The sequence below is a fragment of the Miniopterus schreibersii genome (genome assembly GCF_964146895.1).
Source record: "Miniopterus schreibersii genome assembly, chromosome: X".
NCBI lineage: Eukaryota > Metazoa > Chordata > Mammalia > Chiroptera > Miniopteridae > Miniopterus > Miniopterus schreibersii.
In genome coordinates, this window is record NC_138104.1 from 106212642 (window position 1) to 106352937 (window position 140296).

General features: G+C 51.3%; 6 protein-coding genes and 1 long non-coding RNA gene across 13 annotated transcripts; 3 read left to right on the top strand and 4 right to left on the bottom strand.

Moving 5' to 3' along the window:
* Positions 1-5783: 5783 nt before the first annotated feature.
* On the bottom strand, positions 5784-7809 carry LOC308551300. The gene is made up of 2 exons (XR_013998004.1): positions 7409-7809; positions 5784-6235 (listed from the first exon to the last, which is right to left on the bottom strand). It is a non-coding gene; the product is annotated as an uncharacterized lncRNA (long non-coding RNA).
* Positions 7810-15808: 7999 nt separating this feature from the next.
* On the top strand, positions 15809-19504 carry LOC308551788 (S-geranylgeranyl-glutathione receptor P2RY8-like; the record flags this gene model as incomplete). Its single annotated transcript, XM_081126435.1, has 1 exon — positions 15809-19504. The coding sequence occupies one exon, from the start codon at positions 15809-15811 to the stop codon at positions 16883-16885; it is 1077 nt and encodes a 358-aa protein (XP_080982561.1). The 3' UTR covers positions 16886-19504.
* A 3205-nt stretch (positions 19505-22709) lies between these two features.
* Positions 22710-40206, top strand: LOC308551151 (putative bifunctional dTTP/UTP pyrophosphatase/methyltransferase protein). 2 transcript variants are annotated; one of them, XM_081125538.1, is made up of 14 exons: positions 22710-22782; positions 22824-22930; positions 23934-24065; positions 25653-25700; positions 27516-27580; positions 28424-28485; positions 29228-29336; positions 30421-30799; positions 31603-31765; positions 34186-34370; positions 35274-35406; positions 36229-36372; positions 37588-37710; positions 38372-40206. In XM_081125538.1, the coding sequence occupies exons 2-14, from the start codon at positions 22838-22840 to the stop codon at positions 38587-38589; spliced, it is 1854 nt and encodes a 617-aa protein (XP_080981664.1). In that variant the 5' UTR covers positions 22710-22782; positions 22824-22837; the 3' UTR covers positions 38590-40206. The 2 variants fall into 2 exon arrangements, with proteins under 2 accessions (XP_080981664.1, XP_080981665.1); XM_081125539.1 differs by having other exon boundaries at positions 22718-22930.
* A 3682-nt stretch (positions 40207-43888) lies between these two features.
* On the top strand, positions 43889-47264 carry LOC308551154 (ADP/ATP translocase 3). Its single transcript, XM_081125547.1, has 4 exons — positions 43889-44160; positions 44733-45219; positions 46094-46234; positions 46707-47264. Exons 1-4 carry the CDS (start codon positions 44050-44052, stop codon positions 46862-46864), a joined length of 897 nt encoding a protein of 298 aa, XP_080981673.1. The 5' UTR covers positions 43889-44049; the 3' UTR covers positions 46865-47264.
* Positions 47265-48874: 1610 nt separating this feature from the next.
* Positions 48875-64910, bottom strand: LOC308551153 (interleukin-3 receptor subunit alpha-like). 3 transcript variants are annotated; one of them, XM_081125545.1, is made up of 13 exons: positions 64848-64910; positions 64544-64662; positions 62671-62769; positions 59055-59173; positions 57950-58073; positions 57047-57179; positions 56560-56738; positions 56007-56122; positions 54349-54375; positions 52489-52600; positions 50175-50280; positions 49394-49475; positions 48875-49087 (listed from the first exon to the last, which is right to left on the bottom strand). In XM_081125545.1, exons 3-13 carry the CDS (start codon positions 62750-62752, stop codon positions 49010-49012), a joined length of 1158 nt encoding a protein of 385 aa, XP_080981671.1. In that variant the 5' UTR covers positions 62753-62769; positions 64544-64662; positions 64848-64910; the 3' UTR covers positions 48875-49009. The 3 variants fall into 3 exon arrangements, with proteins under 3 accessions (XP_080981671.1, XP_080981672.1, XP_080981670.1); XM_081125546.1 differs by lacking the exon at positions 64848-64910 and having other exon boundaries at positions 48875-49084; positions 64544-64684; XM_081125544.1 differs by lacking the exon at positions 64848-64910 and having other exon boundaries at positions 64544-64675.
* A 5002-nt stretch (positions 64911-69912) lies between these two features.
* On the bottom strand, positions 69913-89479 carry LOC308551679 (granulocyte-macrophage colony-stimulating factor receptor subunit alpha-like; the record flags this gene model as incomplete). Its single annotated transcript, XM_081126340.1, has 12 exons — positions 89293-89479; positions 86345-86437; positions 85018-85166; positions 83251-83374; positions 83012-83141; positions 81546-81730; positions 80363-80496; positions 79192-79215; positions 76834-76969; positions 74298-74400; positions 70406-70487; positions 69913-70083 (listed from the first exon to the last, which is right to left on the bottom strand). The coding sequence occupies exons 2-12, from the start codon at positions 86415-86417 to the stop codon at positions 69913-69915; spliced, it is 1311 nt and encodes a 436-aa protein (XP_080982466.1). The 5' UTR covers positions 86418-86437; positions 89293-89479.
* Positions 89480-95371: 5892 nt separating this feature from the next.
* Positions 95372-118494, bottom strand: LOC308551152 (granulocyte-macrophage colony-stimulating factor receptor subunit alpha-like). 4 transcript variants are annotated; one of them, XM_081125541.1, is made up of 13 exons: positions 118358-118494; positions 117512-117587; positions 111638-111739; positions 110607-110755; positions 109366-109489; positions 106066-106195; positions 105772-105941; positions 101675-101808; positions 100147-100176; positions 98843-98978; positions 97505-97601; positions 96931-96997; positions 95372-96171 (listed from the first exon to the last, which is right to left on the bottom strand). In XM_081125541.1, the coding sequence occupies exons 3-13, from the start codon at positions 111711-111713 to the stop codon at positions 96076-96078; spliced, it is 1209 nt and encodes a 402-aa protein (XP_080981667.1). In that variant the 5' UTR covers positions 111714-111739; positions 117512-117587; positions 118358-118494; the 3' UTR covers positions 95372-96075. The 4 variants fall into 4 exon arrangements, with proteins under 4 accessions (XP_080981667.1, XP_080981669.1, XP_080981668.1 ...); XM_081125543.1 differs by having other exon boundaries at positions 118343-118452; XM_081125542.1 differs by lacking the exon at positions 117512-117587 and having other exon boundaries at positions 118354-118452.
* Between the last annotated feature and the right edge of the window lie 21802 nt (positions 118495-140296).

Consider the following 140296-nt stretch of genomic DNA (forward strand, 5'->3'; position numbering starts at 1 on the left):
GGCGGCGGATCCATGACCCTCTCTCATCATTGATGTTTCTCTCTCTGAAATCAATAAAAACACATTTAAAAAGAAAAAACAACAAGAAATGAACAGTTATAACTACTTTATTTGCAGACTCCCTGCCCATTTTGCAGGTGTGTGCGTCTTAAGCTAAGTGATAATACTGTGAACTTTGTGGTCAGAGACCAACTGACATCGTTCGTTCCATGTGTGGAGATTTGTACAAGGACAGAGCGGCCAGACGTCTCAGTCCCCCACCTCGGCAATCTTCGGGAAAAGCACCGAGCCAATATTGCACTCGGTCACGCAGACCCCAAGATAAACAGGAAACCCTGTCATGGGATCCGTGTCACCCTGTTCATGGGGAGATAGAAATCAAACTTCTCGTGATCTTATCGGTTTTGCGATGATCACCCGTCTGGCTTCCACATCACCCAGGAAACCCAGCCTTTCTCTACCCAAAGGCCCCCGACACCTTGTTGTAAGAGGCTGGGGTGTGAAATTTTGTACCGGCAGAAGCACACATCTGTGGTCATTAACAGCCTACAGCGCAGACACACGCCAGGCACCGGAGGGGAATTCTGATGTAATTAATTGAGGAAGAAAGCCACATAATAAAGAGATGCCTGGTTAGGGAAACAACCAGTGGGTGAACTTGTGAACAACAAAAAATTACCAATTTATTTATTTAGTTTTTTTTAACTTTTATTTATTTATTTATTTATTTATTTATTTATTTATTTATTTATTTATTTATTTTTAATATATCTTTATTGATTTCAGACAGAGGAAAGGAGAGGGGGAGAGAGAGACAGAAACATCAATGATGAGAGAGTCATTGATCGAGCCCACAACCCGGGCATGTGCCCTGACCGGGAATGGAACCCTGATCGCCTGGATCCTAGGCCGACGCTCAACTGCTGGCCACACCCGGCCGGGCAAGATTACCAATTTAGATATGGGACATTGTGCCCTGGCAGGATAGCTCCGTCAGTTAGGGCATCGTCTCGGTACGCCAAGGTTGCAGGTTCGATCTCCAGTCCGGGAACATATAAGAACCAACCAATGGCCCTGGCTGCTGTGGCTCAGCAGTTAGAGAGTCGGCCCTCAGACTGAAGGGTCCTGGGTTCGATTCCAGATCAAGGGCACATACTTAGGGTTGTGGGCTTGATCCCAAGCCCCCTTTCGGGGCGCATGCGGGAGGCAGCCAATCCATGCGTGTCTCTCACGTGATGCGGCAGCCACAGAAAACTCTCACAGATGATCATGGAGATATGAAATCAAATTGTGTGGGGCGAGACCAAAGCTGTGAATGCAGGAAAATTCGTAGCCTGGGCCGCATCGGTTAGACAGCAGGAAATACTGCACATCTCTGGCTCAGGATTCCATCTCAAGAATCTAGAACAAATTATCTTTCTAGGTGAAATTGAAAGGCAGCAAAAGGAGGGAAATGATGAAGGTATGAGTGGAGATCACCCGCAACCCAGGTACGTGCCCTGGACCGGGAATGGAACCTGTGACCCTTCGTTGTGTGGGCTGATGCTCTAACCACTGAGCCACACTGGCCAGGGCATCAGTGTCTGTGGGTTTAGAGCTGGTGGGTCAGGAACAGGGGACCTTCCCGGTAAGACTGGTCCCCAGGAGATGTCATTTATCTGGAATGGATTCCATCCAGGACTGTTCTGTTATGAACAGAGCTCCTGAGGCTCTGAAATTGTTTCTCCCCACCTCCTGGGACCAAGCCCTCCCTTCCGAAAAATCCAGAAAAAAAATGTATGTTTTCTTTCTAGATTATTGAGTCCACCAACATGCATTTCCAATCACACAAAAATCAGAACAATTCTGTCAAGAATTGATTTTGCACTCTGCCCCTCCCCTTGGGTCCTGGGCTATCCCTTCCTTCCATCCTTGCACAAAAATTGGGGACAGCTGGAGTCTTCAAACTGGGATGCCCAGGGCAACAAAGACCATATAAGGGGAGGGGTCCCTGTCCACACTTGGTTTTAAAACAATCACCATTCAGCCCAGCTGGTGTGGTTCAGTGGATTGAGCATCGACCTATGAACCAGGAGATCCGGGTTCAATTCCTGGTCAGGGCACATGCCTGGGTTGGGGGCTCGATCCCCAGCAGGGGGCGTGCAGGAGGCAGCCGATCCATGACTCTTTCTCATCATTGATGTTTCTCTCTCTCTTCCTCTCTCTGTAAAAACCAATTTTAAAATTTTTTTTTAAAAATCACCATTCAGACCCACTACATCTCCACATCCAAATCCTTTACAGTTCAAATCAAACTTAAGCAAATTTTCGAATGTTGGGTGAACAGGAGAAAAGCAAGTCCCAGTCCAAAATAAATCTTACTTTGTCCCGTCTACCCAGCAACCCCCAAACAACGGAAACACCCGTCTTAATATTCAACCCAGGTTCCGCAAACCCAGGGGCTTCCGTGTCCCACTTCTGCAGACACCCCTGTTGACGGCCGGGGCGTGACTCACAGGTGCACGAACCGTATGGAGGTCGCCTTTCATTAAATTCATAAGGAGCCCAGTCGGGCGTGGCTCAGCGGTTGAGCGTTGACCTACGATCCAGGCGATCGGGGTTCGATTCCCGGTCAAGGCACAGGCCGGGGTGCAGGCCTGATCCCCAGTCGGGGGCGTGCAGGAGGCAGCCGATCAATGATTCTCATCATTGATGTTTCTATCTCTCTCTCTCCCCCTCTCCTTTCCTCTCTCTGAAATCAAGAAAGATATATTTGTTAATCTTTAACCGAGATATTTTTCCATTGACTTTTTAGAGATAGTGGAAGGCAGGGGGAGAGACAGAGGCAGAAATGCGGATATGAGAGACAGAGAGAGGCGCTGATGAGTTGCCTCCACATGCGCCCGGACCGGGCCTGGGGATCGAACCTGTAAAACCCAGGTACATGCCCTTGACAGGGGAATCGAACCTATGACCCTTGTGGTCCGAGGGCTGACCCTCTAACCACTGAGCCACCCCGGGCAGGGGGAATGGGGGGAAATCAGCTCAATCTGGATCCCGACGACCCTTTCTTCAGGAGAAACCTGTTAGCGCAGAGGCCCTGAGGGTGACGGAACTGAAACAGGTGTCCACGTGTGAATGCACACACCTGCTTTTGTTCTCCTGGCTCCAACGGTTTCAAACGGGGCAAACAAAAGAGTCCAAAGTGCGGGGCACACGGGATGCTGGGAACAAATGAGTGGACAGAATGCAAGTTTGAGGATTTAAAAAAAATTTTTTTTGGCTAATTCTCACTCAAGGATATTTTTTTCCATTGATTTCTACAGAGAGTAGAAAGGAGGGAGGGAGGGAGAGAGACAGAGAAACATGGATGTGATGGAGACACATCGATGGGTTGCCTCCCACACGAGCCCTGACTGGGGCCCGGGTTTGAACCTGGAACCCAGGTACGTGCCCTTGACCTGAAATCAAACCCTCGAGGCTTCGGTGCCCAGGCCGATGCTCTAACCACTGAGCCACACCGGCCAGGGTGATACCCCCCCCAGTCTTTAAACAGAGTTCCTCCCTCCCTCCTCCGTGGCTTATTTAAATGATGTCGCAGTTTCTAAAACCCCCAGAGTGCAGACTTTTTACCTTAGACCTTCAAAAAGGGTCCCCAGCAGATGCTTTTTTTTTTTTTTTTAAATAACAATGTTCACGGTGCGTTGAAACATATTTGCATCCCTTAAAACATATTAGCTGTCCGTCCTGAAGTTATTATTTTAGAAGGCCCAGAAAAAGGCCTTTGTGCTCATTCCGTAGGGCGGCCTTAACAAAGGACCTCAAACTGGGGGGCCTAAAACAATAGAAATTTGTTCTGTCTCCATCCTGGAGACCAGACGTCTGAGATCCGGGGTCCCAGGGCCGAGATCCCTCCAGAGGCCCCAGGGGAGGGTCCTTCCTGCCTCTCCCAGCTCCTGGGGCTCCAGGCGTCCCCGGGCTGGTGGCCGCCTCCCTCCCGTCTCTGCCTCCATCTCCACGTGGCTTCCCCTCTGTGTCTGTCTCCACTTCTGTCTCTTACAAGGACCCTGTCCTTGGACTTCGGGCCCCCTGACCCAGGACGACCGCATCTCAGATCCTTCACGTCACCCCATCTGCAGACACCCTGTTTCCCAATAAAGTCTCATTCCCAGGTTCCAAGGGTCAGGACCTATGTGTTTAGGGGGCCACCATTCAGCTGCCCCTGTGGCCTCGTTTCTGCAGGGCCAGCTGGGGAGGCGGCTGGCTCAGGAAGGGACAGCAGGTGGGGGCTGGAGGGACGAGGGGGAGGGGGCAGCAGGGCCGGGCACCTCCAGAAGGTCGCGTGTAGGGGAAGCAGTCAGGGTCCCCTGAGGGGGGATAGAAAGAGGAACCAGCCCCTAGTGGGGTTTGTCCCTTTGTCACCGACACAAACTCTGTGTCAGAAGTGGGGGGGGCGGGGCCGCGGGGCATAAGAATAGGTGTCCGCACATTTATTTTCTATGCATGTTACACTCACTGGGTGGTTGCCCCCACCGCCAGCCTACTAGATGAGTTTACTTCCAAATATAAAAATGAAAGCTAGCCCGGCCCGTGTGGCTCGGCAGCTGAGCGTCGACTTATGAACCAGGAGGTCACGGTTCGATTCCCGGTCAGGGCACAGGCCCGGGCTGTGCTCTCGATCCCCAGTAGGGGGCGAGCAGGAGGCAGCCGATCCATGACTCTCTCTCTCATCACTGACGTTTCTCTCTCTCTCTCCCTCTCCCTTCGTTTCTCGGAAATCAATCAATAAAATATTTTTTTAAAAAGACAAAAAAAAAAAAAGAAAGAAAGAAAGGTCAGCGTTGAAAATCCCCACTTGCCACAGGACAGAACCAAAATCAGCCACGAGCCGCGAAAGAGCAGACTGGGCTCGGGTTCAGATCCTGGGGACTCTCCCGGTTTAGCGCTGAAAGTCCCATCTCCTGGAAAATCCCTGGTCCCCAGAAACCCGGGCAGCTGGTGGCCGCAGCTGACAACCGTCTAGCTTGGGTGCGTCCAGGCGAATGTCACCGGGAGGCCAGACTCGGACACAGAACCTGGGGATGGGTCCTCGTGTCACAGTCGTTGTGGGCCCACGGGGAGGGAGCTGAGCTCTGAGCGGAGACTCAGAGGGCGCTGGCCAGGGGACGGACCCCAGACACACAAGTCACCTTCTCCTGGTTACGAGATGTCACCAAGAGCTTCCTGGGAACTTGGCTTGGCCTGAAAATTCCCAGCTGCTCCTGAACCTAAAAAGTCCCCACCCGCATTGGCTTCTGTCCCTCCTGCCTCCCTTTGTGTTGTGCGTGATTTCACGGGGCCACCGGGCTCCCGGGAACATGTCCCATCGCTGGGGCTGCCCCTGAGCAGAAAACCCACTTCTGTGTGGGCAGCGCCCTATTGTCTCTGTGCACAGCCGTCCGAAAAGTGACTCAGGAATCCACAGATTCCTCTTTTCCTTGCCAAGGGCAAAGGGCTTCATTTTGGGTGTTGTTGTTTTTTAAATTTATCTATATGATCTCCAGGACTTGGTCACGGTCCTGAACCGAAACTCTGTCCCCATGAAACCGAAACTCCCCCCTTTTCCCTCCCCAGCCCCCGCCGGGGCCAGGAATCAAACCCGCAACCCCAGGTTCGTGTCCTTGACCAGGAATCGAACTTGGGACCCCTCGGTGCTCATGGCCCCGGTGCTCTAACCACTGAGCCACTCCGGCCGGGGCTCTACACTCTTCTGAAGCCATTTGCCCCTAAAGTTAAAAAAAAAAAAAAAAAAAAAGAGACAGAGAGAAGGCTGAAGTTTTATATTTTGCTTTGCATGGATGTTAGCAAAGCTTTTTGTTGTTAGTTTTGTTACAATGTTTAAAAAAAATTTGGGTTAATATGTAGTTTAATAATTCGTTACAGTATCCATAATAAATTATGTGATAATATTGGTTACACTGTGAGTCTTTGTTATACTGTTGCGATTGATTGTTATACAATGTTTCTTCCTAATTTTATTTTATTTATTTTTCCCTAATTGCAGAATGAGCAGTGTGTTAGTGTGGCAGGCCTGCCACAGGTTGCGGGCGGCTTCAACCACAGACAATCGCCTCCCGGTCCTGGAGGCTGGACGTCCGAGATCCAGGCGTGGGCAGGGCTGGTTCCTCGGGGTCCTGGGGGTTAGGGCTTCAACACGGTAAAGCTCAGCCCGTGCGAAGGGAAATCTTAGCAAATATATAACAGTCCAGCTGCTTCCCTGATAATAGAGAGCATTTGAATGACAATCTAATCAGTTTTTCAATACTTCATCTGAACATAAATATTTTTTAAAAAATAAATTTAGTTCTGGCTGGTATGGCTCAGTGATTAGAGCATGGGCCACACACTGGGGGGTCTTGGGTTCGATTCCAGCTCAAGGGCATGTACCTGGGTTGCAGATGCTATTCCTGGCCCCGGTCGGGCAGGTGTGGGAGGCGACCAATGCATGTGTCTCTCTCACATGGATGTTTTTCTCTCTCCCTCCCTTCCCTCTCTCTAAAAATCAATGGAAAAAATATCCTCCTGTGAGGATTAACAAATAATAAAAATATAATAATAATAATTAATAAGATAGTCATCGAAAGCCATGCTTAAAACTTCATTACATGGTCTCATCCTAAACTCACCCTCAGGAAATGATTCCTGCATATACTGAGGTGACACTTAATTTCTTTTAATTTCTTAATAACGTGTTGGTTTTTTGTTTTTTTTAAAAAAATGTATTTTAAAAAACTTATGTAAAACCGGCTCCAGTGACCTTCTGTGCCCCCAGGGGCCCATCTGGAAAAAGAGGAACCTCTCCCATCCATTGTGGCTCTGGGTTTCACAACCTTTGTGCGTTTAATTAAACCTGCAGATGACAGGGTGCCGTTAGAAGCGGCCCCATAGGGTCCCTGGAGGGTTGGGGACTGTGTCATCGGAGTGTGTCCGTTTGGGGGACGGGCCAGAGGATCCCCAGGAGGGCAGGGAGCTGGATCTTGGCTCCGTTCCTGTCTGCAGCTTCCCCTGAAGGGTCTGTCTCCTCTGTGCCACAGTGAGGGTCCCCGCCGTCCGGCTCAGACCAGCTTCACCGGGTCAGCTCACTCAGGACCCCAACTGTAAGTCACTCATGAGATGGGGGGGGCAGGGAGGACAGTGTGCCCGGGGGGGCAAGGCACACCCAGGGGTGAGGGAAGTCTCTTTGTTTTAAAGATGCTGTTTAATTGGGGCAGGGTGCAGCTCAGCTCAGTTCAACGCCTTGTGCTATTTTAACCCGGGCCCCCCAAAGTCCTGCAAGGGTGTTTGTGGGACACGCGGAGAGAACACGGGGTCTGCAAGGGACTCCTCAGATGCGAGTGGGGGTGCCGGCGATGGTGGAGGCTGCTGTGGGAAAAAACAAAAACATTCTTACACATCTCGAGATGTTGAACCAGGAAATAGCATGAGTTAAGAAACTGGTCTAAGATCCATATCTGGAGACGGGCGGAGTGGGGTGTGGGGTGCCTCATGCACGTGGCTGTGGTGGAATCGTCGCGTGTTGCCCAGACAGGAAGTGTGGGTTTTGTGGGTGCCTCCTCTGGAATTCTGTCTGCCCACTCGGGGCACCCCTGCTCCTAGTGGGTGAGTCGTAACACTTTTGCTGGCAAGCAATGGACACTTGACTCACGCTGGCGTGGAAACTGTCCAATCGGATAATTAGGAATCTCGGTGCAGCTTCAGGCATGGCTTGATCCAGGAGCTGAAGTGGTTGTCGGCTCCCCTTCTCTGTCTCTTGCTCTCTAGTTTAGCTCCGTGTTTCTCTGTCTCCTGTAGCTTCAGGCTTTAGTGTCTTTTGAGGTAGGGTCACTTGTTCTGTGTGGAGGGAAAGAGGGATCCAGGCATCCCCTGGCCCCCTATCTTCTCAGAAAAAGAGAAAATAGATACTTTTTTCTCAGCACCCCCGAGTCACAGCTCCTGAAGTTTCTGTTGGGCTCTGCTAGGGTCCGAGGACCACCCCTTGGATCAATCCCTGTGGACAGATAGGGGGAGCACTGTGACTGGTCAAGCATGGGTCACACGCCTACTCCTGTGTGATTGACAGTCCTGTGGACCACACAGCTTGAAGGGGGAGGATCCAGGAGAGGGAGGAGTGCTGGGCACAGAAGGGGGGATGAACCCCAAAACACAGCCGTCTTCTTTCTGTTCATTCATGCATGCATTCGCTCATCCATTCACTCTGCACCTATGGACGTCATCCTGGGTGTCATGCATCCATCCATCCCCCCATCCATCCATCCATCCATCCATCCATCCATCCATCCATCCATTCATCCACCCATTCACTCTGCACCTATGGAAGTCATCTTGGGTGTCATCCACTCATCCATCCATCCATCCATCCATCCATCCATCCATCCATCCATCCATCCACTCTACATATATGGATGTTATCCTGGGTGTCATCCATCCATCCATCCATCCATCCATCCATCCATCCATCCATCCATCCATCCATCCATCCCCATCCACCCATCCATCCATCCATCCATTCATCCATCCATCCATCCATCCATCCATCCATCCATCCATCCATTCACTCTACATATATGGATGTTATCCTGGGTGTCATCCTTCGATCCATCCATCCATCCATCCATCCATCCACCCATTCACTCTGCACCTATGGATGTCATCCTGGATGTCATCCACCCATTCATTCATTCATTCATTCATTCATTCATTCATTCATTCACTCTACATCTATGGATGTCATCCTGGGTGTCATCCATCCATCCATCCATCCATCCATCCATCCATCCATCCATCCATCCATCCATCCATCCATCCACTCTGCATCTATAGAAGTCATCCTGGGTGTCATCCATCCATCCACCCATTCATTCATTCGTTCACTCTACATCTATGGAAGTCATCTTGGGTGTCATCCATCCATTCATTCATGCATTCATCCATTCACTCTGCATCTATGGATGTCATCCTGGGTGTCATCCATCCATCCATCCATCCATCCATCCATCCATCCATCCATCCATCCACCCATCCACTCTGCATATATAGACGTCATCCTGGGTGTCATTCATGCATTCTCTCTGCACTTATGGACATCACCCTGGGTGTCATGCACTCATCCATTCATTCATTCGCTCACTCCACACTTACTCAAAAAGTATTGTGTTTCTTTTATCAAGACCATCCTGTGTGTCCAGCTCTAACCTCAGGACGGCAGTGACCCATGCCTGGCCTGAAGGGAAGGGTCCTCACCAGCAATCCTGGTGCAATGCTGTGTGTACATGCACACTTTCTTGGAGAGGTCTGGCATGAACGCTGTCCTGGCAGGAAACGGGAAGGGGAAGGGTGGCCATGCATTCCCAAGGACCACACAGGCGCAGGGGGGTGAGGGGATTGTTGGGCAGGAAAACAGGAGGCGTCTGGGAGTCGGTTGCACTGGTGTGGGCATTCAGCCAGGTGGACAACAGTTTAGAGGGAGGGGACCAGCACACTTTCCTTGCCTGACACCAAGCTGGGACAATTGCCCAGATTTTGACTCATGGCCACTCACTGCTTCCCTCCTGGGTAGAATGTATCTGGGAGCCTCGCCAGGCCACTCCACTTCCACAGGTCACGACCCAGGCAGGCCCAGGGGTCCCTGGGGGGCTCTGCTGTCCAGCCCCAGATAGCCCGTGGGAATCTTGCTGAGACCTTCTGTCTCTTTTCTCCATTTCTTTTGAGTTGTCCTCACAGCCACATCTTACACGTCTTCTTATCAAGGTGGATGACCTCAAGTGAGGACAGTTTTGCATTTTAGGGAAACCAGCCCTGGCCGGTGTTACTCAGTGGTTAGAGCATCAGGCTGGGCACTGAAGGGTTGCTGGTTCAATTCCCAGTCAAGGACACGTACCTGGGTTGCAGGTTCGATCCAGGGCTCCTGTTGGGGTGCATGCAGGAGGCAACCAGTTGATGTGTCGTGTTCACATTGACGTCTCTCTCTCTCTCTCCCTCTCCCTCCCTCCCTTCCACTATCTCTAAGAATCAATAAGAAAAGAAATATCCTCCTGTGAAGATTAACAACAACAAACAACAAAAAGCTCGGGGCTTGAGTTCAAGAACCCTGGGGTGCCTCAGTTTCCCCATTTGTCAGGAGTATCTTCCCAGGACAGTCCTAGTCTAAAACATGTACACACATTGACAGTGACACAGGTGCAAGGAGGGGAGAGGTGCAGTCCAAGGGCTCGAGGAACTCTTGGCCCGAGGTGTCCACGTCCCGTCCAGGGTCCCGATGCCAGGAAGAGAGCCTGTGGCCTTAGGAAATAAGGGAGCAAGAACAATATGAGCCCCCGGGGACCTCGGGTCCGTCAACACTGGCTTCCTGGATGGGAGCGTGATGTCATCTGTGAGGATGTTGAGGACGGCGGGGATGGAAGATCCACCCCTTCCTCCTGACCCGAGTCCTGCCTGAGATTCAATGGGCCACGGTGGCCACAGACCAGACGATGTGGGCAGCCACCTCTAGTGACCTGAGGGACACGGACAAGGCCGAGACTAAGGGGTGGAAACTGCAGAACGTGCAGCCGCCAGGGAGTCAGGAGTGCATGGGCAAAGGGGCCGACGAAGACTCAGAGAACTAAAGCAGAAATGTTTTTACGTTTCTCCTTGCAATTTGAGGCATTAAAAATAATAATAATAATAATAAGGTATAGTTTCTGCACAACATACAATCAACCTTGCAAAGTGTATAATTCACTGGTATTTAGCATATTCACCATGTTGTGCAACCAATATCTCTGCCTGGTTCCAGAACATTTTAATCCCCACCACCAAGGAGCCCTGTCCCTGTTAAGTCATCACCCCTCCCTCCCATCTCCCTCTCTCAGCCCCTGACAACCACTAATCCACTTTCTGTCTGTGGATTTTCCTGTTCTGGATGTTTCTTATACATAGAAAAAGACACTGTGTGGCCTTTTGTGTCCAGCTTCTTTCACTGAACACCCCGTGTTCAAGGTCCATCCATGTTGCAGCCTGTGGCAGAGCTTCACTCTTTTTCATGGCTGTGTAATATTCCATCGAATGGATGGACCCCATGCTGTTTATCCAGCCACCCATCAACAGACACTTGGGTTGCTTCCAATTTGGAAATGGTGACTAATTCTACCGTGAACTCAGGTGTACGTGTTTCTGCATGGATGTATGTTTTCATTTCTCTTGGGCTCTACTGAGGAGCGGAATTGCTGGGCCGCATAACAACTGTGTGTTCCATTGAGGAACCGCTGCATGGTTTCCATGGGGCAATTTGCAAAGAGAGAAGAGTTGAAGAGGATGGGGATGACCCTGGTCCTTGCTCGGAGAGTGCAGCAAGGCCTTTTGCTTCACCTGACCCCATGACTTCCTACCCCAGAGGGTTCGGCCTCACCTAGGTCCAACCTGACTTTTCTGTAAGTGATGGCAATCAATGTATTAATGACTTTCTCCTGTGACAGGCCACACAAAGTGTGCTGATAATGCCATTTAAGCCCTCACATAGTCTTTTGAGTGATTATTTCCTACATTTTGTGTTAAAAGTATGTCCCCCCAGAATATCTTGTCCACCCAGAACATCAGAGTGGGTTCTTATTTGGAAAGAGGGTCTTTGCAGATGGGATGAAGTTGAGGATCTGAGATGAGGTCATCCTGAGTCAGAGTGGCCCTACATCCAATCACAGGGTCCTTGTAAGAGACAGAAGAGGCCCAGCCGGCATGGTTCACTAGTTGAGCATCGACCCATGAACCAGGAGGTCACCAGTTCAATTCCCGGTCAGGGCAGATGGCCAGGTTTCAGGCTCAATCCCCAGTGGGAGCATGTAGGAGGCAGCCGATCCATGACCCTCCCTCATCACTGATGTTTCTCTTTCTCTTCTTCTCCCTTCCCCTCTCTGACATCAATAAAAACATGTTTTTGTTGTTGTTTTTAAAGAGAGAGACAGAAGGGGAGACACAGACACAGAGGAGAAGCCACATGGAGACAGAGGCAGAGATGGGAAAGTCTAGAGAAAGGATAAGATTAGATTGATAGGTAAAAGTGATAGATGATGATAGATAGACAGATGATAGGTAGATGGATAGATGATAGGTAGATGACAGATGGATACATGAGTAGATGGATGGAAAAGTTAACCACATTTGCCCCAAATGCTTCTCCCTTGATGGTCTCATTTTAACCCACAATTTATCATCTTAAAGAAAGGTCTCACTTATCCATTAAACCTTCCCCTCGAAGCAACCAGCCCTACCGACACCTTGATTTTGGACATGTGGCCCTCAGGACTGTGAGGGAATAAATATCCATTGTTTAAAGCCCCCAACTTGTGATAATTTGTTCAAGGTGGAAACTGGGCTCACAGCAGGAGGCTCCTGTGTAAAGCCCCCCAGTTCTCCATGGACAGACTTGAGACTTGAACCCCGGTCTTGATAACCCTGCAGTCCAGGCTGGTCCCCACCAAGCCATTGTGCCTCTGTGGGGCAGGTGATCTGTTTCACACGGAAAATACAGGGGACTGGATCTGTTTAGGCGATTTTCCATTGCCCCCCACTCCCAAGCCACTGCCCTCAGTTTTCCTTCCATTCTGCACGCCCCCTACTGGAGACGGAGCCCACAACCCGGGCATGTGCCCTGACCGGGAATCAAACCTGGATCTTAGGTCGATGCTCAACTATTGAGTCAACCCGGCCAGGCCAGGCCAGGTCTTTCTTAGATAAGATGATAAATTGTGCGTCGAAATGAGACAGTTGATGAGGAAACATTTGTGGCAAACGTGCTTATCTTTTCCACTCATCTGTCTACACTTACGTATCTATCATCTATCCACCCATCCTGTATTTATCTACGTATCTATCTCTCTTTCTGTTTCTCTCTCTGTCTCTCTCTCCCTTTCTCACCCTTTCTCTTTCCCCCTCTGTCTCTCTATCTCTCCCCCGCCCCTCCACACCAATCTATTAAGCAAATCTCTCCAACGTTTGAACACTGTTGGCCTTTGTTCCACCCTCCCCCCGGTACAAGTGTTTAAACCCCACACAATGTGCTCCTTGCAAAGTCCATTTCCTGGCAGGCCCAGGTCCGAAGGGTTTGCTTTATTTTTTGCACAGCGTGGCTGACATTGATGAATGCATCCAGGTAGAGCGGCTTCCTGCCTTCACCCGCGGAGGCTGGTATTGCAGCTGCACTTCAGGCTCCAGTGCCGGCTGGAATCTGTGTGTGTGTGTCGGGGGTGCGGGGCAGGTGGCACTCAGACACAGAAAACAGCCACCGTGTTGCAGGCAGGAAGCCAGGGCTCCTTGCTTTCCGCAGGATCTGGGCTCTGGCTGGTTAGGAAGCCCTTTGGGCTGTGCCCTGCACCCCGCAACAAAGAGAAGGCAAGGGCGCAGAACCGGGCTGCAATCAAACCGTAGTCACCCGAGAACGCACAAACGGCATGCGAGTCACATGTCCTTTGCCACCTGCTTTGGTTGTGCAACCCAGAGGAACCTAAACGAGGGGACGGCCTGTATGCGTTTGTGCTCGACGGGGTGACACCTGGCCCTGTGATCTGAGAGTTCTGCCGAGAACCCAGACGGGCCCATCTTCCTCCGTGTCCCCTGTCACCTGTCACCCGCCAGCTGCCCTGCTCGCGTCTGCTCTGTGTTTACTTTGAAATCGTTGGGACCGCAGCATTCGCTCAGACACCAGACGGCAGTCCCTAGGAGCCTCGTATCTGTCGAGATAGGAAACGTCGAGGGTGAGAGGCGTGCAGGTGTACTGGGCGCCCAGCTGCGCTTGAGAGTGAGATGACAGCCTCGGCCAGTGTGGCTCAGTGGTTAGAGTGTCGGCCCAAGCACCGAAGGGTCTCAGGTTTCGTTTCCCTGTCAAGGGCATGGACTTGGGTTGCAGGTTCGATCCCGGCCCTGGTCGGGGCGTGTGCGGGAGGCAACCAACTTCTCACATTCATGTTCCTCTGTCTCTCTCCCTCCCTCCTTGCTCACACTCTCTCTAAAAATCAATGGAAAAAAACATCCTTGAGTGAGAATGAACAAAACAAAAAAAACACCAAAATATTGATAAATGCGGTCTGAGGAGGGGGAAATTGGGGGGGGGGTAACAACTATCGAGTGGAGGACCGGTTTTTCGGGTGATGCAAAAGCTGTGGGATTGCATTACGGCGATGGTTGCACCTTGGTGACAAAATTCAAAACCACTCGGTTGTACACTTTGAACGCGGGAACTGTATGGTATGTAAATTACACCTCAATGAAGCTGTTGAAACAGAGTGATGAGAGATGGTGGGGAGATACCAGTCCCCCTCCATGGGTGAGAAACAGGCCGGACTGACTCTGTGGCCCACATGAGTGTAAGAAGCAACTTCCCGTATCTTGCCACCTCCTCTGAGCCCCTATCTGTGGCCGGTCACCTGCTCGGGCAGCCCGGGGCCCCTGCCTTTTGCAAGAGCCACCTCCGCATTCGCCCAGCTCCAGGCGGCCACCCAGAGCAGCCGTTTTTCGCTCGTTTCATAAAATTTCCATCCTGCCGCCTGGGCCTCCTCCAGGTCTAGACCACAAGTGCAGTTGTCTGTTAAGGTGATCTCTATATTAATCACCTGTGCCCCTCAGCGGACAGGGCCTGGACACCACGAAGCCACCGGTGGGTGCTCGGTCACATGGGGGGTCTCTGCCGGATTGCAGATGACACAGATGGAAACACAGGGCCAGCCCTGGCCAGTGTTGCTCAGTGGTTGGAGCGTGGGCCTGGGCACCAAAAAGTCTCAGGTTTGATTCCTGGTCAAGGGCATGTACCTTGGTTTCAGGTTTGATCTCCAGCCCCGGTCAGGGCGCATGAGGGAGGCAAACCATTCAATGTGTCTCTCTCACATCAGTGTTTCTCCCCCACCCCTCCTTTTCACTCTCTCTAAAAAAAAAAAAAAAAAAAAAAAATCAGTGGAAAAAATATCCTTAGGTGAGAATTAACAACAACAACAAAAGAAAATATCAGGCCACGGACTCGAGGTTACTCATGCAGGTGCTGTGTCCGAGCCTTGCTTTGACCCTACAATAAGATGGTCCCTCCAACTGTGCTGGACTTCAGTGCCTTGGAGGGAGGCAGGGCAGGGATCATGTCTCAGGGACTTGCAACATGCCCCAAACCCTAATGAGCAGCCCCCAATGGGAGCTCTGGGATTGGGGTCCCAGGCATAGCTGGGGTGTCTGGGTGACAACCAGGCCTTGAGGACGGGAGAAGGTGGGAAGTGAGGTGCAGGGTGCCAGTGTAAGGGACCTCCTGGGACTGCATCGCCCCCGTGGGGTACCAGACGGAAGAGGAAACCAGGCTCCTACCAACGCCAGAGAAACTATGTTGCAACTGGAGACAGAGTCCCTTGCAGGATGAGCCCCTTGGTAACCTTGTAACTTTGCAACTGTTGCACTTCAGGGGCTTCCTCGTGGACACAATGTTGCAGCCACTGCCCTGTGCCTCTCAGCATGCTCCCTCCGTTCCAACCAGAAGTAAGGAAGGAATTGGCCAGGGAAGGACCAAGTGTGCCATCACCGGGTTGTGGGCAGTTATAGGGACAGTCCCTGGTAGAGATGATGACATGCCTGCTTCTTGGGAGAAGGCGGAGGAAGGGGAACAGGGGAGGAAGCCGGAGCTGCCTGCCTCCCTGCCCCCAGGGGACCCTTCTCCTCCGTCTGTGGGTTCATCGCAGAGCAGACCAGCCTCCTTGTCACGGGGACCCCTTCTGCACCCCTCTCATTTCTGTACCCTTTGCCTTTCAGGTTGTCCCCGAGCTCTGGCCGGGGGGCCCCTTCCCCAAAGATGGACATAAACATGACGCGTCCCGACAACGCCACCATCCTGATGCTGAAAAACCCGGCCATCGCGGTGGTCCTGCCGGTGGTGTACTCCTTCGTGGTGCTGGTCAGCATCCCGGGCAACTTCTTCTCGTTGTGGGTGCTGTGCCGCCACATCGGGCCCAAGTCCCCGTCGGTCATCTTCATGATCAACCTGAGCCTCACCGACCTGGCGCTGGCCTGCGTCCTGCCTTTCCAGATCTATTACCACTGCAACCGCAACCACTGGGTGTTCGGGACGCACCTGTGCACCGTGGTCACCCTGGTCTTCTACGCCAACATGTACTCGTCCATCCTGACCATGACCTGCATCAGCGTGGACCGCTTCCTGGGCGTGGTGTATCCACTGGCCTCCGCGCGCTGGAGGCGCCGGCGCTACGCGGTGGCCACGTGCGCGGGCACCTGGCTGCTGCTGCTGGTGGCCCTGTCGCCCCTGGCGCGCACCGACCTCACCTACGCCGTGGAGGAGCTGGGCATCGTCACCTGCTTCGACGTGCTCAAGTCCACCATGCTGCCCAGCGTGGCCATGTGGGCCATCTTCCTCTTTACGCTCTTTATCGTCCTGTTCCTGGTGCCCTTCGTGGTCACCGTGGCCTGCTACACGGCCACCATCCTCAGGCTCCTGCGCACCCCGGATTCGCACGGCCAGGGCCAGAGGCGCCGCGCGGTGAGCCTGGCGGTCGTGGTCCTCCTCGCCTTCGTCACCTGTTTCGCGCCCAACAACTTCGTGCTCCTGGCGCACATGGTCAGCCGCCTCTTTCTGGGCACCAGCTATTACCACGTCTACAAGCTCACGCTCTGCCTCAGCTGCCTCAACAACTGCCTGGATCCCTTCGTGTACTATTTCGCATCCCGCGAGTTCCAGCTCCGCCTCCGCGGCTACTTGCGCACCGGGACCCCTCCACCCAGCGCCCTGGGCGCGCGCCGGGAAAGCGTCTTCTCCGGCCGGACGCTCTTGGCGCCATCGGTGTCCAGCTGCCACGGCGATATGCTGGAGGCGGCCGCGCGGCCCTTCCTCCAAAGGCAGGAGAGCGTGTTCTGAGCCTGGCAACCTGGGGAGGGCAGAGGGGGGGACACCTGGCCAGGGGAAGACGGGACTATGAGCTTTGTCTTTCCTGACGCTCCTGCCACCATCTGAAGCCACGGGGAAGGCTCCCCAGGCTGCCACAGGGGGCTGGCCAGACTCCCCGCACCCAAGCACCACTGCTGGCCCACGGACGCAGCAAGGGGACAGACAGACAGGGCGGTTTTTTTGGGAAGATGGTGGGGGCGTGCCAGGGAGATGTGTTCCTGCTGCCTGGGGATTGAGACCCAGCCTGTCCCCTCCTGAGGGCGAGCAAGGGCGTGGCCAGTCCAGGTGTGTCCCTGTGGGGCCCTGACCCTCTGGGTCAGCCACCTGACTCATTTCTGGTCTGGGACGCCCAGGGGACACGCTGCTCTCCCAGGGCCTCATGTACATTTCAACGTGGGCACAGCCAGGCTACCACACACAGGCCCCTTGGGTCCCAAAGCCCTGGAAGTTCAGGCCCCTTCGTGTCACCTGATCCCACAGGAGCCAACCCCAGGGGGCCTTCCAAGTCCTGCGTCACTCTGGGCTCAAGTTCTACTTAAAAGTCCCAGGCAGGCATGAAGGATTTGCAGGAGGTGAGGCTCAGGCCCCCATCGACGGCTGAGGGTCTCCGAGTGGACTGTGTGAGGGGCACTGAGCGTCCACAGCTTGGGTGTGACCCCGCCAACTGAGATGCTTCGGGTGCAGATGGACTCGAGGGCTCCTTCTGCCCATTTGGGGGCTGCTGCTCCCAGGCCGACGGCTCTGGCCATGGCAAGAAGTCCCAGGTGCCAGGAGGCTCCTCTCCAGGAGCGCGCACCCAGGCCAGCCCACCGGATCCTTTGGGGAGCATGCACCTGACCCCACAAGCCCACAGGAGTGTCCTCAGCCCAGTGCAGCCCCGCGAGGCCCGCCGGCCTCAGTTCAGCTCGGGGCTTCCTGCCTGCACCGGGACCATCCACCTGAACCAGCCGCGAAACGCGGGCTCCTCCAGGAAGGCGAGAAACCCACACCCAGGGTGTGCAGAGCTCCGGCGCCCAGTTTGCAGAAACAGACGGTCCGCCCTAGAGTCTGCACAGCGGGAGCTCGGAGGCGCCACCTGGTGGCGGGATGTCTGTAGGGCAGGCAGCCTCCCCGCCCAGAGTCCAGGGTGCTGGTGGACCTCTGAGCCTGCTCCCCGCCAGGTACAAAACAGGCACAACTGGACCGGGGTGAAGAGTGTCACCCCCAAATCCATGCCCACCAAGGACCTCAGAATGGAGTCTAGTCTATTCCATTTAGAACCTCAGAATGTCACCAAATTAGGAAACAGGGTCTTTGCAGGTGGGGTGAAGTGAAGGCTCTGAGATGAGCTCAACCTGGATCAGGGGGGCCTGATATCCAAGGACAGGGTCCTTCTAAGAGACAGAAGCGGAGACACAGACACAGAGGAGAAGCCACGTGGAGACGGAGGCAGAGACGGGAGGGAGGCGGCCACCAGCTCGGGGACGCCTGGAGCCCCAGGAACTGGAAGAGGCAAGGACCCTCTCCTGGAACCTCCGGACGGAGCACGGCCCTGGGACCCCTGGATCTCAGACGTCTGGTCTCCAGGACGGGGGGGGGACAATGAATTTCTGTGGTTTTAAGCCCCCAGTTTGTGATCATTTCTTACGGCCGTGTCAAGACGCTGAGATTTGTTTAAGCAACTCTGGAATTCTGTCGCCAGGACAGGGACAGATATAAAGCATGGGCCCCAGGGTGGGGGACTGAAGGTGCACCCTGCCCCGTGCTGGCCCCCTGCTTCCTGGGACCCAACCCCCTGGGCAGGGCCAGGAGGCCACACCTGTGTCAGGTGAGGGCTTTTGGATAGATGAGCTGAACATCCTCGGTGTAATGTCCACGGAGCCCATGGGCTGCTCTGAGGACTGAGGGGTCCCGGTGGGAGGGAGATCTCATGTTTTCTTTCTACCTGCTACCTGTGGACTGTAAACTGTGGAGTCTGGTACCTGCCCTGTGAAGGCTCCAGACCCCCTATCCATGTCTGGTGTTAGAATCCAACCCACATTCCCACCTTGGCCATCTGCCCGTGTATGTCCTTTAGGGTAAAAGGCATGTGCAGGTGGAGAGCTTACCCTTGGGACCTGAGAGGTGACCTTGAGGTCCCTTTAATGCCCTGCTCCCCAGGCCATGGATGCACAGGACTGTCGCTCACAGAGTTGCATCCGGGATGTCCGCACAGGGGATAGTGTCTGAGCCCATGGATCCTGGATTGTTTGCAGGGAGCTGACAGTCACATTCCAGCTTTTGCATGACATCCTGAGCCTCGCCTGAAACAGGACTTCGGGGGGGCGGGGGGGAACTGAACAAAGGCCGAGACCCAAATTCTCCACGAGGTGTGACATCCTGCCTGTCCCAAAGCCCAACCCTAGAAAGCAACATCAAACTCAGCGACATCCCCACCCCCCGGGGTCAGAAACGCCGAGCCTGCAAGACTCCAATGCTGACACCCACGTTCGTTCATCATCGGGGCGTGAGACTCACACATCAGGTGCCAAAAAAAAAAAAAAAAGTGTGAAAACCTCAAAGCATCCCACAGCTAGCTCTGGGCCACCTAGGATAGGCTGACAGGCAGCATTCAGGGGTCATCTGCCTGAGTTATAATGTCCCCCAATGGGACCCCAGGTTCCCGGGCCCTTGGGTTCCACAGGGATGTGAACAGACAGAGTCCAGAGTTTTGTCACATTGTTAGTATTTGTGTGTGTGTGTGTTTTGTGTTTTTTTTTTTTTAATATCTTTATTGATTTCATAGAGAGGAAGGGAGAGGGAGAGAGAGAGAGAGAAATATCAATGATGAGAGACAGTCATTGATCGCCTGCCTCCCACAGGCCTCCAACTGGGAATGGAACCCGCAACCTGGGCATGTGCCCTGACCGGGAATCAAACCGGAGACCCTTGGGTGCTCGAGCCGACGCTCCAGCCACTGAGTCACGCTGGCCAGAGCCCGATATGACTATTTTTATTTGGTTGTGGAGCCTGTTAGCCAGTGAGGGCTGCCGACGCCCCATCAGCACTGCGCAGGGGGACCCCGACACCACTGAAGTCACTCAGGGGTCCACCGGGTCTCTGGCGTTCCCAGGAGTTTCCATCAGGAGGCTCCAGCCTCTGGGGACAGTCACCTTGTCACACCGTCCGGGTGTGACTGCTAACCTGAGACCCTGGCCTGCATTCAGCATGTTCGTAATGTGGCTTGCGTGTGTTTCCCCAGAACCGTACTCAAGCTGTTCGCCTTATCAGCAGCCAGGAAAACCGGAAGGCATATTGACGCTCTCGTAGCCCAAGCTGGGGTGGGGACAGCGGGGTAGGGACAGAGGGAGCCCTGGGAGAAGCAGGACCCCGGGTGACTGACATCTGGATTTCTCCCAGCACACAGGGTGAGCGTCTCTCTCTCTCTGTGACTCCTGAGACACCTCATGTTGGAATCTGTCCCCCACACCCCCGCACGTCCAAAGAGAAGACCTTCCATCCACAGCAGAATCAGGGCCCCCCGCATTCTGAATCGGCGGTGGGGGCGGGACACACGGACGGCTGGTGGGGTGCCGGTGACATTGAGGATTGTCGGATGGGATGCTGGTGCTGTGTCTTTATTGGGGAAAAACCCCCACAAAAACATCTATTAAAGCTGTGCTTGCAAATATCCGGGAGTGGAATGAGGTGATGTTTAACGTCTGCTTTTAAATCGAGAGCAAATGCGTGCATGTGCAGGTTCTATCTCCAATCAGGGTGCATCTAGAATATAATATAAATATCTATCTATCTATTATCTATCTATCTATCATCTATCTATCTATCTATCTATCTATCTATCTATCTATCTATCATCTATCTATCTATCATCTATCTATCTATCATCTGTCATCTATCCATACAGGCACACACTCCTGTGCACACACATATGTATATACACATATGCGTGCACATGCGTGTACACACACACACATGTTTCGGGGACTTGAAAGAAAAACCCTCAGCCCTGGCTCAGTGGTTAGAGAATCATCCCAGTACATCAAGGTTGCAGGTTCTATCTCCAATCAGGGAGCATCTAGAATATAATATAAATATCTATCTATTATCTATCATCTATCAATCTATCTATCTATCTCTCTATCATCTATCTATCTATCAATCATCATCTATCTATCATCTATCTATTTATCATCTATCCATATCTATCTATCTATCATCTATCTATCTATCTATCTATCTATCTATCTATCTATCTATCTATCTATCATCATCTATCTATCTATCTATCTATCATCTATCATCTATCTATCTATCTATCTATCTATCTATCTATCTATCATCTATCTATCTATCTATCTATCTATCATCATCTATCTATCTATCTATCTATCTATCATCATCTATCTATCTATCTATCTATCTATCTATCTATCATCTATCATCTATCTATCATCTATCTATCATCTATCTATCTATCTATCTATCATCTATCTATCTATCTATCTATCTATCTATCTATCTATCTATCTATCAATCATCTATCTATCTATCTATCATCATCTATCATCTACCTACCTATTGATCTGTCATTTATCTATCACCATCTATCAATCATCTCTCTATACCTCTAAAGGTACTTCTCCACTGGAAGTAATCCTCTCCCCGGGGAACACCTGGCAATGTCTGGAGACATTTGTCCTTGCCACAGTTTGGAGGGAAGGCGCTGCCTTCTAGAAGCCAGGGCTGCAGCCAAACATCCTGCAAATCACAGGGCAGCACCCCCGCCTGCCCCCCCAAGAATGATGGGGGGGCCCAGAGGTCACCAGTGCTGGTTCTGCCCATCTATCTACCTATCATGGGTCCATCAATCGACCTATAGATATACTTCCTTCTATCTCCGTGCCCGACACCGCGCCCTCAGGGACCCCCAACTCCGTGCCCTCAGGGACCCCCCAACTCTGCGTCCTCAGGGAAGCCCCCCATTTTTGCGCCCCCCCGCGCCCTCAGGGACCCCCATCTCCACGCCCCCACGCATGGCTCACAAGGAACCCCGCGATGTGGAGGTTCTGGGGGACCTACCCCCCACCCTTCCACCCCTTCGGCCGCCTGCGCGCAGCTACTGTCCAAGGCGTCGCTGCGCGGGCGGGGCTGGGCCGGGGGCGGGGCCTCCTGGGGGCGGGGCCTGGTCAGGGCTGGGGGCGTGGTTCCGGACCGAGTGGGCGGGGCCTCCGCAGAGGCTGTGCCCGGCAGACCCCGGAGCGGAGCTTTGTTAGGGGCGGGGCTCCGGTGGTGCGCGAGGGCACGTTAGGGGCGGGGCTACGTAGGGGCGGGGGAGTGGGCGGGGCCTGCTCATAGGCGGTGAGAGACAGGCCTGGAGGCGGAGCTTTGTTAGGGGCGGGGCTCCTGTGGTGCGCGAGGGCACGTTAGAGGCGGGGCTACGTAGGGCGTGGTGGGCGGGGCCTTGGTTGCTGGCCTCTGATGGGCAGAGACCGTTGGGCAGTGGGCGGGGCCTGCTCAAAGGCGTTGAGAGACAGGCCTGGAGGCGGAGCTTTGTTAGGGGCGGGGCTCCGGTGGTGCGCGAGGGCACGTTAGGGGTGGGGCTACGTAGGGTCCGGGTGGGGCGGGGCCTTGCTTGCTGGCCTCTGATAGGCAGAGACCGTTGGGCGTGGGCGGGGCCTGCTCAAAGGGGGTGAGAGAAAGGCCTGGAGGCGGAGCTTATTGGGGGCGTGGCTCCGCGGCCCTGGGCGTGGTCAGGGCGGGGCTCCGCGGGCGCGGTGCGGGCGGTGCTTGGTTTGCGAGCCTCCGGTGGGCGGGGTCGGTTGAAAAGCGGTGCGTTGCGGGCTCGGAGCTGCGTTCGGGGCCTGGGCGGGGGCTGAGCGCGGTGTCCGGGGCTCGGGAGCCCGGAGCAGGTCGCGCTGCGCGCAGGGCCGGGCTCGGGGCGCGATGGTTCTGTACCCGGTGATCCGGAAGCTGCAGCACAAGCGCGTGGTGCTGGCCAGCGCCTCCCCGCGCCGCCAGGAGATCCTCAGCAGGGCGGTGAGCGGCGGGCACCCGCCTGGGTGGGGTGGCGGTCGGGGCCTGGTGTCCCCAGGGCCGGTGACCAGAAGGGAGGTCAGGATCTCTGGCTCAGGCCTAGTGACCGGGGAGCCTAGTGACCAGGGTACCCAGGGACCCTGGAGCCTGGTGATGGGAATGAGGGGCTGGGGTCTCTGGCCTGGGGGTTGGGGGCTGGGCTTAGCAGGTTGGGGTCTAGTGACAAGGTATGAGGTCCAGGGGTCTTCAGGCTGTAGTGACCTGTGACTGGGGCCAGATCCTAGCCATCGGGGTCCAGGTCTATAGGCTGGGGGTGGGGCAGGAGGGTGCATGACCTCAGGCCAGGTCTAGTGGTCCAGGGTCCTAATACCTGCTTGCCTGGGGTGTACAGGGCTGCAGGCCCAGCCAGGTTCTGTGTGTCCCAGCTCCCTCTGTCCTGCAGCTGGTGGGGGAGGGTGGGAAGGGACAGAGCCAGGTACAAGGTGCACAGGGTGCTCTTATAGGGTTGCCAAGGGGATGGGCAGTTTGCCCCCTGGGGTCAAAGCCCCCATTGCCGGCTTTGGTGGGTCAGTTTCCATGACCAGCCTCCTGCAGGGGAATGTCTTGTTAGGGGGCAAAGCCAAAAAAGCTGTATTTCCCCCTCACACATCCCCCTCCCCCCCATTTCTTGTGGGAAGTATGTTTTCAGTTGCTTCACCCCTGGAGGGGTGAGTCACCCAGCTTTAGGGGCTGACTGGCAGCCCTTTCACCCTTCTGACCTGTGTGCCCAGCACCTCAATCAATATCACACCCTGGCCTTTGTGTGGTTGACGTGGGCAGAGTCTCCCCTCCAGGTCCAGCAGCCCCTGCCAGCCCAGGAGTTGGCTCTAGATGAAACTTCAGGCATCGGGAAAGAGGGACCGTGCATGGGAAAGGCCCCATTTTACCGTAAACCTTCCCTGTTCTCTGTCCCACCCACGTCCTTGCGTTCCTCAAACCCTCCACACGACGTCTTCTCTGTTTGCAGGGTCTCAGGTTCGAGGTGGTTCCTTCCAGGTTTAAAGAAAAGCTCGATAAAGGCTCTTTCGCCACCCCGTACGCCTATGCCATGGAGACGGCCAAGCAGAAGGCCCTGGATGTGGCCCGGAGGATGCACCAGGCAAGGGCTCTGCTTCTGCCACCTCAGGGTCTCTGGCTGTTGCGGGGGAGGGACGGCGGGCTCAGGTCTTAAATAGACGTGTTATAATAAATGCCCTTTTGTACTGGCCGGTGTGGCTCGGTTGGGTCTCGTCCAGTGAACCAAAAGTTCTCTAATTCGATTCCAGGTCAGGGCACGTGCCCAGTGTTGCAGGCTGGATCCCCAGTGGGGGGTGTGCAGGAGTCAGCCTATTGATGTTTCTCTCTCATCAATGTTTCTCTCTCTTTCTTCTTCTCCCTACCTCTCTCTAAAATCAATAAAAACATATTTAAATAAAATGAAATTTAAAAAATAAATGCCTTTTACAGTGTGCAGTTAATGCAGCTTATTTATTGCTGAGTGTTGCCATGGAGTAAACAATTATACTCCTGTAACATATATGTGATAGAGCTTATCTGTTACTTTGCTAGTTTGTAATGTACTGTTATAATTAATATAACAATATCATATACAATAAAGAATTAATATAGCTTATCTATTACTTTACTACTATATAATACTATCATAATTAACAGTATCATTTATGATAAAGAATTAAAGGTTTTCTATTACTTTTTTACTATATAATATGCTATTGTAATTAATATAACAGTATCATAGACAATAAAGAATTAATATAGCTTACCTATTACTTTGTTACTATATAATATACTATCATGATTAACAGTATCATTTATGATAAAGAATTAATATAGCTTGTCTATTTTTTACTATATAATACGCTATTGTAATTAATATAACTGTATCATTTACAATATGTAGCTTATCTATTACCATGTGTTACTTTGTAACATACTATTGTAATTAATAGTATCATTTCTATAATATAGATTATGAATTAGATTGTTACTATGTAATATACCATTGTAATTAATACAACAGTATCATTTACAGTAAAGAATGTAGCTTATCTATTACCACCTGTTACTTTATAACATGCTACTGTAATTAATAGTATCATTTATATAATATAGATTATGAATTAGTTTGTTACTGTGTAATATGCCATTAGAATTAATATAACAGTATTGTTATGTAGAATTAGTGTAACTTATCTATTACTATGTGTTACTATGCAATATCCTATTATAATTAATATAACAGTGTCATATAGAATTAATGCAATTTAATACTATGTATTCCTCTGCAGTATCCCATGATAATTACTAATAGTGTCCTTCACAATATAGAATTAATGTAGCTTATCACTATGTGTTATAATAATATTTTGTTGCAATTAATGTAATAAATGCATTGTAGTTAATGCTATACGTACTGGTATAAGTGAATGAATATTGATGAGTTGATTTGGAGCAGTGGAAGGTTAGTATTTAAGTGTAGCCCAAGTTCAAGGTGGTGTACAGATTTGGGGTGAGCATTCAGGGTCCCACTCCTGTCCTTGCTCAGCACGAGAGCACACACAGGTGTTGCTCTACAAAGTATGTCTAGCTTCCCACCCAGGAGGCTGTTCCCCGTGCGTCAAAACGCAGGTGTATATCAAAACGCAGACATGCATCGTTTCTAAACCTGGGTTTGGATCTCTTGCAGAAAGACCTACGGGCCCCTGACATCGTCATCGGAGCCGACACTATCGTGGTGAGTCAGATTCTTGGCCTCTGCACCCGAGGTACGTGCCTGAGACCGGGAATCGAACCTGGGACCCTTTGATCGGCTGGCCGACGCTCTAACCACTGAACAACACTGGGCCAGGGGAACATGCTCAATTTTATAGTTGCTTTTGTTTCTGGGTTTTAAAAATGTTCCCAGCCCGGCCGGCTCAGCAACTGAGCATTGTCCTGTGTACCAAGAGGTCACTGGTTCCATTCCCGGTCAATGCACATGCTCAGGTTTCAGTTTTGATCCCCTGTAGGGGGCGTGCAGGAGACAACTGATCAATGACTCTCATCATTGAAGTTTCTAAATCTCTCTCCCTCTCCTTTCCTCTCTCAGAAATCAATAAAGACATATTTAAAAAGAATTTTTTTAATGTTCCCATTGTGAGGATTATCTTCACGGTAACAGTCCAGGCCTTGCCCCCACTCTCCTCCCCTAGTCCCTCACCACCCAGCTCACCAATGCAGGAGAAAAACCCACCGACTCACCCACTAACCTATGCCACCGTCTTCCGGACTCCCTTATTCCCTCCCTGTCCTCGCCCTGGGGTGACCAAACTCTAGGGTTCCATACTAGCTCATGGGGTCCTAGATAGAGTGTCTGCTTTAAGTGGATTGGCCCAGGAAAGGAGAGAGAGAGAGAGAAACATCAATGATGAGAGAAAGTCATTGATCGACTGCCTTCTGCACGCCCCCTACCAGGGATTAAGCCTGCAACCTGGGCATGTGCCCTGACTGGGAATCAAACTGGTGACCTCTTGGTTCACGGGTCGACGCTCAACCACTGAGCCACGTCGGCCAGGCAGGCCCATTTCTAAGCCCTCAGCTTTTGTATAAATTCATTCTCATAACTGATCTGCCTGGGCAGGTGCCTGGAGCGTCTTGGGTTCCCCCTCATTCAGGAAAAAGGGACATTGTCCTAAATCAGACCACACGTAACCTCCCAGATGATCAGATCACAGCCCCCTAACTAGGCGGGTCATGATGGGTTGTCAGGCTGCAGGCTTATAACTTCCTTTCTGAAGAGTTTACCCGCCTTTAGCAAGCAAGCCCCATCCGTTGTTTCTGTGCACCTTGGTTAACACACCTTTGAAATGTGTCCTCAGGCCCCTGGAGGGGTAACCATCCTGAAGGCAGCAGGTGACTCCTTTAACCTATAACCCGATCCCTACCTGGCTTCCCCCCTTAATTCCAAATGCATAAAAGAAACTACAAAATTGTCCTTGGGGGCTGAAAGGGGGGGGGCATTTGAGATTTTGCTCCCCGGCATGTCATCAGCTTGGCTCAAACGGACTTATAAAAATTCTCTACAGCCCTGGCCGGCGCGGCTCGGTGGTTAGAACGTCGGCCGGCGCACGGAGGGGTCACGGGGTCGATTCCCCGTCAAGGGTGCGCACCTGGCTTGTAGGTTCAACCCCCCCGGGGCGTGTGCGAGAGGCGACCCATCGGAGCATCTGTCTCACATCCATGTTTCTCTCTGTCTCTCTCTCTTTCTCTCTCCCCCTCTCTCCCTTCCGTCCTTTCACTCTCTAAAAATCAGTCGACGGCAGGTCTGTTTTGGGGGAGATGAGAATATTCTGGAAGAAGAGAGAGATGATAAAAGTACTAAATGCCACTGGATCATTTAAAAATGCCGAATTAAAAAATAAATAAAAATAAATAAATAAATAAAAATGCCCAATTTTACTTTATGCGAATCTCCCCTCGAATTTTAAAAGCGTGAAAAAGTGGGCCGGTCAGCCTTTAGAGGTCTGGCCCTCAGGTGGACAAACCCACCTCTCTCCGGTTTCTCTTATAGACGGTTGGAAGGCTGATCCTGGAGAAGCCGGTGGACAAGCAGGACGCGTACACCATGCTGTCCAGGTGGGTGCCGCATGGACCGAGTCCCCGGGGACCAGCTGCCCCCCCTCCGTCAGATAGAGCCCAGGATGGGGGGCAGGGGCTCAGGTCCTCGTGGACGGACCCAGCGCCTTGAACTTAGCTGTATTAATTTCCCCCACGTGGAGCACAAGCCGGGGTCCATGAGCTTCATCTCTGGCCCCTCCATATACTTTTCGGCTGGTGTCCCCCCCATGGCCGCCCCGCTCTGACCAGCTTTCCCACAGCCCAGCAGGGAGCCAGGGCCTGGGTCTCCCTTGGGTCGCAGGATAGCAGACAGACCCTCAGGAAGAGCCAGCTGAGGGCTGCCCCTTCCGAGTCCTCTGTACGTGGCCCCCTGCTCCTGTCTGGGTCCATGTGCTCCCCGGTGACCCGGACATTGGGTCCTGTAAGCAACACCCTATGGCTGTCCCTCCCACGCTGAGACCGATGACCCCACGCCTGCATCTCTCTTATTGTTGCTGTTAATCGTCACCCAAGGATATTTTTTTCCATTGCTTTTGCAGAGAGAGTGGAAGGGAGAGAGAGAGAGACATTGATTGGTTCCTCCGACTGGGCCCTGGGATCGAACCTGCAACCCAGGCATGTGCCCTTGACCAGGAATTGAACCCGGGACCCTTCCGCTAACCAGTGAGCCCAACTGGCCAGGGCTGCACCTGTCTCTCTTGATGGGTTTTCTTGGAGACGGGGTATCTGGGGCAAGGAGGGAGAAAGCCACCACGTGGACTGGAAGTGAGGACCTGAGCCCTAGGGCGCAGGGCCGCCCCGTTCCTGTGTCTCCCTCGGCTCCGGCCTGAGACACATCCTGTGCACGGTTGTGTCTTGCAGGCTGAATGGGAAAGAACACAGCGTGTTCACCGGAGTCACCATCATCCACTGCTCCAGCCAAGGTACCACGGCCGGCACCCCCCCTTCCACGGGGTCAGGGCGGGACCCGGGGGGATCTCAGTGATCAGGGCCCATGGGGGCAGCTCGGGCGTCACCCCCACAACAGCCCTTCCCTCCCATCCTGCCTGGGAAAGTCTGGGCGATGTGGATGTCGGGGGCATTACCTCTGAGAGCCACGTGCCACGTCCACGTGGCGGGCACGTGGCAGGTACCACTTATAAAGGCCCGTCTGCGACAAGCCTCTGAGACGCTTCCTTTGACATCGTTGGGTCTGGAAGGTGGGGGGGTGTGGGCCCTCATGGGTGTGTATAACTTATGCCACGGTGGCAGAAAGTTCTTAAAAAATGCACAGAAGGCCGTGGCCGGTGTGGCTCAGTGGTTAGAGCGCCAGCCTGCGCGCTGAAGAGTCTCAGGTTCGATTCCTGGTCAAGGGCACGTACCTGGGTTGCAGTTTCAATCTCCGGGCCCATTCGGGGCTCATGCAGGAGGCAGCCGATCACTGACTCTCATCGTGGATGTTTCTCTCTCTCTCCCTCTCCCTTCCTCTCTCTGAAATCAATAGTAATAAAAAAAACAAACCCAAACATATTTTAAAAAATTAATTGAACCTATCCCCCCCCCCCATGAATGATTTATATCTGAATTGCACGCACGGTTGGGGCAGAGCCTCCCCCAAACGGGGCGACACAGACTCTGGGATGTGGAGGTGACCCGCGTCCTCCCTGGGGGCCTCTGTCCTTGCAGACGGCCAGCTGGACATGGAGGTCTCCGAATTCTACGAGGAGACGCTGGTGAAGTTCTCGCAGCTGTCCGAGGAGCTCCTGTGGGAATACATCCACAGCGGGGAGCCCATGTGAGTGTCCCCCGTGTCCCACCCACCTGAGCCATGGCCCGGCTTGGGGGGGTGACAGGCACCGAGTCACAGCACCCCTGGGTGCCCGGCTGAGGCTCTGTATGTCACTCCCAGTAGCTCCAACCCGCTTTCTGTCACAGGGCGCCGGCCACATGGAGGCCACCACAGCCCAGGAGGGTCCTGCCTTGTCATGGGCCCGAATCTGGGGGACAGAGCGGGGCAGGGGCCAGGGTCAAACAGCCCTGGACGCTGGGTCAGAGTGCAGGAGGGGCCTTCGAGGGCACCTCTTCCTCCGTAGAAAGGCCTCAGCCACCCTGGCTGGTGCTGCTCAGTGGCTACAGCATCCACCTGCACACCGAAGGGCCTCCGGTTCGATTCCCGGTCAAGGGCATGCACCCAGGTTGCAGATTCGCTCCCCAGCCCCAGTCGGGGGACACGGGGGAGGCAACCAGTTGGTGTGTCTCTCACACAGATGTGTCTCCCTCTCCCTGTCCCTTCCCCCCCCTTCCTCTCTCTCTCTGAAAAGCAATGGAAAAAAATATGCTCAAGTGAGAATTAAAAATAAAATAAAAGGTCTCAGCAGAGAAGAAGACCTGGGCCCAAGACCCCCTTAAAGAGGCCTCTGAGCCCCTGGCCAGTTTGGCGCAGTGGTTAGAGCGTTGGCCAGCGGACTGCAGGGTCCCGGGTTCAATTCCAGCCAAGGGCAGGTAACTCTGTGACAGGAGGCCCCGCGGCTGGAGGGCTGGAGGGTTGGAGGGTTAGAGACAGCTTGCTGGGCTCGGTCAACCATCCCCCTTTTAAAAATACATATATCTTTATTGATTTTATGGAGAGGAAAGGAGAGGGAGAGAGAGAGAAACATCAATGATGAGAGTCATGGATCGGCTGCCTCCTGCACGCCCCCGACTGGGGACTGAGCCCCAAACCCAGGCCTGTGCCCTGACCGGGAATCGAACCTCAATCTCCTGGATCCCAGGTCATTTCTCAACCGCTGAGCCACGCCAGCCAGGCTCAACTGTCTCCTCTGATCTTCCACCTTCTTTCCTGTTTTTTTTTTTTCTCTCTCTCACAACCCCCCCCTCAGGGACAAAGCCGGAGGCTACGGTATCCAGGCGCTGGGCGGGATGCTGGTGGAATACGTCCACGGAGATTTCCTCAACGTCGTCGGCTTCCCCCTGAACCACTTTTGCAAGAAGCTGGCTGAGCTGTACCACCCTCCACACCCCGAGGCCCTGCAGCGGGCCAGGCAGGGCTCCGTCCCTGCCGTGGACACGATTGGGAGCCTGGGAGACCTGAGCGATGCGGAGGGCCACGGCCCAGGTGGGGCGCAGGCGGGCGGGGCACAGCTACCCAAGGACTGGCCACAGGCTCGCAGCTCAGAGGGCGCAGATCCTAAGAGGATGGTGAAGAGCCTGCCCCCCACAGCCCTTCTGGAATTGACAGAAGGTTTCAAAGCATCCAAGGTACGTCCACGAGAGTCCTGGGGCGGCCGTGACAAATGACGACAAACTGGGGGCTTAAACATCAGACGTTTATCTCCTCTCCATCCTGGAGACCAGGCGTCTGAGATCCAGGGGTCCCAGGGCCAGGCTCCCTCCAGAGGCTCCAGGGAGGGTCCTTCCTGCCTCTTCCAGCTCCTGGGGCTCCAGGCGTCCCCGGGCTGGTGGCCGCCTCCCTCCCGTCTCTGCCTCTGTCTCCACGTGGCTTCTCCTCTGTGTCTGTGCCTCCTCTTCTGTCTCTTACAAGGACTCTGCCCTTGGGCGTAGGGCACCCCCTGACCCAGGACAACTGCATCTCAGATCCTTCCCTTCATCCCATCTGCAAAGAACCTATTTCCAAATAAGGTCCCGTTTGCAGGTTCTGAGGGTCAGCCTGTCTTTTGGGGGCTGATTATCTGCCATTACTAAAAGGCTCAAGACAGACAGGGAGCCCGGCAGGTGTGGCTCAGCGGTTGAGCATTAACCTGTGATCCAGGAGACTGTGGTTCGATTCCCCATCAGCGCCTATGCCGGGGTTACAGCCTCGATCCCCAGTAGGGGGCGAGCAGGAGGCAGCTGATCAATGACTCTCTCATCAATGATGTTTCTATTTCTTTCTCTTCCTCTCTCTGAAATCAATAAAAACATATTAATAATTTTTTAAAAAGACATAGAGGGACTTATGGGACCAGCAGAGGGCGGAGTCGCGGGCCCAGGTTTTCTGAGGGAATGAAAGGTACTTGGTAAGTCGCATACTAAGTCTGATTGTACCTGTGTTTCATGGACAGGCTCTGTTCACAGCTTGCAAGATGAAAGTGTTTGATTTATTACGAGACGAAGGCCCCCTGAGCGCTGTGGATATTGCTGGGAAAATTGACGCCTCTGAGTGCGGAACCAGACGGCTGCTGGACATCTGTGTGGCCCTGGAGTTGCTGGAGAAGACACAGAGAGGTGAGGGGACTTGCAGGTGTTTTGTTGAGAATCTCAGCAGGCGGAAGGAGGTCACTGAGTGAGGGTGACATCCGAGCCAAGGCAGGGAGGACCTGATCGGCTGACCCTCTGCCCTTGGAAGCGTGACTGTTCCTCAGAGGGTAAGACACAGGGGACAGATGGAAGAAAGGAAACAGGTGTGTGTGTGTGTGTGTGTGTGTGTGTGTGTGTGTGTGTGTGTTTGCACGTGTGTATTAGCAGAATGGCTTCTTATGGGCTCTGGTCTCATGGGGTCTGTATTAGGGTTCTCCAGAGATACAGAATTAATAGGACATTTATATGGATGCACAACATAGACATTTGTTTATTTAGATAGACAGATGAGATGGACAAGTGAGTAGATCATAGATAGGTGGGTGGATAGATACTGATAACAGACAGAGATGATAGATACATAGATAGTTAAATAAACAGATAAATGGTAGGTGATGGAAGATATCAATAGATGGATGGAGAGATAGATAAGTAAGCAGATGGATGCATGGATGAAAGAATGGATGGATGGACAGATGGATGGATGGAAGGATAGTTGAAGGTGTGGATAGATGGATGAAGAGATGGATAGATAGGTAGGTAAAAACGGGTGGATGGATAGGTAGATGGGAGGTGACAGATGAGATAAATGGATGGATGGATGGATGGATGGATGGATGGATGGATGGATAGATGAATGGATAGATGGTTGGATGGATGGATGGATGGATGGATGGATGGATGGATGGATGGATGGATGGATAGTTGGTTGGTTGGATGGATGGATGGATGGATGGATGGATGGATGGATGGATGATTGGATGGTTGGATGGATGATTGGATGGATGGGTGGATGCATGGATGGATGGATGATTGGGTGGATAGTTGGATGGATGGATGGATGGATGGATGGATGGATGGATGGATAGTTGGTTGGTTGGATGGATGGATGGATGGATGGATGGATGGATGGATGGATAGTTGGTTAGTTGGATGGATGGATGGATGGATGGATGGATGGATGGATGGATGATTGGATGGATGTATGGATGAATGGATGATTGGATGGTTGGATGAATGATTGGATGGATGGATGGATGGATGGATGGATGGATGGATGGATGGATGGATGGATGGATGGATGGATGGTTGGATGGATGATTGGATGGATAGTTGGTTGGATGGATGGATAGTTGGTTGGATGGATGGATGGATGGATGGATGGATGGATGGATGGATGATGTGTTTGTTGAATGGAACACAACTCTTGAGCATGGTCTCCAAGCAGGGGTATTGTAGATGTTCCCTGAGAAAGTTGAAAGAGCAGGGGGGCTCCCAGGACCATAGAGGCAGCTTGGTTTCTGTTATATGAGGAGAGCGGGGTACTGGTAGTGGAGGTCCCAAAATCTGCCCTTCACACCAGAGGCAGTCAAATGTAGCCTCATGATTCGGAGCATAGAAAGCAGACCTTCCTCTGAGCCACATCATTTAAATCTTCTCCTCCACCAAAAACAATGACTGAACTCAGAGAAGGCTCCAAGCTGCAGACCATTAATCACTGGCCCCCGGACCTGCCTTCTGAGTCATTCTGGCCAATATCGCACCTGAGCCCTGTCAGCAGTCCCTCCCCTTCTGCATGGGGCACGGCTGCTCTTCAGAAGAGCCCTGGTCTCAAGAGTAAGATCATCTCGTCGTTGAAATGAACACCGAGCTGTTCCCTCCATCTGATGACTGGCGTTGGGTGGGGTCCTCTGTTGACACACACAGGTCTCAGTGTCCGTCACCTCAATCCTCAAGATTGATTATATGCCTTGGCTTCTGTAGGTGGGAGTGTCCTGGGAGGGATCGGGGGCGGGTGCAGGGACAGTCTGCCTGGATGTCAGGTGTGCGGAGAGAGGATGGGCCCCTTAGGCGTCAGGCCTCTCCAGAGAATCACAACCGGTGGGGCATAGACTACATCTGTTGGAAAGAATTGACTATGTAATTATGGGGCCTTTGTGGGACTGGCTCATCTGAAGCTTGTAGGCTGCAAACTTTATTTTTTATTCTTTATTTTTTTTGTTAATCTTCACCTGAGTATATTTTTTCTATTGATTTTTAGAGAGAGTGAAAGGGAGGGAGGGAGGGAGAGAGAGACATTGATGTGAGAGACACATGCATTGGTTGCCTCCCACACACGCCCCAACCGCGGCCAGGGATCGAACCTGCAACCCGGGTGTGTGCCCTTGACCGGTAATTAAACCCGTGACCCTTTGGTGTGCGGGCCGATGCTCTAACCACTGAGCCACGCTGGCCAGGGCAGGCGGACAGTGTTTGCGCTCACCTCTCCATGAAGCTCGGTCGCGGCTCCCTGGGGCCGGGTGAGCTGAGTGTGGGCGTCGCCACCAGGACCTCCCCTGTCTTTTCAGGTTACAGTAACTCGGAGGCGGCCAGCCTGTACCTGCTGTCGGACTGCGAGTACTCCCTCCACGGCTTTATCATGTACGAGAACGACCGCGCCTGGAAACTCTTCACCCACCTGGAGTCGGCCATCCGGGAGGGGACCAACCAGCACCCCAGGGTCCTGGGGAAGACGGTGGACGACCTGTTTCCGGTAGCCCAGCTGAGGACGTTTCTTTCCCCAGGATGGCCAGTGGGGGGGGACGCCGGAAGCGGCATGGGGTGCTGGCTGATCCGCGTCCAGGTGTTTCAGGGAGTCCAGGGCCGGAGAAGAGAATTCCCCCAGGTCCAGTGGGTTGCACAGAACGAACCGTTTCTCTTCTGAGTAACGATGCTGAACAGGAGGAGCCCACAGTCTCCAAGCACCTCCTGCACCGTCTCTCCCCTGGTCCCGTCTGTGCAGAGAGACTCACGTGGGGTTGACATGCAAGACGGCTGTGTGTCCTGTGGGGCCCTATTGGGGTGTAGGCCTGGGTGTGCAGGGCCGTATGGGGGGGCTTCACGAGGGGCACAGCTGCTCCCCAGGTTTGCTGAGGGCAGAGCACACATGAGGCGCTCAGTCAGGTTCTGTGTGTGACATGAAAACGGGGGTGGCAGAGCGTGGGGCTTAAGTCATCTGGGGGGAGAGGGGCAGAGGCAGAGAGAGGCAGACAGACAGAGGGACAGAGACACACAGACAGAGACACAGAGAGGGACAGAGAGAGAGGGAGGGACACAGACAGACAGAGGGAGGCAGAGCATGAAAACAAAGGTGCTCTGAGCCCCCAGAGGTGCTGACGAGGTGGGGAGGCCCCGTCCCTCCATCCGGGCTGTGCCCCAGAGCCTCGCCTTCACCAACATGCTGCCCCGGGCCTCGGCGACACTCAGGTGTCTTACCGGGCAGATTTGGATGGAATTGCCCTCTACATGACCCCCAACCCCTGCAGCCTTTGCTGGACCCCTCCCTGCCTCGGTGCCCTCCCTAGAGCCCTGCTGAGCCTTGCCCCCACCCTTCCCCCCACCTGGGTGCAGGACCCCTGGGCGTCTGCAAGTCTGCTCAGACCCTGCTCTGGTTTAGGGCTCCCTCTACGAGAGCCAGGACAGTAAGCTGCAGTTTATGGGGGCCATGCACTGCATCGGCAAGCTGACCGCTCACCAGGTGGCCACGGCCTTTGACCTGTCTCGATTCACCTCTGCCTGCGACCTGGGCGGTATGTACACCCCACCAGGACTCAGGTGCCAACAGCACCGGTGCTTCTTTTCTTGTATTGAAGCGCGGGTGCCTGATCTGCTCACAAGACTTGCAAAACGGGTTTATGTCTTTGCAAAATCCCCAAGGACCCAGGCTTGGCCAGGGTGGGTGAGAGGACTTGGGCAGAAACTCCCAGCCGCCGGGAGGTCCTGAGGATGGCCCAGGACCTCTGGAGAGGTGATGGAGCCCTTCCTAGTGGCTACCGAGTCAGAGACAGAAACGGGGAGCCCTCTGTCCCCATCTCATGAGGTGTGACAATGTCCTACAATCCACCCCAGCCTGACCCAGTCCTTACACAGGATTCAGGAGAAACAGATGTCTGCCCACAGTGGGTAATGGGATCAGCATCCCAAGAGGTCTCCTGAGCTGCCACCTTGCATTTTCCCATCCTCTCTGCACCCCCTTCCTCCCGGTGGCCCAGAGTGGCTGCTGTGGCACCAGCCATTGAGACTGCATTCCCACAGCCGAAAGGAGAAGGGAAGGTTACAGTCCCCCACAGCCCTGCCCTAAGGATTTCCCCGTGAGACTGTGCCCACCACCCCTGCTCATCTGCTCACTTACTGGCTTGTGTGGTATTGACTTTGGAAGGCCCCAAGGCCCATGTTAGGCAGCAGCCACTTGCACCACCGGCTGGCTTTATCTCCCAGCGCTGGCCTCAACCCGTGTCCTAGAACATTGTTTGGTTTTGCCGAGGTCGAACTTTGGAGGCTCACTCAAGGATTCCCAAGGGCCAGGAGGGTCAGGTGATCAAGTCTGTGTTTGCATCCACCCTCCCCCACAGGCTGCACAGGTGTCCTCGCCCACGAGCTCGCCAGGGAGTACCCGGGTCTGAAGGTGACTGTGTTTGACCTCCCAGAAGTCATCAAGGATGTCACGTGTTTTCAAAGCGACGGACCACAGACACAGCAGGTCCGCTTCGTGCCAGGTGAGGGCTCCTGTGTTTCCACCCTTGCTCAGCACTTGGCTGACCTCTGACACTGAGCATGTCTCTGTGCATGTGCAGGTGTGTCTGTCTCTGTGTGTCTGCAGGTGTGTGTGCATGCTACTTGTGTCTCTATGTATGCGTGTAGTGTGTTCACCTCCGTCTGTACAGCCGTCCCTTGGTGTCCACATGGGATTGGTACCAGGACCCCCCTCCAGTACCAAAATCCTCAATCCTCATGTCCCTCATATAAAATAGCCTAGAGGTTGCATGTAACCTACGCATATCCTCCTGTAGACTCTATTTTATTTTTTAAAATATATTTTATTGACTTCAGAGAGAGGAAAGGAGACGGAGCGAGAGATAGAAACATCAGTGATGAGAGTCACTGATTGGCTGCCTCCTGCACGCCCCCTTCTGGCGATCGAGCCTGCAACCCGGGCGTGCGCTCTGACCCAGACTCTAACCGCCATCTCCTGGATTACAGGTCGATGCTCAACCACTGAGCCACTCTGGCTGGGCCCTCCTGTAGACTTTAAATCCTGTCTACATGACTTGTAACACCTGATAAAATGCGTCAACACTGTGTGAAGTTGTTACAATGTATCATTTCAGGAACCACAACAAGGAAACAATGGCATAGTAACAATATGACATTTGCTACAAAAGGGCAACAATGTAACTCTTTCAAATAGTTTTTCTCAGTGTTGGTTTTGTATGGCTGTAAAAACAAACTATGCAGAGTGGATGCCTTAAAACAACAGACATTCATCCTCTCTCCATCCTGGAGACCAGACGTCTGAGATCCAGGGGTCCCAGGGCCGAGCTCCCTCTGGAGGATCCAGGGAGGGTCCTTCCTGCCTCTTGCAGCTCCTGGGGCTCCAGGGGTCCGTGGAGCTGGTAGTTGCCTCCCTCCCGTCTCTGCCTCAGTCTCCATGTGGCTTCTCCTCTGTGTGTGTCTCCTCTTCTGTCTCTTACAAGGACCCCGTCCTTGGATGTTGGGCCCCCCTGACCCAGGACGACCTCATCTCAGGTCCTTCCCTTAATCACATCTACAAAGATCCTATTTCCAAATAAGGTTCTGTACACGTCTTTTGGGGGGACATACCCCACTACAAGTAAGCCCCCCTTCCATTTCAATTCAGAGGGTGGTGCCTCCCCATTTCTGTCAGGTTCTTGTATACCTAGCGGAATGATTATATTTTGTTTTTAAACCAGGTGACTTTTTCAAAGACAGCCTCCCAGCGGCCGACCTCTACATTCTTTCCAGAGTTCTCCACCACTGGCCAGAGGACAAGGTGCACAAGCTGCTGAGCCAGATCTCGGACAGCTGCAAACCAGGTGAGACTGTGTAGTTTCTTTTTTAAAAACATAAAAGGCATTTTTCTTCTTTCTTTCTTTTTTGTTAACCCTCACCTGAGGATATTTTTTCCATTTATTTTTAGAGGGAGGGAGGGAAACATCGATGTGAGAGAGAGAATCATCGATCGGTTGTCTCCTGCATGCTCTCTACTGGAGCTGGGGATGGAACCTGCAAACCAGGTACATGCCCCAGATGGAGAATCGAACCCTGGACCCTTCAGGGCTCGGGGCTGATGCTCTAACCACTGAACCATGCTGGCCAGGGCCATACAGCTCACAGACGGACTCCCCACGAATCATCGATCTCTCCTGTAGCTGGCAGGACTGGTGCTAACTCCTGGTGCTAACCTGAGCTCCAGGCAGCTGGGGCTCAGGTTCCCGTCACCTGCCCCCTGATGGGGTCATGGAGGCTCCTCCCTACAATCAGAATTCCTCACCTGTTTCCTACCCAGTGAATTCCCTCAGAGGAGCCCTGGTCTTTTACTCCGTCTCCCTCTCTGGTTCCCCAGCCTGACGGGGCACCGTCTGCAGCGTGTACCCCATAACTCTGACCTCCCATCCCCATCACAGCTGGCGTCCTCCGGGCTCCCCTTCCCTCTGTTCCTGGGCGGGACCCCAGCGGCTGCTCTTGTGCTCGCAGGTGACGGCCTCCTGGTGGCGGAAACGTTCCTAGACGAGAAGCGCTCGGAGCGGTGGGGCCTGATGGAGTCGCTGAACACGCTGGTGCAGGCGCTGGGCCAGGAGCGCAGCCTGGGCGAGTACCAGCGCCTGCTGCAGATGCACGGCTTTGAGGTGGTGGGGGCCGCGCGCCCCGGGAGCATCTTGGATGTGATCCTGGCCACTAGAACTGTGCCCTGAGGCTCACAGGGATGTTCTCCTGGGGGGGGCCACCATCCTGGAATGTGGACTTTGCGGTGCAACGTTTACTGGAGGGCTCGCTGTAACCGCCCAGATCAAAGGGCGTGGGGAGCACTGTTTCTCCGAGCCCTTTCGTGGGGCTGAAGACCCTGGGAAAGGACAGCGCCAGCCCAGGGGTCCCTCCCTCACAATGCCAGGCATCGACCTCTGCGGAGACCCCAGGTGTACCCGGGAGGGCGGCCACCTACCTGCCCAGTGAGTCTCCGCAGCAGGAGCCCCCTCCACCCTGCCCTCGCCACCAGCCTTGAGCATTTCCAGTGTCTGTCATTGTTTTTTAAAATATGTCTTTATTGATTTGAGAGAGAGGAAGGGAGAGAGAGATAGAAACATCCATGATGAGAGAGTCACTGATTGGCTGCCTCCTGCAGGCCCCCTACTGAGGATGGAGCCTGCAGCAACCCGGGCATGTGCCCTGACCCCCAATAGAACCTGGTTCATGGGTTGACGCTCAAGCACTGAGCCACACCAGCCGTGCTCCAGCCCCGATGATGTCATCTTTCAAGCCTGTTTTCAATGTCCCTGTGACGTCACAGCCGTCCCGGCTGGCAGGAGCCCAGCAGGAGCCCAGCAGGGGGCCAGCTCTCTGAGCAGATTCTGTCTCCCTCTCCCTGCAGGTCTTGGGGAGCAGGGCCCCTCTCTCCCAGCTGGTTAAACTGAGTCTTTAAGAAGCTCATACCTCAGGCAGGTGGAGGAGGTGGACTGGGTCAAGTTGCTTGTTTACCAAAAATGTTCCCCAACTCAGGTCTCTTCTGTGTGTCAGTAAATGTATCTGTTTTCTCTAAAGAGCCCGTGAGTGGAAACGAGAGAAATACCTATCCAACGCGGGAGGGAGATAAAAGGGAATGGAACATCCAAGATGTATTAAATGGAACGAGCCAATGTGGAGAGGTATTGTTGCATTTATCTTTAAAAAGTAAACATCGCATTTTTAATTTCATTACACGCAGATTTCTAGAAGGGAGCTTGAGGAATCTCTATCGATCGTTACCTCTCGCCCTGGCCGGTGTGGCTCAGTGGTGGGAAGCGTGGGCCCGAGCACAGAAGGATCTCAGATTCGATTCCTGGTCAAGGGCACGTACCTGAGTTGCAGGTTCGATCCCTGGCCCTGGTCGGGGTGAGTGCGGGAGGCAACCAATCGATGTCTCTCTCTGTCTCTGTCTCTCTAAAAATCAATGGAAAAAAAATTCTTGTGAGGATTAACCCCCCCAAAAAACGGGGGGAGGGGGTGGGGGACAGTGGGGTGAGGAGAACCCAGGTTTTTCACCTTTGATCTTATAGTTTTCTATACCAATTGGGTTTTTTAACCAAGAAAATCTAGTTCGTTTTATAATTTGAAACCAAAAGGCAGGCTTGTGGAATCACCTGATTTCTAAGACTCCTTCCAGCTCTAACACTGCGTGAAGCCCCTTCTGTACATTACCATCAATGTGGCTGATTCGATCGTGAAAAACACCAAATGTATCTCCACAGTGTAAAATTTAACAAGTCTCTTATTTGAAATTCAGTGAAGGCAGACTCGGGGGTGAAGCTTATTCTTAATGAATAGAAAGTAAAGTAGATTACCAAAAAAAAAAAAAAAAAAAGCAAGTGAGTTTATAACAAATTCTTATGTGTGTTAGGCAATAAGTATGACAGACTGTGCTATTCAGATATACAAGCTATTATTTGGAAAAATCCTGACTGTCAGGTGGGGAGGGACACCTTCAGAGAGGCCACCTGTGGGTGTCGCAGGCTTCGGAGCTAAAATCACCCGATTGTTAGGTACATAACTTACAGAAACATAATATTCTGTTTAAGAATGTATTTTATATAGTTTGTAAATTGTTTTACAAATAAAGGTCTATATACATATATGATTTATATACTATATAGGGTGCCCCCCAAAATGTATATACACACTTTGGATAATTATAAAGGCAATGTTTATTAAAATCAGTTTCATTTTCACAGTGGAGCTATCGGCTGTTAACGTGTGTATACATTTTTTGGGGACACCCTGTATATATAATTAGACACACCCACAAATATATAATTTTGGATGGATAACTGTGCCCTTAAACCTAGGACCCACCCATGGGAGACGCTCCGGGTTGGAGAGTAACAGTCGGTAACATTTGTGGGAGCTGGGTGAAGGCTCCGTGGCCTCCCGATACCACTTGTGTGTTGGAACTTGTCTTAGTAAGAAATGGAAATGGTGAGGAGAGGAAATATGATTCACCAACCTGTCTTTTTGTATATTACAAATACTATACAAAAACAGTTTTTCGGGGCGTCAGAGAATGGATACCAGTGTGGGTGCACACGGGTGTGTCTTTAAAGGGTTTTAATTCTTTAGGGATCAAACAGGAATTTCAAGGTTGGAGTCCGGTGCCTGACCTGACCCCCCCCCAGGTGCAGTCCATTCAGTCATTGGTTCATTCAGCAGGTGTCTGAGTGCTCAGTGCACAGGGGACTGTCTGCATTCGTCACTGGGTAAAACCTGCCGCGTGGGGGCGGGAGTGGGGAACAGGCTAGGACTTCAGACCATAAAGATATGACCTGAGTCTATATGGCCTCAGCCCTTCCCGGTCCCTTGCAGGGTCCTCACCACTCACCAGACCAGGTGACCTGAAGGCGGGGTCTGGCTCCCAGCACCTGCCCCCGCCCCCTATCTCCCATCCCACCTTGTCCTTCTGAGCCGTCACCTGAGACATGATGTTTTTTTTAAATTTGCCCTCCCCTCTTTTTAAATTTAATTTTTTGTTAAGCTTCATGCAAGGATATTTTTCCATTGATTTTTAGAGAGAGTGGAGGAAGGGAAGGAGGGAGGGGGGAGAGAGAGAGAGAAACACTGATGTGAGAGACATGCCGATTGCTTGCCTCCCGCACGTGCCCCAACTGGGGTCAGAAATCAAACCTGCAAGCCAGGTACGTGCCCTTGACCGGGAATCGAACCCGCAACCCTTCGGTGTGCAGGCTGAGCCACACCGACCAGCACCCCCACCCTATTTTTACGAGCGCATCCATTTTTCAGACCATCTTTCTGACACTCTGGGGATACAGATTTCACCGCAGCACCTGCTGGCCTCGCAGCCGCTTACCTACGACCCTGTGCAAGGTGTAATCACATCTTGGGACAGCGCTGAGGAATGGGGGACAGGTCTCATTTTCCCCACTGGGGTCTTAGAATTACCCCCTTGGAGGAGGTGCTCCCCTCACCCCCCGGCTCAGCATTGTCTCCCTTTCCGATCCAGGTGTTCAGTCTACCTGGGCCCTCCTTTCCCAAGTACATGTTCTGGGTGTCTGGTGTGCGAGGCTGCCTGAGACACTGCAGGGCAAAGGGGGGCTGTCCTGCCAGGGATGAACAGGTGGGTGTCTAAAACCCACAAAGCAACGCTTTCTACATTTCTGTGTTCTGAACCCAGTTACCAGGAAAGAAAAAGACAACCTACGTACCTTCCTTCCTTCCAGAAAGCATCAGCTGGGTGCCAGCCCCAGGTGTCCAGCGACCCTCAGGTGCTCAGAGCAGCCAGCAGCCTGCTGCTGATGGTGGTGGGGTGCCCCGGGCACTGGCCATCCAGGTGCCTGGGGAAGGGGGCTGGATGGATCATGCATAAGTTAACCCCCCACCAGACACGCAGAGAGAGGAACTTAATCCTCAATGAGCAGCTCCCTCTGGATGGCCCCTGCTGGCCCCTGGGGGAGTGATCACTGTCCCCAGAATCCCTCCTTGTCCCCGCTCCCCCCCCCCCCCAAGCCCAACAGGCTGGTCCAGTGAAAAAATGAAAGGCAGAGGGATGCTTTTCCCATCCAAGAGTGCAGAGACTCAGCCCGCTGGGCAAATTCCACCCCAGCCCAGAAGCCGTGACCTCCCTGTGTTCTCTACCCCAGAAGCCCACGGTGGGTGCAGGGGTGGGTGCAGGGGTGGGTGCAGGCTCTTGGGCTGCCCCCCCTCCCACCAAGGCACATTCCCCACCCCACGCCAGGTGAAGCCTTAGGAATGTGCGAGCACCTCCAAGGTCGAGCTCCCAGGGCCGCCCCTCTACCCTCCAAGTACCTTCGTCCCGCAGCCGAACCGGCTCCTGCAACCCGCAGCCTCAGGCCCCGCCTCCACCCTGCCTCTCACCGCAAGTCAGACGCGGGCAGGTTTTACAGGGACCCTGGGGACTCGGAGCCCCGAGGCCTGGGTGTGCAGGGCTTATCAGCATCCATCTATCATCCGTCGGGTGTCTGCGGTTTTTATGGGCTAAGTGAGGACACTAACAACATAAAAAGGAAGGAAATGAGGAAGGGGGAGGGAAGGAACAAAGAGAAAAGAAAGAAAGAAAAAAAAAACAAACCCTTGCTTGGGAGCCGCTACTAAGTAGCTGTTCTTGACCTTGGCGCTGATGTAAACCCCGGTCTGCAAATTCACCCGGGGACAACTGGCGACTCGTGTGCCACTTAGTTACCATTCAATAAAACGTTCAAACAAAGTTTCAAAACTAGTGGGTCCCGGGCTTCTCTTGGGGTGGGGGCGGGAGATGAGCAGGTGAGGGCGCAGGTCAATGGGCAGGTGAGCGCGATGGGCAGCAGGGCTCCTTCTGACCCTTTCAGCGGGGGAAGGAGAAGGTAAGGGACTGAGGGAAGAAGCCAGGTGGGGTGAAGCGGGGCACCTGAACCCCTCCCCCCGAGTCCCCTTTCCCCCAAGTCCCAGCGCAGAGCCGCAGGGGTCACGGGGTCAGGGCTCGGAAACCTTTCAAGGCCGGGCGGGGTCGTGCAGGCCACGGGGATGGACATGGCACAGGCCAGAATCTCCGGGGCAGGCGGTGAGCGTGCCCTGGAGACCCGGGCCGCGGGGCAGGTGTGGGGGGGCTCGGGGAGCCCTGGGCTCGGGGGTTTGCACAGCACGTGTCGGGGGGTTCTGGCTCTGAACCCCGCGATTGCACGGTTCTCCGGGACCCCAGGCTGGAAGGGGCCCCGGCTCGGATGTGCGCGACTCCCGGCCTCCCCGCTCCGCACGTGCTTCTCTCGGTTCCCGGCTCAACGTGACCTTCACAAGGTCACGGTGGCCTCCGAGCCCTCTCCGTACGCAGAGCGCGTGGGCGGGGCCCGGCTCGCGTAAGGCGCCGGGGCGCGGCGGGCAGACGCAGGCGACGCAGCCAATGGGAGCGGCGCGTGAGGAAGCGGGGCGGGGCACGTCGCGACTCCCGGAAACCCTCAGGGGCCCAGAGCGCTGGGAGGGGCGGGGCACCGGCGCGCGGCGCAGCCAATGGGAACGGGGCGCGGGGGCGCGGGGCGGGGCGTCGGCGCCTTAGCGGCTGCGCGCTGGCTTCTCCGTCCTTTCGGTCCCGGCGGCGGCGGCAGCAGCGCTGAGCCAGCGGCGCCCACACTCCGGCTCTCCGCGCCTCCACTCCGCTCTGCGCCCCCCGCTGCGCCACCATGACGGAACAGGCCATCTCTTTCGCCAAGGACTTCCTGGCCGGAGGCATCGCCGCCGCCATCTCCAAGACGGCCGTGGCCCCGATCGAGCGGGTCAAGCTGCTGCTGCAGGTGGGGAGCGGCCTGCGCATGCGCGGGCTCGGGCCGCAGGGGCTCGGGGTCGGGGGCAGCGGGCCAGCCCCGGCCGCGTGCACCGGGTCCCGCGGACGGGAGGGCGCCGGAAGTGCGGCGCAACACCGCTTTGTCCCTGCCGCAGACTTCCGGGGGCGCGTTCCGAGCGCGGGGGCGCATGCGCAGAGGCGGGGCCGCGGCGCGCACGCGTTCTCCGGGCCCTTCGGGTGGTCCGGACCGCTGCGGTGACCGGTCCCTATGGGTGGGCGCGGCCCTGCCGGTTCCCTTTGTTGTGCTTAGAATCCTTTCCACCCTTTTGTAGCCGCCTGTGCGGTTTTACACGGCAACAAAGTGCACTCTGTTGTGAAACTGTTGCAGATGTGCGCTACTTTGTGACATTGTTGCCGGCTGAGCTCTGGCAACGTTGTTGCCGCGACTGTCAAGTTGTTAGCTGTTAGGGCAGCTTAGCGGCCGCGTGCACGAGTTAGTTTTCTAAGGATACCTTCCGGTTGGGTTATTGCTGGTCATTTGGGGAAGGCCCTCGGGTGACCCCTGATAATTCCACTCTCCAGGTGCAACATGCCAGCAAGCAGATCGCAGCCGACAAGCAGTACAAGGGCATCATGGACTGCATCGTGCGCATCCCCAAGGAGCAGGGCATGCTCTCCTTCTGGAGGGGCAACATGGCCAACGTCATCCGCTACTTCCCCACGCAAGCCCTCAATTTCGCCTTCAAGGACAAGTACAAGCAAGTGTTCCTGGGGGGTGTGGACAAGCACACGCAGTTCTGGAGGTATTTTGCTGGCAACCTGGCTTCCGGGGGCGCCGCGGGAGCCACCTCCCTCTGCTTCGTCTACCCCCTGGATTTTGCCAGAACCCGTCTGGCAGCTGACGTGGGGAAGTCTGGCGCTGAGAGGGAGTTCAAGGGCCTGGGAGACTGCCTGGTGAAGATCTCCAAGTCAGATGGCATCCGCGGCCTGTACCAGGGCTTCAATGTCTCTGTGCAGGGCATCATCATCTACCGGGCCGCCTACTTTGGGGTGTATGACACAGCCAAAGGTGGGTGTGTTCTCTGCCAGGGCAGGTGCGACAAGGGTGCTTGGTAGAAGACTTGTGGTTTCAGTCCCAGGGTGGAATCTGAGACCCAGGTGTGGGAGGGGCTGATTCTTCCTGAGGCTTCTCGCCTTGTCTTGTAGATGGTTGTCTCCTCCCTGTGTCTTCTTACGGTCATTCCTCTTTGTGTGTCTGTCCTAATTCTTTTTTTTTGGTTTTTCTTTAAATCCTTACCTGAGGATATTTTTTCTATTGATTTTTAGAGAGAGTGGGGGGAGGGAAACATCGCGTGAGAGAGACACATCTATTGGTTGTCTGCCCCATGTGCCCAACCTGGGGCTGGGGATCAAACCCAAGAACCTTCAGTCCAAGGGCTGATACTCTAACCATTGAGCAGAACGGCCCAGGGCCTAATGTCTTCTTCTAAGGACACCAGTCCTATTGGGTCAGAGCCATTAAGACCCCGTTTGCAAATACAGTCCCATTTTGAGGCCCTGGGGTTTGGAGCTCCGTTGTGAATTTGGGAAGGATGCAGTTTAGTCCCTGAAGGTCAGGGCCCCGGCCTGCTCCCGCTGGCAGCTCTGCAAGGAAACAGCTTTGAATGTGTGATGTGCCCACTTCCAAGGCTCGTCCACCCCCTGGACTGGAGAGGCCACTCCCAAGCACTAAGCTGTCCTCTGCAACTGTCTCCTGTAGCTTACAGGTTGCTTCCCTCACCCCAGCTCCTGTAGCTGATGTTATCCTGATCTCTCAAAAACCACCTGGTCCTGGGAATGGCACAGGGTGTGTGGGGGGAGGTGGGGGGCAGGAGGAATGATATAGCTCTGATCTTGGGCGGCCATGTGGGGTGCTGGGGCCTGACAGTGCTGTGACCCCACAGGCATGCTCCCTGACCCCAAGAACACTCACATCGTGGTAAGCTGGATGATCGCACAGTCAGTGACCGCGGTGGCAGGCGTGGTCTCCTACCCCTTCGACACAGTGAGGAGGCGGATGATGATGCAGTCAGGGCGCAAAGGAGGTACTGTGTCTCTGTTCTGGGTCTGGCTCTTCTGGAGGGTGTGGGGAGAGAAAGCCCGCGTGCACCCCAGTCAGCCTAAGAGGTCTGGAGTCATCAGGGCGCTCCCCAGAGAGGTTTGGTTGACGTTTTGTCCCTGGCTTTGTGGGGGTAGCCCCGTCACTGGTTCTCCCTTTCCCTGTCTGGGATGCTGTCCCTGCCCTCTTCTGACCTCCTTTCTGGGGTGGCCACAGGCCCTGGGGGTAGGAGTAACTGGGCTGGCTCTCTAGTTCTCTGTTTGATCACACCCCCCAAAACAGGCCTGACAGGGCCTGTTAGCCCGGGCACTCAGGGTCCAGGACCTCACTTCTCCCCATGGTACGAACTCCAAGCTGCCCAGATGGTGGTATCCGGGGGTTTCAGAGTAGGAGACCCTTGATTGGCCTTGTGCCCTTTCCTGGTGACCCTCCTGACTTCCGCTCCCGTCTGCCCACAGCCGACATCATGTACACAGGGACGGTGGACTGCTGGCGGAAGATCTTCAAAGAGGAGGGCGGCAAGGCATTCTTCAAGGGCGCCTGGTCCAATGTCCTCAGGGGCATGGGCGGTGCCTTCGTGCTGGTCCTCTATGACGAGCTAAAGAAGGTTATCTAGGCGCATTCCCCGCCCAGACCCCACACCCGGGACCAGGAGGGCCGCTCCGGGCGCCTCGCGGTTACGGACCACTGACCTTCCAGCGATTCCAACACCCTCGCCTGACCAGATCACCTGTAGAGCGCCAGGCAGGGCTCCAGAACGGGCCCGTTGTGATCATGACCACTGGCACCCTGATTCCACGCATCCCACAATTAGGGGGAGGGAACCCCGACGTCCTGCCGGGACCTCGGGCAGGGCCGCTCCGCCCGCCTCGCAGGCCCGGGCTGTGCATAGCGTTTATTTAAAGAAAACCATGCTGCCCCTTTGTGCTTCTGCACTGTCCCCCCCTGCACAGCTGAGTTTTTGCGATATCATTTTATGTCGGGCATTCTGCAAACAATTAAATCCAGACACAGACTCTGCTGGTTTCAGTTTGATCTGATGGCCCTGAGGAGCGGGGGGCCAGGCACAAGGGGTCCAGAAGGGGCCACATCTGCCTCGTAGCAGGCCCCTGGCTGCCCTTGGGTGCTGAGGAGGAGCAGATAAATGTGGGAGACCCCTGCAGCCACTGAGGGCCCCTGCTCAGAAACCTTTCAGGAAAGAGGCCTTTCTCACCTGAAATCCCCTCCCACAAACCCTAGGTCTGTCCCCCCCATCTTTCCTGCGGTAACCATGTAGCCTCAGTTTTCCCTCCAAGGAGCCCAGGAGTGACATCCCTGATACATGCCCTGCCTACACCTGCCTTGGCTCTCCAGCAGAACCCCTTACAAAGGGAGTACAGGTGTGTCACCATAAACTGGCCTAGTCTGGACCTGGCTGGAGGTGGGATTCTGACCTCCTCTGGGCTTGTCTCCTGGGGAATGGGGTTGTAGCCCAGTGGACCCGAGCCTGCTGTGCTGGGGTGTCCAGAGTCCTGGCCTAGGAGGGCAGAGCCTGAGGTTCCAGGACCTCAATTCACCCACAGTGAGGTGGTCAGATTAGAGGTGACATTTTCCAGCCAGCTTTACCCAAGGTCAGCTGCCACCTGCAGGCTACAGGGCAGGACAGCCCTCACACCTATGTGGCTCCTGCCTCCTCAGCAGAGGGACCAGCTCCTGAGCCCCTTAGCCCTGCCTTAGCAGCAGAGTAACCAGGGACTTGCTCCCCAGCTGTCTGTCCCTGGAGTTGTGCCAACACGTGGGTTCTGCATTGGGACCTAGTTCCAGCCCTGTTCATACTCACCTGGCTGAGAATGGACCAGTTAGGTCGCCCAGGCCTTGCTTAATTAGCAGCTCACCAAACTCAGATCAGATCTGCCCTTGGCTCCCAGGGACATTCTGCAAATTGTGTGTTCTTGTTTCCTGGGTGGGGGAAGGGGGTGTCACAGCCAGCAGCAGTTGGCATTGGAATGTTGGATAATTTCTGCCCCTCACATACTGGTAATGGGAGGCATGCCAGTAAACAAGGTTAAACATTAGAGGTCACCTTCCAGGTAAACGCCTCGGGCACTGTGTCCTGGGAGCCCTACCTGCTTGTCCCAGATCCAGGCTCCTGGGGGCAGGTGTGTGGACATCAATACCCTTTTTCGTGGGTTCACAGGTGGGTGTCCAGTGTTTCCCCAGGGAGGGCTCTATGTTAGGAACAACTCTTGGGGCAGTGGGGTGTCCATGGGTCCCCTGCTTCCCCCTCTGGACACATTATCTGCTGCTCAGATGCTTGCCCCTGGGGTGCCGCAGTGTGTGCCAGTATGTGAGGCCCTTTGTTATGTAAAGAATGCAAGGGGCTTATGAAGGGCAATGCATCCAGAAGCGCCTAATAGACTGGTTCTGGTCAGGGCACATGCCCGGGCTCTGCGCTCAATCCCCAGCAGGGGGCGTGCAGGAGGCAGCCGATCAATTGATATTTCTATCTCCCTCTCCCTCTGAAATCAATAGACATTTTTTTAAAAACAACAACACATAATACAATTAGACACCAGAAATCCACAGTGGGCGGCTTGAGGACTGGAAGGGGTGAGGGGTGGACGCCAACTGCAGGGGCCCAGTGAGTGGGTTGAAAAGCACTTTATTTCGTTTCTTTCTGGTGGTAGCTCCGGTGAAAACTGCATTTGGGTTTCCTGCCCCCTCATCCTGAGGCCACCAGGCTGTGTAGGTGCTTGGCCCATGCGGAGAGCCGGGTCCAGGGTCACTTTTCCCTCAAAACCTGCACCTCAGCTACAGGACACTCCTCTTGGGTGGGTTTGCAGTCCTCCCAGGCCATCTGCTGGGTGAGAGAGGGAACTCCAGGTGGGTGACAGGCCCCCCTGGAGGGCAGTAAATGCACCCTCAACAGCTCCCGGGGCCTGGCCCATCCAGAACTTGCCCCAGCCAGGGCGCAAGGGGCAGGGGTCATGGGCTCCTGGGTCTGCCAGCCTGGCAGGTCCCCTCATGACTACCTCTCTGTGGTCATAGGTCGGGAGCCCACTCCTCCCGTGGCCACCACCCACCGGGGCCATCAGATCTGCACCCCACTCTGCACGGGGCTGTGGCCACCTCCCCAGATTCATCCACCGCAGAAGCCTAGACATACCATCTTCTCATCCTGAAAGTTGTCACCTGTGGGGTTCTTCACACGAGGGATGGGAGGGAACAGCATCTTCAGCACCGAGTACCTGAGAGAGATTCACCTGAGCCCCAATCCAGCACCAGCGTTCATTTCCATCCAGGCGACACAGGGACCCTGGGGGGAGTCAGGCCTCCGAAGTCTCTGTTCCTGCCCCCCAAGAAAGTAATCGTAGTCCTAGCCCCAGAGGAGCTGATACCTGCATCTTTATAAAGACCAAGGTTGCCATGGTCCCCTCCCAACAGCTTCTGCAGGAAGCCGATTGTCCCCTACCTGGAGCTGTGGCCAGTCCACTCCTAAAACCTGGCCCCTTCTCAGGGTGGCTGGGAGACGGGGGGGAGGGTGAAGCCAGAGCAAGCTGGGGGCGGGGGGGAGGGGGGAGTTTTTGCAGGGCTCCCCTAACTAGGCTGAGCATCAGCCAAATGGAAGGGACCCAGCCACGGGAGCTGCGGTCACGAGGAACAGGCCGTAGTAACGCTGTCCCTGGCCTGCTGCCCGAGGGGTAGGGGAAGGGTCCCTGAGCCATGTCCTGAAGGATACTGGGGGCTGGGGAGCAAAACTGGGGATATAAGGGGACATGCGAGTGAGCCTGGCTGCAGTCTCCGACTGCAGGGTCTGGGGAGGGAAGGGGCTCCGAGGATGCTGCGCTGGGGACCACGGGGGCGCGCGCCCAGGCAACCAAGGCCTCCAGGCGCGCGCGGGAGCGCATTGAGCTTCGCGCTGCAGAAAACAGACCCGCGCCACTCACCTTTTGCATAAGAGAAGGGCCGTCCCCACGGTGACCAGCGTGGCCAAGGCGATCAGCGACGAGGTCAGCCAGATCTGGAGGAACGCGTTCTCCTCGTAGTCACACACTAGGGGATGGAGGCAGAGGGGAGGCGTCGGGCGCGCTCTGGCGGGGTCAGGGAGGGCGGTGTCACGCAGCCGTGGGCATTTCCCCAGGGCCCCGGGACGGGGTTTGGGGGGGCGGGGGGCTAGTTCAGTTGGAACAGCGGCCACCTGCGCGCAGGGGACCCACGGGAATCCTTCCAACTGGGCGCGGCCCTCGAAGGTAGCCCGATGCCCCCATCTGCAAGGGACACTTGGAGCTACGACTACACGCATCGCGTGCACTCAGGGACCCCTGGCAGCGCCAAGATTTTCAAAGACTCAGCACCTGCCTCTGGGGCGTCAGCCAGCCTGTGAAAGAGTCAGCCACTCCCAGGGGGAGGGGCCGCGCCCTGGGGTGGCCTAGGGCAGGTGAGTATGCGCTGCAGGGGAACTACCACCTCCTGCGCCCCCTCCCTCAATCCTTGAATTTTATATTATGTCCATCATGGGTCTTTTCTCATTAATTTTTATTTTAATTTTAAAGACAGCATTAAAAGATATTTATCTTGGTAACTGAGACTTTGGGCAACGGCGACCTCCTCGCCCCCTAGCGGACAGGCGGTCCTGTGCAACGGCTTGGGCAGAGGACGGCAGAGCCCAGCGGCCAGAGACAGGGGAACCTGGAGGGAAACTGAGTCCAGCAAGGGAACGCAGCCCAGAAGGGCCAGAGGCCAAAGCTCGGGCTCAGGGGCAGCAGGAGCCTCACCCAGGTGTCCATGGAGCCTGATAAAACGCACCCTGGTCTGACGGTATCTGTAACCCATGGGTGAGACCAGAGCCAAAGCCAGGAATCTGGAAGCAGGCCCCAAAGGGAGGGCGGAGAGAAGGCAAAGGGGACCTGTGTTTCCACCCACCCCTGGTCCAGCACTCCCAGGCTGTGCTGATCTACCTGGAGAAGGCTCTCAGACCTGCATCTTTGGATATCTCAGTAATGTCCCTCTGTAAGGAATAGATGGGAGTTTGGGATCTGCAAACCAAGCCTGCAGGGATCCCCAGCGATAGAATACCTCCAGGAAAGGACTAGGACTGAGAGTCACACAGGTTACAGGTAACCCAGGTGTGGCTTAAAAGGCCAGGAGCCCCCCAGAAGCTGCAGAGGGGCCTGGAAACTATTGTCCCCACAGCCCCAAGTCCCCACAGTCCCCAAATCTAACGACACCTTGATCTTGGAGACCCAGCCTCTGGAACTGTGAGACCACAAACATCTGTTTTTTCAAACGTTCCAGTCTATGGGACTTTGTCCTGACAGCCCTAGTGAACTAACTCGGGGCTTATGATTGTGAATGTTATGTGCCAACTGGGCTGGGTCATGGTACATAGGTCTTTGGTCAAACAATGTCTAGATGTCACTGGGAAGGTATTTTTTAAAGATGAGATTAAGCCCTTGCTTGTGTGGCTCAGTGGTTAGAGTGCAGGCCCATGCACTGGAGGGTCACTGGTTCAATTCCCTGTCAAGGGCTGCAGGTTCAATCATCTGCCCCAGTCGAGGTGCATGTGGGAGGCAACCAATCAATGTGTCTCTCTTACATCAATGTTTCTCTTTCTCTTCCCTTCCCTCTCTCCCTCTCTTCCACTCTCTCTAAAAAAATATATGGAAAAAAATATCCTCTCATGAGGGTTAACAAAAAATAAAATAAAATAATTAAAATAGATGAGATTAATAGTGGAATCAGTAGAGGATGGGTAAAGCAGATTGCTCTACATACTGTGGGTGGGCCTGGACTAATCAGTTGATGATGGGGGGTGGAATTTCCTGATGTGCCATCTGCGGAACTGGACATTCCTGGAGTCTGGGGAGTAGTGGTGGAGGGCAGGGCTGGTTTCAGAACAGCTCAGGGAGAAACCACAGCTCTCATCCTGCAGGAATCTTTCTAATTAGGCACTTCCTGGAGCCGTACCCAGAGTGACTTTGGATAGCAAAATAGGACCCCATTGCTTGTAACAGCTGTGTTATTCCATTGCCCTGATGTCTCTTAGTGGGAACATCTCTGCACTCTGCCTTCCCATCGGGTGAGTTAAAGGAGCAAGATCCCCTGTTGTCCTCAGAGCCCTCTTTGGGGATGCAGAAGGTGGTGGAGTGACACCCCTCTCCTTTGGGGGCAGACATCCCAGGAGATTTCAAGCCGGGAGCTCCAAGCTTTCTTGAGGAAGGTCAGTGCCCAGGAGGGAGAGAGAAAGGGCACCCCACTCACCAAAACGCTGGGGGGTGCTCCACTGTCCAGGTGATTTTAACATAGTCAGGGCTCTGATTCTCACTGTGAAGGTCCCAGGGTTGGTCAGCATGAAGGAGTTTTTCAACGGGGCCTATCGATTCGAGGAACAAAAAGAAGACAAGGCCACTCCCATCAGCGGAGAGGGCAGCACAGGAGCCCTGCCATGGGTGGAGAAAGCCCTCCCCAAATTCTTTTGTGGGAATCCCCTCTCCCAGGGCCTGCAAAGGTGACCTTGTTTGGAGATAGCAGCCGTGCCAATTTGATGGGTTAAGAGGAGCTGGGCTGGAATCTAATGAACAAAGTAAACTGACGAACAAAAAAGATCCAGAGACATAGAAGCATGGAACAGACTGAGTAATCTCAGAGGAAAGGGGAGGTGAGAAGAAATTAACCAAAGAACTTATATGCATTTATGCATAACTCATCAACACAGACAGTAATGTGGGGAAGGCCTGGGGAGGGCCAGGAGCAGGGTGGAGGGGTCAATGGGGGAATAAGGGGGACATCTGTAATACTGTCAACAATAAAGATAAATTAAAAAATAAAATAACAAAGCCCGGCCAGGGTGGCTCAATGGTTGAGTATCAACCTATGAACCAGAAGGTCAGGGTTCGATTTCCTGTCAGGGCACATGCCCAGGTTGTGGGCTCCATCCCCAGTAGGGGGCTTGCAGGAAGCAGCCAATCAATGACTCTCATCATTGATGTTTCTATCTCTCTCTCTTCCTCTCTCTCTAAAAAAAATGAATAAAAACATATTTTAAAAAATAAAATAAAATAGAAAAAAAACACTAAAACAAAAGAGGAGCTTGGCTGGAGCAGAGGGGCCCCTAATCCTTAAAAAAAAGGGAAATTAGGACACAGACAGTCACACAGGGCGGTGCCCCTTGGGTATTGGATTGATGTGACTGCAAGCCAAGAAATCCCCAGAAGTGGGGGAGACAGAGAGACCTGGAAAAGGTCCTTCCCTGCAGCATCCTGAAGGAACCAGCCCTGCAGACACCTTCATCTTAGATGTCTGGTCTCCAGGACTGGGAGACAATTAATTTTGGTTGTTTTAAGACACCCGGTTTGAGGTATTTGCTACGGCTGCTCTAGGAAACTAAGGTCTCTGGAGAGAGCCTGACTAGTCCCTGCCAGGACAGTGGGGAGATACCTGTGCTCAGGGGGAACCCATGGAGCCCCTTTCCAGTCTCAAAGCTAAATGTTCTTTATAGTCCCTGGGAGGGAAACAATCCTTGGCTACCTCCCCGAGTCCAAGAGCAGTGGTGCAGGGGGCCCTGCCGGGTGGAATGCTGCCCCCCCAAGAAAGATTTGCCTATTGGAATTTATGAACAGGACCTTATTTGGAAACAGGGTCTTTGCAGATGGGATTAAGGGAAAGATCTGAGATGAGGGTCAGGGTGGCCCTACATCCAAGGACAGGGTCCTTGTAAGAGACAGAAGAGGAGACACAGACACAGAGGAGAAGCCTCGGGGAGATGGAGACAGGGAGAATAGGGGAGAAAGAAGACAGAGAGAGAGGCCAAAGTTAATGGATGCTTGTGAAATGCATGGACCACCTGTGTGGAAACATGCACTTGCTGGTTAGAGCTCACAGTTTGGTGACTTTTCCACCAAGTTCAGTGCCTGGCCCAGGCTAAAGAATTTCGGGGTGTGTGTGGGGGGGTGACCTCTGTGGGCAAACAGCAACAGCTGTGAGCTTCATCTCAGGGACCTGGGTTCCTCTTTCCTCCACATGGACACTGCTGTGAGGGTGGGTGCCCCACGTGGGAGAGAGTGGTGAAAATAACCGACTTGCACCTGGCGATGCCCCGGGCAGCAAGGCAGGGTCACTCACCATCTGGATGAAGGGAGGATCGGAGCGCTGCAAGACACAAGCAGACAGCCATGGGTGCCCGCACCTGCCCTCTGCAAGAGCTCCCACTCATTTGAACAGGTGTGTGTTTAGGGAAACACTGGGTATGAAACTATGGGTGTTGGAGGATAGGATACATAGTATCGTATGTAAACTGATACATAGATGGAATATGTAGGAATTGGGTATAAAAGGAGCAGTCATGGAGGATACATAGTATCGTATGTAAACTGATACATAGATGGAATATGTAGGTAATTGGGTATAAAAGGAGCAGTCATGGAGGATACATAGTATCATATGTAAACTGATACATAGATGGAATATGTAGGTAATTGGGTATAAAAGGATCAGTCGTGGAGGATACATAGTATCGCATGTAAACTGATAGATGGAATATGTAGGTAATTGAGTATAAAATGATGAGTAATGGATGATAATTATCATATGTAAAATCAATACATAGAAATGATAAATAGCCTGGCTGGTGTGGCTCTGTGGTTGAGCATCAGCCTATGAACCAATGTCGCTGGTTCGATTCCTGGTCAGGGCATATGCCCCGGTTGGGGTCTTGATCCCCAGTAGGGGGCGTGCAGGAGGCAGCAGATCAATGACTCTCTGATCATTGATATTTCTCTCTCTCTCTTCCTCCCTCCCCCTTTCTCTTTCTGAAATCAATAAAAACATATTTTAAAAATGAAAAATAAAAAATAAAACATAAAACAATGCAGTGGGTATAGTTTCCAATTGCTGCTCTTTAAAAGTATATATATATATATATATATATATATATATATATATATATATACAGATAATTGATTATAAAGTGATCAGTAATGAAGTATAATAATAAATATAATAAATAAAAAAAGAGGTATGAAAAGATAATTGAGCATAAAGTATTGATTAACTAAAAAATACTGGTCTTTCTTTTGAAAATAAAAACAATAGCCTTTTTAAAAAGTAGTTTTAGGTTTGCACAAACATTGCATATACTCAGTATTGAGTATCAATAATAAATAAATGTAAAACACAAATAATGAATATAAGTAAACAATTGGGTATAAATTACCAATTACCTGAAAAATACTTGGCCTTTTTAAACATTAATTGACCTGATTTTTTTTTTTTTTTAGCAGTTTTGCGTTAGCAGAGAAATTGAGGTTAAGCAGCAGTTGAGAATAAATTATACATGAGTCAATAAATAAACATAATGAGTAGATGAAAGTTAATAATTTAGTGTAAAATGACAATTAGCTCAAAAATACTTGGCCATCTAAGTCCATAGACTTTAATTTTCTTGAAGCACTTGTAGGTTTACAGAAAAACTGAGTGTGACCTAATCCATAATTGGGTGGAAATAATAAATCATAAATAAATACAAGTAAGTAACTGAGTGTGGGATACTGTCAAGAATATTTTTTCCATTGATTTTTTTTAGAAGGAGTGGAAAGGAGGGAAGGAGGGGGAGAGAGAAAAAAAGAAACATCAATGTGAGGGAGACACATTGATTAGTTGCTTCCCACACACAAAAGCTAAATTCTTTTATGGTTCCTATATTTTGTGGGACGTGTTTTATCCAACCCAAAGCCCCAGACGACAGAGGCTCACAAGAGGATCCTGCTGGGGCGAGCGTTTACCTGCTGTATTTCAAGTTTGTAGTCGAAATTTTTGTGGAAGTGGCTCGACATGTTCCATTTCATGAAAGCAAGAGACTGATTGCAGCTCACTGTTATCTTGGGTGCAATTAATTTCTCTAGTAGAGAGGAAAAAGACACCAACAAAGCCCCAAAAAACACTGATCAGTAAAAGAAATAAAAATAGTTTCCCCAGAGACGCTTTGAAATGGGCATCCCACAAATTCGGGGTGGAGGGCGGGAGAGAGAAAATATTCCTTGAAGGGGCTATGGAAAGTGGGGGGTTGGTGGGATATGAATGGAGAGAGAGGAGAGACACATGATAAAAGTGTGTTGAGCCCTGGGTGGTGTGGCCCAGTGGTTAGAGTGTCCACCTGCACACCGAAGGGTGGATTGATTCCCAGTGAAGGGCACAGTACTTGGGTTGCAGGTTTGGCTCCCCACCCCCAGTCGGGGCACACGTGGGAGGCAATTAACCGATGTGTCTCTCTCACATCCCTATTTCTCTCTCCCCCCCTCTCCCTCCCCTCCAGAAGCATCCTGGGCCCTTACTCACCGATATCCGGTAAAAACGTGATTAATTCAGAGCAGGGCACTGTGGACTCGTTGCTGGTGCCCCTCGCCAGGAAACGGTACTGGCCTTCGGAAAACTGAGAGACGTCATCAAACTGACACTGGATGTGTTGCCCCAGCTCATTCGCTGTGTAATCTGAACACTCCCACTTCTGGTTGGTACTGCAGAAAATTGGGCGTGATTAAGAATTGGGCTGGTGTGGCTCAGAGGGTTGAGCGTCATTCCCACGAACCATGAGGTCACCGGTTCGATTCCCAGTCAAGGCACATGCCCGGGGTTGTAACCTCGACCCCCAGTAGGGGGCGAGCAAGAGGCAGCTGATCCATGACACTCTCATCAATGATGTTTCTCTCTCTTGCTCCCTTTTCCTTCCTCTCTCTCTAAAATCAATAGAAACATATTTAAAAAAAAAATGACCCAGTGCCTCCCATGCCCAGGACACCCCAGCCACGCCCAAGACTGCACCTACTTCACGTTTTCCAAGTAGAAGTAATACTGGACGTCACTGGGGGCCTCCTTGCCCACCGCCCAACTGCACGTCAGGAAGTCCTTGTCGTGAACTTGGCAATCCAGGTTCTGGGGGGCTGCCTCAGGGTTCCCTTCTGGGCTTGCAAAGAAAATAACCAAAAACAAGTCCCTTTGTAGGGTCACGCGATGATTTCTAGATCCCTGTGAATTCCCAAGCAATTGTAAGAAATGATAACAGAGACGTTTTGCGTAGACGTTAAGCAGGTTCCCCCCCGAGTGAGGCAACACCTTGCAGAACTATCATCCAGGATGTTAATAGATATACACTCAAGAGACAGGCCACTTCCACCCTGGCTGGCTGTGGCTCAGTGGTTAGAGCCTCGGCCTGTGCACCAAAGGGTCATGGGTTTAAGTCTGAGTCAAGGGCATGTACCTGGGTTACAGGTTAGATCCATGCGTCTCTATAACATCGATCTTTCTCTCTCTCTTTCTCTTGAAGCTACAACCCTGGAGATTCATCCAAGTGAAAAGTAATGGTTTTTAAAAAAACATGTTTCTAGGGATTTTTAGAGAGAAAGAGGGAGAGAGAGATAGAAACATCGATGATGAGAGAGTCATGGATGGGCTGCCTCCTGCAAGCCCCCTACTGGGGATGGACCCGGCAACCTGGGCATGTGCCCTGACCAAAAATCGAACAGGTGACTTCATGGTTCATGGGTCGACGCTCAACCACTGAGCCACGCCGGCTGGGCTAAAAGTAATGATTTTTGATATTCAGAAGACTGACTCATGATTGAAAGCAAGTAAGAAGCAAAAAAAAAGAAAGAAAGAAAGAAAGAAAGAAAGAAAGAAAGAAAGAAAGAAAGAAAGAAAGAAAAAGAAAGAAAGAGCAATTTGCCCTCACCTTGCTTGGGATACTGGATCCACGTGGAAAACGTCTCACCGTCAATCGTAGTGACTTTAACAGTGTAGTTGGATGGTTTGCACTTGGGAAGCACATAAAACTTGCAAAAACGATTTTTTTTGGCCTAAGACAGATATAGGAATGAATTGTTTACAGAACAGGCTTAGAGTGATACTGGTGATATTTAGATTTTTAATAAAAACTGTAGTTCTAGAGAAAGACAAGTACCCCATGACCTCACTTATATGTGGAACCTAAAGAACAAAATAAACTGACAAACAAAATACATCCAGAGACATAGAAGCATGGAGCAGGCTGAGGGAGCTGAGAGGGAAGGGGGGGTAGCAGGGTGGGTGGGGAGACATTAATGAAAGAATGTATAGGAATATTTGCATAACCCATGGACACAGACAATTGTGAGGTGAAGGCCTGGAGAGGGGGAGACATGTATGATCCATGTGTCTCTAAAATCAATTTCTTTAAAAAGCATATCCTTGGTGAGGGAAAAAAAATCTCTAAAAAAGTTTCTAGAGACAAAAGAAACATTTTCATATCAAAAAAGTAAAGAATCGCAATAGCATTGAATGTCTCAACATTAACTTTGGTACATAGATTACAATAAAGCAAGGCCTTGAAATTTTTTTTGGGGGGAAGGAAGGAAATTTCCTTTGGTAGAATTCTATACCCAGCCAAACTATCAATCAAGCGTCAAAGTCAAATACAGATATTTTTTCAAAGACTTCAGGTATAAAAATATTTACTTCCGCCTGACTGGAGTGGCTCAGGGGTTGAGCACAGACCCATGAACGAGGAGGTCACTGGTCTGATTCCTGGTCGGGGCACATGCACAGATTGCAGGCTCCATCCCCAGTAGGGGGCGAGCAAGAGGCAGCCGATCAATGTTTCACTCTCTCATCAATGTTTCTCTCTCTCTCTCCCTCTCCTTTCCTCTCTCTCTCAAATATCAATAAAAACGTATTTTTAAAAAGTGGCATTGGAATTTGCTACTGGGGATCGAGCCCACAACCCGGGCGTGTGCCCTGACCGGGAATCGAACCGACCACCCCTCCAGTGCAGGGTGCTAAGCCCACGGAAAGCGGTTTACCTTTGTGTTGGACCTTGAATTTATGCAGCACTCTATGGCCGAAACATTCCCGTGGATGTCCCAGGTCAAGCTCTTAGTTCTTGGATCCATCCTCAAGTTCTTAATCGGTGGGTTTGGATCTGAAATATTTATAGGTTACAGTTAGGAGACTTACCCAGACGGTTAAACCGGCATCTTGGTGGGAACTTCTGTCTCCCGTTGAATTATCCGATATCGTGGGGGAGTCGAGTTCTACCCAGATAAGTGATCTGCCGGAGCGGGCAGGCTTCACGAATCAATAGCACCTTATTAATCTCATGAGCTCACCCTGCCAATGACGGGGGGAAATTCACAAGAGCAGATCGCTTCTACCATCCCCATGTACATGATACTGATATTTTACAACCAGGTATCTCCTAGTAGTTTATTTTCACTGAGAACTGATACCACCAAATCCGGGCATAAATATCTGTCTCCCAGTGTGCTACACGGAGCATGCTTTCAGAAAGGCTTGCAAATTGTAGTAGAATATATATAGGGTGTCCCCCCAAAATGCTTACACACCCTTTGAATCATGATAAAGTCGGCGTCTATAAACATACAGTTCATTTTCAACATTTAAAAGGATCTACAGAAATGAATAATTTTTTTTGTCAACACCTGTTATCAAACAGGTGACCGTTCTGGTCCAGGCCCTGCTGATAACACGAAGCAATGGACTTGCAAACATCAAGGATCATCTCATGCTCAGCTGGTGTGGCTCAGCAGTTGAGCATAAACCTATGGTCTAGGAGGTCACGGTTCGATTGCCGGTCAGGGCACATGCCTGGGTTTTGGGCTGGATCCCCAGTCGGGGGCGTGTAAGAGGCAGCCGATCAATAACTCTCATCATCGGTGTTTCTCTCTCTCCCTTCCTCTCTCTGAAATCAATAAAAACATATATTTTTAAAAAATTCCACACCCAATTGGGATTAAAACACTCAGCAAACTGAGTTTTCTGAAGCAGAAAAACATTAACCCCCATTTGGGATTAAAAAAAAAAACTTTAACACCCGTTTTGGGTGCAAAACTCAGCAAACTTGGAATAACAGCAGACTTTCTTACCCTGACAAAAGAAACCTATGACAATCCTGGTGCTAATTCATACTGGGCAGTGAATGACTAACCACATCTCCTTAAATCGAGGCATCTGTTTTCAACTTTTCCATCCCCTCGGAGGCAATTTCACCAAGATTGGAGTTTTAAGGGACTTTAGAGGGAAACGCTTAAGCTTGTAGAGCGTCTTGGCTGTTCCCTTTCAGCTTTAGGAAGTTTCTCTTAGAAAGCAACTAATTTCCTGCCTGTGGTCAGTGATCCAACTAATTTCCTGCCTGTGGTCAGTGATCCTAGAATACCCACGGGCCTGGAGTGACCACAGATGTGGCAACTGCTTCAAAGCTCGGAACCCAGAGAGGAGCCCCGATAATTCTAGGACCTGCAGGTTGGGGAGGGGGGGGTCTGAGGACTGGAGGAAACTCCCTCCCGGACAGACACCCTGCATCTCCAGGCCCTGTCTTGCCCCCGGTTGCAGCCCCATGACCAAGCTCTTGTCAGTGACGTGGCACCGAATCCACGTGTGGTGCTGACAGCTCTGCGTGGATCCTGCAAACTCCTCCCAGGACGTGAAGAGCCACCGTGAAGGTTCCCGGCCATCGGGTGAATTCCCTGAACGTGCTCATGAGCCTTTATCTGGAAACAGGGCCTCGGCAGGTGGGATGGGGTGAAGGCTCTGGGATGATTGTTATGAACTGAACGTGTGCGTGTCCCCCAGATACGTATGTGGAATCCCTGGCTCTCGTGGGACGGCGTCAGGAGGTGAGGGCTTGGAAAAGCGATCAGGGTTCGCTGAGGACGTGAGGGTGGGGCCCCCACGACGGGATTAGTGCCCTTCTGAGACAAGGCGAGCCCTGCTCACCTCTGCCCAAGCAAGGACCCAGCCAGGAGGCAGAAACTGGGTTCTCACCAGGGACCAACCACAGGCCACTCTGATCTGGGACTTGCAGCCTCTAGAACTGCGAGAAATAAATGTTTCATTTTTTTAACCCCCCCCACTCTGGGGTATTTTTGGGGTAGCAGTCAGAGCTGAAAAAAGAGCATCCCCCAAAATAATAAAATAAAATAAAATAAATAAAATAAAATAAAATAAAATAAAATAAAAATAAAATAAAATAAATAAAATAAAATAAAATAAAATAAAATAAAAACGGCACCCCCAAGAGATGTCACACCCTCCCCACCAGAGCACAAAACACCGGCCGTCCACTCCCCTTTGAGGAAGGAACCCACGTGTGAAGGGTTAGGAAATATTGTGGCCGTAACCTCAGCCCACAGCATCCTGGCTGATGCAATCGCCCAGAGCAGATGGGGATGGGACTTTCAGGTTTTAAAAATACCTCCTTTATTCTGAGATGCTGGGACTACAAATTTATTCCCCTAACTGTTAAGAAAAAAAATATATATATATATTTATATTTATATTTATATTTATATTTATATTTATATTTATATTTATATTTATATTTATATTTATATTTATATTTATATTTATATTTATATTTATATTTATATTTATATTTATATTTATATTTATATTTATATATTTATATATTTATATTTATATTTATATTATTTATATTTATATATTTATATTTATATTTATATTTATATTTATATTTATATTTATATTTATATATTTATATTTATATTTATATTTATATTTATATTTATATTTATATTTATATTTATATTTATATTTATATTTATATTTATATTTATATTTATATTTATATTTATATTTATATTTATATTTATAAAATGGAGCCCCTTGAAAACAAAGCTGCCACCCTGGTGGGTTTGGCTCAGTGGTTAGAACATCAGCCGGCAGACTGAAGGGCCTCGGGTTCGATTCTGGTCAAGGGCATGTACCTGGGTTGCGGGTTTGATTCCCCGCCCCGGTTGGGATGCGTGAAAGAGGCAACCGATCCATGTGACTCTCTCCCATCAATGTTTCTCTCTCTCTTTCCCTTCTACTCTCTCTAAAAATCACTGGGTTGCTGCCTTCACTTCGAGCTTCCCAGGGGCGCCCCAAATTCTTGGCGGTCTTTGGTTTCTGGGCGCATTACCCCAATCTCACCCCCTGTCATCATGTGGCTTCCGAGGGCACGCATGTGTCCAAATCCCGCCCCGTCCCCCCGATTTTTTGTTTTATTAATTCTCACCCGAGGATATTTTTTCCCCAATCGCCTGCAAATACAACCCATTCACTTTCCTGGAGGCTGGAGCTGCAGCATATGAACTGAGTTGGGACAAAACTCAACCCATCACCCTGGTTTTTCCACGGTCGTTTCCCTTCCCAGGAAGGGAGCGAGGTCACGAGGGTAAGGGGTCAATCCTAGGCTCTGTCACCTTGGCTGCCCCCAGCTCCATGTCCTGGCTGTGGTTTGCACTAGTCCTGTGAAGGTCCCACTGGGGGTATGGGGTGGAGGGTGCGCAGAAGCCCTCTGTTATCTCTTATAATTGCATGTGACTCTATCGTAATCTCAATACCAACGGTTTCGCCCAAAACAAGACACCTGCACAGCGTAGGGGGTGCGCCTACCTTGGTCCCTTTGCAGCAGACAGGAGATGGGCGTCAGGAGCACCGGCAGCCAAAGCAAGACCATGGCAAGGGCAGTGCCCATGGGAGGGAGGGTGGTAGCTGCCGGAGGAAAGAGAGATACCCAGGGGCTGTGGCTTCAAGGACGGGAGAGGGAGGCCAGGAGGGTTCAGAGCTCAGGGAACCTCGTGCTGGGAGAGCAGGTAGCTCGTTGCAGGAGGAAAGGGCCTGGAGGTGAGTGTGTGTGTGTGCGTGTGTGTGCCTGTGTGTACACTCATGTGTGCATGTTTGTATGTATGTGTGTACATGTGTGTCTGCGTGTCTGTTCATCTCTGTGTATATATGCGCCTTTGTGTACATGGGTGCATGTGTGTGTGTGTATATGTATGCACATGCCTGCCTATGTGCACAGTCTGCATGCATGCATGCTTATACACATGCGTGCACATTTGAGTGCATACATGTGTAGATACAGGTGTGCGCACGCCTGTGTCTCCATGTGTGCACACACTGCATGCATGTGTGTGCATGCGTGTTCATGTGTGCATGCATGTGCACATGTTTATGTGCCTGCCTGTGCACACACGTCTGCATGCATGCACACACGTGTGTATGCAGGTGTGTGCGTGCCTGTACATATGTGTGTATATGTATGTCTTGTGTGCATGCACGTATGCACCTGCCTGTGTGCACGCATGTGCGTGTGTATACACAGGTGTGTGCACTGGTGTATATGCGTGTGTGCACATGTGCATGTCTGTGCACTCGTGTGTATCTATCCGTGTGCATAGGTCTGTCTTCCAAGAGCTCCCTCCCTGGGGTTTGAGCTTCCTCTAGGCTCTTGCCCCATCCTGACACCCGGAAAGCACGCTCCAGGAAAAGCACCAGGAAACCCTGTGATAATAAAGCCGTGGAAGGAAGTTCAATTAATCATACGAAATCAAGGCAGAACAAATTTCCTGACTAGACCGAGTTACTGTAACTAGACCCCGTGCGGTCCCAACATCCCAGCCAGGGCTTTTCCCCAGGTCCCCACAAATCCCTCTCGACCTTCACCCAGGTGGCAGCCTCCCGGGCCCGCTGGGTCACGGCTTCTCCTCTCTATCTGCGTCTCCTTTTGTGTCTCTTATAAGGACCCTGTCCTTGGATGTAGGGCCCCCCGACCCAGGACGACCTCATCTCAAACCCTTCCCTTCATCACGTCCCCAAAGACCCTGTTTCCAAAGACGTCTGAGGTCCAGGGGTCCCAGGGCCGAGCGCCCTCTGGGGGCTCCAGGGGAGGGTCCTTCTGCCCCTTCCAGCTTCAGGGGCTCCAGGGGTCCCAGGGCTGGTGGCCGCACCCCTCCCACCTCTGCCTCTGCCTCCACGTGGTTTCGTTAAAAAATCATCGCTGGCGGGTGGCTCCGTTGGTTGGAGTGTCATCCCATGATCCAAAAGGTTGCCAGTTCCATTCCCGGTCAGGGCACCTACCCAGGTTGCAGGTTCAGTCCCCGGTAAAGGTGCCTATGGGAGGCAGCCAATTGATGTTTCTCTCTCTCTCGCTCTCAAAAAAAAAAAAAAAAAAAAAATTAATAAAAAAGCATCCTCGGTTGTGTACGAAAATATTCATAAATAAAAAATTAAAAACCTGCCCCCAAATCCACTTTCATCATATACTCTCTGAATGCCGCACGCCAAGCACATAATCCCTGTAACGATTATTATTTTGACCCCTGGCTTTGAATCCGGGGTGTGTGGCCCACAGACGACACCTCCCCATGGACCGAGTCCCGTTCCCACGCCAGTGTCCCCGCGGGATGGCCCTTGTGGGGTACCGAGGATAGCGGCCGAGCGCCCAGCCTTCTCCCCATCACCCCACCTGACACCTGCGTCTTACCTGGCAGGTAGAGTCCAGTCCCCTGTGAGTCAAGGAGCCCCTCCTGGCTCCAGTCCAGGTGCCCTGGGATCGGGGGGTTCCCCCTCTGGTCCCCTCACTTCTGTCTTCTGTTTCCCAAGCTGCAAGAATCGAAGAGAAACCAAAGCTTGTTTTTTCCCAGTTCAGCTTTTTATAGAGTCTGGGTGGTGCCCCGCCCCTGGCCACCAGGCCCAATGAGGGTCCAGGTGGCGGGTGACCCGGCGGGTCAGGGAGCCCTGCTGTCCTGCCCCGTCTCAGAATCTGTGGGTAAGCGGACTGGACAGACGTGCGCGCTTTCCCTGAAATCAAGCCTTTTCCAGAACCATCGACCGGCCGCGTCCTTTCTTCGCCTCCCCTTGTTCCCGTCGGTTGTAATTCTAAGTTTCGCTCTCCGTTCAAAGGGACTTGAGCAACTTCCTGCCGTGGTGACTGAGCTGGGCTGGCATCGCGAATGGCGTGGCCAAAGGGCATCTGCACGGTTTCCTTCGAGGTCCCATTGGCCAGGGCGGTGACCCTGCGTCTCCGATTCCATTGCTGCCCAAACCAGGCCTCAAACCCAGGGGTCAAACCCAGGCCTCCCCAGAGCATCCACCCAGCTGCCCCCAGCTTCCTTTCCAGGTATAATCTGTTTTTCCTCTGGCTCAGCACCCCACTCTGGCCGCGTCCCCCCCGCCACGGTCCTTCTGGTCATCGCTGCCCGGTCTCAGCTCCCCCCGCTATCCTTTCCTGAAGCCCTAGGCGGAGATGCCAGCTCCTTTGTTGAACTGTGTCTCCACCCCCGTCCATTTTTTTAAATTTATTTTACGTTAATCGTCACCAACAACAATACTTTTTTCCATTGATTTTTAGAGAGAGTGGAAGGGAGGGAGAAAGAGAGAGACACACACACATCGGTTGGTCGCCTCCCCCATGCACCCCGACCCGGGCCAGGGATTGGCCCTGCAACCCAGGTACCGGGCATCGAACCCACGACCTTTAGTGCTCAGGCCAACACCCTAACCGCTGAGCCGCACCGGCCCGGCCGCACCCCCCTCGATTTATATCCCCCTGGAATCCCAGAAGCTGAATTTATTTGGAGACAGGGCTGCTGCTATAATGAAGTTAAATGGGGTCACATTGGGATATGTTGGTTTATAGGTTCCCCGGGGCTGGTGTCCTTGGCATAAGGCGGCCACGGGAAGGTGGGGGCCGTGTGCAGAACACAGCCCCCGAAGGGCTGGAGAGCCCTGTGTACAAGCCGAGGGTGCCCAACAAGGTGGCCGGCCACCCCTAGGAGCCCGAAGAGGCAGGAAAGACCCCAACTGGAGCCTCTGAAGGGACCTCAGCCCTGGGACACTTTTTTTTTTCCAAAACATATTGTTTTTTAAAAATTGATTTTAGAGGGAGAGAGTCACGGATCGGCTGCCTCCTGCGCGCCCCCTACTGGGGGTCGAGGTTACAACCCCGGGCATGTGCCCCGACCGGGAATCGAACCGGCGACCTCTTGGTTCGCAGGACGATGCTGAACCGCTGAGCCAACGCCGGCTGGGCCCTGGGGCACCTTGACCTGGACCTCGGGCTCCTGGTCGGCAGAACTGGAGCAGGACGGGTCCCTGTGGGTTTGAGCCCCCAGATTACGGGGATTGGCTGTGGCTGCCCCGGGACACTCCACGGACGGATCTTGTGTCTTGGTGGCTGACCAGCCCACATGGAGACAAAAGCTATTATCCCCCAAAGGGAAGAACCAGGACCCCGGGCTCTTACCCTACCTCGGGGGGAAATTCAGGCAATTCTGAAAGTTGGGGTGTAGGACGGTCGTGACCCTTCACAGAGCCTGGACTCTCATCCCTGTTGGTCTAGGTGGCCGGGAGAGGGGGGCACATAGGTTCTGGGGTGAGAGAGAGTCCAGAGTGTCTGGTTGATGGCTGTCCAGCTGACCCCTGTCCACACAGCACGCACCACAGCACCTTGGGGTGCTGGTCACAGGCAGAGTGTCATGCCCAGGTCTGGGGGGGGCATTGCACCCAGTTCCAGGGATGCTTTGTGGGCAGGTGCACTGCTCAAGGTGTGCAGGGCATGGAGGTGAGGGACAGACTGCAGGACTGCGGTCAGGCTGGCCAGCGCAGGATACAGAGGGGACAGGGCACATGGCCGTAAAGGGAAACTGGTTCCTTCCTTTTTGCACCGTGGGTGGCCGGCGGGCCGGAGGACAAGCGCTCATGGGCTCAGCCCCCCAAGGACACCCAGCCCTGAGGCTGAGACTTAATTAGCTCAGTGTTGGGCAGTGCTGACCCCCGGGGGGCCCCAGGCATGTGGCTCTGGGGGTGAAGGCAGGACCCACGATGAACCGACAGTCCCACGTCCGGGCCACACAGGCTGGATCCCAGATGCCACCACTCCCACAGCCCAGCTGGGTTCCCCGGTCACCAGGGGGCGGCTTGAGTTTAGTCTCCGGGCTGCGTCTGCACAGGGGACCCAGGCAAGGCTGAGGTGGGTGCCCATTAAAGCTCACTGAGCGTCGGCCTAGGAACCAGGAGATCGCGGTTCGATGCCCGGTCGGGGCACATGCAGGGTTGTGGGCTCGATGTCCAGCAGGGGGCGAGCAGGAGGCAGCCGGTCAGTGACTCTCATCATTGATGTTTCCCTCTCTCTCTCTCCCTCTCTCTGAAATCAATAAAAACATATTTTAAAAAAATAAAGCACATTTGGGGTGAACGCCGAGAGGCCTCTTCCTCCAGGAAGGATTCCAGGATGCCTCCCCCCTTCCACCCTGCAGAACACACCTCTCGCCTACCAGCTTCCTGCAGGCTCCCCCGTCCCCCGCCTCATCCCTCTGACGAGCAAAGACGACCACACGCAAGGAAACTGAAGATTGGAGCAAACGCAGAGTCTGTGTGTGGTTGTGGCGGGGGGGGGGGTGGTGGTGGTGTCATAGAGCCCACATTGTGAGTGGGAAATGTGGGCTCGCTGGGCAGGGTTGTGCACATGGGGAGCAGAGGAACAGAAAACAGGAAACAGGAAGGGGAGCCGACAGCCAGCTGGGTAGAGAGAGACCAGAATAGGGCCGTTTGCACCCAGCAAGGGGTACCTGCGCCCATAGTCCCAGGCGGTGTGGCCTGTCCATTTGGTCCAGCCAGGAGGGCAGGAGCTCAGAAGTTTTCCTCCTGAAACTTTGGAAGCACCGGCCCCCTCGACGCCAAATGACAACCTGGGCCGTCGAGCGGGATGGTGGCTGGACGCTCCCAGGCAGCCGGGCATTTCCAAGGGGCCTGTGGTCACCGTCGGGAATCCCGGGAAGCGAGGCCCCAAACCAGGCCCCCATGGTGCCCGCCACCTGGACCCTCCACCCGGGATCCAACATCTGAGCAGCCGCGAGGGAACCGGCACGCGAGTGGGTCCCCGGAGAGATGCAGGCCTATCCGTGAGCGTCCAGGCCTCAGGGTCTTCCGATGCATTATTTTCCCCTTACCTACCCTACGCTGTCCTAATACAATGTTGAAAAATAAAATTATGAACATCCCTGTTAAGCTCAGACGTGTTTGCAGGACCCCCCCGTATATCAGTGCTCACCCCTTACACCTGGCCCTCCTCTGGCCTCCAAGAACCCCAGGCCCGGTCGCCAACCCCAGCCCCAGAAAACAGGGCTCGGGCATCTCCTGGGGTCCCCACCTCCCTGCTTCACACATGAGGTAGGGGGCCACCAACACCACCTTCGACGGCTTTCTGGGGTTTTGATTTTCAGGTTAAGTCCTGCCATCTCGCCCTGGCCGGCGTGGCTCAGTGGTTAGCGTGTCGGTCAGCGCACGGAAGGGTCTCGGGTTCGATTCTCCGTCAAGGGCACGTGCCCGGGTTGCAGGTTCCCCACCCTGATTGGTGCGCGTGTGGGAATCACGTAATCGATGTGTCTCATATCAATGCTTCTCTCTCTCTCTTTCCCTCCCTCCCTTCCACTCTCTCTAAAAATCAATGGAAAAAATATCCTCAGATGAAGCTTAAAACAAAAAAGCAAAAAACACAACCCCTCCCAGGTCCATCAGAGGCTCCCGTGGGGTCCAGTTCACGCGCAGACCCGCAGCTCGCGTTTCCAGGAAAAAGTTACCCTTTTCTGTCCGACGTTTCCACGAACCTGCAGGGTCCTGACAGCAATCTTGGGGCGGTCGCCTCACCCGGTTATCACAGGCCCCGGGGGCGCGTGTACGAGCCCAGCTGGGGTTGCGACAGGCGGAATTTCAGGTCTCCCCCAAACCAGCCCCGGCGATAACGGGCGAACACGCCTTGTTTTCTGCGTTCGGTTCCAGGAAAATCTTTCGAAAGACTTAGGTGCTTTTTATCTCAGCTCGGCCCGATCCACCCAAGGGTGTCAAGCTCTGAAGGCGACAATCTCTCCGATCAGCTGCCACCGCCCCTTATGAAATGCCTGTTTCTTTTTGTTTTTTGTTTTTTGTTAACCCTCACTGGAAGATATTTTTTTCCCCCATGATTTTTAGAGAGAGAGGAAGTGCGGGGCGGGGGCGAGAGAGAGAGAAACGTGGATGTGAGGCGGGTTGATTGGTTGCGTCCTGGTCGCAGGCATGTACCTGGCTTGCAGGTTTCATGCTTGGCCCCTGGTCGGGGTGCGTTCGGGGGGCACCCAGTCGATGTGTGTCTTTCACGCCCATGTTTCTCTCACCCTCCCTTCCACTCTCTCTAAAAATCAATGGAAAAAATGTCCTCTGGTGAGGGTTAAAAAAAAAAAAATTACTTCTGTTTGTGTCGCCGCAACTCTCTCCGTGTGCGTGGCGGGCTCTGCACAGCCTCCCCAAGGAGAAAAGGTCTTGTGAGGGAGTTTATTTAACAGCCTCCAGCTGCCCCAAACCAGCCACGACGGGAGGAACACGTGTGTGCTCCAGGCGATTTAGGAAATCGGAGAGAAGTTTATTTATAAGGTAAAAACGGGCTTTTTAAAAAAGGTCACAAATACATAAAACAAAAGAAAAAGTTTCTTGAAGTTTGATGATAATCACCCCTGACATTCTGGTGTCAAATTGTCATGAGTATGTATATATGAACACGTGTGCATGCGCGCGCACACACGCATGCACACGCATGCAAACACACATGTGCTCCTGCACACGCACAGACACACGCCTATGAATGCACACACAGCTCCACACGTGTGCACGTGACCATGCGTGCACACACGTGCACACACAGGGACAACACACATGCACACAGTCTAGCACGCATGCTCTCCCACACGCACCACACATGTACACACGTGCTTTCACGCACACACATGCACACACATGCACACATATGCACACATGCATGAGCGGATAGAACAGGACATGGACCCAAATTGGACGGCGACCTTTCGAGTCACGTCAGAAACCTTACGCATCGAGGGGACAATGCTCAGGACTGATGTTTTCAGAATGGTGGTGGGGCCCTGCTGGGTCCACCATTTCTGCTTGTCTGCTCCCAAAGGGCCTCATTTCCTCTAGTGCAAGGATGTCCTCGGGTTCCTGTAAGCTCGGCGGTGGGCTGTGCCCATCCCAGGTGACCTAAGAGGGAAGACAGAGCACAGTTGAGACCACGGACTCCAGTCCCTGGTTGTCCCATAAGCAGACTGGGGGGGGGCATCTACACGGTGGAATATTACGCAGCCATGAAAAACAGCGAGGCTCTGACACAGACTACAGGGCGGATGGACCTTCAACACACGATGCCCAGAAAGAGAAGCCAGACACACAAGGTCACATAGCGTGTGACTCCATTTCTGCAAAAAGCCCACAGCAGGCAAATCCATGGGCACCGCGTCCCAAGCCAGCCCGCACCTCCAACTACACCAGGGCCCGTGCGTGTCCCACCAGGACAAGCACTCACCTCTGGGAAGGGCACTAAGGTGCCCACCACCTCCCTTTTCACCTGCGGCACTGGAGGGAACAGCTTTCCTCTCAGGGAGAACCTGGGGAGGGAAGACAAACCATGGGCTCGAATGCTCAGAGTCTGATCCGCGCTGGGATGCCTTTCCCTTCCTCGAGAAACCCAGCAGCCAAGCTCATGGCACGTGGCCCCCGCCACCATCGGGGAATCGTTTCCTGCCGGAGGGAACAGGGATGCCAGACGCTGATGGTGAGATTGGGGCCCACGCTGTGGACACAGAGCAGCTTTTAGGGCTCCAGCTGGGGACAGACATGGAGAGGCCTGAGCAGGGGCCTGGCAGGGTGGCTGGGGCCTGAAGAAGCTGAGGCACACTTGTCAGCTCAGCCTTGTCTGCCAGACTGGCCACCGAAGCCAGACTGCTGGGCAGGGGGACAGCGAGATGGAGGGACTCTCTGCACCCGGCGTGGAGCCCTGCTAGGAAGCAGACACAGCCAGGAGCGGACATGCAGAGCTGACCACCAGTGACCGCCAGGCGTCCCCTCCCCACCTCGTGACCTTCCCTCAGGTTCTGGCTTCCTGGCTCAAGTGCACCGGAGAGGTGGGTGTGGCCCCAGCACCCCCCAGGCATCCCAACCCTCCAAGTGCCCACAGGTGGCCCCCCAAGGCCCCAGGGCCATTTGAGGCACCCCGGGACTTCTCAAGCACTCTCAGGAATCCCCAGGTGTCTCTGAGGGTCACTGAGGACTTTGTCACTGCAAATGCTGTAAGAACTTCCAGGACTCTGAGCACCTCAGGCTCTTCAGCCCCCCAGATTCTCTGACACCCCAAGAGTTCCCAGCACCCCTAGACTCTCCAAGACTCTCCAAGCTCCTCAGATTCTGCAGCACCCCAAGAATTCCCAGCACCCCCACTATCCAGCACCCCTAGACTGTCCAGCACCCCAGACTCTCCAAGCCACAGATTCTACAGCACCCCCAGAATTTCAAGTACCCCCAGAATCACCAGCAGCCTCAGACTCTCCACAGATTTCACAGCACCCCTAGAATTCCCAGCACCCCCAGACTCTCTAAGGCTCTCCAAGCTCTTTAGATTCCACAGCATCCCCACAATACCCAGCACCCCCATGCTCTCCAAGCCCTTCAGATTCTGCAGCACCCCATGAATTCCCAGCACCCGCAGGCTCTCCAAGCCCTCTCCCCGCCAGGACCCTCAAGCATTTTTATTTGGGTCCCTCCCTATCAGAAAGTCAGGGGGCATCCTGAGGGAGCTGGGGACCCCCACCCCATCTACACGCCCACAAGTCTGAGCCAGGGATTGAGGACACTCCCCAGCCTCCGGTGGGCATCACGAGGTGTCACCCATAGCGTGCACGTGTCACCCATATGATGATGCAGCCTGGCCTAGAGGACTGAGCTCAAAATCTGCAGCCAGTTTTGACGGACGACCCCGGATGCACCCCTTCTAAGAGCGACCCCAACTGGGTGCCTTGTAAACTGACAAATTGCTGCCTGGAAATCAGCCTCCGTGCTCACTGCTGCCCCCAGGTGGCTGTTGTGACCAAGGACATGCTCAGCGCTGACCCCTTTTTGCAGGGAGCTCAGGGGACACAGGGAATTACAACAGTGTGGACACGGGGGTGAGGGGGGATTCGCTGACTGTGCTGAGCTCACCGGTTCTTTGCCTTCAGGGGCCTAGAACCATTTTCCCATTTTCCAGACGCCGGTGACTCAATGCACAGACTCCTGGCTTTGCGTCTTAGTGAAAAATCCTCATATTTACCATTTTCCTCCAAGCACCAAACAATGAAGATTGTGCTGACCCATCAATAAGAGGTCTTTCAATGTGGAAGCAACAGCATTTATTTGAGATCAGCAAGAGCAGCGACTCGGAGAGCACGGATTCAGGCCGGAGCCCAAACAGCGTCCCGATGAGGAGACAGAGGAGAGGGGTGTTTATGAGGAAGGGACGGGAGACAGTGACACCCACGGCGGGAGGGCGTGGCTGTGGGTGCAGGTAACAGGACGTTGTGACGCTGATTCTAAACAATGTGTTTAATCTTCAGTCCTGTGGTCGCCCGTCTTGTGGTTGTCACACCTGCTTTCCCGTCATCTTTGCACACAGCTCTTTTGGATACAATGTTGCTTTAGGCCCCATGCAAAGGTTATTTTGTCTTGTCAGTGGTCGTCACACCTGCTTTCCAGTCATCTTTGCAGGAAGCTCTTTTGGATACAATGTTGCTTTAGGCCCCGCGCAAAGGTTACTTTGTGTCCTCAGTGGTCGTCACACCTGCTTTCATGTCATCTGCAGACAGCTCTTTTGGATACAATGTTGCTTTAGGCCCCGTGCAAAGGTTACTTTGTCTCGTTTTAACATCCGAAGGTTTGAGGCGCCAGACCGGGGCAAGGGATTGTGTCTGGGACGGCAGCTCCAGCTCCATGGCAGAGGGGCCCCGTTTATTGTTATTTTTCTCTTTTTGACATCTCAGATCTTAACGGCTGAGGTTGCTCTGTTTGGATACAATGTCCTTCGTAATGTGGATTCGTTTATTTTATTCTTTGCAAACACATATTTCAGAAACCATGCGACCTGCGGCACTCAGAACAGTGAAATTCCTCGGGCCTTCATCCCCGGGGTGGGGGTGGGGGCGCGGAGGGAGAGAACCAGGGGGGACGTGTGGCCCCATGGGGGTGGCTATCATGCAGCGGGAAACCCCGAACCTGTTATGGGCCTGTCCCTGTTCCCCTCTCCTAGCCCTCAGCGATTTCAATCAGATTCCTGTATGTGGATTTGATACTGTTATAATCAACCCAGTTATTAATTAACTGTAAATAGCTAAGGGAAGGCCAGATAATACGGGCATGTCATTTGTGCAGCTTTGCCAGGAAGCTGCATATATATATATATATTTTTAATCATCACCCAAGGATATTTTTTCTACTGCTTTTCAGAGAGAGTGGGAAAGAGAGAGAAAGAGAAACATGGATGCGAGAGAGACACATCGATGGGTTGCCTGTCACATGCACCCCGCCCGGGGCCGGGGATGGAGCCTGCAACCCAGGTATGTGCCCTTGGTCAGAATCGAACTCAGGATCCTTCAGCCCACCGGCCAGTGCTCTAACAGCTGAGCCAGACCAGCCAGGGCAGGAAACGACAATTGAACAGTCCCCGGGGAAGCCACCCCCCACCCATCCTGCTGGGAGAAGGGACTGGACAGGGGGAGGGCAGAATCACGCCCAGCAACATCTGGGTGACTTAGGGAAGGTACTTGTCTGTCAGTCACACCTGGGTCATTGGCCAGAGTAGGTGTGGCCCTTGCAAGTTCAAGAAGGTGTGAGATATTTAATGTCCTAAACCAAGGAGTCTCCCGCTCTTGGTTTGCGCCTGACTCCTGCATTCGCCCATGTGGCTCACGGCCATGGGGACCCCGCACACAATGGACTGATGGGCTGCAACGAGCCCGATGCTACACAGGACCCGGCTCCACCATGGGACAGAGACTCTGGACACTGGCTTTGCTTCGGGCTCTGCTGAATCCCCAGCTGCCCCTCTCCCAGGACAGGATAAAGGGAAATGGGATTTTGGAAACCCAGGGGTGTCATTCCATGCAAATAAAAATCACTCAGCCTTTCCTGAGAATCTCCCCAAAGCCAGTGTCCAGAGTTTCCCTCCCACGGTGGAGCCGGATCCCGTGTAGCATCGAAATTATTTCTCTTGAGACATCGTAAGGACCTGATCCCCAGCATCCGGTGGGGAAGGGGACACCCCGCTTCCACCAATAATAGATCTGCGTGTCCTGGTCATTCTGTGTGATTGGGGCCTTACGGTCTGCCCCTCCCTTCACTGAGCATGTTGTTTTCAAGGTGTTTTTTTTGGCGGGGGGGCCGGGACTTACCTTGTGCATAGGAACATCAAGATGGTGGTGACCAAAGCCGCCACCCCCACCACCAGCCCCACGAGGGCCACAGGGGTGCCGCTGACATCCTGCTCGGGGAGGCCTGTGGGGTAAGAAAAGAAGGAGAGGGTCAGAAGGGACCCCCCTCAGTGTCACACACATCGCCTCCTGCCTCACCTTGACAGGAGGAGGGCACCTAATAGTGATAGGACCGCGGTTATTCAACGATCATTCACCTTACTAACCACAGATAAGAGGTTTTCCTACAGACCCCGGGAAACCGGACGCTGTGTTGCAAAGGGAAAAAACAAGTCCGTAAAAGATAAGAGACACTTTGGGGCCCGTCGCTCAGAAAAGAAAATGCATTTTGAGAGCAGACCAAGGACAGGATGGGCTTTGATTTGGTTGCTGGGCCTGGACCCTGACCCCCTTCCGGGACTTTGCCTCGGGAACACTGAGCATTCTCAGGTCCCAGGAACTGGCAGAGCTGGGTTTTAACACCAGAGAAAATTAACTACCTTGTTATCGGACCTCAAGGGCCTGGAAGGAGACACACGGACCACAGACCCTGCAGCCGCCCCCTGCAAGCAGCCCTTCTTCTTGACCCCTATATAACCAGCCGACTAATAGGGGAGGTTAGAGCAGAATTGATAGCACGACCCACTGCTCTCCCATACTGCCGGCATTATTGGAAAAAACACTCATAGACGACTCAACCTTGTCTCTGCTTAATTTGGCTCAAGTAGGGACCAGAGGCCTGGATCCATTGTGTCCAGTTTCAACCTCATGATCAGACGACGCGGTGAGAGTGTGGTCAGAGGAAGCAGGGCTGGAGCAGAGGCGGACGGGACTTCCAGACACTGGGACCTGTGTGTGTGTGTGTGTGTGTGTGTGTGTGTGTGCTGGGCCCATGGACAGTGACCAATCTCTCCTTCCTCGGATCCTGTGTCTACCCCAGCGCCCTGTCCCCATTTCCTCCATGCCCTGCTCACAAGAGAGAACCAGCCCGAATACATTTCCGGGAGGGCGCAACACCGCACCCCAACGCTTTCCTTCTCAGGGGATATTTACTCTCAACAAGGCACTGACGTAGCTAAAGGAATGAATGTATAACTGTGAAACGCCAGGGATGGGAGAGAGGGGTCCTGTATGTATGTGTGTGTGTGTGTGTAGCAAGGGCTATTTCCCCGAGCTGTGAACCTGCAGCCTAGAAGGAAATAGGCTTGTGCGTGGATTCAGTAGCTCCTCTGAGGTTGGGGGCAGGAGATAGGGACCAGCCCAGGTGGATTTTCGGCGCCCAGCAGGTGCATCCTTAGAGCTCATCCCCTGTTTGCCCCTGAATGGATCCGGAGGGACTGCTTGGCCCAGGCAAGGGTGGACCCCAACCCTGTGGGTTTTCTGCCCCTTCTATGGGGCCTCAGTGTTCATAGGTTATGCCCTTGGCATTTTCTGCCTGGAACACATCTGGGGGACAGGAAGTGTCACATTCGCAGGCCATTCACTTTGTAACAGCGCCCCCTGCTGTCACCCAGGAGGAGGGCACGAGGGGCCCCCAGGAAGATGCTCAGAGCAGAGAGAAGCCAGAGCTGGAAAGGCTGACCCCTGAGGGGGGCATCCTGGAGTTGGGGGTGGCCAGCAGCTGGGGCCTTAAAGTTGTAACCTAGTGGGGTTGAAGTGAAAGTGACAAAGAGGGGTTCTTGCCCCTGTGGTTGAGTCCGGGAGGGACCTCCTAATTGGGCAACCCCAGAAACACAGCAGGCGGTGCAGGGGGCCCAAGAGGAGACCGAGCAGGAGCTGCCTGGGTCCTCTCCCCTGGGAGGAGCTCTGCAGTGAGCTCATGGACCGCCCCTCCCCAAAATAAAACCATAACATGTGCGCATCCTAAACCTCAAACTCCGGGAGCAGGACCATAGATAGAAACAGGGTCTCTGCAGATGGGACGAAGGGAAGGATTTGAGATGAGGTCGTCCTGGGTCAGGGGGGCCCGACATCCAAGGGCAGGGTCCTTGGATGAGACAGAAGAGGAGACACAGACACAGAGGAGAAGCCACGTGGAAACGGAGGCAGAGACGGGAGGGAGGCGGCCACCAGCCCACGGACGCCTGGAGCCCCAGTTGCTGGAAGAGGCAGGAAAGACCCTCCCTGGAGCCTCTGGAGGGAGCTCAGCCTTAGGGCAAGTTGACCTCAGATGTCTGGTTTGCAGAACAGAGACAGGAGGGAGGCGGCCACCAGCCCAGGACACCTGGAGCCCCAGGAGCTGGAAGAGGCAGGAAGGACCCTCCCCTGGAGCCCCTGGAGGGAGCTCAGCCCTGGGACAACTTCATATGAGACTCCTGGTTTGCAGGACACACAGGTGGGAGGGAGGCGGCCACCAGCCCAGGACACCTGGAGCCCCAGGAGCTGGAAGAGGCAGGAAGGGCCCTCCCCTGGAGCCCCTGGGGGGAGCTCAGCCCTGGGACAAGTTGATCTGAGACTCCTGGTTTGCAGGACACACAGGTGGGAGGGAGGCGGCCACCCGCGCGGGGCCGTAACTCACCAAAGCGCAGCGCATCGCTCCAGTCACTCCACAGCCGGCTGTAGGCAAACTTCACCCGGGCTCGCACCGTGTGCTGGGCGCTCGCGGACGAACTTGGCATCACGTAGACGTTGTCCTCAGTCCCTCTTTGCAACACCTTTCAAAGGAAACAGGACCTGCCCTGACTGCCGGTGGAGACAAACCCTGAAGGGGCAGCAGGGAGGCGGCAGGTCAGCGTCGCAACCAGGGGTGAGCGCAGATGCTCTTGCACCGCAGGGACCTGACCGCCAGGGGGCGCGCGAGGACCCTGGACCAAAGGAGGGAATGTTAGGGGCCCCTGGGCTCTGCAAGTGGGGCGAGTCCCCTACGCCCGTGGGGGCCACTTGAGGCTACTCTGATGCTGCACAAGGAGGTAAGTGGGGACAGGGACCCCACCAGGCACCGTCTGGGTGGCTCAGCCAAGTCTGCAGGACAGTCCCCTGCGCGCCCCTTGGACAGATTTCGCATCCAGGCCCGTCACCAGCTGCCTCTGGAAGGCCAGGCTGTGCTGGGGCCAAGGCTGAGCAGGACGGACAGACTTAGGTCCTGTTTTTTTGAGGTGTTGCTGAGCCCACGACGTTTCTTCAGAGCCCAGTTAGGAAGGTGCACGGTGACCGCTGTTTGCATGTCAGGCGGAGCCCCGTGGACATGCTCGGGGCTGTTTCTCTTGGGCTCAGAGATGGAGTTTGCTTTTGTTGAATTTGCAACCAGTGGCATTTTATTTTATTTTATTTTATTTTTTATTTTATTATTTTATTTTATTTTTTATTTTATTTTATTATTTTATTATTTTATTTTATTATTTTATTATTTTATTTTATTATTTTATATTATTTTATATTTTATTATTTTATTATTTTATTTTATTATTTTATTTTATTTTATATTTTATTTTATTTTATTATTTTATTTTATTTATTTTATTTTATATTTTATTTTATTCTTTTCTTTTCTTATTTTATTTTATTATTTTAATTTAATTTAATTTAATTTAATTTATTTTGTTTTTTATTTTATTTTATTTTATTATTTTATTTTATTATTTTATTTTATTATTTTATTATTTTATTTTATTATTTTATTTTATTTTATTATTTATTTTATTTTATTTTATTTTATTTTATTATTTTATTTTATTATTTTATTTTATTTTATATTTTATTTTATTATTTTATTTTATTTTTATTTTTATCAGGGTCTCTCTTTGTTTTATTTTTCCTGAAATGTTATTTCAGTTTTTTTGTTCATCGCCGCCTGACGATATTCTTTCCATTGATTTTTAGAGAGAGTGGGAGGGAGGGAGAGACAGAGAGAGAAACACGGATGTGAGAGAGACGCATCCATGGGTTGCCTCCTGCGTGCGCCCCTAGGCCACGGATCAGACCTTCGGCCCAGGCCCGGGCGCTGGATTGGGAATCGGACCCGAGACCCTTCAGTGTGCAGGCTGACTCTCCAACCTCTTGAGTCACGCTGGCCAAGGGTACCTGTGGCTTTTTAGATTTAGCAGTTGCCACAAAGGCCCTGTGGTAGCTGCCTGAGGGGAGACACAGACCCAGGGAACTGCCGGCCAGCCCATGGATCTGGACTGAGAGATTCCCCCGGCCACCAGGCAGGGGAAGCCAGGCGTGTTGCCTGCAGGATGCCGGCACCGTGCTGGGCCACAGACGTCACCCGAGAAACAGGTGAGGCTCGGGGAGCACATGTATCTCCCCAAAGGGAGCCTCCAGGACGGCCTTCAGACCGCTCCTTCTCCTCTTTGCGTTTCTCCAGGCCACTCCAAGTACGGTCCATGGGCAGGCGAGACCCTCAGGATGACAAGTGATAAATCAGAGAGCACTGAACAGGTGGCCAGGCTCCCTCCAGAGGCCCCAGGGAGGGTCCTTCCTGCCTCCTCCAGCTCCTGGAGCTCCAGGCGTCCCTGGGCTGGTGGCCGCCTCCCTCCCGTCTCTGCCTCCGTGTCCACGTGGCTTCTCCTCTGTGTCTGTGTCTCCGCTTCTGTCTCTTACAAGGACCCTGTCCTTGGATGTCGGGCCCCCCTGACCCAGGACGACCTCATCTCAGATCCTTCCCTTCATCCCATCTGCAAAGGCCTTGTTTCCAAATACAAACCCATTCCAAAGACGGACAATGCTCTGTTCACGGGGTGGATGAAGGCCACGTGCTGGAGCTGAGCCAGTGGCATCAGGGACACAGCGTCTCAATCCCAAACTGCAGCCCGGGGACCACTACAGGGCTTGCTGGGACCCGCGGCTGAGTTGTGCAGAGCGCCAAGGGGACGGCTGACCCGTGAGCGCCCACGGCCCAGGCACAGACATCACAGAGATAAAAAGAGATACTTACGGGGTCTCTCTTGGAGGAGCTGCCCTGGGAAAGGAGAGCACAGGAGACACAGTCAATAGCTGTTTTTACAATATTGGATTTAAATGCAAGAGTCCACCCAGAACCCCAGAATGGGTACGAAGATTATTTTTAAGCTGAAAATAATCTGGGATTCAACAGATGTAGGAAAACAGCCTTCCAGGCCCTGGCTGCTGTGGCTCAGTGGTTGAGTCTCATGCTGTGCACCGAAAAATCATGGGTTCGATTCCCCGTCAGGGCTCATGCCCGGGTTACGGGCTCGATCCCCAGTCGGGAGAGTGCAGGAGGCAGCCGATCAATGACTCATCATTGATGTTTCTCTCTCTCTCTCCCTTTCCCTTCCTCTCTCTGAGATCAATAAAAATGTATTTAAACAAGAATGGCTTTGAATGCCGACCTCACACCAAATACAAAAATCATCTCAAAAAGGAGCACAGGCCTAAACGTCAGCGCTCAGGCCGTGAAAGCCTTAGAATCAAGCATAGGTATAACCGTGACTTGGGCTGAGCCCAATGGTTCCCTAGCTCAGACATCAAATGTGTAAGAGGCAAAAGGAAAAAAAAAAAAAAAGTTGGATTTCATCGAAAAGGAATGGGTGTGGTACATGTAGAGTGTGGAATACTATACAGCTGTGAAAAGGAAAGATCTCTTATGCTTTGGGACAGAAGGGAGGGGCCTGGAGAGTGTTATACTGAGTGAAATAAGCCAGACAGAGAAAGACAAACATCCCCATGATCTCACTCAGATGTGGAATCTAATGAACAAAATAAACTGACAAACAAAATAGATTCAGAGACAGATGCATGGAGCAGATGGAGGGAGCTCAGAGGGAAGGCGGGGAGACGGGAAGAGGTGAACTGAAGAATTTATATGCATCTATGCGTAGGCCATGGACACAGGCAATAGTGTGGGGAAGGCCTGGGGGCGGGTAAGGGTGCAGGGTAGAGGGGGGGCAATGGGGCAAAAAAGTGGGACATCTGGAATACTTTCAACAATAAAGATAATTTAAAAAAAATAAAAATCATGGGTGGTGCTATTATGGCCAAGAGCAGTTAAAGGACTATCGTAGAACCGTTTTTCCAGAGCGGAGCTGTGATTTCGTCAGTGGGGATTCAACTCCACGCGTGAATCTTCCCGAGGTCGGGGCCCTCACCTCTCTTTGGATGTCCAGTTCGTAGCACAAGGCACCGCTCGACATGCCCAGTCTCATCTTGGGGTTGTCCCACCGGATAATGTGATGGGACCCGTTGAACTGAACCGTGATGTTTGCTGGGGGGTTATACTTTTCTAAGAAAAACAAAAACAAAAACCCAGAAAATTCATGCAACTCGAGGACATAGCAACGTACAAGGCAGAGGCATCAAGGAGACGCAGCGGAATGGATCTTCCTCGTCGCTGTCTCTCCCCCCTTCCACTCTCTCCGAAAAGCAATGGGGTAAAAAATACCCGCCGGGCAGGATTAAAAAAACCCAAATGCCATTCTTACCCTTCATTGAGTTCCCCGTAGATTTACCGCCTGCAGTAGCTCAGACCCGTTTCCCTTTATCGGCTGACTCGCCATTTATTGTTCTTTGTTCAAATGGTACATAAATCCTTCGATCTAACTGCTTTTTTTGGGGGGGGAGGGGAGTGTGTTTCATTTTATTTCTATGGAGCTCCCCCATGCATGTAAAAATTTAAAACATTAAATTTAAAACAGATGCTTTTCTCCGGTTCAGGTTGCAGTTGTGAATTTAATTCACATGCCCCTGTCACAGAACCTAAGAGGGTATAGAAAAAAAAAATTTTTTTTTTTTCTTCCCTTCTAGTCCTAAGTACTTGAAGACGGAAATGTGCCCCAGAAACAAAATACATGTGTTAGATAAACTTCATTCAGGCCTAAGGGAGAGGGCTGCTGGCCGTAAATTCAACCTTAATGCATCAGCAACGTATATTCAGTAAGATGTTTTTAAGCAGAAACACGTGTAAAACAAGGTCGTATGTTGAGCAGCCGATGGAAATGCTGTGGCCAGAGGCTAACCTTGTATTTTTCTCTAAACGGGACGATTGAGTATTTGCTAGGTTTAGAGTTTTAGGGAATTTCTGCAACATCAGCACCACAAATATCAAGGATCTCTCATGTGCGTGTCGTCTTTTACATGGGACCCCAATATGCGCCCCTCCTGGATCCCACCCCAAGGCGGGGCGGGGGGGTCATGAGCATCCGAACCCCCATTCTGGGCATTTCCGGCACCCCGAATCTAGGCCCTGGATTGTGCTCGGGCCCCCACACCCCGTCCCAGGAAGTCCCAGTCCAAACCCAAAAGGCGGGGAAGCGAGACGAGACACCGTCTTACCCATTTCAATGGTTTTCAGCGGAGAGACGTCCACGAACTGGACGGCGGTCTCCTGGCTGGTTCCGTTCACCCAGAAGAAGTAGGTTTCTGTCAGCTGGGGTCCCACGAGCTCATCAAAATGACAGCCCACGTGGGTCCCCCTCAAGTCAGCGATGTATCGGGGACATTCGACCTCGCGGTCCTGCCTGCAGTTTCCACAGGGGATCAAGGGAAAGGCGGGGTGGGTGTCCTGTTGGGGGCTCACCCTGGAGACCGAAACCTCCCCCCCTGAACCCTGAAAACCCTCCAAAGAGGGCAAGAAATAAGATATTATATATATATGATATTATATATATATAATTTTTATCCAATGATAATATATATTATCATATATATGATTATATATATTTTATATATATTGATAATATATATTATATATATGATTATATATTTTTTATATATATTGATAATATATATTATATATTATCATTGGATAAAATGATAATATATATATAATATATATTATATATATATATATAATGATTATATATATTATCATTGGATAAAAATGACACCTGAATGCATGTGTGTCCCAGGTCATCGCAAAAAGATTGCAAAGAAAGGAAGAAATCTCTCCCTTTAAAAAAAAAATTATTTTATTTTTTAATCTTCGCATGAGGATTTTTTTCCCCCATTCATTTTCAGAGAGAGGAGACGAGAGAGAGAGAGAGAAACATCGATGTGAGAGACACACCGACCGGTTGCCTCCCGCATGAGCCCCGATGGGGGCCGGGATTCGAACCCGCAACCGGGATACGTGCCCTTGGCCAGAATCGAACGCACGACCCTTCCGCCCTCAGGCGGACGCTCTTAACCAAGGAGCCAAACCGTTGGCCGGGGACATGGGTTGATTCTTATATGTGCCCTGAGCGGGACTCGAACCCGCAACCTCGGCGCCGCACCTGGACGATGCTCTAAGGACCTGGGCCACCCGTCAGGAGAGCTGAGTGGAGACGCCCCTTCCTGGTTACACCCTCGGGATAAAAATGTCTCATTTCCTAATTTCTTTAGGATTTACAGAATTTGCGGGGTTTACGGAATTTGCGGGGTTTACGGAATTTGTGGGGTTTACGGAATTTGCGGGGTTTACGGAATTTGCAGACGGGAAACAGCCGAAGCCAAATTTAAACATTTTCTCTCTTTGTCTGGTTCTCTGGCTCTTTGGCATTTCAGAGACGCGGCCCCAGGTCCTGGAAGAAGCATCTCTGAGACGTGCGACCGGCTAAAGCTGTGATTTGTGACTTTTTTTTGTTTTTTTTTAAACATATTTTTATTGCTTTTAGACAGAGAGGCTGCCTCCTGCACGCCCCCAACTGGAGATGGAGCCAGAAACCCGGGCACGTGCCCTGACCTGGCATCGAATCCTGACCTCCTGGTTCATAGGACAATGCTCTAGGCAGCCTGTGACTTTAGGGTCCCCAGCTCACCTGGAGGTCCAGCCGTACAGGTGATACTGGACGTCGGCGGGGGCGGCCGGGCCCGGCCTCCAGCTACACTTCATGAGGTGCACGTCGTAAATGAGGCAGGAGAAGTTGACAGCCCCGGAGCCTCCCCTGCCTGGGGAGACAAACCCAAATCCTCACCGACGGCACCCCCAGCGCCTCGACGGCGAGGGCCAGGCCAGGCCCATGCAGGGGAGCCGGGGTTCCAGCCAAGGTGACATCACCTGAGTTGCGAAAGTCCAGGACTTCCTGAAACGTCTCCCCGTCGGCGGACACGGTCACGGTCAGGGTGGCGCCTCTGTGCACCACGGCGTTTGGGAATCGGCAGAAGTGGGTGTCGTCTCGGGCCTGGAAGGGGCGCGGCCAAGGACACAGACACGGTGTCTCCCCCAAAAAGGTACACACGCCTGTTTCCCGACAGCTCAATATATGTTGTTTTCTTTTCAGATGTAGCCCATTGGAGTTAATAAATTATTCGTAAGTGTATCTACATTTTTTGGGGGGGACGCCCTGTGCAGAACCTGTGCTTTGAACTCCCTTGGGCCCGATTCTATCCGGCAACAGCTCTCTGAGGGTTTCTGGCCCTTTCGGTCATTTCTTTCTTTTTTAAAATATTTTTATTGATTTTTAGAGAGCGGAAGGGAGAGGGAGAGAGAGAGAGAAACATCTATGAGTCATGGATCGGCTGCCTCCTGCATGCCCCTTACTGGGGATCGAACCCACAACCTGGGCATGTGCCCTGACCCCAGAATGGAACTGGTGACCTTTAGGTGCCCTGGATGGTGCCCAACCAACTGAGCCACACCAGCCAGGGCCTCTACCCATTTCTTTGGGGTGTCACTGTTTTTCTAGGAAGGCCTCTGGGTACATATAAAATTTAACATCAGTTTAAAAATATATGGTTTTCCTTTGCCAGGCCAGTGTGGCTCAACGGTTGAGCATCGACCTATGATCCAGGAGGTCCGGGTTCGATTCCCGGTCAGGGCACGTTCCCTCTAAACGAAGGCGTTTTTGCGCTCTCGGTTCCTCTTGGTTGACCACTGGCTTTTGGGGTTCTCGCTCTCCTGCTCCCCTGAATTCTCCCATGTGGCCCATGGCCGTGGGGGACCCCAGATGCAATGGGCTGATGCACCGTAATGGGCCTGAAGCTGGACTGGACCCGGCTCCACCGTGGAACGGAAACTCTGGGCATCCGCTTTGCTTGCAGCCCTGCTGGATCCCCAGCTGCACCTCTCCCGGGACGGGACCAAGGCAAATGGGACTTTGCAAACCCAGGGATGTCATTCTGCTAAAATAAAAATCACTCAGCCTCCCCTGCGAGTCTCAGAAAATTATTTTTCTCGAGATATCGTCAGGATCCCAACCCCCGGACTCAGTGGGGAGAGGGGTACCCGACTTCCCCGATAACAGTGCCGTATGGGAATGGTTTCTTTTGCCCATTTTTTCCCCAGCAGATCGGGGACAAAAGGGGTGTCCTCGCCCCGTATTGCACCTATTTCATCAGCCCAACTCACAGCCGACCATGGGTGGGAGGGAGTCTGTGGGGTGCCACCTTGGTGCCTGTGTAGCATCCACCGGACGATCAGCCCCAGAAACCCAAATCTCCTTTTCTTCACGTAGTCATTTCTCTGTTTATTGCCTTTTGCTTAAAATGGTTCTCGTATAATAAGCTCCCGCGTCCAACCGCTTCTTTGGGTTTTTGTGTCTTGTCTGTGAAGCTTCGTGTATGTAAAAACTAAACGTGTGAACCAGATGTCACGCGGGAGGCTTAGCCGCTCTTTTTTCAGTTAATTTGCAGGTCCCTGTCACGGAACTTAAGGGGATGGAGGAAATCAGCTTTTTGTTTGTTTTTTTCTTTTTTTTTTTTCCATCTTCGACGAGAGTGATAGGAGTGAGGATCTGGGTCAGGGAGGGGACTCGGGAGGCATTTCACAGAGAAACGCAGGATTTACAAGACGTCAAGGCCCAGGGTGCGAATCCTGTGCGCTCACCTGTGGACGTTGCCGGGTGGAAAACTTGGGCGGGGTGTCTATTTTGCATTCTTGCCAGGTCACGTTTCTCCGATAATTCCAGGTCAGCAGTTTTCTTCTCGGATCTAGCTTCATGTTTACAACGGGCGATAGGCCCCCCTCTGCGGCCACTGAAAGAAACAAACACCCAAAAACCCCGTGAGAGTCGGGAGTGCAGGAGGCGATACGGGGACATGGACCACGACGGGCTTTTCAGGGGCAAATACGGTCATAACTCTGGATGATGCGGGGGCCAGGTGGGTACTGGAAATACCCAGGGGATGGGGGGATCACTTTGTAAAGTATATGATTGTCTACACATCGGGCTGTGCCCCTGAAACGAACACAAAATAATATGGAGTGTCCGCTTTACTTGAAAATAAAATGAATAAACAAGTTTAGAAGCAAATAAAAAAATACTCAAAAAAAAAAAAAAATGACATTTCATTCTCTCGGTTGAAAATTCAGGAAGAGACTCCCCACCTTCTCTGTCTCTCTCTGTCTCTCTCTTTTTAAAAATTTTTCCACAGTGTCTCTCTGTTCCTTTTGAACGGATGTCAGTTTCTCAAATGTGCCCACACTCCTGTGCGCAGGTGTATTGGAGCAAAGACGTGAATTCCCGCCTCCAGAGAGAGAAAGCGTCTCCCTTCAGCAGCATCTCGCTGGGGTTTCCAAACCCACCCGAGGGCACAGGCGGGCGGGCCCTGTCTCTCTCCACCACCAGGTGGGATTTCCGTGTGTGCCGGCTCGTGAGTGGGTTTGTCTGGGGCACAGGTGCCATTCTTAGTTAATATAAACTAAGATCGTTTTCCTTCTGCCTTTGGGGACAGGTTTTCCAGTTTGGCAGGACATTGGGGGCTTAATAATTTTCCCTGGCCTGGCAGGGCCGGGTGTGGCTCAGCGGTTGAGCGTCGACCTAGAATCCAGGAGGTGGCGGGTTCGATTCCCGGTCAGGACACATGCCCGGGTTGAGGGCTCGATCCCCAGTCGCGGGCGTGCAGGAGGCAGCCGATCAATGACTCTCATCATTGATGTTTCTATTTCTCTCTCCCCCTCACCGTTCCTCTGGAATCAATAAAGACATATTTAAAAAAATAAAATAATAGTTCACTTCTAATAATAATAATTATAACTTTTCCTCAATCCACTCAGAAAGTCTGACACCCCAGCTGGGTTTGGGGTTTGGGGCTGGAGTCGTAGGACGTCTGATGCATTGACCTCTGTTCTCACGCACAGGGAGGTGCTCCAGGTGAGGGAATTTGCTCCCCTTCAAGCCCCGCTGCACCCCAGGTCCCTTGCCCGCACCTACCCAGCTGTGCGTCTTCGAAGCGCGCTGAGCTCAGGAGCACCAGGAGGCTCGCCAAGTCCCACAGAAACGCCATGCCCAGTCCCACAGCCGGACCTACACATCCAAAGGGGAGACACCAGGTCAGAGATCCGATCCCAGCCGAGGCAGGACCCCCGTTCTCAACACGCCCCGCAGGTAATTACAGGGCCCTTGGGTGGTTCCCGTGGCCCCGTTTGTCTCCAGTCTCCCATCAGAGCATAACATGTCCTTACCTCCAGGCTCCCACACCCCTGGGTCACCTGGCAAAATGAGGTCACCTTCTAAATTCCACCTGAAACTCCCACCAAGGCATCAATAAGGGCAACACAGCTCTATGACGGTGACTTTGAGAAAACTGGGATAGAAGAAATGTTTTTGGGGGTCCTGCCCTATGTGTCTGTCCCTAGCCCACCGTTACTGGTCCACAACACCCTCCCCCCCCTACCCTCTTAGGTGCTGTGCCTGGTACCTGCAAATTAAACTGATAAAAGAGTAGCAAAAAAGTAGCTTTAATTATGTAATGCTCACGTGAGTTCAGACACAAATAAGGCTCAGGGAGACGACCAGGTGATGGAGGCCTATGTTGAATTTAGTCTCAACAAATAAAAATAGTCTTGGTTGCTTCTGGTTGGAGCACAGTTGTGGGACGCGGAGGGAGGGGAGGAAATGTGTGGGTCACAGCGTTGTCTGGTTCTGCAGATAAGGGTCCCTGGGTGGGGGGTGGGGGGGATAAGATCTGTCTCTGAGATCAGCTCTATTCTGGAGACATTTTTACAAATGGAAATTTCCTTTATTCACGAAAATCTCCTTTACAGATGGAGAAATGCGTATGCTTATTTTTAGGTAGTTAGGATGAGGGAAGGAGCGTTCCCAGCCTTTGCCGGTTCTCAATGGCCTTTCGCTGAAAATAATCCGTGTGCCACTGAGGCACTTTTTGGGGTCACACTCTCTGGTCTCTTTTACGGCTCAGTGTTGTGGCCGTGGAGGGAGAGAGCTCAGATCTCAGCAGCCCCGGACTCAGGCTCCCTGGCATTAGGGCAGAATCTGCCACAAGCCCCAGGACTCGGCACACAGGGCTCCCCATGTGAGAAGAGCAGTTGGGGGGTGACTCCACCCCGTATTTCCTGCATGCTGCTTTCAGGTGCAGCTCTCAGGGGTCAGGCCCCCTGCCTGACCTTTGATGTCCGCTGCATCCGGGCTCCCCGCTCCCTGCTTTCCTTTTAGGGGACCACCCTCCTGCACTCCTCCCTCCCTTTGCAAGCTCGTCGGGCTTGGCTCTGACAGAGGCCTTCCTCCTCCAGGAAGACCTCCTTCTCATATCTTTATAAATTAACCCAGTTATTAGATAACTGGGAAGGAGCCCAAATACTTTAGACACATGCCCTGTAAAGTCTGTGGGTCAGTCACACCTGGGAACAGAGTAGGTGTGGCTGCTGCAAGCACCAGAAGATTTGATATTTAATCCCTGAAACAAAGGAGTTTGCTCCCTTTTCTCTCTCGCTTGCTTGCTTTTGGCTCCTGGCTTGCAAGCTCTCAAGCTCCTGCACTTGCCCACGTGGCTCATGACCATGGGGACCCCCCACCCCCCCACAGACTGATGGGCTGCAACTAGCCTGATGCTGGACTGGACCTGGCTCCCCCGTGGAAAGGAAACTCTGGACACTGGCTTTGCTTCTAGCTCTGCTGGACCCCCAGCTGCCCATCTTCCAGGGCTGGACTAAGGGACATGGGGCTTTGCAAACCAAGAAATATAATTCCACGCAAATAAAAACCATTCATTCCCCCATTCAAGTCTTAGGCATTTTTGTGTGTGTGTCTCTCAAGAGATCACAAGAACCCCACTCCCACCAGCGACGGAGAAATCCCACCCGTCCAATCCTCCGGCAACAGAGTCATTCCACCTGGGAATCGTTAGCTGGCCCATCTACCAACCCCTGGAGGCCTGATCCCTTTAAATCCCAAAGTCCGTGGGTCTGTCTGCTCACGTCAGACGGGCAGGAAGCTTAGACCCTGTGGGTGACTCATGGAAAATAAACGTGTTCGGCTCTGAACATCTGGGCTGGACGTCCGGGGACAGGTGGGGACGCCCACGTGTGAGACACTAAACCAGCTCAGAGATGCTGCTCCCTGGGGTGGGGGTGGGGGGGGCGGGACCGAGCTTGTTAGGTTTTTAACAGATTCTGTCCGGCTGACCCAATGACGTCCCCATTGGCTGAGCCTCGGGCCCCCTTTTTTCTCTGTCTCTCAATAAACAGAAACCCCCCCACAAAACATTACCTACACGGGAGCTCCCATAAGACTGTCCGCTGTTTTCTCAACAGAAACCTTGCAGGCCAGAAGGGAGAGGCGAGAAATACTCAACGCGATGAAATGCAAGGACCTACAACCAAGATGACGCTACCCAACCTGTCTCCCGAAACATCTCTGCCCAATTTCCTCCCTCCTGGGCCGTGTTGAGGCAAATCCTAAGCTCGTATTTCATTGGAAATAAAAAAAAAAGCTCCATGTGGATTTCTAAGCCTTAAAAAGGCTTCCTTATGACAATGAAAATATTGACACCTAATTAGAGGGGATTCCATTTATTTACTGTTTTGTTTTTTTCTTTTGTTAATCCCCAGCTGAGGATATTTTTCATCGATTTTTAAAGACAGTAGGAAGGAGAGCGAGAGTGAGAGAAAAACATCGACGTGAGATGCGAGAGACACACATCGACCGGCTGCCTCCCGCACCCACCCCAACCGGGGCCTGGGATTGAACCTGCAACCCAGGTAAGTGCCCTTCATGGGGGATCTAACCTGTGACCCTTTGGTGCCTGGCCAGATGCTCTAACCACTGAGCCACGCCGGCCAGGACTGTCTTTTCCTTCTTTTGACCAGTCCACCGCCCCCCCCCCCCATTGCCACCCAAGAGATGGCGAAAAGTCCACTTACTGGCTGGTCAACGTCGTGCGTCTCTCTGGGACTGTTTCCCGGGCTTTTGGAAGGTGCTGTTTTCCCAGGCTGGTGCTGGACAATGGGGTACAATGACCACCCTGGACCGAGGTCCCCAAGGATCCCAACGACTGTCCTGGGTGCAGCCGGTAGAATATAAGCTCTCCCTCCCTCTCTCTCTTTGTTCAACAGTTCTCTCCGAGGTCAGCCTTTTGACAAAAATCTCAATCTCCTATCAGCCGAGCCTTCCTCCTGAGGCGCAGCTGGGCCCTGTTATCACTCTGGTCGGCAGGAAGTGCTGTTACCCCCAGTTGTCCATCTGGAGCCCCTTTTCTTAACCTCTGTCTCGGCTTCCCTTCCTGCAGCTTGGTCTGTCTCTCCCTTCTGTCTGCTCAGTGGGAGCTGGACCCTTTTCTATTTTATTTTATTTTATTTTATTTTTTTATTTTATTATTTTGTTAATTTTAATTTTTTAAAATCCTCACTGAGGATATTTTTTTCCCATTGCTTTTAAGGGAGGGAGAGAGAGAGAGAGAAACATCAATGGGAGAGAGACACATCCACGGGCTGCCTCCCGCATGAACCCAGAGCCTGAAACCAAAGTAAATGCCCTTGACCGGAAATCGAACCCGGGACCCTTCAGTGAGCCGGCTGGCGCTCTAACCACTGAGCCAAACTGGCTAAGGCAGGTGGATCCTTTTCAATGTCAGGTTCTCCTAAATGTTGTGTGTGAGTCTCTCCTGGTCCATTTTCTTAACCTGCCTCCCCCCCGCCCTCCCCCAGCTAAGAGGAAGCACCTGAGTGTGTCCCTTTGATGTCATTGTAATAAACCTGGTTGTTACTAACAGGAAAGGAGCAGAGGGAAGGGCAAATGTTATGGGCATGTCATTTGGGCAGCTTTGCGGGGAAGCTGCAATTTATTTTATTTTTTTTATTTTTTTTAAAACTTTTTTTTTTTTTTTTAATATATCTTTATTGATTTCAGAGAGAGGAAGGGAGAGGGAGAGAGAGAGATAGAAACATCAATGATGAGAGAGTCATTGATCGGCTGCAGCCCCCAACCCGGGCATCGGGCATGTGCCCTGACTGGGAATCGAACCCCGATCACGTGGATCCTAGGTCGACGCTTAACCGCTGAGCCAAGCCCGGCCGGGCGGAAGCTGCAATTTAGATGAACGCCCTGTAAAGTCTGGGGGACGTAGGGAAGGTGCTTGCTTGTCTGTCAGTCACACCTGGGACCAGGTCCTGGGCCAGAGCAGGTGTGGCCATTGCAAGCACCAGAAGATGGGGGATATTTAATCTCCTAAACAAAGGACTTCTCGCTCTTGGTTCGTGCTCGTGGCTTGCGGGGCTCTCACGCTCCTGCATTCGCCCACATGGCCCACGGCCGTGGGGACCCCACACACAATGGACTGATGGGCTGCAATGAGCCCGATGCTCCATCATTGGACCCGGCTCCACCGTGGAACAGAAACTCTGGACACTGGCTTTGTTTCTAGTTCTGCTGAATCCCCAGCTGCTCCTCTCCCAGGACTGGTTTAAGGGAAATGGGACTTTGGAAACCCAGGGATGTCATTCCACGCAAATAAAAACCTGAGAGCCTCGGAAAATTATTTTTCCCAGGATACTGGAAGGACCCCTCTCCCAGGAGGGTTGTGGGGTGACACAGCCCGGCCCCTGAAGGAGTGCGGTCCCCACTCGGGGTGGCGGGTGACCCATCAGAAGAGGTGGAAGGGGTGGTGGGGACACAGCCATGGGGACTCAGTTTCCATGTCCTGTTTTACCTGCCAGCCACCCATGGAAAAAAACCGGTCCCCAGAGTGACCCTGGAAGGCAGCAGGTGCCACTGACTGTGGGGGGTCTCCCCGTGTCAGGAGGCTCAGTGTGCGGTTGTCACTGGGTGGGAGGGGCCGTGAGAGCCTCAGGGAGAATAGGTCAGGTGGCTCTGCTCGCACCACAGGGGGACTTTTGGGAAAGAGATGGAGAGAGGACAGAAGGAGAGCGACAGGGAGAGGCATGGAACGGAAGAAAGAGAAACACAAAGAAGACAATTCGATGGATAGATTATAGATATGGTGATAGATAAGTGATGGATGGATGGGTATATAGATGATGGATGGATAGATAGATGATAGAGATAGATAGATATAGATAGATAGATGATAGATAGATAGATAGATGATAGATAGATAGATGATAGATGATAGATAGATAGATGATAGATGATAGATGATAGATAGATAGATAGATAGATAGATAGATAGATATAGATAGATATATAGATAGATAGATAGATAGATAGATAGATAGATAGATAGATAGATAGATAGATGATGGATAGGTAGGTAAGTAGGTAGGTAGATAGATGATAGATGGATAGATGGATGGATATATAGATGATGGATGGATGGATGGATGGATGGATGGATGGATGGATGGATGGATGGACAGATGGATGGATGGACAGATGGATGGATGGATGGATATATAGATGATGGATGGGTGGATACATGGATGGATTGATGGGTATATGGATGGATAGATGGATGGATACATGGATGGATGGATGGATGGATGGATGGATGGATGGATGGATGGATAGATGGATGGATGGATAGATGGATGGATATATAGATGATGGATGGATGGATACATGGATGGATGGATGGATGGATAGATGGATGGATGGATAGATGGATGGATATATAGATGATGGATGGATGGATACATGGATGGATGGATGGATGGATAGATGGATGGATGGATAGATGGACGGATATATAGATGATGGATGGATGGATGATGGATGGGTGGATGGATGGATATATAGATGATGGATGGATGGATGATGGATGGGTGGATGGATGGATACATGGATGGATGGATGGAAGATGGATGGATGGATGGATGGATGGGTGGATGGATAGATGGATGGATAGATGGATGGATAGATGGATGGATATATAGATGATGGATGGATGGATACATGGATGGATGGATGGATGGATGGATATATAAATGATGGATGGATAGACAGATGACAGATAAATAGATGATGGGTAGCTAGGTAGGTAGGTAGGAAGAAAGGTAGATAGATAGGTGAGGGATAGATAGATGGATGAATGATGAATAGGGAGAGATGAATAGATAGATGGGTAGATGGATAAATGATGGATGGATGGATGGAGAGATGGATGATAGATGGGTAGGTAGATAATGGGTAGATGGATGGATGGATGGATGGATGATAGACATAGATGATGGATGGAAGGGCAGATGAGAGATGAGAGGCAGGTACAGGATGGGTAGATGGGTGAATAGATGGATAGACGGAAAGATAAATATGGAAAGAGAAAGAACAGAAAGGTGTGAATGCCAATCAGAGGCGAGTCCATGTGTCCTGATGTCCACCCACAAATGTTTCCCGAACTGTCCCTTTTCTGTTTGATTTGTTGTGTTTAATAACCTAAAAGAGAAGAGTCTGCAGAGCCCCAGTTTTCCTCCAAAAGACTCTAATAACCTTTGTGTTTCTTCTGTTTCTTAATTATCCGGTTGTCGCCCAGCCTCACCCTTCTGGGACTTTATCACTACGGTGAACAGACTTCATTATTTTCTCAGCAGGTTTAGATTTGCAGGAACCCTGAGCAGAAATTAGTTCCCATGGGCCTTCTCAGCCACCCCACTGGTTCCTCGGCTACTAACATCCCGCATTGGGTGGTGCATTTGTTACAATTAATGAGCCACGTGGATACATTGTTACTAACTAAAGTCCACTGTTGACACTGGGGTTCCCTCCTGGCTGGTGCCCTGTAGACAAATGCATGACATCACGCATCCCTGTGATGTCACTCAGAATCCTTTCCCTGTCTCCTGCCCCACTCCTGCACCCCAAGGCCACCTTTTTTTTTTTTTTTGTAGCTTTCTGCCTATAAACAGAGGAAGGTTCAGCTACCTGGAGGAGAGAGGCCTCCACCACGTGCTTTCCGGCCCATCCATCATCCCCCCGTCACCTGCAAAAACTGAATAAATAGAACATTGTAGTAAAAAGTGCTGTCCTTTATCACGAGGTCAGCCGTGTTCCTGCTTTCTGGGGTTCTTCACTCTGTATTTGGTAGCTTGTGGGTGGTGAACGGGGGCTGGACTTCAGAATTAGAGCTCGTGGGGTGCGGAGGGGAATCGGGGACTCCATCCCGGAGTCCTTGTGGGTGGCCACAGCTCCCTGGGCCTGGACACCATCCCCTGGTGATCTTTCCCCAAAAAGAGATACCCCAGCAGGTCTTGTCTTGCAGGGCTGGACCCCAGTGGGGTGACATCAGGTTTGCACAAATGGGGAGGCTGGGACTATCCTTCCTAGAGCCCTCTGTGGCTCTTCCAGCCCCCCTGGGTGGGGGCACCGTCTCCATAGCTCTTGGGCTCCCATCTGCTCAGGGCAGGAATCAAGGTGTTGACGTGAGGGGAGAGAAACTGGGCTTTTGGGCCTCAAAACAAATCGTGGCTTATCGAAGACTTCTTTTTCCCTGTCACCCTATCCTGACCCCTCCTGTCCCAGCTGAGACACAAAATTAGGCAAAAGTGGTAGCAGTTTCTCAGTCCTCTCCAAAGATCCCCTCCCCTTCCCCTCTGCACCTCAAGCCCAGACTTTGTGGGCTCCCAGCCCCCAGATTCCCACAACCACCAAAGCAAAAGATTTTCTCAAACCCATTTCATAGATGCACCACTTGGAAGCACAGAGAGGGTGAGCCAGTTGCTTGAGGTCACACAGCTGTGACAGGCCGACCCCAGCTTTGCACCCCAGGAGTCTAACCTCAGAAAGTGAAAGCGTCCCTCCTGGGATTCAAGGCCAGGCTGTGAGGAATCCACACTCAGACCCTTCCCATGGCAGGAATTTATCTCTGCTCCCCTTCCCGCCGCCTACTTGTCTCTAGGGCCCCCTGAGGACATACATATCTGCTGAGCTAGGGAAGGAACCAGCATGTAGTGTGATACCGGATGCAAAGTTGGCCCCAGAGGGCCCTTGAGGGAAACACATGTTCTGCCTCGGAGACAGGACGTGGGGAGCGATCATAAGACCTCCCCACGTCCCTCGCTCATCCTGTGGAGCAAAGCCAAGCTCAGCAAGTTCCCCAAGTCTCCATCTGCAGCAACTGTCCTTGTGGGAGAGCAGGGGCACCTTTCATTTTTTATTTTAGTTTTCTAATTTTAAATATGTTTTTATTGATTTCAGAGAGAGGAAGGGAGAGGGAGAGAGAGAGAAACATCAGTGATGAGAGTCATCGATCAGCTGCCTCCTGCACGCCCCCTGCTGGGGATCGAGCTCGAAACCCGGGCATGTGCCCTGACCGGGAATCAAACTGTGACCTTCTGGATCATAGGCCGATGCTCAGCCACTGAGACACATCGGTTGCTTCCCCCTTTTTTAAAAATCCTCACTCGAGAATTTTTCCCCCATTGCTTTACAGAAAGAGTGAAAGAGAGAGAGACCCATTGATTAGTTGCCTCCCACACGCTCCCTGACCAGGGCCGGGGATTGAACCTGCAACCCAGGTACATGCCCTTGACCGGGAATCGAACCCGTGACCCTTTGGTGTGCAGACCTACGCTCCGACCAGTGACCCACACCGACCAGGGTGAACAGGGGCACCTTTCCGGGAGCCATAAGGTCACACCAGGGGGTGGAGGCTGCCAGACACGGCCCATCTGGGTGGCACTGAGTGGCCCCTGCAGCGGCTTCTGTCACACATGGAGGTCAGAAGGGACACTTCCCAATAGAACTGGAAGGGGTGCTGGTGCCGGGAAGCCTCGGAGGCAAGGACACAATTAGGGGCTGTCACCAGGCAAGTTGACAAAGCAGACATGGACTGGTGGGGCCCTGTAGAGATGCAAGGTCCTTTGGTCCTAAGCAGTGGGGACAGGCCTCTTGCACATGCTGAGCCTGCAATCGAGGTAGGTGCCCTTGGCTGGTGTTGAACCTGGGACCCTTCAGTCCTCAGGCTGACGCTCTAACCACTGAGACACTCCGGCCCGAGCAAATGGTTATGGGGGCCAATTCAACACCAACAGGAACCCCCAATTTGGGGTGGGGTGGGGAAGGGATCTTTATTCAGTGCAAAACAGCTCCACTGGGATACATCTGGGCTGTGAGGCAGCCCTGGGGCCCCTGCCCGGCTTTAAACTCACCTGGGGCCCCTGCCCGGCTTCAAACTCACCTGGGGAGACACAGCCTCCAGGTGGAAAGGAAAGGACGTTCCTGAGCCAGCAGGCAGGGGGCCCTATTGAGACCCAAGTCCCCGCCCCCGGTCCCGGATTGGTCCATCCTCATGCAAATGAGGGCTCCCAATCCTTGAAGTTGATTGGCCCCGAAGGCACTGTCCTGATTGGTCAGAATAGAGCGGCTCTGATTGGTCGCTGAAGATGCTGATGGGGGATATAATTGCTCAGCTCTGATTGGCCGGGGGAAGTCTCAGTGTCATTGATGGAAATAGGCCGCCAGGTGCTGGTCTGGGAGGGGCGGGCTTAGGTGGCAGGAACCCGGGGCAGGGGGGCAGTTGGGTGCTGGTTTCTCCCTGAAAGGTTGGGCTAGAGGCTCCTTGTGTAGAATTGGCAGCTTGGCTCTTTTGTTTGTTTGTTTTCTGTTTTTTTGGTGTTTATTTTTATAATTTGAGCTCAGTTAGTCATCAGGAGCCCTTCTTAGCAGGATTTTCTATTATTATTATTATTGTTTTTAGTCAAGGTTCACAGAAGTAAAAAAATAGAAAGCTCTGCCAATGCTCGAAACAATGCAATTCACACGCTGGCTGTGGACTCCCCGACCTCTCTTACTGCCAGGATCTCTTCGTGGTCACCTTTTGTGGTTGCTACAGTAAATTTCTCCCAGATGATCTGGGGAGGGAGAAAGAAAGGAGGGTGTCAGGTTTTGCAGGAGCCCGGTGAGCTGGTGGCGGGGATTGTAGATAGAAACCCCACACGGGTCTACAGGGGGGACCTTGTAGCCGACCCATGAGCTGGACCGCCTGTGCGGAGGGCTTGTGAACGGGAGATGGGATGTAGGATGCTGCAGGTGCAAAGGTCCTGGGGCAGGAGGGAGCTTGGAGAGGAAAACAGGGGAAGGGGCTCATGCTGGTGACATGAGGTAGATAGGACCCTGGAGATCCCTGGGAACCAGGGGCCAGGGAGGGGGCCAGGGCATGGGCTCATGGTAATGACCAGATAGATATCCAGGTCAGTGATGGAGTGAGCAAGCCGTGAACTGGTGGCTGAAGACAATGGAGAGCCCACTGTGGGGTGGCCACGGGACAGAGCTTGAACCACCAGCAAGAAAAAGGCATGGTCGCTGCCCCGGGGAGAGTGGCCCTTGAGGAGGGCCCTCCATGGGGTGTCCGGAGTGGAGGTCCCCCTGTTCTGAGTCATACTTCACCCCCTCCTGGCCTTTCCTCCAGGCGATCAAGCCAGACTCCTTCCTATGTGTGTGTCTTTAATCTCCCCAGACTCGGCTCCTAGAGAAGACCTAACTCCTGACCCCAGGACAAGGCCACCGAGCTGGACACGGCCACATCCTGTAGCCCCCTCCTTGACGAGACATGGACGTAGGAGGTGACAGGACATTTGCTGCAGAGGCCCTGGGCCCCTCCCCATACGAACCTCGTCGTCAGTTGTATGGTTATTGCTCAATTTATCTTTGATTCTTGGAATTGGTGTCCCAACAAACCTGGTGAAACCAAAAAAAAAAAAAAAAAAAAGTGATGAATGAACGCAGAGGGTGGAGATGCTCCTGGTGGCCAATGGGGACGGCTGTCCTACCCTCTTACCACCACCCTGAGAAGCATCCGGAACCATCTCCCCAGGACAATGTCATTTAAACGTCAGAAAAAGATACGCTCAACTCGCAGGAAACAGAAAATAGGAGATGCTATTGCAATACAGAGTGGCGACCCCGAGGGTCTTTTCTGATTTTTTGCTAATCTTTGCCTGAGGATATTTTTTCCATTGCTTTTCAGAGAGAGTGGAAGGGAAGAGGGGGGGAGAGAGGGAGAGAGAGAGAAACATTGATGTGAGAGACACATCGATGAGTTGCCTCCTACAGGGCCCCCGACTGGGACCGGGGATCAAACCTGCAGCCCAGGTTCTTGCCCATGACCGGGAATCGAACCCGTGACCCTTTGGTGTGCAGGCTGATGTTCTAAACACTGAGCCACACCAGCTGGGCTGGGGTTACCTTTTAAAAACGAAGCTGAGGACCAGGACGCAGAAGAGGGTGCCCAGGATCACCAGGACATAGATAGGCACATTGCTGGGGCCCCATTCTCCGGATCCTGGGGACAGAAAGGGACACACCAGGGGGTGAACAAGCAACATGGGGCCACCTCTTTCCCTGGCTAGTCAAAGAACAAACACCCAGAGCTGGAGGGCAATAATCTAAAGGAAAGAACGCAATCCTGAAACCTTTGCAAAACACATGCTCAAACATGGGACAAAAAGACCCTGTGTGCGCGAGTCCCCCAAACATATAAATTCTGAGAATGTTGCAAACAAAGACCGATGACCCAGCTTAAAAATGGACACAAGCCCTGGCCAGTGTGGCTCAGTGATTGCGCGTCGACCTATGAACAAAGAGGTCGCCGGTTCGATTCCCGGTCAGGGCACAGGCCTGGTTTGTGGGCTCGATCCCCAGTAGGGGGCGTGCAAGAGGCAGCCGATCAATGACTCTCATCACTGATGTTTCTCTCTCCCTCCCCCTCTAAGAATCAATAAACTTGTCTTTTAAAAATATTGCTGACTATATATTCCATATAAATTCTACTCTGGTGGTTATAAAAGTCACGGACCGTGGATCAGAAAAATAAAAAATAAAAATCAACGTTTGCTGAACACTGAAAACCTTTGAAACTTTCCAGGGAGCGGTGGAGCGGAAACTTCTTAAGTACCAGATTGGCGTTAGGTCCAAACCGCTTAATTCTTGCCAAGTAATGAAAGCCGGAGGCAGGAAGCCAGGCCCATCTGTTGTTAATTTATTTCCTGGAACAGCTCGCTCCTCACGAGGAGGAAACAGACCCCATTTAGATGCTGCCTTTCAGGGGCCGAGGCTGGTGACTGTCTGATGTGACCAGGAGTGGTTATTTCCTGCTGGGGTGTGGACATTAGGAGGGCTCTTGTGCGTCCCTTCCTCAGGAGGGCTCCGGCCTGTGAGCCTTTATTAAGTGCCAGGGAGATTTTTTTTTTCATTTATTTTATTTTATTTTTTTAGGGAGTGGAAGGGAGAGAGAGAGAGAGACACATCGATGTGAGAGAGAGACATTGATTAATTGCCTCCCGCACGTATCCTGATAGAGGCCGGGGATGGAGCCTGAAACTCAGGTACGTGCCCTTGTCGGGGAATCACAACCATGACCCTTCAGTCTGCAGGCCGACGCTCTCACCACTGAGCCAAACCAGCTAGGGCGCCCCGGGAGATCTCGCACAGGGATTCCTCCAGCTCCCGAGCCTCCTGGAATGGCTCTGAGATGAAGTCAGGGCGCCGGCCATCTCTAATGAGACTCCCAGGAGGGATACATACCAAACTCAGCCGGATGGCTCCAGGCACCCCACAGAAGGATCCTGTAGTCCGCGGCCCGTATCTGCACAGTGTGTCTGGCTCTGGGCTGAGGGCTCAGAAAGTTGTATTTATTTCCCGAAGTACCAAACACCTCAACCTTCGGAGAGGGAAGAAAGTTAGAGAGAGAGGTCCCCTGCGTTGAGCAAAGAAGGGGTTGCGGAGATGCGTGAAAGTTGTCGAATGAAAAGGAAGATTCTGCCACCAAAATGAAACCATTTCATCACGGCACTGTCTAGAAATACATGCTTTTGCCCTGGCGGGTGTGGCTCAGGTGGTCGAGCATTGTCCCGCGAGCCAAAAGGTCACCGGTTCGATTCCCCATCAGGGCTCGAGCCCTGGTTGTGGCCTTGACCCCCAGTAGGGGGCGCGCAGGAGGCAGCCAATCAATGGTTCTCTCTCATCCCTCTCTCTCTCTCTCTCTCTAAAAAAAAAAAAAAAATTAAATAAATAAAAATATATTTTAAAAAAATACGTGCTTTCCAAAATTCACATAGGTCTTCACCCCCTGAAGACTTCCGAGGAGAGCTTGAGTGAATCATTACAATGAGTGATTCATCCATTCACCAAAAAACCTCCCCTTGCGGCTTCTAGGATCGTAAATATAGATGCAGAATTTTTTTTCCCACCGGCTAAAGCGATATGAACAACCCAGAGATTAGATAAGGTCCCGGGGTGGGGGGGGCATACTAAACATCGAGTTCAAGTTCCTCGCAAGATGGTCCTGAGGTCAGAGTGGCAGTGAGACTCAATGTCACCAAGATGTGCCTTGGAGATCGACCTGTAGATGAGTTCAGATGGAAGAGGTACTCTCCTTAGCACTCAAAGGAATGTTTTCTTTCTCTCCTTTTTTTTCAATGTTTTTATTGATTTCAGAGAGAGAGAGAGAGAAACATCAGTGATGAGAGAGAAACACCCTCGGCTGCCTCCAGCACACGCCCCCTACTGGGGGGCAAGTCTGCAACTCGGGCACCTGCCTTGACCAGGAATCGAACTGGGGATCTCTTGGTTCATGGGTCAACGCTCAACCAGTGAGCCACACCAGCCGGGAGGGAGGGACATCTTCTCGACCAACGTGGATGGAGGCGGAATAGGAAGTGAAGATCAGCGGGATGTTGTAAGTACTTTGAACAATTGGGACAGGACACGTGAGCCACCGAGATGAGACCCCACCCAGAGGGGCCATTGGAAGGTCCCTACTTTAGTGACTAGACGGTAACTCTGATGAAGCTCCAAGGGGGATGTTGGGGGTCAGAGGGTCAACTCACCAGTTGATTGTCACCGTGTTCCATACTGTTCTAGAGAAACAAAAGAACAGATTAAGTTAATTTTTCTCCATTTCAAAGTTTTTGCTGAAGTTTTGTCCATTCTACCCTTTGGGGAGTGTCCGGGGAACCAAAAGAGCCGAGCAAAGGGCTAAATGTCTGTCCATTGCTGCCCTGGAGGTGACCACATAGAGAGGGATGGAACTGGTCCAAAGGACTAACCATGTATTCTTCTGGGACCTGAGCAGGAGTTGGAACCTCATTAAAATCCCGGTGGATGCCCTGGCTGGTGTAGCTCAGTGGCTGAGTGATGGCCCATGAACCAGGAGGTTTGATTCCCAGTCAGGGCATGTGCATGGGTTGTGGGCTCAATCCCCAGAAGGGGGCATGCAGGAGACAGCCGATCCATGACTCTCTCTTGTTATTGATGTTTCTGTCTCTCTCCCTCTCTCTCTCCCTTCTTCTCTCTGAAATCAATAAAAACATATTGTAAAACATAATACAGGTGGGCAGTGGTGAGAGACCTCCTGCTCATCTACACTGAGTCCAGGTGGACCTGGAGCAGAGGTTCCTCTTTGTCTACACTGAGTCCAGGTGGACCTGGAGCTGAGGTTCCTCTTTGTCTACACTGAATCCAGGTGGACATGAAGCATAGGTTCCTCTTTGTCTACACTGAATCCAGGTGGACTTGGAGCAGAGGTTCCTCTTTGTCTACACTGAATCCAGGTAGACATGAAGCATAGGTTCCTCTTTGTCTACACTGAATCCAGGTGGACATGAAGCAGAGGTTCTTCTTTGTCTACACTGAATCCAGGTGGACATGAAGCAGAGGTTCCTCTTTGTCTACACTGAATCCAGGTGGACATGAAGCAGAGGTTCTTCTTTGTCTACACTGAATCCAGGTGGACATGAAGCAGAGGTTCCTCTTTGTCTACACTGAATCCAGGTGGACATGAAGCAGAGGTTCCTTCTTGTCTACACTGAGTCCAGGTGGACCTGGAGCAGAGGTTCCTCTTTGTCTACACTGAGTCCAGGTGGACATGGAGCAGAGGTTCCTCTTTGTCTACACTGAGTCCAGGTGCACCTGGAGCAGAGGTTCCTCCTTGTCTACACTGAGTCCAGGTGGACATGGAGCAGAGATTCCTCTTTGTCTATACTGAGTCCAGGTGGACCTGGAGCAGAGGTTCCTCTTTGTCTACACTGAATCCAGGTGGACATGAAGCAGAGGTTCCTTCTTGTCTACACTGGGGCCAGGTGGACATATAACTATTGGCTCTCTTGATTCTGTTTCTGAATCTCCAACTTCACCTCGAAGACTTTCATGGATGCTTTGTTTTGTGTCTGTCTCTTTGAAGCTGCTGGCACGGTGGTCCTCAGGTCAAGGACACCTCTCCTTACCACCGCTCCACCCTGCACTCATTACAGTTGCATCACCCACCCTCTCCTGTGACCCTGGCCCTCACACTGAGTCCTGGGGTCACCATCAAGCTCTCTGAGGCCCAGCGCCCTGCATGGAGCAGTGCTTGCTCACCTGTCTGTGGATGTCCAGCTGGTACTGGAACTCCGAGTTGGGCAGTCTCAGGCGTGTCCTCGGCTTTTCCCACTGGATGAGGCAGTGGGATCTGTTGCAGTGGACGGTGATATTTCTGGGTGGGTTGTATATTTCTGTAAGGAGAATCCAGGATGCACCCCTGAGCCAGAGTGCTTTCTCCTTGCCATGGAGGCGAGACCTCAGAGGGGAGACTCTGGGGGTGAGACCTTAGAGGTGAGACTCCAGAGGTGAGACCCTGGAGGTGATGACCCTGGAGGTGAAACCCTGGAGGTGAAGACCCTGGAGGTGAGTCCCAAGAAGTGAGAACCAGGGGGCGAGACCATGGAGGTGAGATCCTGGAGGTGAAGACCCAAGACGTGAAGATCTTGTAAGTGAGACCCCAGAAGTGAAGACCTGGGAGGTGAGTCCCAAGAAATGAGACCCAGGGGGCGAGACCATGGAAGTGAGATCCCCAAGGAGAAGACCCTAGAGGTGATGACCCTGGAGGTGAGATCCTGGAGGTGAAGACACTAGATGTGAAGATCTTGGAAGTGAGACCCCAGAGGTGAAGACCTGGAGGTGAGACCCTTTCTGCCAGACTTTCATTGACGGTCACTTCCTACAGGTCCCAAGGGGACAATGATTGACGGGCTGAGGCGTGCTGAGCACAGGAAGTTTGGGTTCCAGGAGGCCCAGGGAGGGAGGCAGTGATGCATTTGGAGGCCTGAAGACACGCTCATGAGATGCCTATAAGCTTTAGAGGCCTGGGGCAAACTATGGGATCAGGAGGGGTTGGCTTTGTAAGAGAAGTTACTGTGAGGCATATGGAAGGGTCCCCAAGAGGCCAGCTTGGGACAGGGTGCTGGGAAAAAGACAAAACTCAAAAACCAAACAAACAATGCCCACCAATTCCCAGTGGCCCAGGGTGGGTGGGGGGAACGACAGCTATCTTGGAAAGTTCTGGGTTCTAAAAAGAGGGAGGCGTCATCTCTGTAGGCTCAGTATGTGGACACAGGACCGTCGGCAGGCTGTGGGGTGCCCCGAAGTGAGGGGCATGGGGGAAACAGGGTCCACATGGGGACAGCAAAGGCATAGTTTCCAACTGGGGCAGCAGATGCACGTCTGAAAAGACCAACCAGCGTGCTCCAACAAGAAATGGAGGTTCAATCAATCGTGCCCCTACAGCGGTTCCAGCAATAAACACGATAGGAGCCCTGTATCTGATTCCCTTTATTTTTATTTTTTATTTTAATATGTTTTTATTGATTTCAGAGGGAGAGAGAGAGAAACATCAATGATGAGAGAGTCATTGATGGGCTGCCTCTTGCTCGCCCCCTACTGGGGATCGAGCCCCAAACCTGGGCATGTGCCCTGACCCCGAATCGAACCTGTGACCTCCTGGTTCATAGGTTGACCCTCAACCACTGAGCCACAACGGCCAGGCCTGATTCTATCTTTTAAAAACAATTTTCAATTACAGTGGACATACAATCTTATATTAGTTTCAGGTGTGATTAGACATTTCTATAACTTATGAAGTGACCCCCACCCCTCCGTAAATCTAGTCCCGGAACAGGAACAGACTCGTAGGCACAGAGAACAGACTGATGGTTGCCAGATGGGGAAGGGGGGTTGGGAGGGATGAAGGAAAGAGGGGAAGGGATTGAGGAATACAAATCGGTACCTGTCTGGCTCCACGTTTAAACTGACGTTCATTCCATTTGAAACACAGAGACTTGACTTGTGATTGGAACCTTTTAAGGTTATGTTTGGACAACCTGGCCAAGGGAGGCTCCTCTTGGGACGATAGACGACCCCCCTGGGGTCCACATCTGTATTGGACAGACCTGATCCCATAGAACCCAACAGGTGCTGTCCCTGGAAGCCTGCATTTCCAAGCTCAGAGGAAAGAAAGCACCGGTCTCCCCGAATCCCCACATCCCCCCCAGCCCAGAAGCTCCATGAACCCGATCTTTTTAAATTTTTATTAAGGCTTGATTGCATTGATGCATCTGATTAAATCAGGGGTCATAGATGCCCTGGCCAGTGTGGCTCAGTGGGTCGGGCCTGGTCCTTTGCACTGAAAGGTTGCAGGTTTGATTCCCCATCGGGGCACATGCCCAGGTTGCAGGCTTGCTCCCCAGTAGGGGGCGCACAAGAGGCAGTTCATCAATGTTACGCTCTCCCATCAATGTTTCCCTCTCTCTCTCTCTCTCTCTCTCTCTCTCTCTCTCTCTTTATAAAGAAATCAAGCCTGGTCTACGTGGCTCAGTGGTTAAGCATCGTCCATGCACCAAGAGGTCACCGGTTCGATTCCCCATCAGGGCACATGCCCAGGTTGCAGGCTCAATCCCCAGCAGGGGGCGTGCAAGAGGCAACCCATGGATGTTTCTCTCTCATCAATGTTTCTCTCTCTCGCTCCCTCTCCCTTCCTGTCTCTCTCTAAAAAAAAAAAAAAAAAAAGAAAACCACCAAAAAAACAATAAAAACATATTTTAAAAATTCAATAAAAAATCTTTAAAAAATATTAGTGGTCATTGGTGATTGAATTCATTCACCAGCCCCTCCCCCTCCCTTGAATCACGTGTGGGGTGTTTTTGGGTTTTTTTTGGGTTTTTTTGCCCCCCATCTTTGGGACTTTCCAAAAGTCACTTCCTCCACATAAAAAAAGAAACCATTTTCACTCTTCTTACAGGAAATTCCTAGAGTTTTAGGAGCTCAGTGCCAAGTACTTGATTGCTTAGCCTAGATCCCAATAATACAGGATTATACTTTCAATTAACGGTTGGATTTCTTGGCTTAAGTAAAAACATCAGAAACATGGAAAAAGGCGACAGGGATTCTTTTGAAAGAAGGACCCAGGGAGATGTTTTTCCTACAGCGAGGAGCAGCCTGACCCTGCAGGAAATGCAGCTAGAAAGAGGCGGGCTTAGCAAGCACACCTGCCACCTGCCCAGGTGCAAACAGCAGAAGGTGCCCGGACAGGTGAGCCCGGAGGCGTCGAACCCCAGGGGGTTAAGGGGAGAACTGGCATTTAACCAATTTTCCTATGAAACCCGTCTCCCTATTTTCCCTGTGACTATCCAACTCACCTGCCCGCTCTGGGACTTGGTGAGAGGGGCCACGGGACTTGAAAATTATTAAGGGTTATCCTACAGAGCGGCTGGGCAGATTCTGAACGCACGTCTGGGCCCAACCAGGGAGGGCAGAGCAAGCAGGCGGGGGACCCCTGCAGCTCACTTGCAGGATCTAGTCTAGAATCTGCTGTGCTTGCTTTTCCAGGGCGTCTGTCTCTCTCGTTTGGGGAGACGTGTCACTGCACCCCTCCCCAAATAAGGGGAGAGATAGTGGGCCTGCTCCCACATGGAGCATGAAGGGGCCAGCATAGCCCATTTCCTACCCACCCTTTTTTACTGAAGGTGCTTGGAGGGAGATTGCTGTCGATTGCAGGCAAAATCCCTGTGTGTCTGGGGTGTGTCCTGCCAGGGCCTGGGGCTGTAAGGGCACCCGGAGGACCTCTGCTACCTCAATAGGCCACCGGTCATACGTCACTGTGTTCAATTCAGAATAAAAGCAGAGGGGAGGCCCTTTCCTTGCAATCCGTCCTGAGTATATGGCCATATCGTTCTAGAGAATCAAAAAAACAAACACAGAGGAAGCATCCATCGTCTTGGCAGGCCCTAAAATAAGTAGCTTCTATTATTACATGTAACCCTACTTGGGGACAGGGTCTTTGTAGACGGGATGAACGGAAGGCTCTGAGATGAGGTCGTCTGGATTGGGGGGGGGCCCGACACCCAAGGACAGGGTCCTTATAAGAGACAGAAGCAGAGACACGGACACAGAGGAGAAGCCACGTGGAGACGGAGGCAGAGACGGGAGGGAGGCGGCCACCAGCCCGGGGACGTCTGGAGTTTCAGAAGCTGGAAGAGGCAGGAAAGACCCTCCCCTGGAGCCTCTGGAGGGAACTCAGACCTGGGAGACCGTGACCTCAGACTCCTGAGGTCATTTTAAGCCCCCAGGAAACGTACGCTGATTTCAACACAAATGGTGTTTGATTTACAAGCTGTGGTTCAATCCCAGGCCCTCGTTCTTACCTATTTTCTTTAACATCAAAAGCTTATCAAAGAACTGGATGTCTGCTTTCTGACTGGTACCGTTCACCACGATGTAAATGTGAGAAAACAATTCTGAGGCGCCTTCTAGGTGACATCCCACGTGGGTCCCCGCGTCTTTTACGTAACGGGGACAGTGTCTTTCCCTTCTCCTGTAAGATTCCAAAGGGTGTTCGGACAACCATCAGGGCTTTTTTTTTTTTTCTTTTTTTTTTTTCCCCCTCTTTCTTTCTTCACCGCGTTTCTCATGGTTGACTGCATGGGGTCAACACTTACTTTAAGTCTTGGATATACAAAAAATATTGGACGTCGTCAGGGGCTGCCGGACCCTTGGCCCAAGTGCAGTTCATGAAATCCACGTTGTAGATGAAACAGGAGACGTTTTGTGCCCCTGTGTCCTTGCCACCTGGGGAGAGACCAAAAAATAATAATAATAATTTACACCTGAAGGTCAAAAGGGGGTGGACCAGATGGCTTCGTGATTTGAATGTCCATCAAGTCAATCATCAAAGAAGCCGTCGTACTAATCCTTCTTAAACTCAATGCAATAGAAAACAGAATGCAATAGAAAAAAACCCCCACATGTTCATTGTAATAAAGGCAGAAAAACCATGTGATGAAATTCAACTTCCATTCATGATGAAAAAAAACAGCACGTAAAATACTCAACAAAATAGGTACAGAAGAAACTTGACCTCAACCCGATAAAAATCAAATATGAAACGGTCATAGCTAACATCGTACTCAACGGAGGAAAACGGAAACAATCCCTTCTCAGACCCTGTGCAAGGCAGAGGTGCCCACGATGGCCACCTCTATTTAACTGGGTTCTGGAAGTTTGAGCAATTAGGTAAGAAAAAAAAATAAAGGAAAGAATACAAATCAGAGAGGAAGAACGTAAACATATCAGTGTTTGCACATGGTGTGATCATAGGTGTAGAAAACCCTAAAGACTAGATAAACAAGCAAAAGACACTGAGGCCTGACTGGTGTGGCTCAGAGGTTGATCCAGGAGGTTCGATTCCCGGTCAGGGCACCTGCCTGGGTTCTGGGCTCGATTCCCAGCAGGGTATGTGCAGGAGGCAGCCGATCAATGACTCTCATCATCAATGCTTCTATTTCTCTCTCTCACCCCCTTCCTCTCTCTGAGATCAATAAAGATATATATAGTTTTTAAAAAAGACCTAATAAATTCAGTCAAGTTGCAGGATACCAGATCAGCGTACAGAAATCAGCGGCGTTTCTACACACGGATAACGACCGATCCAAAAAAGAAGTGAAGAAAAAAATTCACTCACCATAGCAACAACAACAAAAATAAAGTGCCTCGGAAAACACTATATTACAAAACGCTGTTGAAGGAAATGAGAGAACACACAGGAAAATGGAAAGACATCCCATGTTCATGGATTGAAATATTTAATTTTGTGATAATGTTCATACTACTCAGTATAGATTGTACATAGATCAATACAATCCCTATCAAAATCCCAATGGCATTCAGTAGAGAAATAGGAAAAAAAATACCCTAAAATGTATAGAGAACTACAAAAATCTCCACACATCCAATGAAATATTGAGAAAGAAGAACAAAGCCGGAGGCGCCCCGGTTTCTGATCTCAAAATAGATTACAAAGCCACAGGAATCAAAACAGTATGGTACGAGCATAAAAATAGGCATGTATCCCGGGCTGGCGTGGCTCAGTGGTTAGAGCAGCAGCCCACAGACCGAAAGGTTCTCGGGTTTGATTTCTGGTCAAGGGCCCACACCTGGGTTGAAGGTTTCTTCCCTGGCCCCGGTTGGGGTGCGTGCGGGAGGCAACCCATCGATGTGTCTCTCTTACAACGATATTTCTCTCTCCCTTCCCCTCTCTTTAAGTAAGAACAACAAAAACGAACCCCCAAACCCCACAAAAAGAGAGACAGCTGGGATGGCACCAACCTAAAAGGCTCCTCCTGCACAGCAAAGAAAACAATCCCCCTAGTGAAAGGCAACCTGTGGAATGGGAGAAAATATTTGTGCACTATAAAAACTTCAGCCAGAGAAAACAAAGCAGAAAACACCCAAATCATCTGATTACAAAAATGGGTAAAGGGCCTGAATAGGCATTTTTTCAAAGAAGACATAGAGATGTCGAAAAAGGTACAAGAAAAAAATGGTGCTGAACATCACTCCTCACCAGGGAAATGCGAATAAAAACTACAATCGGATCTGACATCTGTTCGAATGACTTATAAAAAAGACAAGAGAGCCCGGCCAGTGTTGCTCAGTGGTTGAGCGTCCACCTGTGAACCAGGAGGTCTCAGTTCACTCCCCAGTCAGGACGCACGTCCAGGTTGCAGCCTTGATCGCCAGTAGGGGGCGTGCAAGAGGCAGCCGATCGATGATTCTCTCTCATCATTAATGTTTCTATCTCTCCCTCTCCCTTCCTCTCTCTCTAAAAATCAATAAAAACATATATATATATATATAAAAAGAGACAAGAGATAAGGAGTGTGGGTGAAGATGTGGAGAAAAGGGAACTCTCTGTGCACGGTTGGTGGAAGTGTAAATTCATCCTGTCACTATGTAGAACCAAGCAGTTCCTCAAACTCTTCAAAATAGAACTCCAGGATGATTGAGCAATCTCGCTTCTGAGTATTTATTTAAAGAAAACGAAATCTGCATCTTAAAGGGTTATTGCACGACCCATGTTCATTGGGGAGTCTTCTACCATCGCCGAGAAATGAAAACAAATTCATTGTCCGTTGATAGATGAATGGATAAGAAATGTGGTACCTATGGACAATGGAATATTATTCAGCCATGAAAAAAAAAAAAAAAAAAAAGAAATCCTGCCATTTGGGACAACATGGATGGATTTGGAAGGTAAAATAATCAGACAGAGAGAAGACAAATACTGTATCATCTCACATATATAAAATGTAAAAGAGTTAAACTCACAGAAATACAGAGTAGAATGGTGAGATGGGGAGGGAGGGGAAAATGGGAAGATATTGGTCAAAACGAGCAAAGGTTACCCCTGGCCTGTGTGCTCAGTGGTTAGAGCCCCGGCCCGTGCACCACGGAGTCTTGGGTTTGAATCTCAGTCAAGGGCACGGACCTGGGTTACAGGTTCGATCCCCGGCCCTGGTAGGAGACCATGAAGGAGGCAACCAATTGACGTGTCGCCCTCCCATCGATGCTTCTCTTTCAACAAACAAACAAACAAACAAAAACAATGGAACAAATATCTTCAAGTGAGGATTGACAGCAACAACCAAAGGCACAGAGGTTCAGTTTTGCAAGAATGAATACGTTCCGGAGATTTAATGGGAAGATCTAGTTAATAATAAATGTATTTTTCACTTGAAATTTGCTGAGACAGTAGGTCTCAAATAACTAAGACAAAGAAAATGGTAACCATGGGACATGCTAACAGCTTGATTGTGGAAATCATGTCACAGTGCATACGTGTGCACCCTAAATATAAACAATTCCTATGTTTCAATTATATCTCAATAATGCTGAAAAAAAGGGGGGGTCTACTTTGATGCTCGTAGGGTGGAGAGGGGTCACTGTGATATTTTTCATACCTGGGTTAGAGTAGAACACTTTTTCTGTAATCTGTCTTTGGCTGATATTTACTGTGACCATGAACTCGATTCCCTCGTGGAGAATAGCATCCTGAAAGGTGCAATGACATTCTTTCTCCTTGAGCTAAAGAGATCCAATTAACCAATGAATTAGGAGGACGTCCTCTGTCTTCTCATCATGATGTTGCTAGCTCCTAGCTCAGCTCCCGGACATCATGAAGTCATCTGCCTTCCTGCACGAAATCCCCCCCCCCCCGCCCCCACGTACCTTCCTCTGGGTGGAAGCCCATATGCCACCTTGCAGGCGGGACCTCAGCTTGATAACCCAGAGCAGCGTTTAGAAGGTCACAGAACAGAGCTCATGTCACCAGGGATCTTGTTAAGATGCAGATTTTATTTCAGCACGTCCCAGGTGGGACCTGAGACTCTGCATTTCTAACATGCTCTCGAGCGATGCTGTTGGGGCCCAATTTGAGCAGTGAGATCCCACACCCCCTTAAACGTCATGGAGCTCAACGCACCCTCTTTTACGATATTGCGTTTTCTTGTCCTATCTCATAGTCCACAGGCTTTCCACAGGCTTCCTGTTTACATTGTATCCAAGTCAGTTTGCTACTTTGTTTTTCATTGAACACTCAGGGTTAATGCTATTTCTTTCTCAGGATTACGTCTGGACCATCTTTGATGGATCAAACCAAACAAAAGGAGGGCAGGGAAGCCAGTTTCTCTAAGCAACTGGGAGTCACAGAATAAACCACTTTTCTCTCTTCGCCACTGTTGTTGGGGAAGTTTGTTCCCATTGAAATTCTGGGAGCATTTGAGCAGCCACTTGGAATCTACATCTACTGCTCTGGGTCACCCATCTTTCCAATGAGCCTCACTTCCCCTTCCTCAGGTGGCTAAGCGTCCTGAGGGTGCCACCTCCCCTCCCCTTGGTTCCCTCTGCTAGGTCTGACCTCATGGAAGCTCTGAGCTGGGGCTCCTTTCCTATGAGCATGGCCGCTGCAGTCTCTTTAATTTTAGGATCAGATATTTTTCCAGGGAGTTCCTCAGTCACCCAGGGAATCAGGCCACTGGACACCTGTTGGACATGAGCTAACACTACCCTGGTGCAGCTAGAACCCTGGTTCCTCATTGTGTCCCGAATCATGTATTTCTCATTCACACCTGTTGTTGCCTGGTTTCTAAGCTGAGGAGATCTGCCTAAAGGATCTGAATAGAGTATATAAAATCCATCTTACCTTCTTTATAACTTCTCCACTTTCATTGCTAATCATCACACATTGGATGGAGGTGGTGTTTTCTCTGCAGTCCCAAGTCAAGTTCCTTCTCCAGGGATCGAACTTTATGTTTAGACTGGGACTGGGGATAGGTTCCGTGGTTGGAAGATCTGAAAGATGTGGCCACCAGATCCCGAAATCACTGTTTTTGTCCTCACTTCCCACAACCTACACATCTCGGGTGTTCGAAACTTAGGCCAGGGCTGGGACTTGCTGTTCCCCTTCCCCTGTCCTCAGGCCAACCTGGGTCTTGATCCAGGTCTCACCATTTGCTGATGGTTTTTAGGTTAAACCATGGTGGTCCCTTGAACCTCACTTTTATCACTTGTAGAGCACTGGCGGGGGGGGGGTCAGTCACATGGGAGGTCCATAATATACATTAGGAACAAGCTCTGACCAGTGTTGCTCAGTGGTTAGGGCATCAGCCCACTCACCAAAAGGTCTCAGGTTTGATTCCTGGTCAAGGGCATGTATCTGGGTTGCAGGTTTGATCCTTGGCCCAGTTGGGTGCATGCAGGAGGCAACCAATTGGTGTCTCTCTCACATCAATGTTTCTATCATCTATCTATCATCTATCTATATCTATCTATCTATCATCTATCTATCTATCTATCTATCTATCTATCTATCTATCTATCATCTATCTATCTATCTATCTATCATCTATCATCATCTATCTATCATCTATCTATCTATCTATCTATCTATCTATCTATCTATCTATCTATCTATCTATCTATCTATCATCTATCTATCTAATCTATCTATCATCTATCTATCTATATCTCCCCTTCCCGTCCCTCCCTCCCTTCCGCTCTGTGTAAAAAACAATGCAAAAAATATCCTGGTGTGAAGGTTAATGAAATTATATATATATTCACACACACATTAGGGACGAAATGAAATTGTACCCACAGATTGAGACATGTTCCCAGATGCCGGTCACCTAAGTGCAAGTGGCAGAGGGGAGTCAAGCACGTTTGCACACTTACCCTGGTGCTCCGGGGTCAGGAGGAATGCTGAGTCAAGCAGCACCATGACCAGGATGGATTTCACCAGGGGACCCATGGGACTGCCTGAGGGACAGGGAAATGCTGGGTGGAGAGAGAGAGTCACACTTTGAGGAAAGAAAGCAGTATTAGGACAATGACATTAACAAGGTCATCTGAGACAAATCCCCACATGTCAACATCCTTAACTTCATCCCATCAGCAAAGCCCCTTGGCCATGCATGGGGGAGCGACTGTTTCATGACGTGGCCACCGTCTGTCCTCCGAGCTGGACCTGAGTCAGAATGCAAGTTGCTTCCTTCAAACCCCCCTTAGAGTCTGTCTGATCGTAATTGATGTTCATTCTTGTAACAGGGGGGAATGGTAGCTGACTCCACCACTCCTTTGACATTCTTTCTGTAAATGCTGACTCTGACTCATACGTAGCTTGTAGATAAACAGCGTGTTTGTATAAGAATCCTAGGAACTAACTTTAGAAGATGCAGACTCTGATCTCCAGTCATCTCAATTCTGGCAGGTTTGCTGACCTTCAACGTAGAACCAGAATGGACCAGTTTTGAACTTCTTATCGGAAAGGAATCTGCTGACCTGCACGTAGAGAACTTTTCAACCCCCCTCCGCTTGACATTTGTTCTGCTTTCCCCTCTCTCTCCTCATAAAAACCTCTACCTGCACAGAGGTGGGGAGATGGGCTTTGCAACAAGAGCCCCCCATCTTCTCAGGTTGCCAGCACTTGAATAAACCACTTTCCTGTGGCTATTCCCCAATGACCGTTTATAATTCTTTGGTGCCTGCAAAGAGTCACGGGGTCTCATCTTACAGCCACCCAAAACTTATGCTTTTTGTAAGTTTCCCTTAATAAACTCGATCGATTAGCAGACTGCAGTGGCCTGTCTCTCTTCATTTTCAGAGGTAGAGCTTGTGTCTGGGGCTTCTCCCTGGGTGTGTATGTACAAACGCTATGTAAGGCAATGTCTCCAAAGGTTTTGGGGATTAGGTTTTGGGGATTGGATTTGGGATAACATTATCCAGCCCCCCACAGGTACCAGACCCATTCCCCCAGGGCTTGGAGCAGTGTCAAGGATGGGTGCCCTCTTATAGGAACATGCTGCCTGAGGGATGGAGACGGTGAACAGCCGAGGTGTGGCCAGGCTGCTGGACCGAGAATTGGCTGTGGCTACACACAGCACACATCCGGGGCCCATCTTTCTCTCTGTGCCTGAGTCTAGGAATAGAGCCCGGGGATACCCGACCATCTCCCAGGGTAAGGTTTCATTTCTCTAAATTCACCTCCTACTCTTGAGCCAGCCTGACTGAAAATCCAGGGCCCACCCACCCACTGGCTTCTGCTTTCAACTTCCTGAAACAGGATGTCTCCCATACAGTATGGATGGGGACTTCCCAGCACCCTGTGACACCCTCACACCCACTTTGAATCAAGCGTAACTGCCTAGAGGTCCAGATGAGCCGTGAAGTCATGGCCCATGCACACTGTCACCTTAAGATGCTTTCTTAAATCCTCACCTGAGGATATGTTTATTGATTTTTTTTTTAATTTTTTTTTTAGAGAGAGGAAAGGGCAGAGAGAGAGAGAAACATTGATGTGAGAGAGGAACATCCATTGGCTGCCTCCTCAACATGCCCCAACTGTGCATCGAACCTGCAACCTGGGCGTGTGCCATGACCGGGAATCGAACCCACCGCCTTTTGCTGTACAGGCTGATGCTCCAACTGAGCCACACAGGCCAGGCCTTCAGATGCTTTCTGATGAAATCACCACCACTTTGCTTAGTTTCTCGTGGCTCCCAATCTCTGTTCATAATCAGAGTGGATTTGGGGACCAGAACAATAAAAACGATGTATCAGAGGCCCATTAGGATAGTACTATATCTTTTTAAATTTGAGTTTTGCAACAATTAAATAGCGTCAGGAGAGAGAGAGTGGGGGGGGGGCGAAGAAAATAAAAGGGGTTCGTACATGAAAAGACACAGAGGAAACTTAAATGCATATTTCTCGGAGGAAAAACCAATCTGAAAAGGCCACGGACTCTGATTCCAACCCTAGGATATTGTGGAAATGGCAAAATTATGGTGTCAGTGGAAAAAAAAATCACTGGCTGCCAGGGGTCGGGGGGAGAGAGGGGTGAATAGATGGAGCACAGGGACGTTTTGGGGGCAGTGAAACTGCTCTAATGGTGGCTATGTGTCCTTGTGCATTTGTCCGAACCCACAGAACGTACCCCACCAAGATGAACCCTAATGTCTACTGTGGACTTTAGTTAATAATGATGTGTCCATACTGGCTCATGAACGATCCCAGAGTCACCGCAGCGATTCGAGATGCTAAAATTGGAAACTGCGTACAGGGGACCTGGGTGTCCCTCTGGCGTCCCACTCCGTTTATCCGCGATGAGACACGTTGGACGGACGGGAATTTAAATGACAAAACTAACTAACTAAAAAACAGAAACAGACTCATAGATACAGAGAACAGACTGATGGTCTCCGGATGGGAAAGGGGTTGGGGGGCTGGGTAAAAAAGGGAAGGGAGCCCCGGCCAGTGTGGCTCAGTTGGCTGAGCTTCGTCCCATGAACTGAAAGGTTGTGGGTTCGATTCCCGGGTCAGGGCACATGCCCGTGTTGCGGGCTCGATCCCCGGTTCGGGGCTTGCAGGAGGCAGCTGATCAATGACTCTCTCATCAGTGATGTTTCTATCGCTCTCTCCCTTCCTCTCTCTGAAATCAATAAAGATATATTTTTTTAAAAAAATTAATACAGCCCGGCCGGGCGTAGCTCAGCGGTTGAGCGCCGACCTAGGATCCAGGCGATCAGGGTTCGATTCCCGGTCAGGGCACATGCCCAGGTTGTGGGCTCGATCAATGACTCTCGCATCATTGATGTTTCTGTCTCTCTCTCTCCCTCTCCTTTCCTCTCTCTGAAATCAATAAAAAGATATATTTAAAAAAAAAAATTAATACAAAAAACTTAAAAAAATAAATAAAGTCTATTAAAAATGTTATAAAGCCAGGCCGGGCGTGGCTCAGCGGTTGAGCGTTGACCTAGGATCCAGGAGATCGGGGTTCGATTCCCGGTCAGGGCACAGGCCCGGGTTGCGGGTTCGATCCCCAGTCCGAGGCCTGCACGAGGCAGCTGATCAATGACTCTCATCACTGATGTTTCTATCACTCCCTCTCCTTTCCTCTCTCTGAAATCAATAAAATATATTTAAAAAACAAAACAAAACCATTTATATATTTAAAAAGTGTTATAAAATCTGCACGTTCAAAGGCAAAGCTCTCTGTTCAGTCCACAGGCCCCGTTTAGGTGGCGTCTTCGGGCCCACGGCCGTTTACGTCCCTGATGCTATTTCTGGCTGGTTGATGCTCTTGTTCCTGGAGCTGTGACGTGAGGCCTGGTTTTACATCCTACGTATTTCCACCCTCCCGCCCCGCTCGGTTCCTCTGGGCTCAGCCCTCCTCTCTCTCCGCGGCACCGAAGACTTCAGCCTTTTAGCCACGTTTCCTATTTTTTTTTTTTTTTGAGGCTCCTCTATCTCCTTTACTGCCCACGATCCCTGTTTTCTGTAATTCCTTTGGGTAGCTGGACTCTGTGGGTCTAAACAGGGTCTGGGGGATTAGTTTTCTAGGGCCTGTTGTTGCAAATGACCGCAAATAATTTCCTTCCTTCCTTCCTTCCTTCCTTCCTTCCTTCCTTCCTTCCTTCCTTCCTTCCTTCCTTCCTTCCTTCCTTCCTTCCTCCTTCCTTTCCAGTCCCGTCCAGCGTCTGCCCTTCAGGGTCCCAGCCATCACGCCCCCCACCCCTGCCCCTCACCAGGGGGGTTCCTCTGCCCTCTCTGGAGCCCCCCTGTCCACCTACCAGACCCAGCACCCCGCTGAAGGCTGCCCCACAGAGCCCGGTCCTCGTTCTAAGTGGGGTCCCCTCCTGGCTGACAGCCCTTTGCCTGCGTCGCCTGGGTGACATCGATGCCTATAGGCGACTCCCAAGCTCCCATGGCCTGCATCTCAAGCACCTGCTCCCGTGGGTCCCACCCGGGCCCACCAGCCCCAGGCCACCCATCCCTCTGCCCCCCCCGAGCTGTCTCTTCTCAGGCATCCCCTGAACCTCTGCAATATTAAATATTAACAGAGCACCATTTGTTCCATGTTTAAACACCCCCCGTTTCCCCACGGACCTGCCTCCCTTCCCACCAGCTCCTCTAGACTCTGACGCCGTTGCTGGCCCTGGGCTTTGACCGCTTTCTGCTTGGTGCAGGTGGACAACGGGGACATGCCCACCCGGCTCCCCAACTCAGGTGTGTGCACCCGGGGGGCACCGCCCAGCCTCCGACCCCTGCTCGCAACCTCCCTGAGCTCGCCCCCTCGCACAGTTCAAACCAAAGGGGAAATTAAAGCCACACATCCCACGCGTTCCAGCATCTTCGCGTCCCAGGGAGCTGGTGCTTGCTCGATGGGGAAGCAAGCACCCGTTTCTGCGTCTTCGGGCAGCTAGGCCCACCCCACCCAGCCTTCCTCCAGGCCTTGGCAGGGGTCTCTGCTCCGGGGACGCTCGGGGATGATGCCCCTTTGCGAATCTCGCCTTTCTCGGGCCCAGATTTCCACATGTGCCGTTTGTACAAATGCCCCTTGGAGCTGAGGTGCCCTTGGTCAGGTTGGGGAGGACCAGGGAGGGGGGCCCTGTGCTGGGACATCTCAGGCCTCTTGGGCTGTAGCCCCACATCCCTCATGTTTCTTTCATCCCTGTCAAGTTCCTGGGCCCTTGTTTTCCTTTCTCAGAGGCCGCCACAGCCACCTCAGCCTCGGGGACGGCCGTGGGCGTCCGTGGATATGCGTCCACTCCAATAAAAGCAACACCCCCTCCCAATGACTTCACTGAAATTACATGCTTCGGGCAGTTCCCCATTTGCTGCTCCTAAACCAGACTTCTGACCGTGATTAGGCAACGCTGTAAACTTCTCCAAACTTGACTTAAAAATAAAAAAAAAGAAAAAAAAAAGAAAAAACAAACACCCCCCCCCCCCCCGCCAAGTGATCAAATACCCCAAACGAATCTGGACGAGGGGTTTCCCTTTTTAAATCAACGGTTCATGATAACGTAGGGCTCTTGGGCAAGGATTGGGGTACCCTGGCCCTCACCTGGAGCATTCAGACATAAATTCAGAAATAAACGGCATTCTGATCGAATGGAGCCCCCAGATGTGCCACCTCTGGGCACCTGTCACCCTGTCCCTTGTCTTTCCTTACACCCCCCCCCCCCTTTTTGCTTTAATTGTCTCCCAAGGATATATATATATTTTTTCATTGCTTTTCAGAAACGGTGCAAGGGGAACACAGGGAGAAACGTGGATGGGAGAGAGACGCATCGATTGGGTGCCTCCTGCATGCACCCCGACCTGGGCCGGAGACAGAGCCTGAAACCGAGGTCGGCGCCCTTGGCCAGAATCGAACCCGGGGACCCTTCGGTCCACCTGCTGACGCTCTAACCACGGAGCCAAACCTGCTAGGGCTCCTCGTATCCCTTTTAGAGGCACATCCAGGCATCTCATTGATTTATTTGTAATTTTGCCTTGTTTGTTTTTGTGTTTTTTTTTAATTGAGGCAAAATCTATGTTGCATGAACTATCCCCTTTCAAAGTGCACAACTCAGACCCTGGCCGGGTGGCTCGGTTGGTGACACCATCGGCTGAATATGCCAAGGTCGCGGGTTCTATTTCTGGCCAGGGCACATGCCATCATCAAGCCAGGACGCGTCAATAAGTGGAAGGACAAATCTAGGTCTCTCTCTCTCTCACTTTCTCTCTCGCTGTGAAAAATCAGTAAGTAAATTTAAAATAACACACCAAGACGTCAGCGGCGCCGGGCACACACGCAAGGTCCAACCATCACCTCGGTCTCCTTCCGGAGCAGTTTCTTCCCCTAAAAGGAGATCGAGTCCCCATGAGCGACCGTCATTCCCTGGACCCAGCCCCTGACGACCGCCTGCCGTCTGTCCCTGGTAGGTTTTCCCGTCCTGGGAATGTCACAGAAATGAATTACATCTGCCCTATGGGTATTTCAGAAGCTCCCACAGGAAGGCCCTGGGAGGCGGCTTCAACGCAGGCTCCGAGTCGAATCCAGGCCCGAGCCGAATCCCTCTGCGGGGACCCTCGGACGACCTCGGACGTCCAGCTCCCGGCTGTCTACAGGGTGCTCTCAGACAACACACCGAATAAAATGCCGCGGTCCATCCCCGGTGACCAATCTAACCCCGTCTGGCCACCAGCTCTGCTGAGTCACCGGGGACTTTGCGATAAAGGCGATGCCAGCAAAGTGTCTACCTGAGCTGCAGGGACCACTGTTTCCCTCCGTGGATCACACACCGCTTCCCGATTTGTCCCAGCCTCTGTGGGCATCTCCAATCCTCCCCGGGGAAGCCGGCGAGCTCCCCCTGCACCCTGGCGAATCCCTGCAGCCGACGCCTTAAAATGCAGCAACCACATGCTGGTAGAGTCCCTGCCCGTTTACCTTTTCCAAATGGGCCTCCTTCATGCACCGACCGACCCTCCCTCCCGTTTCCCACCCTGAGGTCCCCAGGGACCTCGAGTCTGACCCAGCAACAGAAGCAGAAAAATATACAGCATATTCGAGGTCTGCAGAATAGGGGACCCGCTCACCCTAATGCCCCCGACTACCTGCCATGGACCTGCCTTGGTTCACTGTGTCTCCCGATGCGTCCACATCGGACCGTCCTCTCGAGCGGCTCCTCGGGGGCTGCTCCCCAGTGAACGCTGGCTACATTCAGGAAATGTGAACCCAAGGGTTTTGTGTCTCCCTACAAACCTCCCCTTTCCTGTCCTGCTTCCTCCTTTCGTACGTGGGACCTGTGCTCTGTGCAGAAGCAGAAAGGGCTGGGCAAGGCAAGCCCTCAGAACGTGCGCCGGGAGCCCACAGAATGGACGTGTACCCACGGGAGGCAGGAGGAAAGGTGGCCGGAGGGGAAACGTGGTCTCCGTGGCTCCCTGTTCCTGAAAGAGCCGCCTGCTTTCGGGCACCGGGAGACACAGAACGTTGTCTTCTCACGGTCTGCTCAAAGCGGGCACCGTGGGGGATCTTCATGTCTTCAATGGTGCAAACACCTCCCTCACCCATGACTTTCAGCATCGGCAGAGAAATGGACCTGCCCGTAGAGCTCACAGGCTTACAAAGGATGCTCCGACCAGGCTTGGCGATGGCTCGTAGCATCTCACTGCCCACCTTCCACATCTCTATAGAGAACATTCTTTTCCTGTGAGCTCAAGTAGATAGATGGCTTATGTTATCTGCTCAGAGTGGGCACCATGGTGGGTCTTCTTTTATTTTATTTTTTAAATTTTATATAGCCCAGCCGGGTGTGGCTCAGCCGTTGAGCATTGGCCTAGGATCCAGGCGATCAAGGTTCAATTCCCGGTCTGGGTACATGCCCGGGTTGTGGGCTCAATCCCTAGTCAGGGGCCTGCAGGAGGCAGCCGATCAAGGACTCTTATCATTGATGTTTCTATCTCTCTCCTTTCCTCTCTCTGAAATCAATAAAGATGCATTTAAAAAATAAATAAATAAATAAATAAATAAATAAATACATACATACATAAATAAATAAATAAATAAAATTTTAATATATTTTTAAAATATGTCTTTATTGATTTCAGAGAGAGGAAAAGCGAGGGAAAGAGAGAGAAACATCAATGATGAGAGTCATGGATCCGTTGCCTCCTGCTCGCCCCCTGCTGGGGATCGAGGAGCCTGCAACCCCGGCATGGGCCCTGACTGGGAATCGAACCGCAATCCCCTGGTTCTTAGGTCGACGCTCAACCACTGAGCCCCCCTGGCTGGGTAGAGCCTTCTTGTCTCATTGGTCACCTTCAGCATCTCTATAGAGAACATTATTTCCCTGTGAGCTCAAGGAGGCGGCTCGTCGCGTCTCTGCAGGGTGGGCACCGTGGTGGGTCGTCTAGTCTTGAACAGTGACAAGACGTTGAATCTTGCCTCATCGCTCGCTTTCCGCGTCAACAGAGAAATGGACCTCCCCATGGAGTTCAACAACACGGGCTGGCCGAGTCTGCTCTGAATGGGCACCGCGGTAGGTCTTCAGTAACGCACACCTGACTTTGGGAATTGGGCCCAGCTCTGTTCGATTCATCAGATCTTTCCTGAGCATCCCGGGGATTAAAACCTAGCAGAGTGGGTCTGAAGCAGGCTTGCAGCCCACAGCAGGACAAGGCTGAGTGGAAGAACCATAGGCGAAGGGGAGAGAAATACAGAACTGGATGTCCCCATAGAGCAAAGATAGGGGGGGCATCCCTGCTTTATAGGAACATCATCATCATCAATCATTTGGTCTGGCTCTGCCAAGGCAACTGCAGAAGGGACTCAAAATCCAATACATCTAGGAGCTTTTTTTTCATAGCTATTTTTTAACTGGATCATTTTGTGTGGCCCTCGAATGCTGTTATAAATATCCAAATGGCCCCTGGCAGAAGAAAAAGGTTCCCCACCCTTGCCACAGAGGAACATGAGATAAGAATAGCTTAGGGAGGGCCAGTGTTTCATTTGGACCCTTGAGGATGTGCTAACTTCCTCTCTGACTAAGGAGAAGCTGGTGCTCATGGGCAGCCGTGGGGAGTGGTGGGCATCTTCTGAGATGATGAAGAGAGGCATGGGTGAGGGCTGGGCTCGAAGGTCATGCTGGCAGTGGGTTGAGATGAGCCAGTGACCTGAGGCATCACTCCCAGTGACAGTGTTAATGTGGCTGCTGGAGATCCCCATCATGAACATCTTGAAAAGCTGAGGAGCAAAAGAACAGTCAGACAGGAGGAGACCCCTATGCAGCCAGGTGCAGGCAGGATGACCAGGTTGGAACTGTGACAAGATGCTGGGCAGGGACGGAGGTGGAGGTGCCCCACTCACTAGGGCTGTCACTGGGAGTGATGCCTCAGGTCTCTAGGGCTTCAAGGCTGAGAAAATGCAGGAACGCTGGTGTCCCATCAAGTTGGAGGAGTAGGAGGATTTGGCAAAGAGGGTGGAGAGAGAGGTGGAAATTCTGTGTTCAGCCTGCCAAGTCCAAGTGGCTTCCTGGAGCAACCAAGAAGTAGGGGCATTGGCAGTAAGCTGGATACAGGGGTTGGAATCAAGGCAGAGACTTGAGCTGAGCAGTGGATGCCCCACTGCATCTCTTTCCTTGCTGGAGAGCTACTCCCGATACTTACACCAGTTGAGTCTGCAGGATGCAAAATCCCACAACACGAGGAAAGAGTTAACTCAGCGCCCTTGGGTTGTCCCCACCCAGCACATTACACACATAGGTCCTGCCCATGGCTAGCTCCTGGGAGGTCATTTCTGAGCCCTTGGGATATCCTGCCTGATAAGAATACCTTTGTTTGCCTGGGACTTTGGTTTATGTTACAATGCGATAGATGGTGGGGGGTTTCAGTCATGCCCTAGCTAGACCTCGGTAGGGGGTGGTAGCTGAATAACTCAGGTCCGCCATGTGGGCGCTCCATGCTACATGAATGGCCCCAATAAAAAGCCTGCACATCAGGGCTTGGTGAACTTCCCTGGTTGGCACGTTGTCACACACCACCGCTGGGAAAATCAAGCACTGTCCATACAACTCCACAGGGAAAGGACACCTGGAAACTAATGCCTCATCTCTCCTGGACTCTGCCGCCTGCATTTTTGCCTTTGCTGACATCAATCTGTACATTTTCACTGTATTAAACAAGAAACATGAGCATAACAGGTTTTCAAGGTTCTGCGAGTCCTTCCAGTGAACCTGTGGTCTCAGACACCCCTACAATCTATCTATCTATTTTCATGCTGATACCACCACGTCTGGCCACTCATGAAACACAAGGAAAAAGCTTAATAACTAATGATCCAAACAAATGAAAGCATGTCGTTTCTTGGGACTCCTCTGTTTCCATCTTTTCTTTCCCGCTTGTACTTTGACCTTTTCAGATCTGCTCAGAGTTCTGACCAGAGTGTGGGCAAGGGGAAGGAGAGTAAGGGAGACCCCACTCTCCCTCATCACCATCATCACAATCAGCAGCAGCAGCACCACCATAAACACCATCTTCACCATCATCATCACCTTCATAGTCATTAGAATCCTCAGCATCCCCATAATCACCATCTTCACCATCATAAGCATCACCATCACCATCACCATCATCATCATCATCATCATCACCATCATAAGCATCATCATCACCATCATCACCATCACCATCATCACCATCATCATCATCTCCATCATCATCATCACCATCATCATCATCTCCATCATCATCATCACCATCATAATCACCATCATCAGCATCACCATCACCATCATCACCATCATCACCATCACCATCATCACCATCATCATCACCACCATCATCATCATCAGCAGCACCATCATCATCACCATCATCATCACCACCATCATCATCATCACCATCACCATCATCACCATCATCACCATCATCACCATCATCATCGCCATCACCATAATCATCATCTCCATCATCATCACCACCATCATCAGCATCACCATCATCATCATCATCGCCATCATCATCACCATCATCATCACCATCATCATCATCATCGCCATCATCATCATCACCACCATCATCATCACCATCATCATCACCATCATCATCATCATCACCATCATCACCATCACCACCATCACCACCAGTGCTCCTGGGTGCATGGACGTTGTCTTACAGTCGGAGGGGTGCCTAGTGCAAACTTCCCCAGTCCATGACCAACTCATCCTGTCACAGGAGTCTTCTAGCGGCCAGCACCCTAAGGGCTTTTAAATGTTCACCCCATGCCTCCACAGTGCAGCAATCCACAAAGAGAGAGGGAGAAAACCCCATGGCCAGAGGGGAAAAAATGCAGGGAGGAAAAAGAACAGTTAGGCATGTCCTTCAAACCCAGGTGGAGAAGATGACTGGCTTACCAGTGATGAAACAACCCGAGTCACAGAACAATTCGAGTCACGGCACCAAATGTGTTCCCAACGAGATGACCATGAGACCTTGGTTCTTGTCTTCTTGATGGAAAGATTTCAATCAAGTGGCAAAGTAAGTAAGAATTTATTGGCTGCAGCAAAAATAGACTTAGGACAGTGAAACAAGGAAAGACATAGAAGGAGCAACAGGAGAGCCTAAGCTGGGCTGCTTTGGCTCACTGAGAAGTCAACGAGAAAAAAGGGGGCCTTGGAGACAGGTTCAGGGGGTAAGCCGACGACAAGCTGCTGCTGCTCGTTGCTCCCCTGGGGTCCCTTAGAAAGAAGAAGGCGTAAAAGGAATGGCCTGGGTATGCTCCTCTAGGGGAGAGCACACACTGGCTCCTTCGTCCTGAGCATATTTATCTCTCTCTTGCACTTGGAAGTCTTAGGGAAGTGTCTCAATAGGATATTCATCAGCTTTCCAGATGTGCTCTTTCAGGGTCATGGTCTCCCCTGATTGGTTGGTGCCAGGGCAGGGGGTCATTAGTCAATACAGCTGACAATTCCTCCGTGTCACTTGTCTGGTTTGGCTGCTTTTCTGGGCCTGGAGCTGAAACACAACTGAGGCCTAGATGTTATCTTTTGGGAGAAAACACTAAATCTCATGACCAGTGATATGCTAGGGGAGGAAAGGTTCCCCTGCGGCCAAGATTCTTGTTTTCCCAGTTTTGCCCCTTGCTAGGCATCTGGGGATTTCTGCCCTGGTGAGTTTCTGTACCTGGCCCATTGTCCTTGCTCTGCTTGTGTCTGTCTATCTGCCTATAACAGAATGGAAAAAAATGATTAGAAAACTTTGATAAAGGTGAAACCAGACACAAAGTGGATCTGGGCCATCTGTCACTTCTTGAGCCAAATTAAGCAGAGACAAGGTTGAATCATATATAAGCATTCCAATAATGCCAGCAGTATGGCGAGAACAGCAGATCATCCTATAAATTCTGCTCTCTCCTTCCCTTATTAGCCGGCTAATTATATATAAATAACAAAGAAAGGCTACATGCAGGGGGAAAGCGGGGCAGGATAAGAGCTGCAGGGTCCATGGTCTCCTTCCAGGATCTTGAAGCCTGATAACAAGGTAGTTAATTTTTAATGGTGTTAAAACCCAGCCCCGTCCATTTCTGGAACCGGAGAATGGACAGCATTCCTGAGACAAATTCCCAGGGGGTAGGGGGAAGGTTAGGGTCCAGGCACAGCAACCAAATCAAAGTGCATCCTGTCCTTGGTCTGTCCTCAAAATGTATTTTCTTTTCTGACTAATGGACCCACCCAGGCCCCAAAGTGTCTCACCTTTTTACAGCTCTGTTTTTCTTCTTTCAGCACATCCTCCAGTTTCCCAGGGCCTGTAAGAAAATGTCTTACCTATAATTAGTAAGGTGAATGACCATTAAATAACTGTGGCCCTATTACTATTGTGGCCTTCACCGTATAAAAGGCAGGACCGTGCATGTGTGAACAAACTCTCATTCCAAGATCAGATACACCATGGCGGGGGGGGGGGGGCACACTATCTGGGGGTGAATTTGGCAACTTTGTCATGACTTCAGTTTCCCACCAGATGCCCCTTGAGTGTATCCACAAGGCTCTGTGCTTAGAGATTCTCTCTGTTACTTTGTGTTCAGATTAAAAAAAAACACACAAAAACTGGCAACAATTTGAAAGCCCATGAGTCAACCAAAGATTAACAATTTGTTGCCATTGATACAATGTATATGATGCAACAGTCAAAAGAAATGAGCCACATCGAAGGCAGGGGGCAAAAATAGCTCTGCAATGTTTTTAAGAGGAAAAAAACAAACAAAGGAGCCAAGAATAGGAAAAGCAAAGGGTGTGACCTCATGTGCGTACAAAGAAATAACAGGGCTATGGAATGAAAAGCAATTGTAGCCCTGACCAGTGTGACTCAGTGGTTGGAACACGTCGCCCCCCAACACCAAAGGGTTTGGGGTTCCCTTCCCTGTCAAGGGAACGTAGCTGGGTTGAATATTTGATCTCCAGGCCCGGTTGGGGTGCGAGCAGGAGGGAACTAATCCATGTGTCTCACATAGATTTCCTCTTTCTTTCTCTCTCTCTCTCTCCCTCCCTTCTGCTCTCTCTAAAACTCAATCAGAAAAATATCCTCAGGTGAAAATTAACAAAAAAAAAAACAAACACGAAAAAAAAGAAGTGATTGTAGGTCGCCACGAACAGGTGACATTGAACACGCTATGACTGAGAAATTACTTAGAAAGTGTCAAAAATGGGAGATCCCTACATATCCCTTTGAGTTCTCCGTCCCTTGCAAAGGCTATTTCCCCATCCCAGGGGCCCCAGCATTCTGTGGTTTGGTCTGAATCATTCTGTGTAGAAAACAGCCCCCACCCCCAGGTGCTCCGTGAGGCAAGTTGCCACTTGGGGGACCTGTTGGAGTTTCCAGGAACAGCAGGCAGCCACATGACAAGCAGGCTCTGGTTTCTGTGTCCCTCAGGCCATGGCCGCACATCCCCAAAGGTCACAGCCATGACACTAGTATCACAAGTTGTCCTAAAGATTAGCTTTCAGAACGATATTTACTCAGAAAGTGGAATAACTGATTTCCAGGCAACTTAGAAGGCCCTGCCCCGTTGGATGCCTTCTCCCTGACGAGTTTGAAATTCCTGAGTGTTTCCAAGGAGACAGCCCTCCTCCCATTGTTCTCTGGCTTGGATGTGACACGCCTACCCTGAGGCCCAGGACAGGGACCCCTGCTTACACTAGGATGACTAGATGTGACACATAAATACAGGGTGCCCCCCTAAAAGGTATACACACTTTGAATGATTCTAAAGTCCGTGTTTATTAACATACAGTTCATTTTCAAAATTTAAAAGAACCTACAAAAATGAATATTTTTTTTTTTTCTGTCAACACCTGTTTTCAAACTGATGATCGTTCTGGTCCAGGCCCTGCTGATAACATGAGGCAATAGAATCGCAAACATCAAGGATCATTTCCTGGGGTATTTGTGCCCCCTCAATGCGTTGACTGCTGCTGGTTTTGTACCGTAAATTTTATTTTTCGTGTGTCCCCATAAAAAAATGTCTGGTGACACTTTAGGATACATTTTCTCTGTTCAAAGCTTAGTCTGGCTTCACCCATTGTTTCATCAGTTAAATCTGAAAAGGCATGAAAATTAAGTGAGTTATCAGCTGTTAAAGTGTGGATACATTTTTTGGGGGCACAAGGTGTGTAAACATTTTGGGGGATAAGGGTCCCTCAAAATGTTTGAATAATTACATAGACAGGTTTTGTAATTCAACTGCATTTTCAAACTTCCAGTAGCATTTTAGGGTGAATGTCTTTTGTTCAAAGCTTAGTCTGGCTGGAAAGAAAGAAACATCCATTGAGGTATCAGCTGTTAAATGTGTGCACATGTTTTTGGGACACCCTGTATATACGATCACTCCATTTAACAATTAAAAAAAAAAAAACACACACAAAAAACACAAGATGCCGGTTCATTTGATTTTCAGGTCAACCACGAATCATTTTCCTGGCTTTTAAAAAAGTCCTTTTGTAATACTTGGGAATCCTTTTACTAAACAGGATTCATCGCTGATCTGAAATGCAGATTGAACAGGGCATTCTGTATTCTGTTCTGGATGTGCACCCAGCCCTAGCTATACGTGAAATCTTTCTCTGTCTTAGCAAACAGGGGAAGATGGGCTCATGGCTCACCCAGAAACACTGTTGGAGGGTGAATTTCTCTGGTTTTAAACCCCTAGTTTGGAGCACTTTGCTACTGCAGCTGTAAGAAACTGAGTCTTATTTTTCCAATTGTTTCAAACGGAGGGTTCAGTGGGTCCCCATGATACCGTGTTGGCAGGAAGCAGAGGTCTCTGGTCCTATTTCTGTCACTGTGTTCTGCAAGCAGGTCCCTTGTTCCCACCCCAATGTCATCTCTTCCCATCACTTACACATCACCGTGGCATCAGGTGTTCATTTCATCATATCCCTCACTGCCTTTCCAGACACACTGTCTCATATTTTGTAAACCTCCTGCACTAACCCCAGAAAGGGGCACACAGGCATGTGTGCAGAGGACACAGCTCCAAGACCATGTCCACCTCTTACAGGTGGCTTCCTAACCCTGGAGGTGACCCCTGACCCATGAACATGGGGAAGGTGATATCAGGTGAAATTGTGGGTCTAAGGGACTGATGGTTTCAATGGTGGGAGACATCCCTGCCTTTGACTCTTGGCCCTGGAGTGTAATACAGGCTCACCCTTTACCTAAGGGTGTGGGTTGGGCAGGGACTTTCTGATGGTTCCCCCTAGCTAACCACACCTGTAGACCCTGAGTTGTCTCTGTTCCTTTTCTTTCTTTTTTTTAAACTGTCACTCTAGGATGTGTTATTATTGATTTGAGAGCTAGAGGAATGGGGGAGAGAGGGAGAGAGACATCGATGTGAGAGAGAAACATCAACTGGCTACCTCCTGCACGAGCCCTGTTTGGGGCCAGGGATCAAACCTGCAGGTAAGTGCCACGACCAGGAATCAAACCAGAAACCTTTGGTGCACTAGAGGATGCTCCAACCAACTGAGCACCACGACCAAGGCTCTGTTCCTTTTTTTAAAGGCAGAAATGAGTGTCAGGCTTTGCATGGGCAGGGGCCACATGATCTGAGACAGAAGTGAAAAGGACACCTCCAACTCCCAGTTTTTTCCAACTTTCCTATCCTGAGGGGGAAGTTCATTTGGTAAATACATGCCCATGACATTGGGATGAGCCATCTATCTATCATTTATCATCTGTCTATCATCTATCATCTATCGTCTATCATCATCTATCTCTATCTATCATCTGTCTATCATCTATCTATCTGTGTATTTATCTACCTATCTTCTATCTATCTATGTATTTATCTGTCTATCTATGTATCTGTCTAATCTATCTATCATCTATTTCTGCATTGTCGGGGTGCTTGGTGACGATACCTGTTGGCCCTGTCTGCTAAGACTCACTCTCTCCCCTCTTCCTCTCTCCTTTGACCTCCTTGCCCAGAAGAAAGGAAGGTGGTCCTAGTTACTCTCTCAGTGAAAGGCAAAGCAGGACCTGAGCCAACTTTCTGGGAAGTTGTAACATATTTTTTTCCCAGAAAGAGAAACAGCAAGAAACACATTTCCGACAAGCGTCAGACAGGATTTCTCCACTTCCTGACTGCCCAGTGAGCCTCATACTTCCTCGCAGCAATTAGGGCTTAAGCCACTCCAGGTCAAGGGGCATCCTCAGGGGGACCTGAAAGCTGAGCTTTTTATTAGTCACATGCCTAATGGATTCCTTATCTCGATTAAGCTAATGCTACTGCCCGGGGCCGCTAGAGGTGAGGACAGCTTTTTGGTCTCCGAAAATGGTCTGCTTGCTGGAGAAAAAGATACATCACCTTTGTTCATTATTCCCAAAGTGCACAATTAACATGATGGGCAGACATTTTGTGCCCCCCCCCCCCAAATTTATATCCAGTGCCCTCAAGGTGATGGTATATGGAGGTGAGGCCTTTAAGAGGTGATTAGGATTAGATGAAGTGAGGAGGCTGGAGACCTCTTGATAGGATTAGTGTCCTTATAAGAAGAGAAGAGAGCCAGAGCTCACTCTTTCTGCCCTGTGAGGACACAATGAGAAGGTGGCCAAGAAGCATCCATGAACCAGGAGGAGGGTGCTCACCAGGCATTGAATAGGCTCATAGCTTTGTAAGTGGAACCATGGTTCTGCTGCCTATCGCCACAAAAGTGAGACTCGTGAGACACATGCTCGTGGAAAAGGAAAGAGGTTTATTTAGGTGCTGGTAACCTGAGGAGATGGAGGACTCTTGTCCAAAGCCCATCTCCACATCTCAGTGCAGGCAGAGATTTTTATAGAGAGGGAGAGAGAAACAAAGGGAACAAAGAGATTAAGGGGAGGGGGGTTGAAAAGTTCTCTATGTGCAGCCAGCACAGTCCATTCTGGTAAGGACCTCAAAACCGGTCAAGTGATGGTCTGGTGTGTGTCATTCTGGTCCTTGTCATATTGGTTTTATGGTTGAAGGTCAGCAAATCTCCTGGAACTGGGAATGACTAAAGGTTGGAGTATGCATTTTATGAAGTTAGCTCCTAGGATTCTTATACAAACATGCTGTTTATCTATAATCTACATATTAGTTAGACTCAGATTTTAAGGAATCGCTACACATAAAGCCTATCTTAGACCCTTCCAGTTACTGGTAGCAAGACCCCCTCCCTCCCCCATGTCCTCCTCCCACCTATGGCTCCTATAACCGGGGTCTTGTGCCCAGAGTGGGTGCCCAGAAATCTTCCATCACATATCCCCAAGCTTGTCTGCACCTTATGGGTGGTGAGGCTTGAAGTCTGAGCCATTTCCCACCCAGGGACAAGTCTTAACCACATATCCTTCCCACCCCCCCCCCCCCCAAATTTAACAGAACACATTAATTATAAAATTTTTAAAACTTTTGAGAATGTGGATTTTCAGAATATATTGAAACATGCTAAGACATCTGTGAAAAAATAATAAACTTGAAAACATAATTTTGGGGCGCATTCTAAGATTTTAAAAGTAAACCATTGGAAGTGATTTAAGATGGCCTTATAAATCCCCAGGACATGCCAAGTTTTTTCTTCTTGTTTTTTTTTTGTGTTTGTTTGTCTGTTTTTCATCCCATTGTTGAGGGAATGCCTTGGTACTTTCTGCAATTATCTTATAATTAGTGTGATTAGGGTCCGATATTAAAATCGTAAGTAGTTTTCTTAAATCATATTATGATTGGTTTGTTGTTTTTTTGGTTTTGTTTTCTAATCATTTTTTGTTTTTCAATTGCAGTTGACATATAATATTATATTCGTTTCAGGTGTATACCCCAGTGACTAGACATTATAAAACTTACTAAACGATCATCCCCCCAAAATCTTGCACCCATCTGACACCACACATAGTTATTAGAATATTTTTTACTCTATTCCCTGTGCTGTAGGGACTATTACATGCCTGTGACTATTCTATAACTACTAATTTGTACTTTTAAACCCCTTAAAAACCTTTTTTACTCCCCAACCCCCCTCCCATCTGGCAGCCATCAGAATGTTCTTTGTGTCTATGAGTCTGTTTCTGTTCTGCTTGTTCATTTATTTTGATTTTTAGATTCCATTGTTGATAGATACATATTTATTGCTATTTTATTGTTCATATTTTTTATCTTTTTTTTTTTCTTCTTCTTCTTAAAGAAGACCCTTCAGCATTTCATATAATCCTGGTTTGGTGGTGATGAACTCCTTTAGGTTTTTCGTGTCTGGGAAGCTCTTTATCTCACCTCCATTCTAAATGATAGCTTTGCTGGGCAGAGCAATCTTGGTTGTAAGGGAGGGCTCAGCAAAGGAACAGCGGCCTCTGTCAGCACTTTTGTCTAAGAAGCATCAGCCCCTCCAAGTTCTTGCCCTGATGTCAAAAAATTCAGTCCCTGGTTCCTTTCAAGCTGTTGCTCCTGTTCTGGAGCTAAGAGGGGGTGAGTCTGAGTAAGTCCATGGGTGGGCTGTTTAAGAGGAACTGCTTGAGACTCCGGCAGCCTCCGTCTTTCTCAGCCACAATCCCCACTGGTTTTAACAGCCCAAAGATATGGGAATGTCTCTGCCCGGCACTGGAACCCTGGGCTGAAGGGTCTGAGGTGGGGCTGGGACCCCTCGCTCCTCAATGGGGACCTCCCCAGCTAAGGCATCCCTCCTGATTAAACACCACCACGTGTGCGTGTGGTCCCCGCCCGTTCAGCACATCCCCGCTCCTACCAGTCTCCACGTGGCTTCTTCTTTAATTCCCTAGTTGTAGGACGTTCGTTCAGTCAGATTTCAGGCAGTTCTGAGTGATGGTTGTTCCGTAGTTTAATTGTAATTTCGCTGTGGTTGTGGGAGGAGTCGAGTCCCGCATTGACCTACCCCACCATCTTCTTCCAATCTCGCATGATTGGTTGGTTTTTCTCTAGATTATCATTCAAGGAGATAGAAACACACATGGGGCTGACTCTTTATACCATCCCATTAAAATGATTTCCTATCACATGCTCTAATAATTATTAGAAAAAAAATAATCCCTGGCTAGGTGGCTCGGTTGGTTGGAGCATCATTCCTTACACGGAAAGGTTGTGGGTTTAATCCCTGGCGCCGGTTGGAGAGTGTGCAGAAGGCAACCGATCAATGTTTCTCTGTGATATTGATGTTTTTAAACCTCTCTCTCCTTTACTTTCTCTCTAAAATTTAAAAAAAATCAATGTATATGTCTTCAGGTGAAAATTAAAAAAAAAAAAAAAAGAATTATTAATGAGGTTAACGTGAACGGTGGTTTTAGAAAGATGGGCCAATTATGGGGTATCCCATGAGTCTACTTGGATAAAATACTTCCAAAGGCAAGCGTGTTTTGTTGCTTGGGCCCCATGTAATTTGTGGCTAACAGCAAGGCAAAGATTGAGTGTTTCACAAGAGCGACGGTTGCTCACTTTTTCCTCAAGATCCTGTTTCGACACTGCTACACCTCAGAAGCAGCTACTCATGCTTTGATGTAATCATTGATTGCTCACAGAGAGTTCTTTTGAAGCCCTCCCCCGCCCCCTCGTTTGGAAAAAGATGTTGAAAACAAGAGAAAAGTGGATTTTTTTTTTTTTTTTTTTTTTTTTTTTAGTGGTTCTCATTTGCCTGGGCCACATCTCAGATACGGAGAGTCCGTGCACACGGACACGTCTTGTAGGAAGAATTTCTTGGAAGGTCTGGTTGGAAGATCTTCTAGGCAGGTTCAGTCCAAAGGTCTCGTTAGAAGGTCTTGACAGAAGTGTTAGCAAAAGACGCCAACAACAAGGAAACAAATAAATTTTCACGGGAAGGTAGAGCTGGCGTCGCCCAGACTGTGGTTTGGAGAGAAGAAAGGTGGCCAGCATAGGACAACCTTCCCTGACCATCCCGTGGGTGAGAACAGGCTGGCCACTCGGTTAGAAATCCAGAGAGCCCAGCCGGGCATGGCTCAGGGTTCGATTCCCGGTCAGGACACATGCCCGGGTTGCGGGCTCGATCAATGACTCTCTCATCATTGATGTTTCTATCTCTCTCTCCCTCTCCTTTCCTTTCTCTGAAATCAATAAAGCTATATTAAAAAAAAAAAAAAAGGAAAGAAATCCAGAGAGAAAACTGTCACCTGATGTCCACAACGCCTAATGGAATGAGCCAGATTTTTCAGTGGGAGCTACTGCCCCCTAGTGACCAAAACTTCTATTTAAGGCAAACACAGGAAGTAGGCCGTCCAGGCACTTACAGTCCTTCCTAAGCCCTGCCCACCAGGAACTTCCTGCCACTGAGCCTGCAGGTAAGAGCACCTGGACGCTTTGTGGCCAGGTACAGTGTCCTAGCTGCTTTGGCCAATGTCCCTGTGTGGGTCAAATTATGCCCTCTCCCCTCCTCACTTCTCCAAAATTGAAATTTGAACCCCTACAGCTGTGAATGGGAACCTTATTTGGAGACGCAGTCTTCGCAGGTGTGATTGATTATGAGAAGGTCATTAGCAGGCACCACCCTTCATCCACTTTGACCGGGGTCCCTATGAGAAGAGAGAAATTCAAGCACAGAGTGTGTCCGCCAGGCTGCGGCCTCAGAATTCCTGACCTACCAGGAAACCCGGAGTTCCCACTGTGCACCTCACCTCAAAGGTTGGACGGCTCAGATGCCCAAGGCACCTCCCTGACTCTCTCTGCCTCCTAACTTTCTCTTTGCTGCCTTTCGAAATGAGAGGTCTCTGCCCATTTTCTTATTTGCTTGAACAGATCTTACTCAGGGCAAAATGTGAATCAGCCGGAGCTGTTTCTTTCTTCCTAGGACTCCACTGCCACCTGCTGGGGTGCTTTCTGTGTGCACACCGCAGGCAATGGTGGAAGCAAAGCTGGTTTTTGAGTCTGGTCATTTCAATAGTTTGTGGGGGGCTTTCACATTCATTTATTTTTCTGCCACATCCTAAAAATGGTCACTGTGGCATGATGTGAGAGTCCGCTGGGAAGGGTGTAAGAAATGAGCACAGACTTGGGGTTTAAAATAGCAGAAATCCATCCTGTCTCTATCCTAGAGACCAGGAGTCTGAGATCCAGGTGTCCCAGGGCCAAGCTCCCTCCGGAGGCTCCAGGGAGGGTCCTTCCTGCCTCTCCCAGCTCCTGGGGCTCCAGGTGTCCCTGGGCTGGTGGCCTCCCCCCTCCCATCTCTGCCTCCGTCTCCATAAGACTTCTCCTCTGTGTCTGTGTCTCCGCTTCTATCTCTTATAAGGACCCTGCCCTTGAATGTAAGGCCATCCTGACCCAGGACGACCTCACCTCAGAGCCTTCACTTAGTCACATTTGCAAAGACCCTGTTCCCAAACAGGCTTTCATTGACAGTACTAGGGGTTCAGATTTCAACTTCCGGGGGAGTAACAATGAAGCTTCTATGGGGACCTTGGCTAGAGCAGCTAGGGCACTGTGCCTGGCCATGGGATCATCAGGTGCTCTTTCCACCTGCTGGCTCAGGAGGCCCTCAGGGGCAGCAAGGTCCTGGTGGGTGGGACTTGGATGGGACTGACTGTGCTGGGCTCTCCTGCTTCCTGCTGTTTGCATTGAACCAAACTTTTGGCCACTAGGGGTCAGTAGCTCCTCTGCCAATCCGGCTGGAGCGCTGGCTTGGCTCTGGGAGTTGCTGGCATGTTGCCCTAGTAGTAGCCACTGTGACATCACAGTGTTACCCGGCAGGGAGGGGCCCCGTCTTCTCCGGTTGTTTGGAAGTTGGGTTGTTGGGGTACCGTTGAAATAAGAATTTCTGGAGGGCCCCCCTCCACAAGAGGATGAGATATAGTAGCAAGCTTGATTTCGGTGGAATTCCACCCCTAGGTTTCCACAGTCCCGTTTGCCTTAGTTCAGTCGTAGAAGAAGTGTAGCTGGGTTTTCAGTAGGGCTAAAATCCGAGCCAGTGTCCAGAGTTTCCTTTCTGTGTTGCAGGTGGGGCCAGTCCAGCATCACGCTAGGTTAGCTTGTGTTCCCTGCTGCAGCCCATCAGTCCACTGCGTGTGGGGTTTGCATGACTGTGGGCCACACACAGGGGTGAATGCAATGACGTAGCCGGAAAGGAATTCCACAAACCAAGAGTCAAGAGCTAGAAGAGAGAGAACTCCTTTGTCTAAGGGATTATGCATTCCCAAATTTTCACAGGCTTGCAGTGGCCATGCCCGTTCTGGCCAACCGTCCATCCCCAGGTTTGACTGAGAGGCAAGTTTACCTCCTCTACTCACTCCGACTTCACTGCACATGCATCTATCTCCCCTTTGTTGGACCCCTTCCCCCAGTGTTTTGCAGGAGATGGGCTGGTGGTTACCTGGGGAGTGTGAAGTTGCATCTTCCTGGTGAAGGTGCCCAAATGATGTGCCTATGATGCCTGTCTTCTCTTTGCTCCTTTCCTATTATTGATAACTAGCTAATTACAATGGAACCCGTGCCTGGCAAAGAACCCGTGCCTGGGCCACACTGTTTCTGCAAGCCAAAGTGTTAGGTATCACATGGGCCCATGTTCACATCATGGGAGCTCTGAGCGGTCCAGGTGGTTTGGGAATGCACATCTCTGATGATCCCCCCTCACTGTGTCCCAGCTCCAGTGGAGACCTGAGGGGTCAGGCTGGACAGGGGAGGCACCTCAGGACGTACAGGATTTTCCCTGGAAGTCACTAACTGCTCTTTCCATGATGCAAACACAGGCGAGAAGTTGACCGTTCCGTCCTCAGGGTCCTGTTGAGAAAAAGGGCCCTCATGCTAAACCTGACAAGCTCAGGGGAGGCCTGCGGGGCGGCCTTGCAAACTCAGAGACCTAAAGGAACCACACAGGATGGTCTGAAATTAAGTTTTTTTTTTAACTAAAAGCAGCTCACGGCAGGTAGTCATGTCCTAGGCTGGTATTTTTCCTTCACAAAGGTCCATCTTTACCTGAACTGAGCCCGTCTATTGTCTTTTTGCATCTATGATCACATATCGTTAGAATGTCAGAGCAATTTCCCTTTTTCCGGACCCCTCAGGGCAGAGACCACACATCCCCTCATTGTCATCGAGTTAATTGTTGGCTGTTACCCATCCTGCACCCACCTGAGTAAAAGACGTGTGTCTATCATTTTACTTTCTACCCAACCCCAGAGGTTTCCCCGCTTTGCTTTCTCCCGCCTCCCTCATCTGTCCCCCGTGGATTTCAGGGGACCCCCTTACGTCTCCTATTTAGATTGTGATGCACAAAACAAGGGGCAGAACTGCCATTCTCGGGAGCAAAATCTCCATCCGTTGAGATTCTGCTTCCCAGCAACTGTCCACCGTTTGGCTCCAGTACACTCACAAAAATCCTTCCCAGGTTTGAATGTTTCTTATGTTTACAGACCAAACGGGAGCCAGAGGCCACCCAGAAGAGGCTGGTGTGGGGGACAACCTGAGGACAGGGACAGAAGCTCCGCCCTAATTTGGAGCCAGGTGAGGCTGCCAGGCCCCCAGGAGAAGGCCTGCCTCCTGTTGAAATCTCTCCTTTCTCGCTTAAATCTGTGTATCTTCCTCTAAATCTCTTTTCTTGTCCGAATCTTTGGGACCCAGTGTCAGTCTCTTCTCCACCACCTGCCCTGTCCATGCCTGGTGCAGAAATACTTCTACATTGTCTTTTTTTTTTTTTTTTTTTTTCTGGTTGCAGAACCTGCTCAGTAACCTTTTTTTTTTTTTTTTTTTTTTTTAAATCTTAAATCAGAGATTAGCACCCTTATCGTCTGGGCTATCTCCATTGTCGGCACAACACTGGAAAGTCCCTCCCAGCCCCAACTGGTTTTGCAGCTTTGGCTCTTAAAAAATATGAACTAAGGAGTAGAGAGAAATCAGAGGCAGGAAAGATGCCAGGGGCTCCTCTCATTCTTGAGAAATCACTCTGAGAAGCATGGGGATGGCAGGCAAGACCCCCTTGGCTGGGGTCCCGGGGAGTGACCCAGGGTTGAATCTGAGAGGGTCTGGTTTTTCTGAACCAGGGTTTTCCCTGTGCCCTCAGGCCTCATCCCCACAGCCCCAAACAGCTCCCTGCCCAGCCTACGTTAGATCACTCAGCTTTGATGTAGTGTTAGGACCCTTCCTTTTTTGTAATCTTCACCCGAGGATATTTTTTCCAGTGATTTTTAGGGAGTGTGGAAGGGAGAGAGGGAGGGAGAGAGAGAAGAGAGAGAGAGAAACATCAGTGAGAGACAGACACATATTGTGGCCTCGAACCTGCAACCAACCGAGCCACCCAGCCAGGACAAATGTCGTATTTTATTTAGGCCAATTTTGCTAAAAGCCTGAACATGTGATGTCACCGGCCAGGCCCTCCCAGGATCCGTCACCTCTGTCCGGTAAAGTCCCCTCTCTGAGACTTGTGTGATTTTTAGGTGTATTGGGTTTTCCCACTGTTGATAGCCTTCCTTCCAATTTTTGGTTCTGGAAACACACACACACACACACACACACACACACACACCTCTTTATATCTCAGGGCAAGAAAAGAACCTTTAAAAAAAGATTTCCTTGTAGTTGTCATAAAACACACAATATAACATTTACTACCTTCATTTTTAGGTGCACAGCTCTGTGGGATTAACATTCACATTGTTTGTGTAGCTATCACCACCCGAAACGAAAACTCTGTTCCCATTAAACGCTGACTCCCCACCCCTCTCCCCCAGCCCCTGCCTCACCATTCTACTTTCTGTCTCTGCGAATCTGACTCCTCCAGGGACCCCCATAGACGTGGAATCATATAGTATTTGTCCTTTTGTGTCTGGCTTATGTCACTGAGCATAATGTCCTCAAGGTCCATCCATGATGTAGCCTCTGTTCCAATCTCCTTCCTTTTTCATGGCTGCATAATACTCCATCGTGTCGATGGACCACATTTAGCCATTGACAGACACACAGGTTGCTCTCACCTCTTGGCTACTGAGAGCGACGCCTCTGTGAATGTAGGCGCCCAACTATCCTGTTTCTGTTTTTACGGAAAATTTGGGGGAGCTTAAGATAATAATTTCCCTCAATGCAAAGAGAAAAATTTAGAAAACATTGATACCATTATGCACATGGTCATTAAGAATATCCACGGGACCCAGACTCGAAGAAACCCAGCAGCTGGGATGCAGTGGGTGAAGACCAGGGATGCTGTGGGACAGGCTACAACACACAGGGCAGCCCCCATGACAAAGAAAATCCAGCCCCGAATCCCCATTGTGTGGAGGGTGAGTAACACTGATCACCGATACGGGAACTTCCTGAAGGCGAATCCAGTTTTTATTTCCCACCCGCAGACCTGTTTCTGAAGGTACTTACCTCGGGGAGAGAAGGTGGCTGGAGAGGGTTAAATCTCACTCAAGTGTACATGACTATCTATCTGATTATGTCATAGGTGAGAGGCTGGCTAGGGAGAGGGTATAGAAAACCAAAGAAGGGCCTGAAAAAGTCCCCAGGGGTTTCGGGAGGCTCCCCATAAGGACCCACATTTCCCTAACTGATGTTTTTCTTTTAGCTGCTGACCCCAGAGCTGGCCATCTACACAGGACATGGGCGGCCTCTTTGCACGTTTGCCCATAAAGCTCATGGGTAAGTTTCTCTGGGGCTGCTTTCTGTCTTCTTCATTCACCATCCTGCTCCTTCATTGTCTAGTCCCTTGTCTTCTTCTGTGTCACGATCAATGTACCTCCGGGCGGCACAGCATCCAGAGCCGGGGAGACCATCTGTGTTCAGATATGAGTGAGCAACAGGTTGAGCTGAGGGGCTGGCTCACTGTGTGGCCATTGTCCTCGGTGGCCTGGCTCCTGTCTGCTCAGGACACAACCGTCCCACTAAGTGGGGAGCGAGAGTGACTCGGATGGGTCCCAGGGACACCTCTGACCCTGAAGATGAGTGCATGGCAACTACTTTTCAAAAAATAGCCACTTCAGCTGTGGCTGGTGTGGCTCAGTTGGTTGGCATCATCCTGGACATGGAAAGATTGCTGGTCGATTCTGGGTCAGGGCACATCCCCAGTGGGGGGCGTGCAGGGGGCAGGCGATTGATGTGTCTCTCTCATCACTGATGTTTCTATTTCTCTCTCCCCCTCTCCCTTCCTCTCTCTCTAAAAATCAATAAATGATTCTTTAATAAAAACAATAGCCACTTCTGTACATCCCTGCAATAGAATAATATTTACTGCTAAAAAAACAAAAACAAAAACCTATGAAGCCACAAAAAGAAGTGTAGGAAACTTCAATGGCTATCACCAGGTGAAAGAAGCCCATCTGATGAGGCTGCACATGGTGTGTGATTCCAGCTCTAGGACACTCTGGAGAAGCTAGCACAGCGGAGATAATAGAAAAAACCCTGGTTCCCAAAAGTCGAAAGGAGTGAGGGGTAAACAGGGAGAGCCCAGGAGATGTTTAGGGCAGTGCAACTACTGTGTGTGACACTGTAACTGTGAAGAAACATCATTATATACATATGTTCAAACCCATAAAAAGTGCACTAAGAGTAACACTAATGTGATTCATTTTCAACTACTTAGTTACCAATAATGCAACAATGTATCAAGAACATCATGTCAATGCTACATGTGTTACAATTCATGTACGATACATGTAATACAATACAATACATGTATTAACAATGTATCAATATCGCCCCTGGCTGGTGTGGCTTAATGGTTAGAGAGTCCACCTGGGCACCGAAGGGTCTCGGGTTCGATTCCTGGTCAAGGGCACGTACCTGGATTCCAGGTTCATTCCCAGGCCTGTAACCAACAGACATCGATGTTTCTCTCTCTCTCTTCTTCCTCCCTCCCTCCCTTCCACTCTCTCTAAAAATCAATGGCAAAAATATCCACAGGTGAAGATTAACAAAAAAAACCAAAAAAATAAAACAAAAAACGCGTATCAATATGGGTTCACGGGTCACATAGACACAGCGCACTAAAGGCAGATGCCCCTCTCAGGGGAACTAGGCCTGTGCAGATGGGGCGTAGGAGGGAACTCTCTGGCTCACCCGTCAGATTTCTGTAAAATTGAAAATAAAAATAAAGTCTTCACTTTTTTTTTTTTTAGGGCCACTTCTGGAGGTTCTGTCCACACCTTGTGGGATTGCGGCCTGTCTCGGTTCCTCATTTGAGCTCTGGGCTGAGACGGTGCAGGAGGATGTGAGCGGATGACGGTTGGGGGGTGACGAGAGGAGGGATGACGTTTACTGGAGGAATCACGTGCATTTTTAATGACATTTATGGGGAACATTACAGTTGTGTCTGGGATGGAGGTTTGGAAACCAAAGCTGTAGTTTTCAAGGACTCTGAAGAGCCCTCCCCTCCTAAAACAACGTCCAGACAACTGGGTGGGGCGATGAGATACTGGGAGGGGACAGTCAGGGGGACAGATGACAGTCATTCTTGACCTGTGTTCTGACGACCAGGGTGTGTTCTGTCTGCGACAATTTATGCTTTAGGATGTGGCCACTTCTGTGTAGGCCTCTCGTACTCGAGTACAACATTATATTTTATTTTATTTTATTTTATTTTATTTTATTTTATTTTATTTTATTTTATTTTATTTTATTTTATTAATTTTATTATTTTATATATTTATATTTATATTTTATATATTTATATTTATATATTTATATTTTTATATTTATATATTTATATATTTATATTTTTAATATTTATATTTATATTTTTTATATTTATATTTAGTTTATATTTTTTATATTTATATTTAATTTTATTTTATTTAACAATGTATCAATATCACCCCTGGCTGGTGTGGCTCAGTGGTTAGAGGGTCCACCTGGGCACCGAAGGGCCTCAGGTTTGAGTCCCGGTCAAAGGCACGTACCTGGATTCATCCCCTCTCGTCCCCCTTCCATCTCCATCTCCACTCCTGCCCCCCGCAATCACCACACTGTCGTCCATGCCCACGAGTTCTCTCTCTCTCTCTCGGCCTTTTTTACCGTTTTGCTCAATCCCTCCAGACCCCAGCCCCTTCGTCCCCGAGCTGTCTGCCTGCTTGCTCTCTATCTCTGAGTCTGAACATTATGCTTAGTGAAATAAGCCAGTCAGAGAAAATCAAGTGCCGTAGGATTTCACACATATGTGGAATCTAATGAACAAACTGAGCTACCAAGCGCGTACCAGACACGTACAGGCCCTGCATCCACTTGTTCACCTGTCCCTCCACCCCAGAAACATCCAGATCACACCCTGCACCGCTGTCTATCTTCAAATATCGACAGAGACAAATAAAATAGAGAAAGACTGACTGGCCGGCGGGACTCACGGGTTGAGCATCGATCCATGAACCAGGAGGTCGCTGGTTCGATTCCCGGTCAGGGCACCTGCCGGGGTTGCAGGCTCCTCGATCCCCAGTAGGGGGCGAGCAGGAGGCAGCCGATCAATAACTCTCATCATTGATGTTTCCATCTCTCTCTCCCTCTGTTTCCCTCTCTCTCTGAACTCAGTAAAAAATATTTAAAAACACACAAATGAACTAGAGAATGACTTTGAGCATTTGTTCTGTGCTATGAAAACCCTGCTGGGGTGTAGTCACCGCTTCTGCTGG

Excerpts from the sequence above, each read along its gene's own strand:
- LOC308551151 (XM_081125538.1), top strand. The coding sequence starts at position 22,838 with ATGGTTCTGTACCCGGTGATCCGGAAGCTGCAGCACAAGCGCGTGGTG. Across the intron at positions 29,337-30,420 it reads ATCCACAGCGGGGAGCCCAT|GGACAAAGCCGGAGGCTACG; the intron begins GTGAGTGTCCCC and ends CCCCCCCCTCAG. Across the intron at positions 34,371-35,273 it reads CGGTGGACGACCTGTTTCCG|GGCTCCCTCTACGAGAGCCA; the intron begins GTAGCCCAGCTG and ends GCTCTGGTTTAG.
- LOC308551154 (XM_081125547.1), top strand. The coding sequence starts at position 44,050 with ATGACGGAACAGGCCATCTCTTTCGCCAAGGACTTCCTGGCCGGAGGC. Across the intron at positions 44,161-44,732 it reads GGGTCAAGCTGCTGCTGCAG|GTGCAACATGCCAGCAAGCA; the intron begins GTGGGGAGCGGC and ends TCCACTCTCCAG. Across the intron at positions 46,235-46,706 it reads GCAGTCAGGGCGCAAAGGAG|CCGACATCATGTACACAGGG; the intron begins GTACTGTGTCTC and ends GTCTGCCCACAG.
- LOC308551153 (XM_081125545.1), bottom strand. The coding sequence starts at position 62,752 with ATGGGCACTGCCCTTGCCATGGTCTTGCTTTGGCTGCCGGTGCTCCTG. Across the intron at positions 52,601-54,348 it reads ATCCTCCCTTCATCCAGATG|GCCCCGTTGAAAAACTCCTT; the intron begins GTGAGTGACCCT and ends TCGAATCGATAG. Across the intron at positions 49,476-50,174 it reads GCCCTTCTCTTATGCAAAAG|GTACTCGGTGCTGAAGATGC; the intron begins GTGAGTGGCGCG and ends AATCTCTCTCAG.
- LOC308551152 (XM_081125540.1), bottom strand. Across the intron at positions 106,196-109,365 it reads AGTGTTCTACTCTAACCCAG|GTGGCAAGGACACAGGGGCA; the intron begins GTATGAAAAATA and ends GTCTCTCCCCAG. Across the intron at positions 97,602-98,842 it reads GAGCCATCCGGCTGAGTTTG|GATCCGGAGAATGGGGCCCC; the intron begins GTATGTATCCCT and ends TTCTGTCCCCAG.